Source organism: Aquila chrysaetos, chromosome Z, assembly GCF_900496995.4.
Source record: "Aquila chrysaetos chrysaetos chromosome Z, bAquChr1.4, whole genome shotgun sequence".
Classification (NCBI taxonomy): Eukaryota; Metazoa; Chordata; class Aves; order Accipitriformes; family Accipitridae; genus Aquila; species Aquila chrysaetos.
The window spans coordinates 65,298,483-65,442,661 of NC_044030.1; the positions used below are offsets into that span (position 1 = coordinate 65,298,483).

The 144,179-nt window shown below is 40.6% G+C and overlaps 2 protein-coding genes across 6 annotated transcripts; one reads left to right on the plus strand and one right to left on the minus strand.

The window, feature by feature from the left end:
- Positions 1-351: 351 nt before the first annotated feature.
- Positions 352-8,152, plus strand: DIMT1 (DIMT1 rRNA methyltransferase and ribosome maturation factor). Its single transcript, XM_030003784.2, has 12 exons — positions 352-495; positions 685-758; positions 1,252-1,338; positions 1,721-1,782; positions 1,892-1,985; positions 2,074-2,123; positions 2,951-3,074; positions 3,186-3,278; positions 4,058-4,122; positions 4,432-4,495; positions 5,010-5,116; positions 5,867-8,152. The coding sequence occupies exons 1-12, from the start codon at positions 435-437 to the stop codon at positions 5,907-5,909; spliced, it is 924 nt and encodes a 307-aa protein (XP_029859644.1). The 5' UTR covers positions 352-434; the 3' UTR covers positions 5,910-8,152.
- KIF2A (kinesin family member 2A) lies at positions 8,109-68,535 on the minus strand. 5 transcript variants are annotated; one of them, XM_030003781.2, is made up of 21 exons: positions 68,285-68,535; positions 45,182-45,276; positions 42,272-42,391; positions 41,783-41,837; positions 39,665-39,730; positions 38,933-39,033; positions 36,481-36,576; positions 35,644-35,698; positions 32,176-32,338; positions 28,707-28,797; positions 28,472-28,535; positions 27,960-28,051; positions 27,574-27,716; positions 26,634-26,838; positions 23,128-23,238; positions 19,572-19,639; positions 17,727-17,840; positions 16,427-16,577; positions 14,223-14,324; positions 11,780-11,915; positions 8,109-9,914 (listed from the first exon to the last, which is right to left on the minus strand). In XM_030003781.2, exons 1-21 carry the CDS (start codon positions 68,346-68,348, stop codon positions 9,829-9,831), a joined length of 2,178 nt encoding a protein of 725 aa, XP_029859641.1. In that variant the 5' UTR covers positions 68,349-68,535; the 3' UTR covers positions 8,109-9,828. The 5 variants fall into 5 exon arrangements, with proteins under 5 accessions (XP_029859641.1, XP_029859640.1, XP_029859639.1 ...); XM_030003780.2 differs by having other exon boundaries at positions 17,757-17,840; positions 39,608-39,730; XM_030003779.2 differs by having other exon boundaries at positions 39,608-39,730.
- Between the last annotated feature and the right edge of the window lie 75,644 nt (positions 68,536-144,179).

Sequence of the window (144,179 nt, forward strand, 5' to 3'; positions counted from 1 at the left end):
CCGACTCCCCTCTTGACGAAGGAAGGCGCACCTAGCTAGGGCGGCGCGCCGCCGTGCCGCACGACACCCGGCGCCGCGAACCTTCCCACGCGCCGGGGCTCTGCCCGCCGACCCCCCGCCCCGGAGGAGCCGTTCTCCCTCAGCTGCTCGGAGCAAAAGCAGATCTGGCGCCCCGTGCCCTGCCGCGCCGCCGAGCCCCGCCACGGCCGGGGCTGCCCCCAGCTCGGTTCGCGTGGGAAGCGCCCGCTGCCCTCGGCAAGATGGCGCCCGGCGGCTCACGTCGGCCGCCCGGCCCGCCGGCCCCGCCCCGCCGTGACGCGCCCCGCGCGCCGTGACGTGCGCCACCGGCGCCGGGCCGCCCGGGCCCGCTGGGGAGCGGTAGCGCCGCGCGGCACGTGCGCGGGGAGCGGGGCCGCGGCCGGGCGGTGGCCGCCATGCCCAAGGCGCGGGCGGGGAAGCGGCCGCGGCAGGAGCGCCGGGAGGGCCGCGCTACCGGTGCGTGGGGGCCGGGCGGAGCGGCGGCGCCCCCGGGAGCGGTGGGGCCGGGGGCCGGCCTGCCCTCGTTCGCGGGGAGGAGGGGGGGGGGGAACGCCGCCGTGCTGGGAGCGGGCCCGGGGCGTGGGGAGAGAAGCCCGTTCCGGCGGGGTGCGCTTGCAGCTGGCGTGACGCCGCTCTCTGCCCTAGGCATCCGCTTCAACACCGGGGCCGGCCAGCACATCCTGAAGAACCCCCTCGTCGTCAACAGCATCATCGAGAAGGTGGCCGGGGCGCGGGAGCGGGGAGCGGGGCGGGGGGCGGCTGCCCGGGGGCTGCCCTGCAGCCGTGGGCCGGGGCGGGCCGGCCCAGAGGTCCCTGGGGAAGCGTGTCCTGAGGCACGGCCCTCTGGCCTGACTCCGGCCGTTCTGCGGCTCTGGGGGGACCTTCCTTCTGTAGTGTGTCCTCCTGGCCTTGCTACTGCTTGCCTTTTTTTTTCCCCCTTTTCCTTTTTTTTTTTTTTTTTTTTTAAGGCGGCCGCATGCCTCTTTTTCAGCCCTCGCAACAAAGATCTCTCGTAGACTAGCTTTAAGACATTCTCGTTCTCATGCGTTCTCGAGCGTTTTCCCCTCGTCCCTTTCTAGACGACGTTCGCGCACGTCTCCTCTGCCGGCTGATTTCGGCTCGTTCCTGAGCGGCACGTGCCTTTCGTTTTAAAATCAAATGGCTGCTTGAAATCGGTTGTAGAAGAATAACCGAAGCGCCGTGTGTTCTTAGGCTGCCCTGCGACGCACCGATGTCATTCTGGAAGTAGGCCCGGGAACCGGGAACATGACGGTAAAATTGTTAGAGAAAGTAAAAAAAGTAAGTGTGAATTTCCCACCCCACCCCCCAAGCTGTAACCACATTGCAGCTTAGGCTGTAACAAACAGAAGGATCTTCATCTGTTTGATACAAATAAGCAGAATTACTCTGTGGATATTTTTTCTTAACATTTGCGTAATTCCAGTGAGGTTTTAGCTGCTCACGTAAATCTTGCATGGTTTTATCAAACTGTGTTGCTGTTAGCCATTTACATGGTAAGGCTCGCATGTTTGGAGGAAGGGAGGAAGGTGCGTAGCCTAATAGGAGATTTTTAAGTATTTAAATACCCTGTAGCAATAGATACAGAGGGTTTTAGCAATTGAAATTTTAATCCCAGTTAGGAGGACTTGTATAAAGTTGCAAATACTTACTTTGTTTTCAGGTTATTGCTTGTGAAATTGACCCTAGGCTTGTTGGGGAACTTCAGAAGAGAGTCCAGGGCACGTAAGTATCAACTGTGGAAATAGCGAGCACTTAAAGTAGTGGAGCTGGCTTTGGCAAAAACTTTGGCAACATGCTTCTCTGAGGATAACCACAGTGTATTTTCCCCCAGGTGTCTGGCAAACAAACTTGAAATCAAGGTTGGAGATGTCTTGAAAACAGAGTTACCATTCTTTGATGCATGTGTGGCTAACTTGCCTTATCAGGTATGGGCTAAACAACATGGCAAAACTTTTTCCTCTTTAAATGATAATTGCCCAGAAATTTTACTAACGCTATTGCTCTTTTCCTCAGATTTCTTCACCTTTTGTTTTCAAGCTGTTGCTTCATAGACCTTTTTTCAGGTATGTGGAAGAACAGACCTCTGTATTACCCGATAGAAAAAAAATAATTTAAAAAATATTCCCAAATCAAATTTTTTTAGTTCTTAAAATACTGGTTTGATGGATCAGAGCCGCACCAAGATTTTTGTGTAATATGAAAACTGCCAGTGCCTGGGAATTAGTTTATGTCAATGTATTAAGCGTGAGCAGAAGATTTAGTCTTGATATCAGTGAGTGTCCAGCTGATGAAAACAGCAGTAGCACCTCTTTACACTAGTATTATAACTGTTATTCCAGGGATAAGCAGGGCATGGTAGCATTTCAAATGCCTTCCTACCTGAGAAAGAAAGGGTGGAAAGGGCAGGATTGAAGCCAAGACACTTCCTGTTGTCTGCTCTAAAAATATAACTGTGCAGGTATTTCTGTGTGTTGTTCAACGTGTCGGCAGTTCTTGATTTCTCTCACTGAAGGGCTAGTGTTAGTGACATTACTGGTCAGCTTTTGGAGTTTGGATTTCAAGGACTCATCGTAGAATTAGTCAATATGATTTGTTACAGTCAGGCACAAAACTCTGAGAGTAGCCTCCGTCTTTCTGATCCTGATCCATTTAGCGGTATAAAGAATCAAAACTCTGTTGTAGCTTTAAGGAGATTTAGATCGTTTCACCAAGTTTTGTGTTTTGGTGTTTTTTAACGCACTCTGAACTAATTAAGGCAGAGTTTGTTTATGACAAACCATTGTTGCTTCTAAGCACTGGGGCAAATCCTGTGTTTTCCAAGTGTGTTAGATGGCTTTTGACGTAAAAGTTGATTACTTGGAATTCATTTCCTCATTTCTGTTATTCTCAGGTGTGCGATACTCATGTTTCAAAGGGAATTTGCACTTCGTTTGGTTGCAAAACCAGGAACTAAACTGTACTGCAGACTCTCCATTAATACACAGTTATTAGCTCGAGTGGACCATCTGATGAAGGTACGTCATTCTGCGTTAGCTAACAGAGCTATCAAAGATACAAGAATGTTTCTAGAAATGTGAGGACTTGCTGCTTATTCATACAGCTGCCTGACTTCCCCTGACTAACAGGTTGGAAAGAACAACTTCAGGCCTCCTCCCAAAGTTGAATCCAGTGTTGTCAGAATAGAACCAAAGAACCCACCACCACCTATCAACTTCCAGGTGAGCATTGTGTACTCTAATAACAATATAACATACTAGTGATAGTACTTAATTTCATTTTTGTCTTTACTTATTACTCAGTTCCGTGTGCTGTTTTCACTACTAAGTACCAGCTATTCATTGGCATTTACGTAATTCCAAAGTACTTATTCCTGTATTGATCAGGCTTGCGTTAGGACGTTACCTGAACGTGCCACCATCAATTTTGGTAGTTTTGTTTACAGTGTTTCTGACAAGACTGAGGTACCACCTCCATTATCAGTTGGAGAGTTGCTAGTAATGATGTCCCTTCCCTATCATCGTGGTTTTTATCTCCCAGAGACCCGTCTGGGCTGATGACTTTGTTGCTTATGATTAAAGGAGTAGCTATGAGAAGTCTTTATGTTCAGATGAGTGTGTATTATCTCAGAAGACAAATGTTACAGGGTAGTCTTCTTAAAGTTCATTTCTAAAAGATCTTCAAGACCATTTCAGCCTTGCCCAAGGTTAGCTGGATTTTCTTCAAGTATCAACCTTGTCAGCACATAAGATCTTGGCCAACAGTGCCTAGCCACGAAAAAGGACAATTCAAAGGGTTTTGTGGGTGAAGTATTTTCTCCTCTATTTGTATTGCTTTGTCCAAGACATGACTGGTTTTGTATTGTTGAGAAAGATTATTTTCCTGAAAGATTTCTCTTTGTGTCAATATTATTGTGAAACTGCCAGTAGTGGCTGTTCTTGTTTGTAGTAGCTGTATGTTGTATGTTCCCTTCTGTAAATTCTGCAATTTTTAATTTCAGGAGTGGGATGGTCTGGTAAGGATAGCCTTTGTTAGGAAAAACAAGACACTCTCTGCAGCATTTAAGTAAGTAACTTAACACAATCTTTTCAAAGTTTGAGAGCCCATCCAGTTAACCATTTCTTTTGTGCAAATGCGTAGCAGTGTTATATGCATGCCAGCACACTCGGGGATAAACCGATGATGGAAGATTTATACCGAGGTCACAAGCTTTTTCTTTTAGAAGAAAACTAGGCAGCTGTTAAAAAAGAACAGCTCTGTGTAGTTGTTACAGTTTTTTACAGTAAAGGTTTACAACCAATTAAGTAAAAAAAAAAAACCAAACAAACAACTAGTTAAAGCTCAGTTTTCATTCTAAACTTGTATTTCTTTCAGGTCAAGTGCTGTAGAGCAGTTGCTGGATCATAATTACCGAATTCATTGTTCCTTACATAATACAGTACGTTCTTTTTTAATATATTAAATACTATTTTTGTCTACTGTGACCTACATACTGACTTTTGTAAGAGTGAAAAATTAACATTGAAAAGTTTAACATGTTAAGGGTTTTTCCAAGAGAGTTGGAGGGAGGGAGGAACTTATGTCTTCTCTTAGAGAAATATCTATAAAGGTCACTAAATTACAGTGAAAAAGCTGAAAGCTGAGTATGCTATTAACATATTGGCTGTACATGTCTCAAGGACTTTTACTGATCTAGTAAGAATCTAGTAAGAAAACTCTTTGTGCCTGCTTAGCAATACTGTTGTGATTCATTTATAGCGAATGAGCTGAGGTATAAAAATCCAGATACAAGAACAGAAGAATACAATAATCCATACAAGAAAAAATGCAACTTATTTCTATCACTTGGAACAAGAACTATCCTAAAAGCAGGAAAATAATAGATGATTTCAATGAACGTTTTTCTATGCTATGAATAGAAAATGAATTTGTATCTTATTTTCCATTGACAGGAAATACCTGAAAACTTCAAAATTGCAGAGAAAATACAGACAGTCCTAAAAAATACAGGTTACTCTGAAAAACGAGCCCGTTCAATGGATATAGATGATTTCATTAGGTATTTTTTTTTTCCTCTTTAAGCTTCTTCAAATTCTATCTGCATCTGTACCTGTGTAGCACAGATTAGTATTGGGTTACACAGGAATAGTACTAACTCGCGTTTTCCTCTCAATACCAGACACTCCTTGCTTCCAGTCCTGAACATGAACAAACACTTAACCCCTATATATGTTTTAACTGCTGCTTACAGTATTGAGAAGCAACTAGCTAAAGATCCCTATTTCTGGTATTTGTGTTCTAGACCCTCCTATGTCTCCTCTAAAAATGGCTTTAATAGTGGAATTGGTTATTATAATTTCCCTGGAGACTTACATAGCCCTTCTCTGTCTTGAGGATTAGGACATAGTCTATAGCGTAATTTGCAAATTTGAGTAATTAACTAACTGCTACATTTTGCTCTTACTTCTGGTCAGTTAATTTAAGTGGCAACATGAATCCTCTTGTAATTTAAGATAAAAAGTCCTAGTTGTTTCTCAGTGTGATAGTTAATACAGCTACTGCTCTTTTAAGGAAATGTAATAAACCTGGTAGCATGCAATATAACTAACAGCACTGAAAATATACCTGCATCTCTAAAATGGCAAATTTGCTAATAACTTCTAGTTTAAGATTTGTAACAATTCTTTATGGCAGTTGAACAGTGATGGCAGCTTTCATGCTATTTTCCTATGTCCTTTGCCAGCCAGCAAGTCTTCAAAATACCTTAAGCTGAAGTAGAAATTGTAACATAAATATTTTGCTCTTTCAGACTGCTGCATGGCTTCAATTCAGAAGGCATCCATTTCTCATAGATTCTACTAGAAGAATAAAAGATGTTCTGTATTTTGTCACAGAAGTCTTACCTAAGCCAGAGTGACTGCACCAGGACAAGCTCTTCTCACAAAAGCCATGAACAGAATAGAGTGCACACACTGTGGTTCTTATTAAAGCCTTACGTGCAGTTTTATCACAGGTAGTAGGCAAGAAGCTGCTGCTCTGTATTGTAAAAGCGATAAATTCTTTCATGACTGAAGCGAAGTGGTGGACTCCCATGTGACAGTGTATTTTTAACTACATCAGATAACAAGGATCGATGCTGCCGTAATTGAAATCTGCATTCTCTGATCATGGACTTCATCTCAGTATATTCTTGCACAGTCCTCAACAGTACAACCCGTAAGCCTGGTCTGGGCAACAAAACCAGAGTTGCGGTCATTCCATTTGTTCGGGATTTTTTTGTTTGTTTTAAAGTGTATTTAAACACTTTGTTTTGATTTGGAATGCCTGTCTCTTCCATTCGTTCTCTGGTAGCTACCCACATTCCAGGTCTGTTAGTACTCTTGGAGAAATCCCAGTAACTGTTTCTCAGAAACGAGCATTTATCTTGTGGGCTTGGTATCATTTACAATAATATTATTGAGGTACCTGAAACTACCAGTGTCATCTCCTTTACCCCCTCCTTACTGCCATCAAACTGCTGTAGGAACCAGCAGAAAACTACCAAAGGACCAGTGCTCATATGCACAGACAGAAGGCGGGTTTTGTCAAGTGTAAATTCAAGCAGCTATTTTTATAAGAAAACTTAATTCAGCCTTCAAGGCAAGCAGGAGTTTTAGCATAGATCAAAGCTTTCAGTGAGTCTTCGAGCAATGCATGCCTGTGTCCTGACAGAAAGACTTACTGAAGTGTCTTAATATAGTTTGGATTATATATACTTGTTATTAAGGACAAGGCAAAGTTTTCCCAAGGAGGTCTGCATTAAGTGCATAGCAGCTGTCAAAAGAAAAATCCACTTTGGTCTGCCTTATGATTCAGGAAAACAGTAACTATTAACTCTGTAGCATCATGCAAGGGTGAAGGCGTGACTGTGTATTAACTATCGTACGTCACTTTTTCATGTATAGCGTATAAGACCATAGTAAGTGGAGAAGAGGCAAATTAGCAAAAACTAAGATGTAACTTCATTTTATACACGTGCAATGTCAGTTCTTTAAAAGTCATTGACTTGGAAGCATGTACAGAAATATGCACTTGAATGTGCAGGCATCCTGAGAAGTTGTCTTGGAAAACTGAATTGATCATTTATTTTGTAATTCAATGATTCTAATGCCACTTCACTTCATACAGAACCAATTTATGAGTGAGGTAGGTACCCACAGCAATATGCTCAGAAGGGGCAACTGCTGGAGATTTGTGTCACGCTTCCTAAATGCTTTCGTTTTACAGGACGGGAATTGAGATAAGCTTGTCTGAGTCGTGTTCAAGTAATACCAGTCCATGACAGCAATAGGCTACAGGAATTCAAGTGCTGTAACCAGCCGTATCAGTTTATCTTGATTCTGACTACTTCAGCATCAGTGTATGTCTGACCTTTACAGCAGGCTCTGTTACAAAGACTCTGAACAGTCCCCCCACAGTAGACACAATTTGAGCTTGCATCTGCTACCTGAGAGGACACATGTCACTTACAAGGCTTAGTAAAAAGCTGCTGAAATCGTAACTGCCTCTGCCCTTCTATCTTCTTTGGTACCCACTGTAAACCACAGCCTGCTTGTGGCTCTAGGCTTGCATGGAAGAATAGTAGGAAGGCCACTGTTTTCTCATGTAGGATGTCTCAATCTTCAGAGGCTTTTTAGAAAGCAAGATTTCTCTAGAGCAGCTTCAAAGAAGCCCTCTAGTATGACATGATAACTCGTACTGTCACCTGCTAACAAAAGCTGCTGCCTTCTATTTCATTGGTTTTTGCTTTTAACTGTGATGGATGACGTTCGTAACAAATGCTGAGAAAGATGTGTGATGTTTCTTTTAAGACATGCTGCAAAACTAAAGTCAGGACAGTGCTCTGGGGAACTTCATCATGTGTGACAAATTTGTACAGAAGAGTTAGTTCCAGAGGTAAATACTCATTCTGAAATCAGGCCTTTTCAAAAGTGTAACTCTGAGGTGCTTACAAAGTGAAACCCTGCCCAAAGCACAACATAACTTTCACAGAAGTAAATTCTCATCTGTAATTCATTTAATAGCTTAATTTATTAAACACATTATGCAAAATCTACATTGTTGTTTCAGTTTTCATGTTTACACACAGGAGGTTTTTTTTTTTGTTTTTTTTGTTTGTTTTTTTTAATTATTTTTAACCATGATGCAACAAGAGCTTCCTGTGGCCTACTTTTCTATGAGAGATAGATACAAACATTAAACACTACAAGAATTCCTGGCTCATTTAACTCTCTTTTCATTTCCTTCCCTTTATTCCAGGCCTGGCACAAACAACCAGGCTTGTATCCCCAAAGTAATTTTTAAGCAGCTCCAAGGCAGAGTCTGCTGGAATCAGGGAGAAATCCTAGAGAGGTCTACAATTCTTCATTTGACAAGAAGTTCTTACATGAAAGGTCAATCTTTTTTGGATACTGACTTGCAAAAATAAACTTGAGTGCCACCATCTAAAAAGTGCTGATACACATGGCGCCATTTGTGAGAATTCAGGTACTTGTGGGATTTTTGTTAGCGCTAGGTAGAGGTATTGTGCAAAATCCTCAAATGATGCAGTTTCACCGCACTTTTCAGCTGCTGGCACTGTACAAAGGGAAAAATAGGTATTAGCTACTTTTTTTTAAAGCAACAGAGCTACTCAAACTACCTGCAAACTACGGTTAATGTACATGTAAGTTTGTCATGCATCAAAAGCCAAATTTTAACAGTATGTGAAAGGCCAATATGTATGTATTTAGCTGGATCCCTGAACTTCCACAGTTATCCTATCCATACACAAAGTCAGAATGTACCTTTACTCTGACAGCATTATCACACCATACCACATACTGTGTATCTGCATTAGCCTAAGATACAACTCTCCTCAGTACTTGAACATTACTCTTTATTATACATCAACTAATTTATATTTTTGTGGTTTTTTTTGCTCTGTGTTTTTTTTATTACAGAGAAAAATGCTAGAATTAATATACCCATTCTTTATGGAATTCAGATAAATCTAGATTCCAGATTTTTACACGGAAGATGGAATGTCCAGCTGTTTGTCCACTCTAACAGCTCTTGCAGTTCCTGTTCAAATGATATGGCACATCCTGTGAAATGGAACTAGCCACCAAATAAAAAAAAGTCTCAAAGCACATTAAAAATGTACACACGCTAAAGGTAATTCATACTGACAAATAAGGAATGTTGTTTATTAAGGCTGTGCTTCAGAAAGTATGTTTAGGGTTAAGTAGCCTTCATCAAGGCACAGAATGGGAAGAGGTAAGCACAGCTGTCTGTAGAAGTTACGTACAACCACTAGTGCGGTGTGCATGCACACAAGCACAATTTAAAACTGCACAGCTGGTCTTTGTAACAAAACGGAACATAGTCAAAAGGAAATACTGTGACTTTTTAATGGCCACAGCTTTACTTCATTATGTAAAACATGGCAAATATTTCCAAATGTAAAATTCACCATTTGAATAAATGAAATATTTTAAACAAAGTGCTTCACAGATCTGAACCCTGCATGGTTGTGCTGTCTGGTCTAGAAGCATTTTGTAGACATCATAGGAGCATTTCACACAAAACTGAAAATGTCATTCAGGTGAATAAGAAACAGGACATTTCCACAGACATTTCTAACGTTTTTACACTTTCAAGTAGTTGAGTTCTAACGGCCACTGGGTTTTCTAACAAATGTGTGCTACAGCAGTAGGGGTTCGTGGACTCCTTTAACAGCAAAGGCCCATTTCAAAGGGCACGTGGTCTTTTCGGGTTGATCTGCTTACTGGCTTGTTCTTCCTCTTGTAGAGCTGCCCGGAAAGATTTCACTTTATCTTTAATGAAAAAGAGAGAATGAGTACTGATGTGCCTGTGCTCAACACAGATCTTGAAACTAAGCCCTGATACTCCATATCCTAATGCACAACAAAGAACATTCCTCCACAAAAACAGCTGATGCTACAAGCTACAAGAGGACTGAGATAAGCTTAAATTCAATACTTGCCATACAAACAAGTTGCTTAGCAACTTAGTCCCTTCCTAGATGCTACCCCTGTCTCTACGCAGGATAGGATTGGAAACTGCACAATTGCATTCCCAGTATGTAACCTCTTCACACTTAAATTCTGCTTCTAACTTTCAGAGTATAGGCAGATACACACCACATACATCTTTTTCCCTCCCAGCACCTCCCAAACCATCCTTAGAGGCATACAAAATTGTATTTACCATATAACAAGTCACTTCTGTACATTCTAAAACTCGGCAAGAGTAAATTCTCCTCCCCCCTGTTTATCTATGAATGTGAAAAGCGTTTGTGATTAAATTTTGGAAATTGTTCACAGTAAATAGATAAATGCATCATTCATTTGTTTCATCATAACTGTAACAAGAATGGGAGAAATCTGAGAAAGGAAGTGTAGCATCCTTTCATATTTCTATTCCTGTACCACTCCATTCCCCAGTAATATGCCCGACAATGGGAAGAAGGAAACCAAACCAACAACATAAATATGTCAGTCCCAGAGTGACAGGAATAAAAGCTGAAATAATCAGTAACTGTTATGTGCCATGAGCAGAACACAGAGAGAAAGAATTACTGGGAGAAAGAATTCTTGACTTAATAGTCCTTCCTTCCTGTAAAGCTATACATGTATCATGCTGCCTGTAAAGATGCAAAGATCTCTTAGCTAGCCTTTACCTCTGGTACCTTGTTTCAAAAGCAGTGTCTCAATAAGTTTTCGAAGAACAGGGAGTCACCTAAACTATGTTTTTTCACTGCTGGTGTCTCAAATTGTCTTCTGAAGAGGAAGCCATCACCCATAAGAAGTAAAGCAATGTACCTCCCATTCTTTGCTAAAGTATACTGGTGCCAATGCATGCTTCCAAGGCAAGAAGGCCACATCTGATTTGCTTGATTTGCTTCTAACTTACAGCAGATACTCAGACTGAGTAAAAAGTAAGATTTTTCTAACACAGACAAACCCCCCACCCCTCAGTCCCCAACCTCACCCTTGAATTTTTACCAGTATAGCATCTTTCCTGGAGTCCAAATAGTTACAGAAACTAAAATGAAAAATTCATCTCCGTGAGGTACCAACCTGACAAGCTGATTTTAGGAGACAAGTGGAAGAATCAATTTTGGGCACTAAGAATTATCTGCAGTTTGTTTTTCAACAAAGAGAGGCTGACAAAATTCAGACAGAAAGGCTGCTGAAGAAAAAGTAAGTTAACAACCAAGCTACTTGGAGCTCGACGCCACTCTTAAGCACAGTCTTAAAAACAACAAGCAGGCTCCCTGCTACACTACAGAATGCAACAAAGCAGGAACTGGGAGTTCCTACTACTTTTTCCTCATTGCATTACCTTCGTTTTTTTGTACAGTTTGTTTGGATTTTCTTTTTCCTTCCTTTATTGTTTTGGAACAAAGGAAAAGAAAAGGAAAGTTGCAGGATCGACATTTATCCTTCCTGGAGGTAAAGCAGAGATTTTTCCTTTAAACTAGGACGAACTGAGCACAGATGTGAACTTGTTCTTAGGCAGCAGAATAAATGTTCCTTCCACAGGACCTTGCAGGGCATCATAAAGGACAAAAAGACTAAAACATAACCACACTCTTTTTTTCTCCTCATTATTACTGCAAGCGTCCATGAAAACACACTGCTAATAATGCACACAAAAGTGATTAAAAGCCATCTACCTCGAAGTTCAGTCAGAACATCAATTTTGTGGTCTAGAATTGCTTCAAGTTGGGTAGCGTAAGCATCCACATCATAGTCCACTTCTTCTGTCATATCGAGAAGAGCTTTTTCATCCTCCAGCCATCTAATAGATTCCTAGATGAAAGTTAAATAAACCTAACTAAATACATTACGAAAGTTTCAAGACAGGTTTTCAGACAAAGAGGTGAATTAGACCTTTTCTCAAGATGACTGCACTTTTACTGTCTAGTCACCTCAATATAACAGATTTCAATCCTAAAACAAAACCTTATTCCTAATTCAGCAAAACTGTATGTTTTCTACATTGTTTCTCAATTCCAGTTGTCACACCAGCAACAGGTAAACCCCAGCTACCCCAGTTCTCTTCAAATTCAGAACATTAGGTGGTTGTAAAGCTAAGAAACTCAGAGAACAGAACTTTGTCACAGTTACGTCCCCTTAGGCAGGTATCAAACTTTGAAGTCAGGCTTCAATTTTAAGGATGGGCAGGTTGCCACTCACTATAATCGTAGTGTCATTACTACAGTCAAGGAGCCAAGATAATTCCGTCCATAATCAAAACCAGTTTTGAGAGAAGCTGTATAAAAGAAGAGCTATTTTAAGCTCACTATTGCATGAGTTAACTCCCCAGATAAATAAGAGTACAGTGAAGATTGGTTAGAGCAGTTCTTCAGCATCTTTGCACTCCGAATATTACAAAAACAGAGGGAAAAAAAAAGTCGTTGCAGCAAAGAAGAGTGCATCCAGGAGCTTAAAGCTTACAGAACTATGCAAAGCTGTGATCAGGAGAACTGATCCCATTGGAAATGCTTTGATTAAAAAAAGAAAGCAGCTGACAGTTCTAGGCATGCTGGGCCTGAAATACTAAAATTAAGCCTTACCCTCTGTGCTCAGTAGCCCAAGTAATATTGAAAGCATAGCGCAAACCCCATGTATGTTTTTTGGCTTGCAAGACAGATGGAGCTCACATTGGGACAGGATTCATCTCATAGAAGGTAAACTCATACATCCATGAGAGAAAGGAAGACCAACAGCTCTAGAGCACGATTCATTCCATTGATCTATTTTAGACATTTTTGTAAGGAAAGGATGTTTTGTATCAGTAGCTTCCAGGAGAAAGCTGGCAGAAGACAACTTCTGCCTAGTACAGCTGGTAGATTTTGTATTGCTGCAGCCCACCTCCACCCACGGCATAAACTAACAAGCCGTGCTGCAAACAAAAGGAGATGAGGCTTGGACACATTTCCTTCAAGTGACTGCTGGGAGGAGCAGTAATCTCCAGCAGAAGGCCAGATGGACACACAGAAGCAGAATCTTAAACTAATGGAGCTTGTCTCTCCAGAAGTTGCAAGCATTAGGACACAGCTACGGCATATGGCATATGACTTTCACACTTCTGCATGTTTTCCTTCAGGGCTAATGTTTCATAATAACTAAATCTCTACATCTGTTGTAAAATGTGTTATTTAGCATCCTACTGTATTATGAACACACATCAGTGTTCCACTAAGTTAGATACCTAAATTGAGGAGATGTGTGTATTCCCCACAGGTTTAATGCTCTGCTGTTCTCTTGCAGCAGATGTGTCAAACGGACAGCCTGCCTAAAGACTCTATGCTCATGAACAACAAGCAACTCACATTTCCTTCTGAAAACTAGTAACTCATACTTATTACTACAATTTATTTTCTGAATGCAAAAGGCTCCGTGGCGGTGACCAGCATTACACTGCACGGGCAGTATTCCTTCCAAAGATCCTGACTAAGTGAAAACCTTTATGTATCTGCAAAAAGGAAGCAAACAGGCAGTTAGAAATATACGTGTCTATTCTGGATCTCAGTATCTCAGAGGGAGATGTTACAAAAGGATACTCAGATGAGATACTTGGAGGGAGTATTGCAGTGTCTTACAGGGAAATGACGAAACAGAAATGGTGCTGTTAGAGACATTGCTATTAATTGCCAGCTCTGGCATAGGAATATTGACAGTGAAATTGAAAATTTCAAGGCCAATCTGAATAAACTCCCTGCAAGTAGAAAAAAACCACAGTCACTAGTGCTGGAAAAGGACTACAAGAGAAAATATAGTGAATAGTAAAAATAATAAAAAGAAAACAGCAACTCTTCTTAGGATAAACAGTCTATTTAGGAATGTTTGTTGAGAAGAAAAGGAAAATTTTACTAAATTTATGGGAGGATACAAAAACATGCTTCTCTTTCATCATGGGGACAAAGATTAGTGGTTATAGGATCTGCCCCTATTTGTTTGCTACAATGGGGTCAGCATAATAAAACAATTTAGAAATCTCTGACAGCAGCAGAATGACCAGATGATATCCTACATCTTCAGGAGTATGCACTTTCATTGGGCAAACCTGAATTCCTGGATTAGGATAAAACAAAGCAGAGCTCCATCTTTTACCTGGAAGACAGCCCTGTGGTCTTCTACTACTTGCTCCTCCATTTCTACGATTTGTGACACAGCTTCATGGAAAGTAAACAACTGTGGAGAAACTTCTTCTTCCTAAAAACAATAGTTAAGCTTGTTAATCTGCGAAGAACTGTGGCTACAGGATACCCATCTTACCACAGAACACGAAAAGAAATATGCAGAAAGGCACAACCTGTCTATAGGAAAATAACGGAAGACTGGCGAGGAGGATTGTAAACCCCACCAAGTCACTTGCAGCTGGGCTGTTGAAAAACATATATCATACTAATTGTTGTTTAGTCTTGTCTGCTTGACAGGTAGAACACCTCTGTTTAGATAACATAGGCCTGTGATAGACTTAGAGGCACCCTATCGAATATTCTTGAGACTCCTGCCCTGCTGTGGGAAAGATCAAAGCACAGTGGTCGACTCTGCCTGCACGAACCCTTGAAAAACAGGCAGAAATAGCAGGTTCAGAGATCCCATAGCAAGGACCGAGCTCCACAGTGCCTGCGTGCCCACTTGTGCGCCTCTGCCCGGGTGCTTCTTCAGGGATCCCCTGGCTTGCGAGATAATGAAAATAAATTTACTCTTTGCATTTCTTCTGTGGTTTTGTGGTTGTTCTTGTCTCCTTCGTGTGTTGGCTCCCACACTGTCAAAAATAGAATTTAATACTTCTAACAAGAAAATCTCCAGAAATGAGCGGAGAGGGCAATAAATTCAAAATGTTCACAGAGTTAAATTTAATTCATATTCACTAAGAATTTCCAGCCACTAATTCTAGTGAATACCAGAAAACAGAATACTCCACATTAAAAAAGCAAGTTAAAATAGTGGGAAGAGGAAGTCACAAGGGAAGAATGCTTATTTCTAGTAGGTTTTAATGCCTACAGAAAACTCTGGTTTTCTGTCAGGACTTTTCGTTATGCATATCCCAACAGACAGACAACAATTTTCAAATAAAGAGAACAGCAATTACATTCAAAACATTTCAGGAAATGAAAATTAAATTAATGCTTTGGAAAAAAAGTGTTATAAATGTAAAGTGAGAAATCTAAAATGTACCTAGTGATTAATACATTAGAAGAATGCACAACCTGGATTTACAAACTAGGGCAAATGGGGCTTCTTTAGAAATGAATAGTTAACAATCAAAGGGGAAAGCGCTACTTAGGTTGTAATTAATGCTTTAGCAAGGCAGCATAGTTCCTTATATGATGCCTTGAAATCTTTTTAAAAACATATTGTAAAGCTTAATTTATGATTAAGCATGAACAATGAAAAATTATGATACGAAAGGATACCTGGCTGGAAGGACTGTCTAGTGGGAAGCTCTAGGAATCACTAGCATGTTCTTATAAAATAGAGTCCTGGATGAAGAGCAAGTTACTAAAATGAGAAATACAGCAGACACCACAAAGAGCTGTCTGAGAAGGCAGAGAATCTTGCGAAAAATAAGTTAGGATAGTAAGGATTTCTCTTTTCTTTCATCAGCATTTTCACAAATTGAGTTTTAATCCCTGTTGAACATGTAAGGAACCAGGACTAGAGCTGATAATCAGCAATGAGGTGAAAATGTGCTTTGGAAGATGCCTCTGAGCTCCCCACTCCTGGAGCCCAGGGAGACATGCTGGGGACATGACGTGGCTCTCTCCCAAACAGTGCACTGGGGTTTCACCCCACGAAAATAAGGATGTCGGGAAGAGGAATGATCCATAGCCAGATTTCTAAATTCAGAGAAAGACAAACTCACTTGAAATGGGTATTGCATGCCGGGAAAATAATGCTTAAAACCACAGGAGTGTTAAATAAAACAGATGAATGTCCCAGGATACTTCTAACTGCCTAAAAAAAGATGAAGTTATACTGAAAAAAATGCACACTAAAGAATGCCAGAGCCTAGAGCAGACCCTGCCTGGACACTAAAAGCCCTGATCAGCAAGGAAGATAAAGAAATGTAGAACATTCTCCTCTCACCCTTCAAGAAATGTTTTTGGTTTGGGTTTGGCGTTTTGGTTTTGGTTTTTTTTTGTATGGGAATGAACATAATACCATAAAGTGAAAAGGTCAAAAGGTGAAGAGACATGCTGTGTTTACTTGATCTTGCTAACAGGCTATAATACACATTACTCTGGATTTGTTCTGCCACTGTATTTATCATCATCTCTTTCCGTGTAATGCTGTAAACCACTCACATTTTGCTCACAAAGCAGTTTGAGATCATCCCTCTGAGGAGAGCTCCCCATACCCCACTGTGTGTCCAAATCATCCATCTGATTGGGAGCATGGTGTATAATGGGACGGGTATCTCCTGCGGCATTAGGATCGACTGTCAGCTCCTTCACCCTACGAGCAGAAAATGTTTCATTTGTAAATTAGTAAACTTCCCGTGCAAAAGAGTCACAACCAAAAATAAAGCTCTATGGGTTTATGTGCAATTAATTCATTTAATAAGGTTGATGATGTCAGCTTCACAAATTTAATGTACTTTCAGTGACAAAAAGATGTTAGTCCAACTCGGGGAAAGCATGGACCATTGAATTTCAACTACTTGCAGGTGGATTACAGTCCATCTTCCAGCGAGAGGCATTTTCTGATTGAAATCTTACTACTCATTAACAGTTAAGAGGGCAAAAATCTCCAAACCCTCAATATTAACTCCTTAAACATGAGTAATACTTGAAAGAAAAGTTCATTCAGCACACTAAACCTGACCATCTTTCTTCTTCTGTGCACACAATTGTGCTTTAAAAAAGTTAGTCAATCAGTGCCGCACTAGCTGTTAGAAGCAAATCCACCAAGAATTCTGAAGAAATTAATAATTTGCAACCAAGTATCTCAGAGAATGACTACATCCATTAATTAAAAAAATTTCAAAGGTGAAAATATCTTATTAAAATTTTAGGCTCCTGCAGCATGAAAATAGTTTAAAAGATTGATAATGATTCTGTCAAAAAAAAAAGCCTATTTAAAAGCAAATTTATGAAACAGACACATCAAAGTCTGCAAGTATAACAAGTTTTAGAACATATTCTTCATTTTTTTAAAAGGAAAAACATTTTTTCAAGTAGCACTTATTTACTACAATGCAAACTGTTTTTCATTCCTCTTCAGAATGATGAAAAGTTTTAAAAACATGTATGTATGAAAATTGTTTTATTTTTTGATTGAGATATTCAGATTAGCCTAAGCACAGACTTCTCAGATTTGGTCCACTAAATGTATGAAGGTGACATCACCGTTTTGTTTTAAAATGTATGAAGGAAACTAGCAAGCCTGGATACAGAGTGTGGATGTTTCAGGAGGGTGAACAAAATACTGGGAAGATGATTGCAGATCATGCAGAACCATCACCTGCCAAACAAAATAAAAACAAAATAAAAACAAAATATGTGTGACTCAAGGCAAGGGGACTAATGAAAGGTTGGTCTGTAAAATTACATAGCCAAAAAGAAAACTTAAAAATAAAGATTCCATGTATAGAATGAAGTAGACCTGGTGATTGAAGGAGAAAAGTCGTCATACTCATAGGAAGGAGAGAGATCAGAGCGACTGCCACTACCCTGTGAGAAGGGAATGTCCGAAGGACTAATTCCAAATTCCTTTACTCTGCAGCAGCAAAATACAGCAGCAAATTAAAAGAAAATGTTCTCATAAACACAGTTACAATGACAACTCTTTGTTTAGCATGCTTCTTTAATAGTTTAACGATAAAATTATTTTTGTAGTAAAACGCAAGTGTGCCAACATATTTAAACCTCCTGCAAACAGTTACAGATCACTAACAACACTGAACAAAACCAGTGCTGCTAATTTTCAGGGGGCTATAACAGCAGCGTTTTCTGAAGGGTAATTCCAAATTTCAGTTGGTGCAGTTAATAAAATTTGCTCTACATTCAGTATTCCACTAAATGGCTCCTTTTAAAATATCAAACCATTACAGCTACTAAACTTTAAATTCTATTCTGCCCCATCTTACACTCCGCACACATTGGTGTCCAGCACCTAAAAACTAATTGTTCTGTGAAAAAGCTATATTGCTAGAAAAAACAAAAATACTACACAAAACATATGAAGCAACTTTACAGTGACAGGCATTTACTCCATAACAATGTACAAATTTTAACACCAAGCGGAAGAAACAGTTTCAGCGCAACTATTTAGTATATTAGAAATAGGTGTTTAATTAGTTTTGCAGTGTCTTTTTCTGGAGTCACTTCAGCAACGTGTATTCTATAAGGGGTAAAAGATCCAACAAGCCTCCATGAATGTGTAACTTCATTATGTTACTGTAAGCAGGGGAGTAGATGCCTCCTTCTCAGCAGGAAGGAAATCACACAGACTGGTCCAAGCCAGGCAGATTTGCTACTAGCTCCCTTGATCCAGACGCAGAGACGTTTGGATATCGAGAGGAGTGGGTGGCAAGCCTTCCTAGCAACCCTGTGTGCCTAATGAGTGACTGGCCGGGTGCCCAGCCAAGCAGGAGCAGACAGGGTTCTGCCCTATCCTTCACTGGGGCAAGCAGGCCACTAGGTGGTAGCCTCTTCTAGCAAAAAGAGGGTTTCCGATGGCCCGGAGGCGTGTTTGCCTCCTTCACTTGCAGCAAAGTGTGGCGGGGTCTCTGGGTCGCAGGTCTGACTGCAGGGACACACAGAACCTGATCACCCCATCTCCTCAGACATTAAACGAAGGAGAACTGCAGCAGGGGAAGGCTCCTTTCACACTCACTGAAGAAAGACGAACAGTTTCAGGGAGCAGTACAGGTCTCAGAAGCGCTTCATCAGCCTCTGGAGGTGCTAATTTCTCTACACTGATGACAGAGTCACTGTTGGATTAACTGACTCTTTACTTAGGGGTCTCAGATATTTCCCTGAGGTTGGGAAGTGTAAAATTTCATATGTGTGTATGAAACAGACTGGCAATTCCATGCAATTCTATCCAGGGGATGAAAAAAAACCAAACCACATTGCAAAAAGGTATTTCAGCTAACACACCAGGGAATCACAATGAATACCGACTATCCCTAATGCAAGAAATGGTGCCTCCAGAGCAGGGGCAAGACTAATAGTGGCATCTCCCACATTCCTGGCAATCTACATTATCCATCTCTGGATAATGGCTTAAATGCAGTTCTATTGATTGTATTGTAATGGCTCTAAAAAGTGACAATTTAAATTAAATGTGAGCCTGGATCAGTAATTTGGTTTTAATCTTGTTAAGAAATGCAAGTACGATAAGATTATTCAAGTAGCTAAAATAATTATACATCATGGAACAATGCTATTCCAAATGTCAGTGATCAACAGCCAGTATAGCTATAAGCAATAACATTTTCCATACCTATTTGCATATCTCAGCGTATTTAGAGTGTTTTCACATGATGCCATGCCTGGAGAAATGGTAGCGATCTGGAGAAAACAAGCCACACATTAATAAGTCACTTTGTACAGATGAAAGGGTAGATGAATTCAAATTAACTCTATTTTTTTTTTAATCTCCAGTTTCATTAGAGATCATCTACAAAAACTGTCTACTATTTATAGCTGTCCTTATACAATGACATCTCAAGGAGATAGATGTCAAGTCAAAGCTTCAATTTAATTTTTTTAACCATACCTGGAACGTTAAGAATTCATAGAAATTCAGTGAACTTCCCCCATCTCACTGTCTTGGTAACATAATATGTAAATGCAAAACCCTAACTGAAAAAATAAAGACTCCTCAAAAAGGGAAATACACAACTCGGTAGAAAGTAAGTCTAATATATCCTGCAAACAATTACCAGATTTTTTTATATATATATATCTATCTATCTATATCTGTTTGTAGGCTGTTCTCCATTCAAGCAGACTGTATACTGATTTGAGAGATCTATTTTGGCCACAGTCCGAAACTGTACTTAATAATATTACAGATAAGCATCTGTTTAACTGTTTTCCTAAGTAAAGAATTTTTTTCTTCCCAACTTTAAATGTTTTTTGAAACAATTTAAGGCCAAGAACTTCAGTAAAACTGCAATGACTAACAAAATTCAAAACCTATTTATGCTGACTGTATGTCTCTGGATTTCTTTAGAATGAAACAGAGCCTAGTCATAACTGTCAATGTTATGAAGTTATTTTCAAAATATTTTTCTAAAATTGAAAATAATCAAGTTTCCAAATCATAGTTTAACATTATATACAGAACAGAGTGCTCCACCCCTAAAGATATAACTTTTAAAATTCCAGCAGGAAGTCCATAAACGATAAAAGGAAAAGTCAAATAAAAATGAAGTGTAGAAATTACCAAATAAATTTGACTCCAATATCCCACTTACAGATTAGTATGGCTGAAAGCAAGTGGGAAAGGCCTAGCAGGCATTTTATACCAGCACATTTCAAGAATCTCTTACCAAGTTAAAATCACATCATTTTATATGCATTCCATGTTGAAAAGCACCACATATTTGCAAAATGTCTTACTCTCTAACAGCACATTAGAACACGGGATCAAATCTTTATCTTGTTGAGGAATCCCTTTACAATAAATGTGTCTTCACTGACAAGGAAAACCAGCATCTTAAAAGAGGTCTTACATGTTCAATAAATAATGTTTTCCAATTGAATAATATTTCTATGTTGCAAACTCATTATTTTGACTGCATCATGATTTAACCCCAGCCAGGAACTAACCACCACACAGCTGCTTGCTTACTTCCGCCGCACCCCGCCCCGTGGGATGGAATCCAGGAAAAAAAGTAAGGGTTGAGGCTAAGAACAGTTTAATAGGACAGAAACGAAGAAAATAATAATTATAACAGTACTAAAATGACAATAATTAGAATAAAAGAATTGGAATATCAAAACAAGTGATGCACAATGCAATTGCTCACCACTCACTGACTGATGCACAGTTAGCTCCCAAACAATGACTCGCCCCTCCAGCCAACTCCCCCTGGTTTATATTCTAGGCATGAGGTCACATGGTATGGAATACCCCTTTGGCCAGTTTGGGTCAGGTGCCCTGGCTGTGTCCTGTGCCAACTTCTTGTGCCCCTCCAGCCTTCTTGCTAGCTGGGCATGAGAAGCTGAAAAAGTCTTGACTTTAGACTAAACATTACTTAGCAACAACTGAAAACATCAGTGTGTTATCAACATTCTTCTTACACCAAACTCAAAACCATAGCCTTGTGTTATAGAATCACAGAATCATAGAATCATTTAGGTTGAAAAAGACCTTCAAGATCATTGAGTCCAACCATCAACCATGCCCACTAAACCATGTCCTGAAGTACCCCATCTACTCGCTTTTTGAATACCTCCAGGGATGGTGACTCAACTTCCCTGGGCAGCCTATTCCAATGTCTGACAACCCTATCCGTAAAAAAATTTTTCCTAATATCTAATCTAAATCTCCCTTGCCTCAACTTGAGGCCATTTCCTCTCATCCTATCTCCAGCCACCTGACAGAAGAGACCAGCACCCACCTCACTACAACCCCCCCTCAGGCAGTTGTGGAGAGCAATAAGGTCTCCCCTCAGCCTCCTCTTCTCCAGGCTAAACAACCCCAGCTCCCTCAGCCGCTCCTCATAAGACTTGTGCTCCAGGCCCCTCACCAGCTTTGTTGCCCTTCTCTGGACATGCTCCAGCGTGACCTCAATGTCTTTCCTGTAGTGAAGGGCCCAAAACTGAACACAGTATTTGAGGTGCAGCCTCACCAGTGCTGAACACAGGGTGACGATCACTTCCCTGCTCCTGCTGGCCACACTATTTCTGATACAGGCCAGAATGCCGTTGGCCTTCTTGGCCACCTGGGCACACTGCTGGCTCATATTCAGCTGGCTGTCGACCAGCACCCCCAGGTCTTTCTCTGCTGGGCAACTTTCCAGCCACTCTGCCCCAAGCTGTACCAGCTACTAAGACGACAATTGACTCTATCCCAGCTGAAACCAGGACAGGGTTGGAAGGGACCTTTAAAGGCCACCTAGTCCAACCACCCTGCAATGAGCAGGGTCATCTTCAACTAGATCAGGTATGTCTCAGTGCGAAAGAAAACAAACCTGTCTTGTCATCAGAAAACTGAAGGAGAAAAGAAGATTAATAAAAAAAATGCGATTTTACCACCATTTTCAAATTAGAACCATACCTAACAGCTAAAGGGAAGAACTAGGCTGCCCTAACACCATGGTTTTCATGTTGTGGTCTGCAGACTTCTCTAGCCTCTAGACTAATTAATTCCAAGGAGTCTGTGAAAACTAACCAACACAAAGAAGCCTAGCAATCGGTGTCCACTGCAGAGAGTTTGCATCACCATAAGGAGGTATGTTAAGGATGCACAAATAAAACAACTGGACATCAGTGATTTTATCTGCCCTGTCCACCATCTGACAGAATAAGTCTGTTTTTCAGACTGATGCAAATGCACATGTATACAACACACAACTACTCACCCCATCTATCCCAACTACTTGCCCCTTTAACAGCCTAGAGCGTATTCTGGTGCCTTTGATACCAACTTTAAATTTGTCTTTGTCACTTAAAGATTGTAACTCACCACTGTACTTCCAGTCTACACCACCTTTTCCAAAGTTGTGAGTCAACAAACAATACTCTCATATAATTAAGACATTATTACAAACAAACAAACAAACTTCTCAAGCTAGAAGTGTTTCTAGCTAGGTGCCTAGCTAGAAAACTAGAACAAGCAATAGAAAAGGCCAATAAAAAGTGAGAAGGGAGCAAGTTATCTGAAATGTCTCTGCTGAAAGTCTCACTCCACATATAGTGTCAGTTAGTGGATAAACTTAAGTCCAACACATTGCCACAAGCGACCAATTTTAAACATAAAAGCCTAAATTCCCAGCATCTTTTCTCTTTGTAATTGTTAGAACAAACAGTTAACCAAATCAACTTACCATACAGGTACGGGAGTTTTCTCCTATGAATGAATCTCTTAGCACCTGAGTAAGTTTACTTGCTCTGAAGGGTGTATGAGGTTTATTTCGGCCTAAGGCTCTAATGCACTCCTGAAAGAACAAAGAGGTTTATGCATTTTTCTTTAACATGGGCTGAATAAATATAATACAAATGCAATTCAAAATCAGAAAATGCATGCCTTAGTTATGTTGTTGTCACCTAAAATATCATTAAAATTTACCTTCAAAGCTTGGATTCAAGAAGTGTTAGGCTTTTACCTCTCACTAAGTTCAGCAGAGAGGCAGGAACTTAAAAAGGACTTAGGAGCCTAAAAACTTCCTGAATCTCAGCCAAAATGTTTACATCTATTGTATCCAACAACAATAACAATAACAAAACAAAACAAAACAATCAGTGTTGATGTTAAATGTCCAGACTAGCAATCGTTTCTGGTTATCAGCTCCAAAAGTCTCAATGATCTACAACCTCCGCCAGCAGAAGCAGTGTGGACAGGGGCACATGTTAACTCTATCAATTAAAAGCAGTAGCTTTGATTCTGGCTCTACCACTGACTGTCTTTACAGCTCAGAAGAAAACAAACTTTCTGAAAGCTTCCACAGGTCACAAACGTATTAAGCATAGCTCTCTATTGATGTACTCAATATTTGAATATGCTTGCAAACATAAGTCATCCCGTTTTAAAACATTCTTCATCCTGAAAAAAAAGGGATAAGGTCTCCTCTTTCACTCACAAGGGTATGGGGCTAAACTAATATTTGCAATTGGTTGGAGAGTTCCAGTGAGAAATACTGTACAGATGTAAATAATATTAAATTACTATAGAAGTTACAGCAGCAACAAGGTACAACAGTGCAAACCAAGACTGCACTAATCTAAACATCACTCTGGCCCAATCAGACCTCTAAACATCAGCTAATAAATTACTTCTTACGCAAAGAAAGTTTAAATTTAAATTTCTGTGGTGGTGTTGTCATCATCATATTTTGATCATTAATTCCAGTTTCTGTCTTTGCCCTAATACTTTGTGTACAGGCATCTCTTCAGACGCATGGCTGTCTTGGTACACTTTTAACACATCTACACACAGAACTTCTTCAAACAATCATACTTCAAAAGCTTTTCAGATTACAGCTTTGCTTTTAGCAGCACTAACAGATGGAATGGCTTTTGTGTTACATGAATAGTTCTACAGTAGTTCAGCTAATCCTCTGGCTGCAGCCATATCCTTGTGGCCTTTTGAAATTTCCTAGAAACAGCTTCTTCCAAAAGCCAGGCTAGAAACTGTGAGATGATAATCCAAGATAGCAACTGTGAAAGAGCATAAAACAGAACTAAAAATGGGCTCAGAATAAAACTTCCATGATACAGAACAGAAAAAACACAAGGGCAAGTTGGTTTTAACTAAAGTGATTATTTAAAAAAACTCAACAGCTGAATTTTATAGAATGGACATAGCTCAGATAAACAGAAAAACTGAAGTTTGTTGAATATGAGCTTCACATGCAAATGCTAAAAAGGACTCAATATTTATAGGTGAGCAAGGCAGGCAGTGCATTCCCTGAATTTTTTGAATTTGTACATTAATACTATATACTTACATAAGGAGAAGAGCAGATTAGACAGGAAGAGGGGCAACAGATTTTCAACAAGTGACATTAAAAACAGTAACAGAAGTATATGTGGAATTACTGCTATGGCATCCAGCAAGTTTAATTAAGGTATTTTAATTTACTATAATGATTTTTAGTTTGCTTACTCCTGAAAAATTAGAATTGGATTATCTCCTTATTAGTAAAAGGATTATAGGAGGACCCTGCCAACTTCTAAATTAAAGGAGTTTTTAACTTCTTTTGCTTTTCATCACAGCTCAGAAAACCAGGTAACAAAATGACAACACTACTTCCATGTAGAGACATTACAGAAATAACTTCCTGTACCAAGAACATGAAGAGGTTAAGACAGGACTGATACCCAGATGCAAGTAGCAAATCTTGGATTAGCACCAAAGACCACTCGTCAGAACATATTAGTTTAATTCAAACTTGACAATAACTTCAAGAGTCTTGAATACAAATGGAAAAAGCTGTGTAATGTTTTGGGGGATAGATGAAAAATGGAAAACTAACATAGCATTAAGAAACTTAAATCTTCTTGTACTGCTGTTTAGACCTCTGCAAGACCTCCACTTATTTTTATTGCCCCTTCCCCATATAATTTAGATCACAACCACTAGTACAACAGCAGCAGAACCTTTCACTATAATTAAAAAGACAAGTTGTATGAAAATGAACTAAGTATGTTTTATAGGTACTGCACTGAAGGCATTAGCCAGTACAAAATCAAAAAGTAAACTGAAAAAAAAAACCCAAAACCAAACCAGCTTTATTCAATTACATTTGGAAACAAGTGATAACATCAACACAATGGTGCCTGCATTATTTACTTTGATGCTAAATCAAAACAGGCCAGTTTTGGAACTGCTGCTTCCAATTTTTCAACATGCCATACAATTTTGTAATGACACATTGTATGTTACAGTTTCGTGGTGTTTTGTGAGATCTGCGTAGAGTCAGATACAAGTCTTCTCCCAAGTTTAGACTGGGGATAAAAAAGTAAGCAGAGTGATTTTGGAGTTCAGACTCTTTATATAAAACCACAGTTTTATATAAACTGGTTCTGAGAATAGTAAACCTAAGCAAAATGAACCAATAACAGAGATAAGTTGAAACACTCAAAACTACTGTTTCCCCAGCTGAGACAAAAATTTACTTTCCCTATTTAAACTGAACCTCTTTCAAGCATTATAAAACAAACAAACAAAAGGCATATGAATATTTAAATAATATTTCTTAGCTCTCTTGATGTGTCCTGGATTAATGTATGATAATCTGTAAAGTGACTGTATCAGACAATTTGCTATGAAGAAGACTAGTCATAAATAGATTCCAGCTTTCAAGGGTTATTTTAATCTATTTGTTAGTTCTTTCTGGATATGTTGCTGTTGTGTTGCTTTAGTGAATTAATTAACAGCACTAAATAAATATGTTGTAAAGGTAACTTTGTTTTTGTTTCATAAACAAACAAACAAACAAACAAATAAATAAATTCTGAGATCAGTAATACTATTTCCAGTTAGTATTTCAGACCTTGAGTACCAAAGTCAGTCATCTGTCCTCCCACTTTAGATATATATCAGAAAAGTCTTCAAATTCAACCACTGGGAACTTTTTGTTGAGGGGTTTTTGGTTTTTTTTTTTTAAACTACATGCAAGTTGATAGCACAATGTTTCTGCAATGTTTCTACTTGGTAATTACCAAGTGTTTCTTCAGGCATTTAGAGGACAAATCAATACATTATTTTACCTGTCACATCAGTAGACAATGTAGACAAGCAAAGCCTGAAAAAACACTCGTTTTAATAGTCATTGCTATCATATGTAGAAGGCTTCCACCTACTCAAAGGCAATGGAAACATTTCAGTTACCTTGAGTGCTAAAAGGCTCTTGTTTATTTCCGCACCTTCCAGTCGCGTCTGCCTATCTGCACTGGAAGTATCTGCTCCTCTTTCATTGCCAGCCAGATCAATCAGAGAAAATTTACCATGCAATTTCCCTTTCCTTCTGAGAATAATCTGAAACACTGCATGGCTTCGAGATGAGTGTGCATTTGCAGATGTCTGGCCAGATGTCCTTTAAACAAAAGGAGAGAAGGGAAGGACATATGAACAGGCAAAGGACCATACATGTTAAACACACTAACCTCAAAACGTTAGTTTTTTCAAAGCAGAGTGCTGTATTTTCTTACATGTATTGACAGCATGTCTAACGTTCCTGTGGACACCAGAGATACAACCTTAATAACTGGATGTACACAGTATAATTATACCTCTTTTTCCACCTCTTCAAACAGAAATGGAAGATTAGTAACATTTTACCTCCCTTTTAAAAGCAAGAAAAATCAGATCTTCAGAGATTTCAGATTATCAGAGAGCTTACATGTAAAATGCTGATGGCATTTTTATCTGACCAGGCAGCAGTCTAAGCACAGGGCTAATTTTAAAAACAATGAAGCTGGATTCTTAAAAAAAATAAAAATTTTATGCTTAACCTCTGTCACTATGTATCGAGGCCTTTTAGAGCTGAAGAATCTGGCAGTATTCCAGATTATAAATCATGTGAATTTAAGTCAGTAAACTGGTTACATAATGCATGCAGTTCACATCCTGTAGAAAAATCAGTTATTTCTCTCTAGGAGACAAACTCTCAATAACTTTATTTAAAAGGTAGGCAGACTCCTTACTTGCAGCCAACATTATCAAAAACCCACTGCATATTAAAAAGCTATCACTATGAAGACACCCCCAAAAAATCTTGTTCTGATTCTTTAATGTACAATGAAAAACTGGTGTAAGCTATGGGAGATACCTGCAGCTGTTGCCTATTTCAATAAGCTTAAGAACATCTTCAACACATTTGACTTCCCGTTCCTGTAATCCCACCACCTGGACTTGCTGTTTACCATCTTCTAACACTCTTAATTTTGTCTTCCTGTTCAACAAGTCAAAAACCTTAGGGAGAAGGGAAAAAACAGAACAGTTAAAGAGGAGCTTTAAAAGACACTTTTGTTTCAAATCCTGTATAAAAATATGCAAATCATTCCATGGAAAAACATGATTGGAAGGGAAGTGTAAAGAATTATTTGAAATAAAGCTTTTAGTACAAAGAGGAAAACAATCTTGTATGTGACAAGCTCAAATTCTTGTTTGTGAAAAAGAAATTGCCCCTTCCTCAGAGAAAGATCAGGTACTTACCTTACCACTGTAGATCTCAAAAAATGTTGCATATACTTGAAGTTCTAACTTCTTATAGTTTGGTTTCTTTAGCATTAAAAAGACATCTCGAGCTGTGAATACATTTCCACAATAAAAAGAGATCTTATTATGTATTTTCATTTAGTGAAGACTCACTAATGCATAACAGTCTATTTTACAGCATCTCTCAAATTTTGCAAGTGTAATAGAAAGGGTCAGTCAACCAAGTCTGAATCATTGCAGTTTAAACTGCCACATTACAATGGAAGATGCAGAAGACCCCAAAATTATAAACTTAATTAATCATCCATTATATTTATTACATTTTTTAAGTAATCTATATATACATTTACTTTACTCTGTAAAGACTACACACCTAGGAACTACTTTGATGTTACCAAAGCTCCACTGTAATGCAAAATATGTAGACCACTACATTTGTATGACAGGGAGTAGAAAATTTATTGATCTCAACTAATCTGTAAAAAGCCAAAAGACCAATAAAATCTCACCTGCAAGTGCATATATTCCTTTAGAACAATCTTGGTTCTTTCCTGAAAAGTCACCACCCATAGTCTAAATTTAAATTAAAAAAAAAAAAAAAAAAAAAAAAAAAAAAAAAAGACCAAAAAATACACTATAAAAATCACAGAACTGTTACTTAGGTATTTGTTACTTATTAGGACTTAGGTAAGTATATAATACATAAAAAGAAGTGTATTGCTGACACGTAGAAGAAATACTTACATGAGTTTTTCCACTGCCTGTTTGCCCGTATGCAAAACAAGTGGCCATTCCCCTTTCAAATATGGTCTCCACTAATGGTCGAGCTGTAAACCTTAAATGCAAAAAACAACAGTACTTAAGAAATTGAATTACTTTAAGATGCCATTACCACAAGGATGCTACAAATTTTAAGACCAGAAGTGACAAAACTGGTCCTGTTCTTTGAGAGGCCAAAGGACTTCTTTACATTAATTCCTGAACTAAAGAGACTACCAGCTCTAAAGCATTAAAATATCTCAAACAATCAAATAAAAGCTACAAGGTCTCTCCCACTTATTTTACAACAATATTATCCTCTATTAAACCCTAAGAAAAAAAAAAATTCCTTGTTTCAATGGTGCAACATAGCACAGCTTACTACATGGTGTTTGGAGCTCCCTAAAGAAGACAAAATTAGAAGACATCAAAGTAGGACAGTGGAGCAGATAAATATGTAGGTTTTGCCAATACTAAAATGCTGCTATAGTTTTGGTTTTGGGTTTTTTCTCCCCAGTCAGCTTCCAAGGTTAAATTTAGAAGACAAGTGGCCAAAACAACATTGCCTATCTTAATATTTTGAGAATGTACATACACTGAGAAAAGGCTCAAGAAAATGGATACCCAAGCTCTTCAAATAGAAAAATCTAGTTATCCCTGAAGTATTATTTGATGTGTCAAAAAATATTATCCAATGTATCATTTTTCTGTTGTAGAGAATTAATTTTTACTTCAAAAAACGTAGAGTTATTGTTCCTACTTCAGCTGCTTATTAGCATTATTTCATTAAAAACTCCAAAAGCAAAGGGTAAACTAATGGAGGGTTACCAATGGAGGTAAGAGGCTCTCTGCAAAAGTCTCTCCTTCTAAACTTTTTTCCAAGTGTTAACACATGAAGTACCTTTAGGTGACAGAAACAGAAACAGGAACAATTGTTTACAGAAACACGGAGGTGTTACAACCTTCTTTCATTTCACTTTAGAACAAACACAAGATCACTTACAAAAATAATATGGGCAAGACTGAGCCATTTGGCAACCAAGGGTTCTGCAAAAATCTCAAGTTTAACCGAATAATGAATTTTCATCAAAAATATACCAGATGATTCCTGATCAGCCTCAGTCTTTTTTTGCTTCTTCTGAACATATACCTCCTTTGTCCTCAGGAGGATATTCCCGTATTTTGATGTTTATTCTTTTTATATATAAAACACGAAATTTCACAAAGCCTATCAACCTAAGAAGCACACTCCATTATCTCTCTTTAACTGAGTTTGAAATGATTTTGCTGATTTATAAAAAAGTGACTTAATTATCTATTTTTTAAGTAAGGCAAAATACAAACATATCTAGAGAAGTTTTCATAAAGCATTATACAACTCCAAATGATACCATGCCAAAAAAGTCCAACTTTACTTTTACTAGAACCTTTATTTGCAATCTTGATCTTTCAGAAACGTAAACTCTGGTTCTCCTTTAAACCTCAACAGGTATACCCATTCGAACTAGTGCGGGTTTTTTAATATTAATGAAAACTTGCAACTCAGTGTTGTGGCTCATGGATTCAAAAATACTTAAAATACAGCTTAAGCAAAAGAATAATAATAATAAAAGAGTAGTACTTTTCTCCCTCAAGCTGAAGAATGTTTTTCAGTATAGAAATACAGTGAGTAATTTTAGCGTACTGGAGAAAACTGGAGTAACTTGCCACACTATTTTTTTTCCCCAGTGTGACCCTGAAGTTCTGGTGAGAACAGATGACGATACCTATTTTGCTCTTCTGTTATTACAGGAGGCCTCAAAGCAGATTGCCCTTCAAGTAATAATCATTATTTTGCCACATGAGGGAGAAGGAGAAAGCCTGTATTGCTACGGAGACTAGAGATTTACTGTTGCAGTATGAATACAATCATCTTTCAATAATTTCCCGTATTACCATTAATGTGTTATGTCACTAATAAAAATTGTCTGGAGAAAACTCAATACAAAAATACAACACTGTATGCCACAAACACCCCTCACATTTAAACACTATGCTCACAAAGCTAAATAACAGGAAGGAGGGAGATTAGAAGAACTGCTTGTTAAGCAGGAGGACAACTATTGCAAGAGGCACAGAACACCAGCCAGATTGCGCTCCCGCAGCTCTTCATTATTGACAAAGGAAAGATGCTACCAGTAGACAACCATTAGAGATAGAAATCTCCAAGGGTAGATTTAGTGCTGTTTAGAAGTCTTTTGTTAGTGTAAACTAACAGACTATACAGATTTTCCTTTTACCACCCTTCTCCTTCTAATTATCTCAAGCATAAGACAGAAGTTTTAGTTTTCAAGGCCTTTTAATAATTCTTTTACTATGAATTTTTTGTTATCCACTGACAGGATGTTAGCATCCAACATCAGTCAGGACACAATGCTAAATTTTCCTTTCTCATTGTTGGATTAAAAACAAAAATTAAGATATTTCTCTGTCACTACTCCTCAAGGCTATGGGAAGCACTTTTCAAGCATAAGGAAAATTATCTTAATCAAATTCCTCTCTGGTATCAATATTCCCTGCAAAAAGCTTCACACTATTTAGACTAGGTACCAAGATGTGACCTGTCATGGTGTCTAACTTAGCCTGCTACTGTATCTACTCCATTTAGTGACTTGTACAAGGTAAATAGCTACTTCTAAACATGTTTTTAAAAGTGCTGTGTGCATTATTCTGTGCCAGCTGTGGAAGTGAAACAGAAGGATAAAGGAGAAAATGGAGATCCAAATACCTTGGGGCTGAAAGTGGATGTGTGTCTTTACTGCTGTTGTTTTTTTAAATCAGAAAGATTCAGCATTTTGAGCAAGATAACTTTGCTCCATGCACCTCCGTGTTACATCAGCCAGACTGCTTCCAGCAGCCAAGCTAGCTCAGGTATATCAGCAATACAGCAATATAACCTTTCTCCCTTTCTTTGTACTCTTTCCCCACCCTCTCCTGATTACTTTCCATCTCTTAATTATCTTATATTCAAACTGCAAGCTCCTTGGGGCCGGGGCTGTCCTTTTCTTCCAAGTTTCCTGAAGACCAAAAGCCATGACTCAGCTTCCTCAGGTGCTGCATGCACACTAATTAATAAGACAATAACCCTGAGGCAAATGGAGAGCTCATGAAGTTGTTCAAATATTCAGTAGCTGAGAAGGCAGGCAATACACGCTAGAGCCTGGAAACCAGCAGGGCTTGAAGGAGGACTGAGAGCAGGACTGAGGTCAACGGAAGTGGAGATGACATTGCAGGTGAAGAATTCAGAATAAAGAGTTAAAACAAAAGTAAACAGGCAAAAGAATGCAGGTAGCAATATACGTAATTGGTAACACAGAGAATAGGAGTAAAGTCCATGACCACGGTAAGCCCACAGTTATTGACATGAGAGATACATGAGAAAAAACATTCACAAAAAAAAAGCATATACACATACCTGTAAACCATTTCATTAGGAGCCGTGTCATCAAAGGCATAATCAAAACGAAAAGTTTGGTTTTCTAGGTACCTTGTTAAATCCACCTTTTGTTTTGGTTCATGTACCATCACAACATCTTTACTAGGAATTGTTATTACATCAAGGTCTTTCATTAAAGTTTCTATAAAATAAGTGAAATATATATTTAACTAGCAACACATCATTATTTTTTACATTTTTTCATTGTTTACACTCTTATAACATCTCAGATAACACAGCTCCTCCAAGTAACAACACTGCAATGGATTTGGGCTTCTGATGCCTAGATAGTAATCTGCTAGGTAAGAGATTGCCTTTTGGAAGTCTAGTTGTCCTATCCTACCAATTGCAAGAAATTAAAGAGAGGTTGTACAAAGCTGATTAGAAAAACTAAGATCAGTAATTATAGCACTATCATTGTAGCTTGTTATGTATTCTATAATAACACTTTTCATGGATTTGAGTTCTTTTTCCTCAGGGCTTCTATACTGTTTTACAGATTACTGCCATATCCTTTGAGTTTTTATAACTAAGTTCTCTACTGGAGAAACTGGATGCTGAAAGTCCTATACTGCTTGGACTGTCAAACTTAAAAATACAAAGAAATCAATATCCTTATGATAACTTGCTTTATTTTAAAATTTTATCTTTTCATTTTTCCCCAAATCCTTAATGTTACAGTCATATGTTCACAGCTTTCAAATGGAAAAATTTTGCTTTCATTCTACACAGACATTTTCATTTGTATATTCCTCCTAGAACCTAAAGTACACATAGAATTTCTCTAAAGTATAATCCTTCTTAAAAATTACCTTGAAAGCAGAAAAAAGCTAAAAATTCTAATGATCCTTCCTATCACTGGGAATGAACAAAAACCATCTAGATGCAATTTCAACAGTGAGATCCCAGGTTATAATTACTACACAGCACTACAATTTACTGCTAATTGTTGTATGAGATATGAGTCAGCAAAACAGAGAACCCAGTGATCCATAATATGCACAAAAATAAAGATCCTTTGTGTGTACAGTCAGGATCACTAATCTGTCCTACCTGCATTTCTATGTAAAATTTCTTAAGGCATGCAGCTCAAGAATATGATGTGGCTTTATACAATTAGATAGAAAACTTTTCATCGATTAACATACTGATCAAACAGTAAAATGTTTACCATTGCATGACATTACCAACAGAAATATGCATTCAAGTCACTATATAATCAATTTTTCAACTGCACTGCAATAAAATAAAATGCAATTATTCTGCAGTAATCACAGAGAAGAAATAAGGAACAGTGATGAAAAGAGATGTATCATGGTCAATTCTTTGCAGCAAAAGCCTTTTAGTTTAAGCAGTCAAAAGCTGATTTTCCTTAAACAATTGTTTGGAATAAGACATTTACCTGCTCCCAGCTATTTGTTATGACAACCTGTATTCCTTGCTGATAAAAAAATTGGAATAGTGTCTCTGAAACCCACCATACATTTCTCAATTATAAGTATACATCACTGAAATAAAATCTTAAAATGTCAATCTGAACACCTACTTCCTGCAAAGTCAATCCACAGAACAATTGGTGCTGAGAATACCTAAAGATTTTGGTGATTGTGTTTGTGAGACTGACAAAACAAACTAATTTTATTTTTCCTCTTCAGGGGGTTACACACTAGTATCTTTGATTCTTTTATACTCTTCAATGTTAAAACATGGCATGAGAAATACTGTTCCTTATGAAGTGTGTGTTTTCAGAAGATTGTATTGTGGGTACTAGATTATCTCTATGGTTCATCCCCTGCATTAATTATTTCATTAATACCTTTTAACTATAGTTTATTCTTAAAAATGCAAAATAACTTTAGTGCCAACTTCATTTTTACTTAAGACACTTGTCTTCCTACAAACACCTCTGAATTATTTTTTTTTAATAGCTCCAAACCACTAATACCCCAGATATGCAACTTCCACAAAATCAAATCCTACTTCTGATTCCCAACTCATGTCCCATGACAACTTGCTCTCATTTACTGTAATTTCACTTTGTCCACCTTCAGCACAGGGAGAAGGTGACGTTTCCCCCAAATGTATCAGATTTCTAAGTCATATTTTATTAAAGATAACCTCCAATGCTGAAACAGAAGTTCAACTGCTACCAGACTTCTACGTTGAATGCCCTTATTAAATAGGTTGTGGAAAATAGTTTCAATTAACCAGTTTCTGAGATTATGCACTGCTTTCAGATCAATAAAAGAAAAAAATACAGGAGTAAGAAAACAGTAAAAGTAAAAATGAAGAGAAAAATAAGGTAGGGGAAGCAGCAACGTGGAGGGAAAAAAATAAGACAAAAACTAACTATATACTGGTATCAACATATCATTCCCCTTTCTCATGCAATTCTCCCATTTTCCTATGGATATGCTCCAGATAATCCTCAGCATGTAGTTCTGACAGTACAAAAATAATAAATGCATCCCATGTTGTTTCAGAGTCAGAAAGATGCTCTTTGACTCCTTTAGCTAAACAAAATATAATAGAAAGAGAAAGAAAGAAACATCTTTCAAAACAAAAGGCAGCTTACTTAAGCACTGGATTCAGACAGGCTGCAATCCAGAAGCATTTGTGTTCGTAACTTCCTGCTGAAAGTAAAGAACTTCGTGGGAAGATTGGGATTTAACTGGAGTTGAAAACCTGAAGATTTTTTTTTTTTTTAGTACAGACTGCAGTCTTATAAGCAGGGAGTAAGAAAAAAAGTTGTAATACTAATCACATATAAAAAAAGTCACTAGGGAGTCATTCCAGTACCTAATAGTTTTTTATCAGCATTTCATATGCCCTAGGGTATCCTGCCCAGCCCTGAGCTGCAACTCCAGGGGATACAAGTCTCCAGTTTATCTGTAATCCACTAGCCCCGTGAGGATGTCTTGGACACGTTTGGGCACCTAAAATGTCATAAGACATCAGCATTTAGGCAACTGAATTGCTCCCTTGATGTCTGATTCAAGACCACTCAAAAGTATAAAAATACATGTACAAAGAATGCGTATGAAAGTTTTCACTGGGTAGCTCAGGAGGTAACTTGAAGGATAGTTTAAAAGAATGGTGATCCTAATGCAATGTAAGAATACTGAATTAATAATTAATTAATTAATACAGAATTAATTCCCAGATCAACTAAATACATCCTAGATGACCTTGGAAGAAACCTGCAGTCTCTCTGTGCCTCAGCTTCCAATCCATAAAATGGTGACATTTTTAGTTTAACGCTACTTTTCTCCCCATCTTTATCCAGCTTATGATGAGTCTATGAATTTTCTGGGTCTGTCACACATATAGTCTAGTATAACAGTTCCACCTTTGATCAGTATTTCTAGATGTCTTTAAGACAAATTATATCGCTATCAGAAGCAACTTTTCAGAGAAAAAATTCAGCAAAATCTTCAATGGTCATACCTTTTTTATTGAGTGGTCGTTTTCGTACACAAACACATATCCTGTGCTCATCAATCTGCAAAGGAAACTATCTTTCAGTAAACTATACCCCAATTCCAGTTATATGATATTTTACTTTATTTTACTTCTATTCTTGAATTAATTAACCAATCATTTAAACAAAGAGAAATTTCCAAGACAGCGAGTCATCTGAACATGTAAAAGCCCCTTGCATCTGCACAACAGCCAAGAACCCAAAAGGGGGAACCATAATTAACAAAACTCCCTGCAGACAGTGATCTAATCCTGTAGAGTAGCGGGTACATCTTGGAGTATTGCAAGCAAATCCAGCTCTAACAGGGTAGATACGCTATTGACAGAAATTGTCACAATCTCTGACAGAGATCTAATTATCTTCATCATTTAAGGATTCTGATCCTCTGAGTTATCTGCAAACCAAGGCCCTCATCACCTTCAAAGATCAAATAATAATCTTTATACTTAACAGTGTTCTTCAGAGAACCTTAATGTTTTGTGTGCACATCCCCTAGCATCCCAGGAAAATTGACAATACAGAGACTGAGTGACTACTTAGTACATATTGGTATTATTTTTTAGTAAAAAGGTATTTAAATGACATAACATAATTAACAATAATTTAGTAAGCTAGGGCTTTCAACACCTACTAATTTAAATGTCATCAAATTACTGAAAAAATAAACCCATATTATAATGAATACTAATACATATCAAACTACTTATTTTTCATGTTTACAGACAGCAGTATACATTGAAAAAATTGAAAACACAGGAAAAATACAGAAGGATAAAAAACTTCCATGTTGCTGGAGTACTTACAGGATCTGCAGTTGTCAGTGGTCTGTAATCCAAACTTCCCCTGAAATCTCTTATCATACACATAATTTCATAATTTGGGTTTGTAGCATCAACATCCTAGGGAAGAAAGCAACAGAATTTCTAATATACTTTTCTTCCTGAAATGGACTAACTTCAGCATATTCTGCATTTATTTATAAGAAAAAATACACATTAACTGAAATCTTATTTTTTCTCCAAAACGCCAGAAATGTCTCAAATGCAAGTTTAATGCCTTTTTCCATTCTGATGTAGCTAATTTACTGATCACAAAGCAAAACAATTATATGCTTTCTACTTCATGTTTTTGGTTGGCATGTAATAGAAAATATTTTTCAGTTGAGGACTCATTAACAGTCTACTCAAGAAAGAGAAATTACTCCCGCCTTTGCCAGAATCTTCACACTAAAGAAACACCTCCGAACACCGCACAACACCAGATAGCTTATACAGTCAATGCTTCTTAATCTGAGATAAGGCGGTTCAACGGACGAATGGATACACTCCATTACACAGGTACAACACACACTGCAGAGGATAGTGCAGGCACCCCAGCTGCTCTAAACACAACCCTGCTGGATCCAAGTCTCTTAAAGGAGCTTGATCCTACTCCTGGTCCTGAGTTAACTCCTACAGTTACTTGGATGCATTGGAAACTCTTCTAACACTCCTAGACCCCCCCAAAAAGCAGAAGCAATCCCAAGTGTACACAGTAGGCTACATCCAGGCTCAGAAGACCTCCCATCCCTAAACCTGGAACCATCAGTACCAGAGTGAATGGACATGTAAGAGGCCATGCACGGAGCCCCTTCAAGCCTTGCTAAGCCTGAGCCTACTGTGAGCTAAGCTGGTTCTCTGCAGAACTGATCAAGTGTCCTTCCTGTCACTTCTCCCTGCAACTGTCAGTTTTTACACCATTTCAGGACATGCTGCTGATGCCACACATAGCCAGCTCTGGTGGTCAGACCTTATTAAGTTTTGCATGGACCCCCCCAAATGATACAAAACTCCCTCTGGATCACAGCTGGCTGTGGAAACAGCATAGGCACTCTCAGAAAGCACTGCATTGGGGTTAACAAGCTGAAAGGGAGCCAGCTTATGTCTCTGCACCTGTGACACAGCCGATCCTCACCTCAGATAAAATTGCGTCCTGGTAATCCGAAGTTGACTGTACCTTGCTGTTGTTCACCGTGACTACCGTGAACTAAAAACTGCTGACAATAAGTCCACACAAAATGTATTCCTGCTGAAACCTTTCCTTCTAACACTCAGAAAGCAGTATTGCTTATTATGGAAAAAGTGTTTGCCTGATATTCTTCAAATCTTCTTTAAAGGTCTTGCCCACTAAAGGCAGTGCTTGGCTAATTATTGCTGCATTTCATAACAACAACAACAGAATACACAAAGCAACATGAAGCACAGGTACATACAGGTCAACAAGACAAACAGAGCTTCCTCATACAGAAGTTTTAAGACTCAGATGCAAAGGCAGTTTTCACAGGAGCAATAAAAAGAAAATTTTAGCTGTAGTACCACATCAAAGTATCTTAATATATGAAGCCAAAAAATATTTGTTCCTCACACAAAAAGACATAGTAATGTTTTGCATTTGTGTAAATGGATGGAAATTAGAGAACATGAATTCAACATAGGTGATTTTAGGTCAACTTAGAAACATCATTAAACCATAAAGCAAATTGCCTGAATTATTTACTTGGTGGTTGTACTTCTCATGTCAGTAGCGGATTGGTAGTATCTCTTTAAAGACTAACACGTACGCACAGGGCTGCCAACAAGATTACACTACTAGTTTTGCTAAAGCTTTTACACTACTGTGACAGAAAGTCATTTAATATTAAGAGACTTTTCTCACAGGATTAGCAACTTCATTTCTTTCACACAGGTTTCTAACAATTTGCTCCCAAGCTGCTTGCATGATGCAAAGCTAAATTATAAATGCACAGACTGGTTTAAAGATAAAAACTAAAGTCACTGTTCAAACTTGAGCCTCAAATGAATCTCCTACAAAGCATCAAAGATCATAAAGAACAATTTATCATAATGCTATAATACCTCCTGTAGAATAACAGACCTATCTAAAAGCCAAAGGTTTGATTATTTTCAACAATATACCTTCCCTAAGAAATAGCTGTCATCAGTACCTGATCTTTAAAGAACATACAGCAAGATAAGCAATTGTAAGCAGTTATTTCTGTAGGAAGAAAAAGAGGGGGAAAGCTATCTAAAGTAACAGCTATGAGAGCAATGCTACCAAGCACCAAAATATTTATCAAACTTGTATACAGGATGAAAACATTTAATTTCAAGATTGTTACAGTTCATAAAAATTATTAAAGACTGAAAAAAGCACAACGATTTTACAAACTCCTTCTCTTGCTGACATACATTTTCCATTCAAGCTAAAAATACTAACCTGAGCTCTTTTTTCTCTAAGTTCCTGCTGCTGTAACCGTCTTTTTTCACGTTTCTCTTGCAATTTTTCAACCTCTTTTACACAATTAGATTTTCTACGTGCTTAAAGAAAATGATATAATTTTATATTTTCAGTGTTGCATGAATTTAGTATTTACACTGTAACATTTCAATTATATTAATTTATCAATAATTAGAATGCATTTATATCAACTATCTTTTCAAGCAAATCAGTATTATGATCAGAAACAGAACAATTATGGCAATTTTATTTCTAAAATTCATAAAATGAATGAATTAGAAAAAAATAATGGGAATGGGACAATAATTACACGACCAAAAATATAAGGACAATGACCCTCAAAAAATATTGGGACAGATACATGTGATCTCTTGGTTTGAATTAAAAGAAAGCCCAGGCAAATTAAAAAAAAAAAAAAACAAACAACACTGCCATGGTTAAAAAAAGATAAAGGAAAAACAAATTCCAAATACTAACACGACTCTGACAAAAGTGTACATTTGTTTAGCCACAGCTCTCTGACAAAGCTCCTCAAGGAAGCCCACAGACAACTGTGCATGTGGACCATTTGTCATTTATGGACAACAACATAATCCAAGAGAATGTACATGTAACGCCCAGAATGAATGAATCCTTGATACACGGTTTACATACAAGGGGGTCCAAATTCCTTTTTTGCAGCTTGAACTGGAGATATATCTGAAACACTACCATTCTGTTGAGAGGAGGAAGACTGCTCAGGAAGCTGAGTAGGTCGCGCCCGTGCAGAACCAACCACTGCAAAGGAAAAGCACAAAGCTTATCTGGACACAGAAGAGTAACATTTCTATCTGATTCTGAAATGCTTTGTTACGACAAGATAAAACAAGGCCCATTTCCAGACACAGCAATTGGGAGGTGAGAGGGAGCCATACATGTAGAAAGTCTATTAATAAAGACATTTGGTATGCAGCCTTTTTTATCCTAGTGTTATATACCAACACAACACAATTATTAAGTACCAACGCTGCACGTGCATATTTTTAAATACTCTGCTGCAGAATTAGTACAACTTATTATGTGCATAGAACAAAGTGTAGACTTGGAGATATGCAGTCCTGAAGCTTAAAGTGCTGAAATTTTATTTATATTGTGATTATACCCAAAAACCAAGTAAGAAAAGAAGCCCCGCTGTTTCACATTTTCTAGATGTTATAAAATAGTCACACCCCATTAGGCCTAGGATCTCTGGAGGAGCAAGGGGATACAAATGAAAGGGATACAAATGAAAGACATTAAAGTGCAGCTCAATCTGTGAGTGGAAGAAACAAACCTTTTTGACACTATACTGGAAGTTATATAGATAATATCAATATGTCTAAACTTATGCATTGATTCTATACATGCTAAGGATGCCAATTTCTGAAGATGCAGTGATGTCTGTTCCTAGTGAATGCAGTGGGAGTAATGACCATGCAAGCCTCTTTGGTAGAGCTGAATGCTTTAAACTGTTTTTCAAAGAGTTACTTCAAGCAGCTCTGCTTCAGCTGGCCCATTTCCTGCACACACTCCTAACAGAGTCTGCCAGAAGAGTACGAAAGTGAAGGTATCAGCTTTGATGAGCAGCCAGAGATAACACTCCAAACAAAGGCAAGCTCACTGTGCAACAAGGAGACAACTATGGAAACAGGTATTGAACAGAACAGACAGACAACACGAATACCCACATCATTCCAAGTATGATAGGAGCTCTAGTTTATAGCACAAATTGACTACACAAAATAAGACAGTGTGCTGAGAAAAGCTTAATTACAAGGCCAACAAAGAACAAATACTTAGGCCGACTGTGAATAGTAAGATGCATAAGACCTACTAAAATACAAGTTACGGGGTTATTCCATACCAAACAGACCATTTACTACAAACAACAACATGTATGGATGCGAGGAAAGTCCATCAGTGCTATGTCTCAAATTTAAACCATACTAGTTTGAAAAAACTTATCCCCGCCTTATGAGATTTTCAATTTGTTTAACACCTCCAGTGGCAAAGGGCAGAAGGGTGAAAGCGGTCCCAATCATCCACCAGAAGAGTCTGAACACTTGCAAAGATATGCAAGCCCACTTGTTTTTCAAGTTAAACAGATGGACTGGGACCTAGTCTGAATTAATGACAGTAGATTAATGTTTGGAAGAAGAATCATCACCATCATCTGTACAAGTTAGTGAAGTTTAATGCAGGAGAGAAAATGAAAACAATAAGCAGTAACTATTCTTTCTCATGTTATAAATACATCTATATTCATCCAATACATACTTTTCACCTATCCTCCTGTGGTATTTCAGCATTTTTTGTAGATTTTTCGCTATCATCTGTAGAGTGAGAATTAACCCATAGGGCTTAAGTACTCTTTGAATGAATGTTTACACACAGACTGTTACAAACCTAAGTCAAAAGATTGAAAGCATGAGAATTTTAAGCACACTACTTACTGTATATTGAAACACTGAATTAACCTGAAGCAAATTGAGGATGCTTTAACTTGGAAAAGTCCACACAAGACTTAATGTAGCATATTTAATTAACTTCAAATTTTTGCACCTTCAGTTCATTCAGTTTAACTTTCCTAATGCTGTATTGCTTAAACTTGCATATAAAGACTATTTGTACAGTATGAATTCCTAAATATACACAGGAATAATTCTAGGAATGACATACCATGTCTTTTACATGTCACATGCATACATACCAAATGAGAAATGCAGAATTATTAAGGAATGTTAGATGAGCAGGAGGTTACCATGTTCCCATATTTTTAACTTCCTTGAAATGGAAAGAGATAACATTTACCTCTGTTATCTCTGGCAGGGGTGTCATTCTTAACAGATGCCACAGTTCGTCGACTCTATAAAGAAAGAAATCCTTGTTATTTGATGACCATATTATTGAACAAAAAAACTGCAGCCCCACCTCTGCTTCTTTCCAGTGAATGAAAATAACACGACATCAGCAATACAGAGGTGATTGCTGCCAAATCTCTCCCTGAAGAGCCTAGGGTGAAGACTGCTTGAACTATACATACTCTTTCAAAACAACCTCCAAAACCTCTTCTATATTTCTCCTTGAGATATATTTAGGTACCTTAGTTCCCAACTCCCTCTCTGCCAAACCTGCTCTTAAAAAATGTTTGAAAACCACTATTCACCATAGGAAAAATAAAGGAACACAGTTATCAAATAGCTCCACAGACACAAAAGTTAAAGCTCAGAATTCAAGCATAACAACATGTATAGGAGTATTGTAAGTTTAACATGAACATGTTGCATAGATATTACCAACCTTCACAATTTTGTTTACTTTGGCTGATGGGGTAGGTGGTGGTGGTGTCTCTGGACTAGGTTCAATATCTTCATCAGGTGCAAGATCCGGGTTAAGTGAAAATATGCTCTCCAGGTCAATCTGTGTAAAAAAATATAAAACACATTTATGAGTCTTAAAACAGTATTCACCCTCTCCATTTCTTCTGTTACGTCTGAGAATAAACAGTAAATATATTTAGGGTTTTTACCCTACAATTTGTTAATTCTAAAACTGGAATTGTCTTGTTCTGTGTTCACTAAAAACAGCATAAGCTTTGGTCTTTGTATTAGTTGAAAACACACCCTTCAAAAGGGATGAATTAAAAATGACCAATAGATATTAATAATTTTGTAAAGTGATTAAATTAGAACAGAAGTCGTTAGTATTACTGCAGTAATTTGACAATTACTGCAAAATATGAAAGACATTCTGTAACATAAAAAGGTCTCAATTATTTGAAATTTCCCAAACAGTGCAAAATAAACAGACGAATTATTACAACCACCCAAAAAATAAAAGCACAGCGGAAACCATGTTGAATTTATCATGCTATATTTTTTTCTTTTAAGTGTTCCTCATTCATAATGCTGTAAAATGTAAGGGGGGAGGGGCAGGACCCTAAAAATAGCTGGCCTCAGGTCTATTGTAACTTGGTTTCCTAAAAATCCTAAAAGGCTTTGGTATCTACAGACTGCCATGAGGCAGCTGGCGGAGGAGCTTGCCAAGCCACCCTCCATCATTTATGAGCAATCCTGGTCAATGGGGGAGGTCCCAGACGACTGGAGGCTTGCCAATGTGATGCCCATTTACAAGAAGGGTTGGAGGGAGGATCTGTGGAACTACAGGCCTCTCAGCCTGACCTCGGTACCAGAGAAGATTATGGAACAGTTCGTCTTGAGTGCACTCACATGGCATATGCAGGACAACCAGGGGATCAGGCCCAGCCAGCCTGGGTTCATGAAAGGCAGGTCCTTCTTGACCAACCTGATCTCCTTCTATCACCAGGTGACCTGCCTAGTGGATGAGGGGAAGGCTGTGGATGTTGTCTGCCTGGACTTCAGCAAGGCCTTTGACACTGTCTCTCATGGCATACTCCTTGAGAAGCTGCCATCTCATGGCTTGGACAAGTGTACTCTTCGCTGGGCGAAAAACTGGATGGATGGGCGAGCCCAAAGGGTTGTGGTGAATGGAGTTAAATCCAGTTGGTGGCCAGTCACAAGTGGTGTTCCCAAGGGCTCAGTTTTGGGGCTGGTTCTCTTTAATATCTTTATCAGTGATCTGGACAAGGGGATCGAGTGCACCCTCAGTAAGTTTGCTGACGACACCAAGTTGGGCAGGAGGGTTGTTCTGCTCGAGGGTAGGAAAGCTCTACAGAAGGATCTGGACAGGCTGGATCGATGGGCTGAGGCCAATTGTATGAGGTTCAACAAGGCCGAGTGCTGGGTCCTGCACTTGGGTCACAACAACCCCATGCAGCGCTACAGGCTTGGGGCAGAGTGGCTGGAAAGTTGCCCAGCAGAGAAAGACCTGGGGGTGCTGGTCGACAGCCGGCTGAATATGAGCCAGCAGTGTGCCCAGGTGGCCAAGAAGGCCAACGGCATCCTGGCCTGTATCAGAAATAGTGTGGCCAGCAGGAGCAGGGAAGTGATCGTCACCCTGTACTGGGCACTGGTGATGCCGCACCTCCAGTACTGTGTTCAGTTTTGGGCCCCTCACTACAGGAAAGACATTGAGGTGCTCGAGCATGTCCAGAGAAGGGCAACAAAGCTGGTGAGGGGCCTGGAGCACAAGTCTTATGAGGAGCGGCTGAGGGAGCTGGGGTTGTTTAGCCTGGAGAAGAGGAGGCTGAGGGGAGACCTTATTGCTCTCCACAACTGCCTGAAGGGGGGTTGTAGTGAGGTGGGTGCTGGTCTCTTCTGTCAGGTGGCTGGAGATAGGACTAGAGGAAATGGCCTCAAGTTGTGGCAGGGCAGGTTTAGATTGGGTATTAGGAAAAATTTCTTTACTGAAAGGGTTGTCAGGCATTGGAACAGGCTGCCCAGGGAAGTGGTGGAGTCACCATCCCTGGAGGTGTTCAAAAAGTGCATAGACAAGGCACTTCAGGACATGGTTTAGTGGGCATGGTTGATGGTTGGACTTGATGATCTTAAATTTCTTCTCCAGCCTGAATGATTCTATGATTCTATGATTTCCCCTGGCTGGATCTTTCAAAGACCTCACTACTGTATGGATTCTGTGTGTCCAGAGGGATGAGCTCAGCTGATGAGATCACCAGAACTTTCTCGCAATTTTTTTTTCTTTTTCCTGTGTTTTCACAAAATCGATAAGTGTTATTATTTCTGAGATGCTTCTCCAAATCTCAGCTGCAAATGGCTAACGTGGTCCAAAATTTAAAGAAAGAGAGGATAGCGAAGCATTGCACAAAGACACAATTTCTCAAGCAAAGCAAGGCTGGAAAAATATTGGCAAAAATAAATAAATAAGCAAACAAACTAGCTGTTCAACTCTTCAATAATACAAACACAAAAAGATCTCTAATCTAGTTCTCCCACTAGTTTCCTGTCTGAACTGCAGGTCATTCTCCCTCTCAAAAATTTCATTCTTCTACTTGTAAAAAGAGGATAACAAGGTCAGCCTTTGTAATCTGGTTCAAAATCAATTGATGAAAAGAACTATTTAAAAGTTATAACACAGAGCTCAGGAAGTCAAATATAATACAACAGAAACAAGCATCTGCCCAACAGTTCCCATGCAAAACAGTCTGTAACCAAAAAATCAAGTAAATTAAGATTTATATATTCTTTTTGTTTCCAGTGCAAATTCCAAAGTAATATTCATGCAGATTACAAATTTTTTTAAATAGAAAAGTTCTAAAATTATTAATTTTACCTCTTTGCCTTTAGTATCTCCATTTTCAATCCATTCAACAGTTACACTTTCATTATCTTCATTTAGGGATGTTACCATAGCCTGGTGAATTCGGCCTAGAAGGCAAACACAAATGATCATTTACTAACTGGTGGAAAAATTTTCCAGAAGTTATTTTCATCCCTGCACTGAGACACACAGAGAGAGGCAGGAAGAAGAGGGTTAAAAAAAATGAGGTGATAAATAGAAGATGCCTGGCCACACACTGTGAAGTGGCTCAGACCTGATCTGCCAGCAGAGGCCCTAATGGGACAGCCCGCATACAAGTGAAAAGCTCAATGAACAGAAAACCGAGAGGTAAGTAAACAAAACACCACATGAAAGCCACACCACTTAGACTCTCTTCTCTTGAGAGAAGAAAACCCCAAAACCACAAGTCTCCAATGGGCAGTAAAGTCTCCTGAGATGCGCTCCACAAAGGCTTGACTGCCCCCCTTCTCTAGGCTGATACAACATTACATGTCCCAACACAGGAGTGAAGCCCTCTGAAATTGTATTCTGATATCCATTTCTTATGGGCATCGATTTCTTATGGGCATCCAATCAGTTGGTAATTCAACTAAAATTAAACTGCCTGCTAAAATAACACAAATCATCATTTTAAAAACACCTGCTTACACAGACAGCTGAGCTGGAGTTAAGGTGCCATTGCTTTGACTTCTCCAGTGAAAGACTCAAAGCCAGCAAGCCCCCATAAAGTACCATAAAACCAGTAAACTTTCAGTAGGAATAAGGATTTTTCTTCTTAAATAATAGTTTACCACAATTTTTTTGTGTCTTATTTCCTATGCACAGTAGCAAGGAGCAATTGGAAGAGCAGAGCAGCCGTGCAATGACACAAAAGGACCAAGACCCAGGTGTCACATTGATATCACATTCGTGCTTTGCCGAAAGAGCACCCAGAATTGGGATTTCTAAAGAAGAGTCCAATGCAACTGCTCCTCTAACATCCTCCTTTAACAAGCCATAGCATGAACAAGCAATCCCTCACTCCACACACCCCCCAGCCACCCTCCAGGTGCCCGAGGGCCACGTGCAGCTCCCAAAACATGAGCAGCTGTCCTGGAGCACTCTGTGCATATGCTGCTGCTGCCGGGCGCCTGCTGGGGCGAAACACACTGCGGTCCTTACACATCCCTCTGCTCTGGTCTGGGTCTCCTCCACCTTGCACCTTCTCTTCTCCTTTCCTAAAGCTCCCAGCTCCCCAAATTCACTCCAGTTTTCTCCTCCGCTGATTGTTTCAAACTTCTGTTTTAGCCATTTCGGTCATCATTTGAGTTTTCCAAAGTTAATGTTTTTACACAATCTAAGCCTTCTAGGGCCTACTGAGGGACAGAAAGGAAGAAAAACCTTGACTGGTATTCCAAATAATCTCACCCAATGGCACAAGTAACAAATGTATACTGTTAATATTTGTTTTATTTACACCTAGTTAAAATTAAGCAAGAAGAGAGACTATGGGGAAGCATCATGTACACAGCAAATCTGTGTTCTCTAATATAATGTGCAGAGGAATAGACTAACTGAAATTCAGGCAAAGCGTAGCACTTGGGGGCTCACAGAGCAGCCAGCACCCCTGGGCAGCACTGCTTTCACATCCATGGTGCTCACCTCGCCAGCAACATACATTATGTATGCATTTACAACCTCCACGCTTGTCCTTGCCCAAAGCGTAAAACTCACTCCAACACTAAGGAAGGTTAAGTAGTCTTTTTACTACCAAAAAAAAAAAAAAAAGGAAAAAAAAAAAAAGAAAAAAAGCAGCCTCCCCCTTTTCTTCACTTGTTCCTTCCCTCCAGCATTCGCTAAGTTTTATTTCCCTGGCCCATGTTTTGCCTGAAGAAACCCTTCTATTAGTGCTTCCCGAGCACCAATCTCCCAGGCACTCCAGCTGTGTGCTCTGCAGGGACAGTCCGGCCTGCATTGCCCACCAAGGTGCTGCCAGGAGATGTGCGGGCAGGGACCACCACCATACTCTCCCCTCCATGCATGGGCGCTCCTCCATTTCCCCTTGCCCAAAGGACGTTATGTAGGCACACATCCTGCCCTCAGGACCCTGCCCAAATTCTGCTGGTCGCTGGGCTGAAGCAGACCCACTGAGCACGATGCTCTCGTACCTTATTTCCTTGGATGAGCATTTTTGTGCAAGCTTTCTTTGTGCAAGGTCCTCAATACAACTCTCCATTAATTTTTCTGCATTTAATAACCTCTAGAGACTTAATTTTGTGCAAGAACACTCCATTGTAGAACTGTTTCAGTTAGCTGTCTGGTCCATCAGCAAAGTAGCAACAGATGCCACTGTCTTCCTGTAGCAGTGCCACTCCTGCCACTTCTACAAAGAGCATGCTGGGACCTGTTGTAGGTTAACCCCAGCCAGCAACTAAGCACCACGCAGCCACTCACTCACTCCCCACCCACCCAGTGGGACAGGAGAGAGAGAATTGGGAAAAAAAGTAAAACTCATGGGTTGAGATAAGAGCAGTTTAATAGGACAGAAAGGAAGAAAATAATAATGATAATAAAATGACAATAACTAAAATAAAAGAATTGGAATACACAAAACAAGTGATGCACAACACAATTGCGCACCACTCACTGACCGATGCCCAGTTAGTTCCCAAGCAACAATTTGCACAAACCCCCTCCCCTACCCAGGCCAACTCCCCCCAGTTTATATACTGGGCACGACACCACATGATATGGAATACCCCTTTGGCCCGTTCGGGTCAGCTGTCCTGGCTGCGTCCCCCCTCCCAACTTCTTGTGCCCCTCCAGCCTCCTCACTGGCAGGGCACCATGAGAAGCTGAAAAGCCCTTGACTTAGTGTAGGCACTGCTCAACAGCAACTAAAACATCACTGTGTTATCAACATTATTCTCATACTGAACCCAAAACTTAACACTATACCAGCTACTAGAAAGAAAACTAACTCTATTCCAGACAAAACCCGGACAGGACCACAAGAACACAGAAACTGTGGGAACTGGAAGACTCCTCAAGCTTACATTGGTATAATCTTCTGCTACTATTTTAAGGCTTGGCCCAGCTGTCAATCCAAAATCAAGAGAAAAACAGTACATGAAAAATGTAAGTTTAGTGAAACGTATTCTATACAATATTATGATAATCTTTAGTATGTCACCAAATTCTATATATTTTGAAGAAAAGCACTATTCACAGCTGAAACCTATGGCACTGTATTAGTCACAGAGCCATCATATAAATCCTATTGCCTGCTCCTGTGCTCTATTACTTTTTACAGACAACAAATAATAATTTTAAAAGTTTTAATCTTTGCCATAACAAGTGAAAGGAGATCAAAGCAGGCTGATGAATGAATAGAAAATACTGAACACTCTCACAAACACAGTAAGCCAGTATGCCGTAACAAAAGAATCACAATAAACCTTCCATCTCTGTGCCAGATTTCATCTGTTCCCTGGCCAAGAAAGTCAGGACTGAATAAAAAAGAACACTAACAAAAATAAAAGTTATGTCCATCTTCCAAATATTCTCAGCTTAAATAGAAAATGTATAATATAATGTTTAAACTGGCAATGTACCCATACAATTTGTTCCTAAAAATTCTTTGTGTTACTGAAAGTTTACATGCTATTGAAGTGCCAGAAAGCACATTTACATCTTTACAATTGCCTCTTGCTCTCTGCAAACAGTATTCCATTATATTTTTCTAGTACACAGCTGAATACAGCAGCTGTGAAATTCAGGAATGCCAGCAACCAATTAGGCTGGCATAAACTTCGTCTAGCATATAAAGCAAGACCAAGCTGCAAATGCTAAAGCATAAGAGCCAAATCAATCTGCAGAGAGTGGCTGAAGGCAATGTCCCTGATTTCTGGTGCATTTTCTAGAGCTGGTATCAAAATCTGAAATGCAAACATGTCCATGTAAACACAAAAGTGCATTACAACGAACTGAAAAAGGAACAAGTGATTCAAGAAAGACTATCTTTGCACACATCTCAAAAACAAAAGAAGAAAGTAGAGCCATAGTTCTGATACACCATCTCTTCACTCGGCGTTTCTTTAATTTCTAGTGCCTCTCCTTACATGATTAGAATTCACATCACGGCAAAACTTTTTCTGGGAAGTCATTACATTGCTATATGGCTCAAAACTAATGGAGAAGTTATTTGAAATGGCTATTATTTGTGTAAAGATGTTCTGTCATACAACATGTGGCATCTGGCTTATCTCCTACTGACTAAAGCATGCAGAAAATATTGCTGCAAATACAGGAAAATAACACGAACGTATGTGAAGCCAATACTTTACCGTTACCTTAAATACACATTACAATATTCTCACCCTAATCGATACAAGTGAAGAACATCAACTCTCCAATCCCTCTCTTCCTAGTCACCTGATGAACATTTGACAAACAGAAGAAAGCAAGCCTAAATACCTGCAGAAATAGCAGATAAATCCCCTCTATTCTAAGAGTTCTTAGGGTAGCTGTTGGTGCAGAACAAGGTTCAGGAAGCAGCAGCAAAAGCAAATAACCAGGGCTAAATCAAACATTTTACTAATCCTCAATCTAGGTAGCAGTGCCAACTGATCACAAATACCAAGCTGTACTTAGATCCTTACCTCTAAGCAAACCAAACATTATTTACCTGCAAAACGTCTCCAAACCACCACAACTCTGAAGCAGTGATCAATGACAGTACTAAAACCATGGTTTTTTCATCTTCTTAATATTTTCAGAAATGTAAGTTATCAGTATTAAATATGGGTGGTGTTTTCTAAAATTACAGTCTGGCCTACAGCACTGGCTGACATGTGACTCAAACCCCTTTGCGCTCTCCCAAGTGACTCAAGAAATAAAGCTGGAAAAAGACCACAGTATTCCCCACCCTTCCACATAATTACAAGTGCACCCGCCCCAACAGACACTGTACTCACACATCTCATGCAGAAGTCTTGTGAAGTCTTAGAAATACCTTTGAGCCATAATAAATAAAAATTTACACACAGGCTTTGGATCAGGCTATGGGGAAGAAAGGTTCATAATTTCCACTATGACCCTCTCATTCCTCCCCCCCAAAAACTGTAGCAGGACCCTGCCTGGCAGCATTATGCTACGACCAGCATACAGTTGTTTAAGTCTGGTTTGGGTTTGTGTGGTGGGGTTTTGGTAGTGGGGGAGGGGCTGCAGGGGTGGCCTCTGTGAGAAGCTGCTGGAAGCTTCCCTGGCTCCAAGTCAGACCAAGGCTGAGCCCATCAGTGACAGTGGTAGCACCTCTGGGAGAACAGATTTAAGAAGGGGAACCTGCAGTGGGGGAGGAGAATTGGAATGTGAGAGAAACCCCTCTGCAGACAGCAGGTCAGTGCGGAAGGAGGGGAGGAGGAGCGGGGGAGGAGGGGATGCCCCTGCAGCCCGTGGTGAGATGGCAGGCTGTCCCCCCCAGCCCATGGAGGGGAGCGGGGGAGCAGATGCCCACCTGCAGCCTGGGGAGGACCCCACCCTGGAGCAGGGGGATGTCCCCGAAGATGGCCGTAACTCCATAGGAAAGCCCGCGCTGGAGCAGCCTGGGCCTGAAGGAACACAGCCCACACAAAGGACCCACACTGGAGAAGTTCATGAAGAACTGCAGCCCGTGGGAAGGACCCACATTGGAGAAGTTCATGAAGAACTGTCTCCTGTGGGAGGGACCCCACGCTGGAGCAGGGAGAGAGTGAGGAGTCCTCTCCCTGAGGAGGAAGGAGCAGCAGAGACAAGGTGTGGCAAGCTGACCACAACCCCCATTCCCCGTCCCCCTGTGCTGCTGGGGTGGGAGGAGGTAGAGAAAATTGGGAGTGGAGTTGAGCCTGGGAAGGAGGGCGGGGTGAGGGGAAGGTGTTTTAAGAATTGGTTTTACTTCCCATTATCCTGTTTTGATTTTACTGATAGTAAATGAAATTGATTTTGGTTTTTTCCCCCAAGTTCAGTCTGGTTTTTGCCCGTGACCATAACTGGTGAGTGATCCCTCCCCGTCCTTGTCTCGACCCATGAGCTTTTCTTTATATTTTCTCCTCCTCATCCCACCAAGGCGGGAGGAGTGAGCAAGCAGCTGCCTGGTGTTTAGCTGCTGGCTGGGCTTAAACCACAACAAAGCCTTGCCAGCTCAAACCCAGGCAATTATTTTTAGCAGGTCCAGGCTATAGCAATGTTAACAGACCCAACTTTCAGTAAAGGAAACTCACATCTTATGTTACATCCTCTGAACTCGCCACTTCTTTAGCAGCACAAATGTGTCATATTAGCCCAGGCAGTAGTCCATCAGATGAGCACTTAGCTTTTCTAATTGCATCAACAGTAGATGTCTCATAGATGAATGCAAAAATATACTACAACTTAACATCTGGTACAGAGTCTTGCTGAGGATGACCACTGCAACAGAAGCTACCCATCCCTTAAATGATTACAACAGGCATTTGTGAAATTGTCATGCTTTTTCTGATCATGTTCATGAGGGACTAACATGAATGTTATCTCATCTAGAGACACCTGGACAGGACTGACCGTCACCCTCTGCCACTTGATACTCAAAATTGCGAAAATCTGAACTTTCTTCACTCTCTTTTAAAAGTAATACAAACCCCAAGTTACATATAAAAAAAAAAAAAAAAAAAAAATGTTTAGAAGAAACATGAGGCTGCAAATACAGACACTGCATTTACCAGAATTACCATGGTCCAGAAAATTGTCTCCTGCCTACGGGCTCCAATCCTGGTGACTCTGGTGGAAGGGCTCTCCTGCTCTCACAGAGCTCAGGGAGGCAAAAAATAATCCTCTACTCACTGAACAATGCCCATACCAAACTTCAAGGGAAAAATCCCAAGCAAAAAGAGAATTCCAGGCTCAATGTCTTCAGCAATATCAACTATAGCAACGTCCCTATTCAGGCAACCCGCACTTGTCATGGTCCTCCTTGTGCTACACACAAGTCCTGCTGCTAATCCCCCAAGGAAAAACTGGCAGTTACTAGTGACAGATGTTTCTTTCACCACAACACTAAACATATTTGATTTTATTTTGTTTCAAAGTTTCATTTATCCACAAACAAGGAGCCTTTTATTTTCTTTGTATCTACCACAGTTATGCTTTAGTTTTGTTTTACTTCATCATGTACATTTATTTTACTTTTGCCAGTCTTTCTTATCGTCTCATCTGTTACCTTAGTTAATAGTGTTATCACACTGTCAAATGCCTCACTAAAGATACACAGTACCTGCCATATTTCTAAAGCAAGCTCTTAAATATTAAAAAAAAATATAATTTTAAAGATATATTTTAATATTTTTTGTGAATGATCCCTAGCTACCAACTCATTTTGTTTTATTCTCTAAATTACCACAGCAATACCCAAGTCCTTCAAATGACAAGCATGCTACAACCACATTTTATGATCTCTATGAACCTCTACAATGTTAACAGACAGGGATTTTGCAAACAGAAGCTAGTATTAGCCAAATAAAGTTTCCCATATCTGTCTGTATATTTTAGCTTCAAATTAAAATCCAGCTTAATCTACTCTTGCCCAATCTAGAAAGCTACCAAACTCAGAAAAATCCCCATCTAAGATATGTATCTAATTTCTGTGCAAAAACCAATCAAACGTAGTGCTTTAGAAAAACAAAGTTCACAGATCTTACTGACAGTCCACTAATAAATGAGGAGGGGTGAAAAAAACAACACATAGGCATGCCACTGAACTGTGTATTATACTGAGCTTCAAAATACAAACAGCACATTTAATGTCCCTCACACAGCAAACAGGACACAAATGACTATGGTTGCCCTTGCATTCAACGAAAAGCGCCTCCACTTCAAACCACTACATTATAATTTGCCATGCTTAGTCTAGTTGAACTTGTTAACTGTCCATACTGATGAACCTTCTCTAAAGCAGTTACCTAAAGCTGCATCCCAGCGCTGCTGTCACAGTTTTTGCTTCTCTAATAATTGCCAAATCTCTAATCTTTTCACATTGCGATTCATTGGGTTTTTCTGCTGACCTTTCATTATGCAAGTGAATCTCTAAAATTTCCCTTTACATTCAAAACAAGTTTCCTGTGGTTTCCCCAGTTAGAGGAACACTTTGGTTTCTTACTTCCTTTCAAGGCAGGTCCAGTTTCTTTTGGGGGTGGGGAGCTAATACTCTTTTAAGCACATTTCAAAGGGCATTATTTTACATTAGTGAGCTCCTCCTAAAACACCTTTCCTTTATTTGCTTTCAGAAGCTTCAGTTGCCAGTGAAATCAATGGCAGTCATCCCACTGGCTTCACAAAAGGTTGTCAACAGCATCTCACCACCATAGCATTTGGAAGCTACAGCTACATATTGCATCTGGAGGTGTCAGAGCGAGAGAGGAGACTTGTTTCTAAAGCAGCTCAATTCATGCAGAAGTAGCACATCATGATGGCCAACACATGCACTGATATTTAGATATATTTCAGCGAGTCATCTCAGCTGTACCGTGCTGTACGGTCATCCTACCACTTTTAAGAGTGGATAAGTTCTCCACATATAACTTAGCCACAGAAAGAGGTATTTGGAAGGAAGCACCTGTCCAATCATATCTAATACATAATACTGTTAAGTCCCCTAGAAACCCTTCAACAAACTGAACACATTTTACCTTCATGTTACTAAGTGGTCTGCCTCTGCTATTCACCCCAGAAAGCTGCACTAGCACCTTGCTGTCAACATATACCAACTATTTACAGATTACATGTGTTCACAGTCATTTAGTACTTTGTGCTTTCTTTTATGGCTTGTACAAACACATCTGTACAAGAAGAGTGAGCCTATCTCCTTTTCCAACACTGTGAACCAGGACAAGGTGCAATATCCCACAGAAGCTCCAGACTGCCTTCCACAGGAGCACTCACTGCCAAGTAACAGTAATTCTGAAACTGCACTCATTTTTCCCCGTGTCACTTCACCCCGGTAGTCCACACTTATTTTGTGATTAACTAGAACATCAAGGTTTTTCTCCTGCCATTTACAGTTTATGATCTCCCAATCTATAGCAAAAGCACATTTACTTTGTGCCATGTTTTACTCCAATTGTTTCATTCTGTACTTCCTAGTCCTCCTGCATGATACACATCTGCACAGAGATGATACTCCCACTTTAGAATAGTAATGAAGTTTCCCAAAAACAATGTTACTTTCTGTGTTATGACCAGGAATGAATAACTGTAATGGATGGGAAAAAACAGCCAGCCAGTCCCAAAACTGATTGCAGAACGCACACTATTAGGTAGAAATTACTAGGTACGCTATCATCACCTGTCTTAAATACAATACCATTCTTGTATTAAACTTCATCTGACTCATTTTTCATACTCTACGAAACATTTTACTGAAATTCAGAGAAACTTATGGCTGACCTTCATAAGGGGTCAATACTGGTAATGCTGCACAAAGCCTCTTCCATACTGACGCCCCAGCAGGGCCAAGCTCAGGTCAGGTCAGCCCACACTCAGCTCCAGGATTCAGTGCTGCATTTAGCGGCTCCACCTCTAGGACACTAGTTTGGGACACAGAGACTAGAAGCACTTCAACATCTGTCCTCCACTGTTCGCTAATAATTTTAGTCAAGGCACTTTATATTCCTAGAATGCTTTGATTAGATTTGTAATTTTCCCCCTTGTTTTAGTGCAAAATCTAGCAGGATGAGCTGTAATCACTTCCAAAATGATGTTAACGTGATGGCTAACTGCTCCATGACCTAAAATCCTCTTATTCAGTTATGCTGGTTTTGTGGTTGCGGTATGGCAACAGTCTTTTTTTTCTTGACGGGAAGGGAAGGCAACTATGTGAGACAGATCATAGGATCTATCACTTGCTGTCAAGTTAGATTGTGTCACACTGTTACTGAAACATGGTATAACCCATGACAAACCTTCTGATTCCCAAGCAGCAGGCAGTACAAAGTTGTAATAGAAAAACCTCAAGTCCTGAAGATCACCACCGTGCGTTTTTCCAGACCACACCATGGACAGAAACCCTAAGACAACTGGTACAGGAGGGTTCATGTACACAACAGCCCCGAGACAGCACCTTTCATGGCACATTGCTCACAACTACAGCACTTAGTGCTCAACCCCGGTCCCTCAGCTGTGCCTATGGTAGCAAGTAGCATACTGCATCAGGAGCAGATCTGCAGAGCAAAGCAGGTGGTGCTGGGGATCAGACATTCATACCACATATTTTGGAGGGGACTGGTGGGGGTCAGTGCAACAGACTGAACACCCCTTGTTGGACAGTATCATGTACATACCTGGAGTGTACCCTCCAGCTAACTTTCATCCTAAAGGAATTTAGTGTGCTCTGAGGCCACTTTCAAAGCAAACTAAAGCAAAGCACGAAGACATAAGGGATGAGCAGAAGACACGTCCAAAGTCCATTTTTGATCTGAACTGAAATCCTTCTACAAGTGCACCCCTGTGGTCCCAAGTTGCAAGCCTAGAGCCCTAAGACCTCTTAATTTTTTTTTTTATGGTTATTCACCTTAACCTACACAAAAGTGAGAAAACCACATTGCAGCCTCCCACTATGATGTTTTTAGAGCATGAACTGCATGCCCCGAGACACACACGAGAATATGAAAGTGTGATGCTTACTAAAATGCAGAAGGACTGTCTGAGCAGTGATAGCCAAAATAATGCAGTTCAGGTCTCTCCTCAAGAACCAGTCAAGGAATTTTAGGTTCTCTGTAGGAGGCAGGTCATCTGGTTCACTCCAGATAAAAGCCTGGAAAAGTGAGCTAGCACATGTGCAATGAGAATGCTCATGGTACTGGGACACTAGACTAAAACGAGGTGCAAGATAAATTCACAATCAGAACAGTCCAAACCGTGAAATACTCTAATCCTCTGTACAGGAAGATTACATACAAAGAAGTGCTAATGAAGGAGGGCACTAGGAAAGTGAAGCACTGCTTTCATTTATGATATAGGCCTTTCAAATCATTAGCTAGAAACTTACACATCATCTTCCAGCCTGGTGTTCAGTTACACTCTGAATTACACCGAATCTGGGGCCTGGTCCTTTGGCAAGACAGCTTTTTGGGTAGTCAGATGCCATGACTTCAAAAGGGCCTCTCAAAAATAAGGGAGTACACAAAAAGGTGGCAGATGATCTTAAACTTAGACAAAAGAAAGATAATGCACCCAGAGAAAAATAATCTATATTACGGGTACAGAATGGTGAAACTGGAACTAGAAGTTACAAGTAAGAGATCCTTAAGCTAACACTTACAGTTCCCTAAAAACATCAACTCAACATGCAGCTGCAACAACAGAAAAAGCCAGTAAAACATAAAAGCAAGTGTCATTTTCAAACTATAAATAAAACTTTGGTACACCCACACCTCAAGTACTGTGGCACTAGTCTTCACACCTCAAAAAAGATGTAGCAGAATTAGAGGGGGTAAAGAGAAAGACAACTAAGAAGATAAGGTGGGTAAGACTGCTCACTTTTGAGGAAAATACTGCAGGTGGATTTGGTTGCTCTTTACAACCATAAAAGGACAAAATGAGCAGAAACTGTTATCCACCAAATCCTGCAACACTAAAGCTGGAAGATTAAGGCACATCAGTTTCAGGCAGATAAAACTAGTAATGTACTTTTCTATACAGCAAGCAGGGAACTTCCCAATTTTGCTTCCACAAGAGGTTGTGGAGGCAGACAGTGTAAGTTGGGTCAGAAATGAATTCAATAAATTCACAGACAATAGGTCCATAAATGGATATTTAATAGCACTAGGCAGACTCATACTTTTAATATCCCAGATATAATTCTGGATGCTGGGGGAAGACAGAGACTGCGGACAGTGGCAAGGCTGACCTGCTTTCCCTAAACAACCTCTCCTACCGCTGTTAGGCTAGATGAACCATTGGTCTGATCTACTGGGGTACTTGAATTTCAGTAAAAGTCTTATAAAGAGAGAGGGGAAAAAAGTTTTTGTTTGCTTTTCATAAAGTAATCTTCTTTTTGTCATATATTCACATAGCAATCTCCCTTCCAAAGTGTATAAAAAGCCCAAATCAAAACAACAATAATCTACCCATTTTCAAAATTCCTGCAAGGTTTTCCAACGCTGGTCCTTTTCATGGCCCATATGAACCCCCTCCAGTTCTCAGATTTAAAGAAGATTAAGCCATCAGAGCTGCAAACTTTATTCAAATGAGAACAAGATGTTAATGTATGCCATGATAGTATTTTCTGTCCTCTACCACATTTTTCTTTTACTGCCACTGCATAAGTGAAGGTTTTCATTCAGTTCCTAGTAATGACATTCACATCTTTCCTATGAGTTGACAACTTGTAAACAAGTTGCAGGAATAGTTCAATGTCTTCTTATATATATTTTTTTTTTAGTTTTGTAAAACTGAACAGAATTTGACATCTTTTTGTGTATTTAGTCAGCAGTTCCCTGGAGTCCTTTAGGACAATCTTGCAGGCAGCTTCTTTAAAATCTTTTGAAACTGCTTCTGAAAGTTCCTCTCTACAATACTTTGCTATATACTTTTGCAGATCAAAGTCCTCTGTGTTCAGTATACATTTCAATATAGTTATGGTATGTAGGAGCAAAATTGATACAGTCAAGTATCTCTTTCAAACAGCATTGGGGTTTAGTGGTTGCTTAAATTTTTTTAGCAACAGGATTTAAGATTGTGGTGGATTCAAACAGTGTGGTGAATACCCTCTGCCAAAAGATTGAGATGACTTGGCCAGTCTTCTCTCTCCCTTCCCCTTCTCATTTTGTTTGTTCCTTGAATAAATGTCAGAGACCTCCTTTTCATGATTTCCTCTACTTTCTCTGAAGCTGACAGTAGCTGCCTAGAAACAATAGCTGCCCACATGACAGAAAATTTCTACCAGCACCTTCTGTAGATGTTTTCAAATGGTACCATTTGCCTTTCATGACCTACACTGTCAAATAGTGTTTTGTTGTTTGGGTGGGTTTTTTTCATTTCCCTTACTTTACAATATTACCTTTAGTAAGAATATTTACCATTACTTAATTTATTACAGAGCTGCCAACTGTTGCTCCTTGTTACAAGTCAGAAGCCTTTATTCTCATACAAGTTTAAAGCTTGTATTTTTCCCTTATCTTGGTCAGGTTCTAAAAGCTCAAACCAACAAGAAAAGTTTAAGTAATATTTTTAAGTCTTCTCTGTGTTTGAAGAAAGCTTGCTGTAACTTAAAAATCATCAGGTTGTGATTTATATTCCCCTCATTTATCACCACCTGAATTCCTATCCTATTAAAACGTCAAAATGAACTGGGAACTTCAATTCATAAAAGTATAGAAGAACATGCAAGCATAACCCAAAATTGAATCAGAAACTTGGAGTGTTCCAAAATCTAAGTATGCATGTGCTTTTCAAACTGAATTAATTTCCACTGCCCTCTTTCTAGAGCCAGAGATCCTCATCAACACATCATTATGCATGCCTACTTCTCTAGCAAACACTTTTATAGATCAGTTGGAAATACACTTCAAACTCCATATGTAGTTCAGCCACAAGGGGAAAGTAAGACATTTTAGTGACTGCAAAATGTGCAGCACTGTGCAACAAAAATTCTAGAACCAAACTCAGCAAGGGCACAAGTATACTACGCACCTTGCTTCCAAAAAGAAAGTTTTAAACAAAGCCCATGCTCCACGACCCTTCACTCACACATTCGGTGTGTTCATCCACTGAAGGCAACTCTTTAACATACTATACTGTAAGTAAAAGAAGTGACTGAAAATACTCACACTTCTGATACCTGGGATTACACAGAGCTGCCAGTGCCTGATGGGAGCCATGAGAAACTCAAACTTGCACTTGACAAAGCTTCAATAGGGTCATGGTTTAAGCCGAGCCAGCAACTAAACACCATGAAGCCACTTGCTTACATCTCCCCCCTCAGTGGGATGAGGAGGAGAAAATATAAAGAAAAGCTCATGGGTCGAGACAAGAACGAGGACGGATCACTTACCAGTTATGGTCACAGGCAAAAAACAGACTCAACTTGGGGAAGAAAAAAAGTCAATTTCATTTACTAAAAATCAAATCAAAACAGGATAATGGGAAGTAAAACCAAATCTTAAAACACCTTCCCCTCACCCCGCCCTCCTTCCCAGGCTCAACTCCACTCCCAATTTTCTCTACCTCCTCCCACCCCAGCAGCACAGGGGGACGGGGAATGGGGGTTGTGGTCAGCTTGCCACACCTTGTCTCTGCTGCTCCTTCCTCCTCAGGGAGAGGACTCCTCACTCTCTCCCTGCTCCAGTGTGGGGTCCCTCCCACAGGAGACAGTTCTCCATTAACTTCTCCAGCATGAGTCCTTCCCACAGGCTGCAGTTCTTCATGAACTGCTCCAGTGTGGGTCCTTTGCATGGGCTGCAGTCCTTCAGTCACAGAACATTCCAGCGCGGGCTTTCCCATGGAGTCACGGCCATCTTCGGGGACATCCCCCTGCTCCGGCATGGGGTCCTCCCTGGGCTGCAGGTGGGCATCTGCTCCCCCGCTCCCCTCCATGGGCTGGGGGGGACAGCCTGCCGTCTCACCACGGGCTGCAGGGGCATCCCCTCCTCCCCTGCTCCTCCTCCCCTCCTTCTGCACTGACCTCGCTGTCTGCAGAGGGGTTTCTCTCACATCCCACTCCCCTCTCCACTGCAGGTTCCCCTTCTTAAATCTGTTCTCCCAGAGGTGCTACCACTGTCACTGATGGGCTCAGCCTTGGCCAGAGGCGGGTCCAACTTGGAGCCAGGGAAGCTTCCAGCAGCTTCTCACAGAGGCCACCCCTGCAGCCCCTCCCCCACTACCAAAACCCCACCACACAAACCCAAAACAAATAGCATTACTGGTAACTTGAAAGCAAGTAACATTCCTGTATGTGAAAAGCATGACCACCCACTCACAAAAATGAAACCAAATAAAAGGTTTGCTGTTATCTGCAAGTTATCTGAAGTCACTTTGTTACTGCTTGGGACTGGACAGTTAGTTTTACAGTGTCAGTGTTGCAGAAGTGGCAAGGAATGCAGCAAACCTTTCCCTTTAGAAGTCTGGGAAACTTAATAGCAGCTTATGCCTGATGCAACCAGAACTGCCACTAGGTAAAACCAATAAGCTACACTGCAAGCATATTATTTGAATAAAGCAAAATAAAAAACGCTACTACCACATTTAAGCCTTTAAGCAGCAAAGTCCCTCATTCTTCTTTCTCAAGAGTCAAATATAAGATCAGACTCAGTGTTGCTACACAAGATTACATTAAAAAAGAAAAAAAAAAACAAACAAAAAAACCAAAGAAAGAAAAAAAAGAAATAACTGATCAAGTGGCTTAATTACTAAATCTAACTGATAATGCACATTTTTTTAAATGTCACTTAAAGTTTTGGTTAGACACATAGTTTTACAGTTATCTTCCAGAACCTCTGCCTACTCCTTTTAACTAAGCAATTCTAAAATTAACTTGGGTTCCTAGCAACATGAATCAACTGAATTTAAACTGTAATAGTAGAGTTATCAAAAGTCTTCCAGGCATGTTCTGCTCATGTAAATGATTCAGTGCACTACACACATTAAAAAAAAATAATAAGCATAAGCCTGATAAATTCATTCTCTTTTCCAGGAAAGATAATTCTAATGTAATTCTAATGTAACCATTTCATACAGCTTTATTACCTTTTGTCTAACAGATGTAAAATCTAGTTTTACAGATTTAGCAATGACCAAATTCAAAGACAGCAAAACTAATTTCACAGAACACTTTTTAACAGGGAAATGACAATATACACCAATATATACCAAAATACCTTCTGGGGACATGAACAAAATGCATTTCCAGGGTATCAGACACAGTCAGTACTGTCTCATAGCTAAACAATTACTACAGAATTTAAAGCATCCCTTTACAGAGGACAAAGGTGGAGGAAAATAATGTCTATCACCTGTCTATCTCTATACTGGGAACACTATAGGAAACTAAAGGCTTTTTAATTTTTTGAGTGAAAATTAAAAAATACTACTCAAACAGCAATATAAAACTGTGAACATTTTAAGGAAAGGAACAAGGACAGAAAAAGAAGGAAGAGCACATGTGCCAGTACATACACATTATGAACAGGTTTGAGGATACAGCTAACAGCGGTTTAAGACAATCTACACCTGGATTACCACAGTTTTAGTTCCCTGCCCTCCCTCCCTGACTTCCCTACAACACATCTAACTACAAACTAACACCAATGCAGTGGACAGGCAAAAGCAGCGCAGAATTAAACATCTTAAACAGCTGTGGAATCACACCAATAGTCAAAATTAACTGTAGCTAACTTAATTACGATAAGCATCTTAACAGTCCTACGCAAGTATAAAAATCTCTACCAAAACCCAGGAAAAATTGATCCAAACAATACAGCTAGGAACATTTGTTTTAGTGTCTACGTTCAGTTCAGTATTGAGAACAATTTAAATAAAACCCCAAATACCAAGTCACAATAAAAGCCAGAGGTTTGGAATATACAATTGCAAGCAAATTTTAAAAAATTACATTAGAAGGAACTGTAACTATTCCCTTCAAAAACATAGAAAGACTTCTGAAAATACACAAGTGGTAAAACTGGAAAGCATACCTAAGCTTTCAAGCAAGCAAAAAGAATTGTTCATATACCTGAAAGCTTGTTCGTGTTTTTGAAATAGATGAACAGATAAAACAAAGAACGTATTACAGCTCCATAAAAACCTTCTACCCTGCATCTGGAAATACACACTGAAAGCATCTACGCTTCCAAATAATTTTAACTATGCTACAGAGGCATAATGAGAAACTGACTATTAAAAGCCAATGTCTTCTTCAAAACTCTTCAATTTTAAATTACAAACACCATAATGCTTGACTATGTATTTTGTTTACAACACATTCTCACTACTGGACAAAGTCAAGACTGCTTGGTAGTCCTTACTGTGGACTTCCATATCTTACTTTTTGCACTACATTAGTAATTTAACTTAACTCTGAAAAATTAACATAAACCTTTAATGTATCAAAAGTTATTGAATTGTTTTCCTCTGTGGACTAAACCTACTGTGAACAATTATAGTGAACACCGCATTTTAGTGTTCACCATGGACTGACCACAGCATTCTTTTCCTGATCCTGAGTCTAGTCATGCAGTATGGTAAGGAAGACAACTCAACAAACAATAAGATGGGAAAAAAGTTTTAAAAATAAATAAAATCGCACTTTATGATATAAGCAGTAAACATTTAGAAAGGAAGAACTTAAACAAGAACAAAGCAATGAAGCGACTTTACCCCATTCTGTTACTTATTCCTCAAGCACAAAAAAATTACAGTGGCACATTCCACAGGTCAAGCCAACAAATATGCTACAGATTTTGCGCTCCAGGAAAGGAGCTTACCCGGTAAATACTTCATACTCATTTCTCTATATTGTACTATGGTAAGTGGGTGTATTAAAAGAACTCAAAAGGCTAATTTATCTTCTAGAGCAAACAGAAAGAGACACTTCTGCAATGACGTTACTCTTCAGTCAGGCATGACCTCTTCCCAATGATTTATCATCTCTTCCCACCTCGACAAGGTGGGAAGCTGTGCTTGATGCCACAGCAGCCCGGCGAAGTCTTCAGTTCATAAAGCCATCAGAAGAAAAGACAAGTAAAATTGGGCCAGGCAACAGGCCATCACAGAGTGGGTGGAAAGAGCAGTAACTTTACCTATCAAACAGAAACAAAGGATAGATTCCCCCACAACATGATTAGATGCGAAAAAACATGCAATACAAGCTGTGTAATCCTAGTAGCCACATTTAGCTCTAAAGACATTATTGCCAGCATGTAACGCTGTATTAAACGCACTTAGGGAACAAAGATGAGAAGATTCTCTGAAGATTATTCAAAAGTTATTTATACAAAATACAGAAGGCCTACATAAATATCTGAGAATCTGTGAGTTAGAGTGAAAATCCACTTACAGGGTAACAAAAGCTGAATGCTTAAAAAGTGATTTCAGAAAGGACACAAAATTTAACACATCCTCCTGGTCAACACTTTTGTAGGAACAATGCCCAGAAAACTCTGGATGTAACAATATGAAAATCTACACCGGATAAGTAAGCCTAAATGTTGGACCCATTAGCTCAACCAGCAACAGCAGACTTGAAACCCTACTTGTGATCTGGCCACTTTGGAAGGACAAAGACACATTGTGTCCATATGGCTTACACAAGGATTAGGTAATTGAGTCAAATGATTTAAATGTGGTAACAAAAAAGTCTTAATCACAGGGAACGAATAGATGTATGTCACCAAAGGAAAGGGTAAAAGCACATTACTGTTTAAATCTATCCTTGAGAGCTTGTAAAACAGGGTTACTACCCAAACCTGCACAGAATTTTTATAGCGTCATTATACCTTCTATCCTGCTATAAAATCATTGTTGCTATTGGGAGTTGTACGTAAAGATCAAGATCATCATACAGGATCACCCAGAAGACAGAGGATGCTACAGACCTCTCAACTCTGAAAAACATCAATTGCACAGAAGTTGGGTGTTAAAGAAAAAAATGACAGCCCTGACCGTTACAAAAACTTAGTCTCATTTGTGTTTGAAGGTGAAACAGTTACCATGATGTTTTGGCAAGCCTAAGGAGAGAGGAGCTGCCAGTAGGTTTTTCGACTAGATGGATTATCTTTGACCATGACCAGTTCCAGCTGCTTCAGAGACAAGTGAAGAAAATTCTTAAGTAGGCAATTAAAAATAACACAGCCACAGGCAAGATTTCTTCCTGCCTCCCGTCAGTTAGAGATTATTTAAACTACAGACTCAGGAAGAACAGAAACTACCTTTTAAAGTTGCTGTTGTATTTTTTTAATTTTTAGTGTAAAACTGGATTTTCCTACCATTCTTCTTAAAATTCTGCTATGCTTCTAGCCTCCATCTCCTCTGGTAACAAGCTCCACATGATAACTGTACCTAGTCTACTCTCCTTTATCAGTTTTAAGTTGTGTCTTTCAAACACTGACAGTTCTCCAGTTCTTGTATTAAGAAAAAATGGGCACAAATTCATGATCTTTCTTTTTTACGCCATTTGATAGTTAACCGCTAAAAATTCAGCATTCTTCCTTTCCGGGAAGTTCAGTCAAATCTTCAGTCACTCTTCCAATTACAAGAATGTCCTTTCTCTTCATGCCTGTTACATTATTTCTGACACAGTGAGATCAGAATTGTATTCCCCTCCCCCGCTTCCAAAATGAGCAAATATATAATTAATTTCTCTGTCTTTCTAAGTAGTATTTCAGATCTGCAAAGACAGAGAGAATAGGAACAGCCTGAGGAGGAAATGGGCAGAACACAATTGGACTGAAAAAAGTAAAGGAAAAACACCAATCAGCCTACTAAAGCGCTGCAGGGCATAAGAGATTTATCCTATTTCAGCAAAAGACTGAATTTATGGGGAAAAAAAAGTGAGATGTTCTTTCTCCAAGTAGTTATATAGGTCTTTGTCATCATTAATGGGATAATGCACAAGAAGTGCAGATACGGGTATAAATTCATGTGTAAAGCGGTGGGCTATTATTATTTGAGTAAAGGGAATTTGTCAACAGACAAATGCCCATATTTAGACCTCAACAAGGAGCATCTTCTGGATAGGAGCACTGCAGCAGGTCTTGTGGGTACCTTCTGGCTCCCTCCGCACTTCCCCAAGCTTCTGTGTCATAAGGCACGTTTTTCAAAACTGGAAATGCATTCCATTCTTAGCAATTCGCAACCTAAAATGAAGGAGCTCCTTCCCGTTTCCAAGACAGATTACCAAGGCGTATTTCAAGCAACACACATAAATTATGCTGAAATAAACAGTAAATTTCAGTATCAGAAATTATTATAAAAAGCCAAACAAGCTGACCACTTAGTATGCTCTTACATGAATATAACTAGTTATTCCAATTACAAATGGAAATATTACCCGCAACTGTAGACAACATTTATACCAATGTTCACCCACTGAGAAAAAACAGATACACAGCAAGCAGCTCTGCAGCGCCAGTCCTCGAAAATCTTGGGGTTTATCCAAACACTGGTTTTCATGTGTTTTTGGCCATGATTTCTAACAATGCCTTTCGTTTGTACAACATCTATTTTCCATTCAGTCCTGTAAGAAATCTCTCATGAAACACTTGAAGCCTAAATAGAATTTGTCAAAATAACAGACTATGTAACTTTTCTTTCCAGAATGTTCTGCTCTCATTCTCACATTTATTGTGTTTTGCATGTCTTTGCAATTTTGTTGTAGTGAACTAGTATGATTTGTAACATTGATGTTTAACAAAAAAAATGCTTTTCTGTTAGGTTTTCTTTTTATTTAAAGAAAAACAGAGTTATCTGGAATGAATAAAACTCTGTATTCAGAAAAGCGTTTAACATAAGTGGTGGACAAATGGGAAAAAATGCATACTTTTTCAAATTACCCCATCAACAAAGTAAAACTTTATTCTTCTCCGAATTCAGCAAATATACAGGTAAATAAGGAAATTTTGAAGAACTACTATACATACCTCTCAAAATAGTATTTCATTTTAAAAAAGGACCCCCTACAGACAAGACAACATGCAAAAAAAAAGCCCAGACCAACACCGCTTTCTCCACTTTCTCCAAAAGTTGCTTCAACAGTTTTAATTGTGCTTTCAGTCAAGGGTAGATGGTATGATACACAACCCTGATTCTACCTAGGACACCGTTCTGGGTAGAGCAGATCCAGGTAGCTGCCTGTTACTGAACCAGAAGATCATATGTGAAGACTTCCACTTCACCCTGGCCATGCATTTCCTACACACCAATACTGCTGGGGTCACGGATCCCTCTGTGAGCTATTGGAACTCACAAATCGAGTAGAAAACTAGCATATCCAAAAGTCTCCTACTGTGTTTAATGAATCCAAGCATCCATTAATTTATTAAATCATCAGAAGAAAAAAAATCATTGGCCACAGTGGATGGGAGAGTTTGTAGGAACAACACAGCTGACAGAGGCACACGCAAGCAAGACCCTCCCCTTGTTAGGAGCAGCTAGATCAATTTCGACTGCCAGTGCAACCACAGCTCAGGTTGGAAACCTACCTTCTGAAAGGCAATGCAATCTAGCGCTGGCTGTCCTTCGGTATCTTTCTCAAAATGCTCCCTTCCACATACCTAGGACAGTTTCTCCTACAGCTTAATGGGAAGAGAATGACACAAAGCTGCAACAGCCAGAGCCAGAACGCAGGCACCTCCTCCTCCAGTCCCAAGGACAAACAAGCAAACCTCACAATAACCAGGACCCACTAACTGGTATGACACTGCCGTCTGGTTGCTCACACAGGGACCAAGTTAACACAAACGCTCAAAACCCTATAGTCTGAGCAACTGCTGTGAAGGCATCCCCCTGGTATATTACTGATGTGTCATATATTTAATGTGCTGCATCACATGTGTAAGCAATACAGCAATATATGTGAACCATCAACAGTAATGAAAGTAAGTATTGTTAGGTTCAAGAGTTACTGTCCTCACTTCTGACATTAGAAGTGAGCAGAACCCTGCGGGGGGGAGGGAGGGGAAATCAGCAAAGCATTCTCATGCCTTATTTTCCGAAGGCATACGAACCAAACAATAACATTTATTAGAAGTTCACACAGACCTCAGAAAAATAGTTTTACAAGTTGCTACAGTGAGGCTTTCTGAAACCCGAGACAGAGATCTGCAGGAGTTATGCAAATAACTGCCAGACCTATCAGATTCTTCAAGAGACACACAAGCCATTAAGCACAAATTGAGGGGTTAGGTATAATACAGTGTCCAGCCAACACCGACCATTATTTTATTGCAGGGTTGAACTGCAGTATGGGACACAAGAAAGACAAGCTGCATAAAGCTCATCAGCTGCTTGTTTCCTGCCCCATGACAAAACCAAGCTAACTTCAGTGCTGTGACCTCCAGATCCTTCTTCCCTTAGAAACATCTGCTTATTCTTTAGCAAGCTCCTGAACCCCAGAGAAAAAAAGAAAAAAGAAAAAAAAAAAAAAAAACTTTCCAGAAAATCCCAGCAGAACCCCACCCTGGTTTAGCAGGCTTCACAGACCTCACAGAGGCCAAGAACAGATGACATATTCCCACTCAAATTAAAGAGCTGAAGTCAGGAGTGACCTGCGATTGATTCAGCCAGTGAACTTCCCATTTCAGTTCTTTCCTACCAGACGAATACGAAGAGTGAGCACCCTAAACCTGTCGTCACACACGCCTCCTTTATTCACGCGTATCTCTAGACAGCACCACACATCCTCCAGCCAGGAGATGCTGGGCAGGATGAGACACACCGGATGCGCAACGGAGAAGTAAGAACTCGTGGGCATAAATAGCAAGCGCTCTTCTCACATTTTAATCATAAAGAACGTCCGAAATAGTAACATCAAGCATTTCCGTCAGGCCACACTGTTGTGCCATTTTTTCAGAGCACCGCTGGTACACCAGAGCGAACGAGAAGTTATTTCTTGACGTTAAAGGCCTCTCATCCCCCCGCTCCCCCCCACAGGCCCTCCCGCCCCCCCCGCCCAAACCTCCCCGGGCTCCCCTCCCCAGCCGCGCCCCCTCCCCCCAGCATCCCCCCACGACCCCCATCCACAGCCACCTCTCCCCTTTCCCCCTCCCCTCCCCCACGAGCCCACCCCCACGCCCGCTCCCCGCCGCTCAGCCCCCACCCCGCTGCCGCCGCCGCCGCCGCCGCCCGTCCCTCCCCGCCCTGCCGCAGCCTCCCCGTCCCCAGCGGCCGCCGCCGCCGCCGCTCGCGCCCCGCGCAACCGCCCTGCGCCGCCAAGCGCGAGCGCTCCCCTGACAACCGCAGCGCGCGCCAGGCCCGGCCACTCCCCGGCCCCGCGCACACAATGGGCCCCGCGAGCAGCCCCCTCCCCGCCCCACCCCCTCCCCCGCGCCGCCGCCCGGCCGGGGTCTGCGGCCGCTCCGCCGGGCCGGCCCCTGCCGCCGCCCCTGCCCCACTGACCATCGCTGCGCTTGATCTCCACGTAGATCCCTATCTGGATCTTGCCGAAGTTGGCCGCTGCCATCGCGTCATGGGGCAGCCGCGGAGATCGCTGCCGGCCGGGCGCACAGGCGGCGGAGAGGGGAAGGGAGGGGAGGGGAGGGGAGGGCGCGCACAGCTGCGCTGGCAGCGGCGGCACCGACCGCGGCGGCTCGGGCAGGGAGGGAGGGAGGCAGGGAGGGAGGGACGGACGGGGAGAGGGAGGAGGGGGAAGAGAGAAAAGGCGCCGGCCGGATACAACAGGCGCTGGGCGCTGGCGCGCCTGCGCGGCTTGCCGCGGCGTCACAGTAGGACGCGCTCACGGGGGGGGCGCGGCCGCGGCCTTCGTCGGCCGCCCGCGGTCCTCTCCTCCTCCTCCTCCACCTCCTCCTCCTGCCTCGGTGGAAGGGGGCCCGGGGGGATCCCGCGTCGCGGGGGCGCCCAGTGTTCTTACCCCGCGGCCCTCGGGAGGCCCGCCTCGCCTCGCCCTCGCCCCCCCCCCCCCGTCCCCCGGCGCCGCAGCTGTTCCCTCCCAGCCGCCCTTCGCGGCGCCGCGGCCGGACTGGCACAAGATGGGCGGCCCCGCTGCCCTGGGGCCGGCGGCCCGCGGGAAAGCCCTGCTCCTGGCCGCCCTGCCGCCTCCCCGGGCCGGGAGAGGCTCGTCCCAGCCGCAGGCCGCCTGCGCGAGCCTTTGCCTCGCGGACATCTCCCCGGCTTGGAAACGCACACGCGCGCCTGTTCGGCACCAGATGGTGACTGAGCTGCTCTGAAGTTTTAATGTAATAGCTTTATCTACCTCCTATCTGCTCGTATGGCTCCTCTGTGCCAAGTAGAGCAGCTTAGAAGCAATCTTCACGCTCCCCAACCTGCCCGCAGCTCCTGGGTCCGAGGAGGGCCACGCTGGCAACACACAGCATCCATCCACCTTCCCCTCGTGGCTGCCCCATTCCTTTATACAGTCTAAATAAAAACCAAAACACACTTCGTGCTCCTCATTTCCCTATAATGACTCCTGTACCTCAGGCAAGCGGCTTCATTAAGCATTGTCCCCTGGGTTTCTCCTCCAAGGGCGGTTCCTGACATGATGAAGCCACCACCAGTTTAATATTGTCCTTCCTGCATGGCTTCCTGGTCACTTTGAGCGGCATCACAATAAATACCCTAAACACGCAGCCTTTTCTTGCCCAGCAAAGCCAGTCTATTAAAAATAATCCCCCAATCCATGCTTCAAAGGGTAATACATAATGACAGCTGACACCGTGCCACCCCCCTGAGAGCTGCGCCCTCCCAGCCAGCCTGTCACCCTCCTTGCCTCATGTCCTCTCCCTGCCTCCGCTGTCGGTTTCATACTGAAATCGGTATGATACCAACAATTCAGAGTCAAGAAATTATGGCTCCCAATTCCTCCGGGGGGGGGGGGGGGGGGGGGGGGGCAGGGAGAGAGAAAGATCAGCCCTGCGGAGAAGGACTTGGGGGTGCTGGTGGATGAAAAGCTGGACATGAGCTGGCAACGTGCGCTCCTAGCCCAGAAAGCCAACTGCGTTCTGGGCTGCATCAAAAGAAGCGTGGCCAGCAGGTTGAGGGAGGTGATTCTGCCCCTCTACTCCCCTCTGGTGAGACCCCACCTGCAGTACTGTGTCCAGCTCTGGGGTTCTCAGTAGAGGAAAGACATGGACCTGTTGGAGCGGGTCCAGAGGAGGGCCACAAAAATGATCAGAGGGCTGGAACATCTCTCCTGTGAGGACGGGCTGAGAGAGTTGGGGTTGTTCAGCCTGGAGAAGAGAAGGCTCCAGGGAGACCTTACTGTGGCCTTTCAATACTTAAAGGGGGCTTATGAGAAAGATGGGACAGATTTTTTAGCAGGGCCTGTAGTGATAGGACAAGTGCTAATGGTTTTATACTGGTAGAGGGTAGGTTTACATTAGAAATGAGAAAGAAGGGCAACAAAGCTGGTGAGGGGCCTGGAGCTGGTGAGGACGAGAGGAAAAGGCCTCAAGTTGCAGCAGGGGAGGTTTAGATTGGGTATTAGGAAAAATTTCTTTACTGAAAGGGTTGTCAGGCATTGGAACAGGCTGCCCAGGGAAGTGGTTGAGTCACCATCCCTGGAGGTGTTCAAAAAGCGCGTAGACAAAGCACTTTGAGGCATGGTTTAGTGGGCATGGACGACGGTTGGACTCGATCTTAAAATGATTCTATGATTCTATAATTCTAAGTGTTTTATGATAAGGGTGGTGCGACACTGGAACGGGTTGCCACAACGGATGCCCCATCCCTGGAAGTGTTCAAGGCCAGGTTGGATGGGGCTTTGAGCAACCTGGTCTAGTGGAAGGTGTCCCTGCCCACGGCAGGGGGGTTGGAACTAGATGATCTTTAAGGTCCCTTCCAACCCAAACCATTCTGAGATTCCATATACACACACACAAAAGAGCCAGAAGAGGAACTGACAGAAAGTTAAACAGCAACAACCATCTTGCGCAACTTGGTTGCACTTGTATTGGCTCTAACTGGTATAAATCACCCTTTTGATGAAGTGTTAAGGAAAAATTAATAAAGTGAAAGTTTAACGCTTTCAAAAACTGGGTCTTACTCTCTTATCCTTGCCCACCTTCGTTTTTGACATGAGAAATTTAGCTCTGAATCATGTTATTCATGGAAGGCATTGCTTACTACGGTTGTGGTGGAATTACAATATTACAGGTATCAAGTTATGTCCAGCAAAACTACTTTGGCTTTTTAGTTTAGTCACTAAATTTAATTTAGACTACTGAAAAACACTAGGAAGAAATATCTCTTTGAAAAAGATCTTATGCAAGAAATACCATGAAGAATCCTGTGCTTTTAAGAAGGCCTCTTCTAATTATAACAGAATTAAAGATATGCTCTTTTTAACTTACAGATGTTTTTGAAATAAAACCAAAATGCAACAAATGTTTTAGGCTTTCATAAGTGTTAGGCAGGGACTAGCTTTGAATTTAAAACAAAAGTTTGTTCTACCCACTATAATTCCACGGCATTTCAATGACTCGAACTGAATGTTTTGTAATATTCTTTTTACACAAATTCTTCTGCATAGACATACCTTTTAGAGTTCAGCTTTGTTTTAGAGAAGTACCTGTGATAGACTTGGATAGCCATTGCTTGGTCTGTTTAACTGTTATATTTATGATCAATTTGATTAAATCTTTTCTGATGTTTTTATGTAATGTAAAAATAAAAACAATCAGATTCTAAGATTAGGTGCAGAGTAATTGAAAGGCATCTCATTTGAAACATTTAAATAAGAAACGGTAAATTATTTTTCATACTATTTGCTCTGTATATTCCATAAAGGTTAAACTGAAAAATTTGAGACGTGAATTATATATAATTTTCTGGAAAAATATTTGAGTCCTGTTGTTGCAGGAATAGGTGATTACTTTTACACACAAATCATCCCACTGAGGTAAAGAGGGCATATCTTAGAAACATGTACACAGCTGTAAGTATTTACAAAATCAGGTGCTACTCTAAAATAGGACTTGAATACATATCAATCCGGAGTTAATCCTGAAGTCTTTGAAATACTTAGGCCTTAGTACAGAAAATTGTTTAAGACTATTCTAAACTTTAAATACAAATTTGAAGTTGACTCATGAAAATAAGACCCCAAATTATTATTTTGTTGTACGCTCTGTGACAACAGAGATTTTTGTTACTGTCATAAAGCACACATGGAGGCTTTCATAGAGCAAGTCAGCAAAGGCCAGAAAATCACTTGTGTGTGTCCAGAAAATAAACAGCAGTAGCAGTAAATAAATTCAAATATTTTTAAAATATGGCAAAGCATTATAGGAAGTTTTCTTATGCAAATAAAGATCTCTAATAGTTTTGGGTTTTTTTAAGCAAGTGTTGCTTTTTTTGAAGAAAAAGCACTCAAAACTGTACTCCTGAGTATCAGGTCTTTCTTACCTAATATTCTAAATATATGTCTCTCTTCACAGTTTTGGTTAACAATACATGTTCAATCCAGCATTAAACAGAAGAACAAAGCTTTTAAGTCCAAAATTTTGATATACATTGTTTAACTGAGGTGCTGGAAAATTTTATTATATAGGGTATTCCATTTTATTGGCCCACTAACATAGATTTTCTCTGACCATTTTTTAGAAAGTATATTTGTGCTTTCTAAAATAATGTTTGCAAAATTCCCAGAATGGTATGTGTCTACTTTTATGTATCAGTACATGGTGTTCTTGACAATACAGACAAATAATACAATTACTGAAGCTTTGGCATTCAGTTCAAAACTTTGGCTGCTTTTGAATTAGTAAGATGTCAAAAATAGTGGGAAATGATCATGCACCATTTGTTTTTCAACTGTTAGCAGGAATTCTTCAGTTTTCAACAAACACTAGTATCTGCTTGCATTTCACACAGACACAATCATATTGATTAAAATTCTTAATTCACTGTATTTTGATGTCAAAATCAAGTTGTCAATCACAGCCTACCACCTTGATAACTTAAAATTAATTGATTATTATGTATTTGAATTATTTCACAGCACTAGTGAACAAATGATTAATCATAGTACATGTTTGTAATCATACTGATATGAAATATATTCTTTTTAAAGCTCAACTCAGAAAATACTTTCGGAGTTCCATGAATGCAACTGGTAGTAAATGCGCATGCAGGTCAGTCAACAGTCAGGTTAAAGGAACATGTGGTTACTTGTAAGATTAAAAGAAATAGTCAACGTCTTTATTACATAGAAAAAAATTTTAAAAAGGAGCCACCGTAATACTGTAGCTTCTCACATCATCATGAGTACCTGTTGCAGTATACAAAAACTTGCAAAATTAATAATAGATGATTTCTTTCACTTAAGAATCGGTAAATATGCAAGAAGCACCTGAAGTAGTTTGAGATCCCAGTTGCCCACTTAGACTGATAGACTCTTCTTGTCCAGTTCAGTACATTTGTGAAAACAGCAATGGCTGAGCTGTCTCACAGATCCCTTCCTGCTCTTTTTTCCTTTTACGCATCTTATCTGTATTGTAAGGCTATTACCCCCTGCTGGACACAGCACTTCGTGAGTAGTAGCGCTATACAATAGTATCAGAAAGTGATAAAAAGAGGAGAACTGCCTTACTTATAGACATAAAATATTTTAATGTATTTCCCACTGCTTTATTAGATATAAAAATCTGATTTTTATGTAACTACCTCTGTATAATAAATTATTGTGTTATTCATAACTTTGTGTAGCTGCCTTATCTGAGACTCAAAATGTTTTAAGCCGGGCACTCAAAGCTTCATAACTAATCTTTTGTCTTCCACAAATGCGTTCTAGATTCCATTGCATTAAATGTATACAAATTCTGCTGGTTATCTTCAACAAGTGAACTGATGACTCATTTGAGTGTCAGTACTTTTGGGCTTATAATTATCTTATTATACATTAGAAAAACCATAGATGGTTAGGTTTTCTGATTTAAACACATATTTCTAAGCATAATAGGTTTCTTTGTATTAGAGAATGCAGATGCTGAAACTATTGCTGTAAAACTCAAACATACTTGTCATAACGTCCACCTTAGTAGAGCTGTCAGTGAGCTACTGGTACTCATGCCATCATGATAATTGGAAACATTAAGTTGTTCTTCAGCAGTGTTTTGCTAAAGGGCAAATTTAAGCAAAAGTTTATAATTGCTGTGTTGGTCACCGGTGTCATCCCACGGCACTCTGATAACACCTCACATGGCTTTTCTGGTCACTTGTCTGTATGCTCCCTAAGAAAGTCAGGTTTTCTAAAAGCCTCTCATCTGCATGAACAGGGCTAAAGAGATCTGTTTGTATGTTTTTGCAGTTCTAGCTACTTTTATTACTTTATTTTCATGTGGATTCTCCTGTAAGAATCCTTCTAGCAGCATGCATAGGACTGGCATGAGGGTGCATGATCAGGCCAAATATAGTAAGAAAATGTGAGGCTCACTGAACTCTGCTGTTGTGAAGAACATCACTCCACATAGAGCAGTTTTGGTATAGTTCTACTGGTTTGAATGGCCAGCCAAAAATGTAGAGAAAAGTAATTATTGAGCAAGTTTGGCCCTAAAGCAAATGCAAGTATACAAATAAAATTGTTATTTCACTTATTGCTTTATTATTCCAGAATGACCTGCACTCCTAAAGAACTTTTGCATGCAGAAAAGTGGGACATTGCTAGATATTAGATAAAGAATCAAAAGTGAAGAAGAGTGTGAATGTATTCTGGTCTCTTCAAAGCAGAAGACATGGGAGAAACAAAGTACATTTGGGAAAAGCACTCCTCCCTCTATTACCATGCCCTTCACTCCAGCTCTGCATTTGTCGCCACAGTGACTACAGCTTTTGCTCTTCCCTGTATTCATAGCTGCTTGTGCACATTGGCTGAATTAGTCATAACATGTGGCTAAGGTTAAAATGGCAGTCCAGAAAAACTACACTAGTTCAAAAGTCACAAAATGGTAGAACCACTGAAGAATAACAAAGCTGGATGTGCTTATTGCAGTAGACAGCGGTGTGGTCATTATGGTTTTGGCACATACATTATGTGCTCTCTTACTCATTCCATATGCTGCTGCTGAGTGTCTGGCCCAAGGCAGCTACGTATCTGGGGTCATATTTCATTATGCTTTCCTATTGATTGTATGAAACACAGACAGAACTCCTGCTAGATAGCAAATGGCTTCAGAAAAAACAAGCAAAAGAAGATGAACCTCTCTCCAAACGTCTTGCTGCCTACAGGTAAGCCCAGAACTACTATACTGTGGATATTTATATTTCGTCTTCATCTTCCTCTTCCTTCTTTCTTTTCTCCCTTTTCTCTCCTCGCCATATCTTCAAGGGAAATCTCAGAGGGCTTGTGACAAAACAGCGTTCCAGTCAGGCTATTCAGCTGAGTGACAAATGCACGTTTCCTACATGCTTCTGCTATCCAATGTAACATTTCTATCAGAAGGAAATATCCTGTGTCATATTACCTGTGAAAATAATTTTAGCATGAATGCATCCACCTTGTAGCTAAATCTAATAATCACATCCCATCTTTGCACCACCAGTAAGGCTTTTGTAGCAAGTCATGTAGACGTATTCTGCCTTGTAAAAATTGAATGGTTTCTTTACTTGTTCTGAGAAGTTATTTTGTAGCTGTCTATATATTTCTGCGTCATTAGCACACCGTATTAGCAAAACCAGATATTCATACCTGAGGTATTTTTGTCTTAACACACAGTATTTTAACACGTTTTTATGTGACATTTGAATTCATGTAGATAGTCAACGTGCTTGTTTATGATTTTCCCCCTTTTTAATGCCCTTTCATAAATGTGGTGTAATGTGTGTGTAATTAGCTAGAACTACATTGCATAATACTATTGCAACACCCAAACAGGCACTGTGCTTGGTAATGCACCCAGAGGACATGGAACTCAGTCCTGAATATGTCTGTTCCTCAACACACAACACAGAGGTAAAAAAAAATACAAAAAGAGCTATTTGCAGTTTCTCAGTCATGAGGCAGTCAGGACCTAAATTCAACCTAAAAGGATATTCTAGACAGTTAGTGGATTTTATTCCCTGTACCCTGGAAGATAGAAAGCATTGAAAGAAGCATGATGATACAGCAATCCCAAGCTTCCTTCTAAGCCCCAGCACAGACCTCTGACAGTAGATATCCTTCTGCTAGTACCCTGACTGTGCAACTGGAGCACACTTCTGACTATAATGATGCATACTTTCATGAAGTAAAAATAGTGAGGCAATTTTTTTTTTTAATCAAAGTAATTAAAACTGTGCTTTTCATCCCTATGCTCCTACAAGAGAGAATTTGGTGCAGTCAGGTGCTTTTTTGTTCCCTGTGTTTTTCCATATAACAAACTTGCACTGAATCTTCTAAAACAAAAAGAAATAGTAAAAGTTGCTATATTAAAATAAAAATCACTACTAAATAAAATTATTTTCTTAAAATGCATTTGTTGTCTAGTAATTTGATCAAAATGGATGTTTACTCTTTCTTGACTGATTCCTTGGAAAAATTAAGAAATTTGCTTGCAAATGATTTCATGCATTTTTTAATCTTCATTAATGTCAGAGGAATAAAAAAACCTTCGAAGATTTATCAGCTTTTATACCCTTGCAAATCTCACTGCATTTCCTATCCATTCACCTTGGAAACTAGTCAGAAATTTTATATATGTAGACTGTTCTGATCAGCTGTGCATTTGACAAATTAAGTTGCATAAAGATTTTTAAAGGAATCATAACAAATGCTATTTATGTTTAGGGAGCTCTTATGTGTTATGAGCACGCAAACCTAATGTTTCGCCCTTAAAGTAAAAAAAACCCCAGACATTGTAATTACTTATTGTAATAACCAGAAAAGCTAAAAGTTATTAATGCACTGTCTTCTATTGTAAGCCAGCCATACATACAATAAACAAGGGGGTATAGTCAAACTGTGTTCCTTTTTCCTGTTTTTCAGAAATGGTGAAGCTTATAAATTTGAATAACCCTACTGCCTTCCAGTCCCTAGGCAAATGTCTTACTGCTTCTTACTTTGCCAAAGCAATGAGAAGGAAATATTGTGATTGGTAGAAATTACTGTAGTAACTTCCCTGTCAAAGCAGATGTTAACTTCAGTACAGTTTCAGCTGAACTGCTGCTTTAAGATTATTTGAAATCAAGGGTTCCTTTACATTCGATGAGTAGGAAGGCAACTCACTGAAAGAACCCAGGCTCTTTATGACTGGTGACATGGATAAACACTGAAATCCTACCATTTCTAAGAAATGATGAATTTCTATGGTCAGGGTCAAAATATAAGTGGGCTGAGATTGCACTTCAGTGTGGAAGGGCTGCAGCAGGCATCAGTGCTTGGCCAAGTCCTTTTCTGCTCAGAGGAGGTGTCAGGAATGCTGGGTCTCTCTGAAGGAGGAGGCACAAAAGCTGTCATATTGAGTTTTGGACGGAGGTGCCTTTGAAGAAGATGTGGTGCCTGGCTGAAAGACATGGCATGGCTATGGTCAGAGACAGCTGCTGGTGGCAAAGGAGTTATTTGGAAATACCAGCACACCTTGATACACTGTGAATCTAGTGTAAAGTTCTTTCACTTGAATGTTCATAACTGAATTCAAATGTTTCCAAGCTAGCTAGATCAAGTGCATGAAGGAAGAAATGAGGCTAGAATATTTTGGATCCAACTACTGGAATATATTTAAGTATATTTAAGCTTTTTACACTTGTACTAAGTAGTAGACATGTAGTGAAAGTATATTGGGGAGAAAACTGCTTTTTATGTTTAGCTCTGAAAGTGTGTAGGCAATGTTTTGAGGTTGTTCTTTTCTTTCAGCTTAAAGAAATGTATTCATATTAATTGCTGGTTACTAAACTTCTGGATCTATACTTGTGGAGTGCTGTAGAGTGTCATCTCAGTCCCAGAGCCTTCCCTAAGGAAGGTAATTTCTTCCTTTTCTTATTTCCTCTGGCAAAGGTATAACTATATTTCTCTTTTTTAGTGCATCATTGATGAAAATTCAGGCAAATGGTAGAAAGGCTTGTGAAAGATATGCAAGTTTCATTTTATCCCCTTTGGACTTGCTCATAACAATACTCTGTAGAGTGCCTTGAAGAGCCCATCCACAAGACATATTTTTTTCCAAGTTTCATTTTAAAAGTGCCATGTTTTCTTCTCCTTAACTTGCTGTTAGAAAAGAGGGAGCGGTTCAAAGAGACACACAAGTGTCGATAGTATTGTGATTACCTCAGAAATGTAAACTCAAAGAGCAGCTTTGTCCAAACTTGAGGAACTTTGTCACAAACAACTACTTACAGGAGCTGAAATGAGGGTACTTGGATGGTGTCAGCTGGCCTGGCAGGCAGGCTAGTCTAGCACAAACAGCCTGTTGATATAATGGGCGTGTGGAAGAAAGTTACAATTCCCCCAAATAAATACATCAACAAGATTAAATGTGATAATGACAATGTTATACTTCCAAATGAGAAGTCAGATATTCAAATGTACTACTCTAGGATGTGATAACAGTGCTTTGAAAATTCCCCTGGTTTATACAACAACCATGCTGAATACAAACCAGTGTCACATTCTTGCAGAAGCAGCAGCTGGTGCAGGCTGGATGTGCTCATGAAGAGTATTGTGGGGTACATTATAGGAAAAAACTTTCTGTTTAAGCATAGTTTAAGCATAGTTAAGCCCTGGATCAGATTATACAGGGCGTTTGTCATAATTCACCGGTGAAGGTGATTCAAGAAGAGATTAAGTATGTCTTAGAGATGGTGTATACCCTGTCTCTGAGCAGGAGGGTGGGCTATATGACCTCTTTCAGATCCTCACAACCTTACATTTCTATTGTATTTATGACAAATCCTTTTTCTGCTGCCTAAACCCTCTCCCCCACCTGCATTAACAGATTTCATTTGAACTTCATGGCTGTTCTAATTTTAGCGATGAGTTTAATACTGTGTGTTCAACCACCGCCCATAAGATTTACGTGATAACTTGGGCGTGCCATACTAAGACATCTGAAGAGAGAATCCCTGCCTTTCAATATGTTGGCAGAAGAGGTGGAGGCTTTTTTTTCTGAATAATTATATACAAAACCGCTGAAGTGCCCTTCAGGGGCATTAAAATGAAGTTACTTAGTAATTACTGAGGTTGTTACAGTTACTATCATTTTTCATCTCTAATTCTGAGGTTATAACCTCAACTAAGGAAACAAGAAAAAACAGACAAACCCAGGCAATTCCAGGATAGGCAGTACATGTACACCTATATCAGAAACTTTCCTGACAGGTTGGTTTTTGTTGCTCACAGGACAAAAGCCATCAATACAAAGTGAATAAGAAAACAACAGGACCCTGTTATGACGAGAATAAAACCCTTATCCTGTAACTTTCCTCCCTTCATAACTTATAAATTCTTTATATTAACAACCTTCTAAAAGTGATTTACACAAAGAGATGAAGTTTTCCACAAATTGTTCATCCTCAGAGAAGAATGAATTAGTGAAAAAAACCCAACATGCTGTGAAACAATGAAATGGGGGACATACAGGCTTCCACTCTGCAGGTTACAACCCATGAAGTTGCCACACATTTTAGAGAATGGTGTTTAATTCACAGGTGTTAGTTTGCAGGAACTGTAACTTTTTGTTCTCAGTTGTGACAACTTATTTAAAAAATCCTGCTTTAAGAAAAAAGAAGGAAAAATATCTTTGAAGTATTTAATTCTTATAGATCTAATTAAGGTAACTGTGGGCACTAAACACTCTAAGAATGAGGGCTTATAGTTAGATATTTAATTTTATGTGCCCCAGAGTTAAAAAATTATCTCATAACTTCATTGTGTTAGTATCTTATAGCTTGTCACATCTTTATTAAGACATCTTTCCACAATGTCCCAATGTTCACCAAACAAGAGGCAAACAGAACGACTCTGGATGATGATGGCACTTACCAGACCCACGGTCAACAGTGTACAGCTTTTTTGCATGAAGTTTCAGTGTGTTCACACAAATATAGTTTATTTTTAATAGTCCTTTATAATGACCTGTCACTGCACACAGAAGCATAAAGCACTGGCATCAGAATAATTTGTGGAGAAAACCTGCATTACTGCAAAGTACTTGCCACACTGGAAGACTGTGATAATAACTATGGGAAAAGCTTATTTCAAATAAGCAACAAAATGGCAGCTTGAAGCAAGTTGCAGCAAAGGGATGGCTCAACACCACCAGATCCAGGAAGCTGCCTGGTAGATAAGCCTAGTTAAATATTGTTGATCTGTGGAAAGAAAGTGCTCACTAGGCCTGGATAAAATATGAAATTAAGACATCCTCTACAAGTTGATTGTCACTTAGACTGATGACACTTAGACTAGTGATCCTAACTGGTGTTAGGACATCAGGAAGGTGCAGAGTTATGCCCCCCAACTAGAGCATCCACATTCAGCAGACCTCCATGTTATCTCTGCTGTCCTATTTCCGCTAGAAGAAACTTGCCTTTCTAATGGAAACTGGCATTTGGAAAAATGAAGCTAATTATTAAATTTGTTTCTGTGGTCCAAATTTGTTTCTTGTATGCCGGGAAACCTGAGGCATGAGGAGTCCTCCAATCTAAATACACCAAGTAAGAAGAAAATACAAGTACATGCAGGAGGCCAGCATTTCATATATTCCTTATGCTACATGGGTTTGTCCTGAGGATTGAGCAGCCATAGAATTTCATCTACCAGTTGATATGTCCTTCAGTGTGGAATCGTTGTTACATATGAAGGTGTCTGTGAAAAACAGTGATTGTCCTGGTGATGATATAACCTAGTATTGTGCGGTCAGTAACAGAAACAGTACAGTGCAGCACTGTTTGCTGAGATAAATACTCACACATCATAGGCTTGTGTTTTACTAAGGAATCTCACTAGTCCCAGTTCATAAACACAGAAACTCTATTGATTCAAGGCTGTGATTTATTATCTGAGAGCTTTTTCACATTTTCTATCTCTTCCTTATCAAGAGATGCCATTTTCAAAGCTCACCATTTGGTACTGAGCATTGCCTTATTGTATCATTTAGGTAAGATAGGATCCTTCCTTTTAATTGAAATTCTATCAACATTTCAAAGATTTCTCTGAAGAATTTATTTCTGTCAGACAAATTGCATTTTCTGACATTCCTTCTGAGTCTCTTTGAGAATGTAAACCTTCAGCTTGATCCTCGTCTAAGCTTGTTCTTTGTGGCTTTCATTTCTCTCACTGCTACTAGAGTGTATCACCAGGAATGCATTTCCAAATGATGGCACTTTTCTGTAGAAAATTTCTGTAGAAAATTCTGTAGAATATTTCAACCAGATAGGGAAAAAAAAAGAGTCTTCCCTTGAAAGAAGCTCTCTGGTCTTGCTCTACAAGCCTCTACTTTACCCCATAGCTCAGTTACTAACACAGCAGGAGGCGTGAAGAGGACAGGAATATACCTGCACAGCTGGCTCAGGAACAGATATGTAAAAATCACTGATGTACATAAGACCACTGCAGGGAAGATAACAGAAGGAGCTATTGTCATCTGAACAGTAAAGAATCACAAGCTTGATTTTTGTTCCCAAGGAAAAAGAAGGGACTTATCAGAATGCTATTATCTTTGCCACTACTTCATCTTTATATGTACCTGGTTTACTCCTAAAAGGGACTGTATCCTTTTCTAGGAAATGTTCTAAAACAGTCTTAAAGGAACTCGATATTCCTTCTCACATCTTTCTTTACATTTTCTGCTTAAACCGTCTCAGAAGTAAATTAATAACTTCAGGGCTGCCAACTTTTCAATTTTCTTTTAATTATGTCTGCTATCATATATAGGATTTTCCTTATAAACTCATTTCCTGTATGAATTTCCTGTATGTATTTAAAGGAAAAATAATTTTAAAATAACACATTGCTCCCCTGATTTTATATATTTGTACTAGTACTTAGTATTTTATAGGATCATAAGTATCCAAAGTACAGTACAAACATTTATCAACCCTTACAAAGCCACTGGTATTAGATAGGAGAACAAATGATCTATGGAATACCAGTAATAAAACTGGAAAATATAGAAATTAATGGTACACTCCTAACAGATGAAAGCAAATGATCAGAGATTCAGTACATATGACTTCTCAGCTCTTAGCTCCACTTCTTTCAGCTTACAAGGCCCTCTGCAGCGTTAAGTATGGCAGGCTCACCCTTGTCCTGAAGTGTCCTGAAACATCCTGTCAGGAAGTCACCCCAATCCTTTTCTGTGATGATCACCAGGAGCAATTCTTTGTCTATTCATTTTACCCTCCTTATATCTGTCATTATTTCATGTGCATTTAGAGCGTTTTCCTTCCCTGAAAAAGTGTGACTGAGATCCAGCAACCTGTCCTTTCAATAACATACCATATCACCTTATTATTGTCCTCTCCAGGCAATTTTGCATTAGTTGAGGAAACACAGTGGTTTGCCAAATCCCCAAACATACTTTTTCCAGGAACCCTGCTGGGATGACTAGTGTGCATACTGTGCATACAGGTTGTAGGCCAGCTCACAGGTTTCCACCACAGCAGTTGAGCTCCCCTTTCCAGCATTTACCAGACTGGCGGCTTTGGATCCCTGTTTGCTGGACCTGTGTCGAACAAAGCTTGTTCTGGTGGGACTGTAGCACTGTCTGTTCCGCTGTCTTCGTAGAATCATAGAGTCATAGAATGGTTTGGGTTGGAAGGGACCTTTAAAGGTCATCTAGTCCAATGCCCCTGCAATAAGCAGGGCCATCTTCAACTAGATCAGGTTGCTCAGATCCTCATCCAACATGACCTTGAATGTTTCCAGAGATGGGGCATCTACCACCTCTTTGGGCAACCTGTTTCAGTGTTTAACCACCCTCATCATAAAAAATTTCTTCCTTATATCTAATCTAAACCTACCCTCTATCAGTTTAAAACCATTACCCCTTGTCCTATCACTACAGGCCCTACTAAAAAGTCTGTCCCATCTTTCTCATAAGCCCCCTTTAAGTACTGGAAGGCCACAGTAAGGTCTCCCCAGAGCCTTCTCTTCTTCAGGCTGAACAACCCCAACTCTCTCAGCCCGTCCTCACAGGAGAGGTGTTCCAGCCCTCTGATCATTTTTGTGGCCCTCCTCTGGACCCGTTCCAACAGGTCCATGTCTTTCCTCTACTGAGAACCCCAGAGCTGGACACAGTACTGCAGGTGGGGTCTCACCAGAGGGGAGTAGAGGGGCAGAATCACCTCTCTCGACCTGCTGGCCACGCTTCTTTTGATGCAGCCTGGGACACGGTTGGCTTTCTGGGCTGTGAGCGCACGTTGCTGCTGTCCAGTTTTTCATCCACCAGTGCCCCCAAGTCCTTCTTTGCAGGGCTGGCTCAATCCCTTCTTCATTTGCCCAGCCTGTACTGCTACTGGGGGTTGCCCTGACCCAGGTGCAGGACATTGCATTTGGCCTTGTTGAACCTCATGAAGTTCACATGGGCCCACTTCTTGAGCTTGTCCAGGTCCCTCTGGATGGCATCCCATCCTGTCTTCTGTGGTGCAGTTCCAGCCATTGCCCAGACGAGCCCCTTTGAAGACCCTGGCAATAGTGCTTGTCAAAATCCATTGTAAATGTAATACATACTTTCCTAAAACTACAGTTCTGTGATGTTCTTCAGTATTTTCATTTTTAAAGACTGAAGCAATGATTTCTATTTCCTGTCAGTTGAGAATTTTTCAATCTCAAATCTAGATACTCAAATTGAAAATTGTTTTTATTAGCTTCAGCCAGGCCACCATCAAAGATGCTTTTTTTGGAATGGGAGACTTCCTGGTTAACCTCTAACCAGTTAGTGATACATGGTGATGATAACCACATATCACTATCCTCTGAAACGTAAGTCCTTGAAAGGATCACAAACCACATTCAAAATGGAGTTTACAGTCAGATAGAGATGTCGAGTCCCCAGGATCAATCAGAATTCATAAGCTTTTTAAAGACAGGTTTCCTGTATGATTACGCATTTCTGAAATTCCCTAAATTGGTTCCTAAAAGCTTTATGTGGAGAAACATGTTTCTAGATTTTCTCATGGAATGTCTTGAATTAGACCTGAAAATGCTCATGATATAAGTAATCATGCATTGAAAGTGATGCCAGCTTTGTGGCCATATGTGGAATTTTACTGATAATATTTTTGAAACTGGGTCACTTTTATGAGAAGTGCTAAATATTTAAATTCAAACTTAATCCTTGAAGTGTGCTAATTCTGTCTTTTAAAGAATTTGATAGTACTTGCAAGGCAAAGTCTAAGCACTATTAAAGCAAAAAAAAATCTGAATTAAAAAAAGAAAACTTATCCCTTGATATAAAAATAATAGAAATTTTGGCAAGCTGAATAGCATCTTTTTACTCCAATATAGAGTTAAACCATACGATTAGTTTCATGTTTAAAATCAACAGCAATTTCCATGCATAAGGGGAGATGAAGGATAAATTGGTGCAGTTCTCCACATCCCCAATTTAAAAGAGTAATGCATTCATAATCAGCATTCCTTGAGCATCATTTTTCTACACTGAAAAGAAGTGTTTAGATTTGACTTCTGAATACTATGAAATCTGTAATCGCACTCATTGAGGACAATTTATCTCTGTGTTGCATACCATTTTGGTGTCACTAACAGGCAAGAATCATGAAAGGAACATGGCAGTGGCTGGAAGAGGAAGAAAAATAATTCGTAGAAAGTACAGAATTATGGTCCTTGTTCACACAATCTATGGCAGAGAATTTTGTTTAGTAGAGAGGTGATATAGTGATGGCTTCAATATAAGAGGCATAAGTAAGTGAGGGATGTAGAAGAAGAGTTTATAGAATGTATTTCTAAGTAGTTTAAGGAAATAAGTGAAAATTCAGCATCTTCAAAAATTAGTGGTTTTTAACATTTTAAAAGTTTGAAATGTTTAAATTGCAATATACTGGCTTGACTGAAGGAATAACATTTACTGCTGCTGTGATAAATTTTGATGAAATACCACTACTGAGTGTGGGTGCCAGTTCCTCTTTCATGTGGCAAATATATTTGGAATCAGTGTAGCTTAGGAAGACATGGCATCTCCCAAGAGGTGATTCAGAGAACCTTAAGGCAGTCCACTTACTAGTTAATATTTTAGGGAAGTATTTGAGAGTTTTATTCTTTTTTGAGAGGAAAAAGCTATTGAATTTTAAAGCTGAACAGTATGGTATCATCTTGGATACATGAAAAGAAATCCTCTTTCGCAGATGAAGAAGAAACTGTCATTGCCTCATAGCTTAAACTTATTCTGAATATTCTTGTGCCCTAGATTTTTCCTCAACACTCAGTACATGTTTTGAGATTAAAGTTGTTCTTTTTGATAATCAGAAATAATGAATGTAACTGCAATATCTTCATACAATGTAATTGCACTAGTTTCGGCAGTACTTTTGAGCTCCAAACATCAAAAACTATTAAAAAATACAGGAAAAAGTACCATGAAGGGTACAGAAGAAGATTCCTTTCTTCCCTTTGCATTTTGCCTTATTATTTTGTCTGATAATGGGCTACAGGCTTTGTTTTGTTTACTTCCCTACAAGCATGGTATGCGTATACAGGGCATAATTATTGGTGCCTAGAAATTAGTCGTTGCTGTATCTGTCTTTGAGGGACTTGGCCCAATAGGGACACCTGTGCTAGCCACCCATTTTTTCCTGCCTACTTCAGAAAGTCATCACGAGGTTTCTGGCTCAGGACAGCATCTAAACCCGCCGCTTGCTGAGCAGGGAGCTTCCTGGGCTAAGTTGTTCTGCCGGCGGTGTTTCTGGCAGGCACGCTGGAGAGCACCCCGTTACTCTGGGGTTTAGGAGGGAACCTGGCTCACAGCCATCCTCTCTGAGGCAGAGGGAGTATGTTTAAACTGCTCCCTCACTGCAGTGCAAGACTAGTCTCAATGCAAGATTTTCATGGAGATGCTTACTCACAGAACCCCTCAGAGCATCTACATTTTTGGGTCATGGTGGGTATCTGGATCACGTTATCTAAAATGATCACTGTACCAAAAAGGTGTATTGACTTTTAATCCACCAGCACTGACTAGCCTGTCCACTTTATGTGTGGATTCAGTCTGTTTTAAAGATGTTTATGCTCACTAGTACCTAAAGTCTATGCCATTTATTTATGGATCTTAATTTTTAAATGTTTTATAAGAATACAAATGAACTTGGCAAACTCACTGTGTGTGTAAAACGCACTCGTATTTGTATGTCACTGTCACAACTCACCATATACCAGCCAAGTGCCAGTCACTACTTTTTCAACAAAATTGCACAAAATTCTATAATATATAATATTCCATTTGTTTAACATAGAATGTGATTCTTTAACCCAAGTGACAATTGTATCAAAATAATAAATCGATTGTGCATAAGTGCACATAAAAAAAAAAAAAAAAGGATAATCCCTTCTTAAATTCCTTTTTACTGGCCTTCAACATGTTTGGAGCGGGTCTTTGGAGTACAGATACCATTAATCTTTTTAAAAAGCTTTTGATGTTCTGTGATGCTGACAGCTTTCCTATTACTTTGAGAACAACCTAATGATATTAAGTTATGTATTGTTCTAAAGGTTCTGCACATAGGTAATGGGCCTTGATGTCTTCCTGGTGCCTGCAGAGAGGACAAGTCACATCCTAGACAAGTATTTGCAGATAGACCTTTCAACAGAGATACAATTCTACTGTTGCTAAAGTAGGTTTCTAATTGACTTCTCTGAGGGCTGAATCAAATGTCAACAGTAGGGATTGAGACTATTGCCTAGATCAAGCATAGGAGTAAAATTATTCTTTGCTAAAGAGATGTTCAAGAAAGCTGTTAGGCTTCAAGAAATTCTAAAAATGGTGTTTTGTTGTGGAAAGTATTCCGTTCTCATCAGCGCAAATCTTACTCTGTAATGTTGGTGGATTAACATTGTGAACACTACCAGTGTAACTGAGTACAGAATTTGACACAAAATCCATAGAGCCATTGCACTGCCAGGGTCTGTTGAAGATCTGGTCTACTGTTTGTAAAAACAAAGGTGGACTGGTGCTGACGTGTGTAATATTAAATTTTCAAGTCTGGCACTCAAGCCACTATACAGGTTTTGAGATAAATTTGCCTGTGTAGAAGACTAAAAGGTACAACTTCGGTAAAAGAAACAAGAGGAGCAAAGAAAAGTTCTTGGAACAAGGTAAGCAGAAACTGTAGGAACTATTTGGATCTCTTCTAGCACTCCTGCAGAAAGCATTTCTGCAGTTTGTCGTCCCCAGAAGACGGCAACCAAAAAGAGCCCATGCTGGTGTCTGACGCTTATTTTTATGGTAAGCCACAAAAGGCATCTTTGATGTTTACAGTGGGAAGTAAGATCAGAGTTGATCAGACAGCTGCTGACAAGCTTCCCTGAAAGTACAGCACAATGAGGTTGCTATAGTCAAGAGTCTATTTCTGTTTCTGTTAGAATGAAGCTAATTTGTTTTGTACAATATTAGGAGAAAAATCTTCAAAGTGAAGCCTGGAAGTTCCATTTCCTGCTTTCTGCCCTTGGTTAGCTGTCTCATAATAATAAATAAAACTTGTGGTTAAATAACTAGCTCCCAAATATACCAGGAATTTACATTCCACAAATTATATTTTGTTTAAGTATAATAAAGATTTTTTTTTAAGAAACTTGATTTTATTACTGTCTTTTCTTAGAGTATATAAGGAAAAATGAACCAGGAGCCTATAAAAACAGAGGAAGAAGAACACTTTGAAAGCTTCCCTGTCCCTTCTTTTCTAAAGCCCTGTAGATAACAACTCAGTGGGCACAGCAATTTCATAGCAAGTGAAAAAGATACTCAAACCAAGTATCAGTCTAATAAAAACGTCACTGTGGTTGAGTTGGTTTTCCTATGTTACTACAGGTATGATATTAGTCAAAACCCAATCTTTTTGTAGGATATGAAAAAAATACAAACATTTACCCTTGTCAGAGCTAATTAGGAGTTACACAATGTCAGCCCATAGATTTTGAAACATCCAGGGATGATTTTCTGCAGAAAGATGGATGTGCTGCCATTATTCTGGAGCCTTTTAGGATGAGAGTGTTCTCTTTAGACTATGGCAGGAGTCCATACAGTAAATGGTGGAGGCCACTGAGTTATTCCAATGTGTTTTGATGCAAGTGACAGTTTAGTGAAAGAAATAATTGCAGTGACAGATTAGTGTCAATAATGCAGAACTTTTGATAATTTTTTTTTAAATGCTACTATATCACTTTCAACTTCGGAAATTATATTATATTATTTTAAAATATCAAATCTAAAACCTTCAAACCTTATGCACAAAGGAAGTAGGACCTCCCTGTAGCTGCTGGAATACCGTTGAGACAGGAAGAACTTGGAATTCACTTTCATTGTTCTCAATGCATGTGATTTCTGAATCACCTGGTACACGGCAAGAAAAAGAGTACTGGAAGAAATGACAGATGTTCATTTTCTATATAACGAGAGGGCATTAAATTCTAAGTACAGATTTGCATGCATGTTTTGCTGTTAAGCACCTTCATAAAGCAGTGATTTAACTTCTGGGTGGATGGAGTATAGAATTGGCCCCAGTTGCCCAGATGGATTTTTACAGTGACCTTTTTGTTTCACGTGCATTCAGTTAGAATATTTTAACCTGGCAGATATTCTTTAGGCCAAGAATTACAAAAATATGCCTGTATGCTTGTATCTCAGTGGATCTTTCTTTACCAAGTATCTTTTAATAAAAAGGTCTTTATTTTCTACCATGATTATGATTTTTGTTATGCGTTCCATTTTTTAACTCAGAAGTCTGTAGTATTCTTGACTTTCTATGGGAATGAAGCTTGAGAAAATCTGTTTAAATATAGCCACATGAACATTGAAGTCAGCCTGTTGAAATGACACTATTCATTTCAAATGCTTGATAAAAATGTTGTCACAGAATAGAGCTATAGAAGGTGTTTTGGCAGCTGCAGCAGTAACATTCGAAGCATCTTCATAATTAGTGTTATCTAAAGCTTATTTACTATTCAGATTCACTGAAATTTGCTGCCAAATTAACAGTTTTTGCTCTCTTAGGACTTTTTAAATAACATGGTCCAGCACACAGTTTTATTTCCAGCTTGCCTCAGTTGTCTTTTTTTTTATTTTTTGATGAAGCTGATTATTTGCTTATGTCTTTTATTCTCTTTTGCTGATGTGCTGTCTTTTTTTCTGACAAAGTTCAAAGTGAAACTTGTACAGATTTGGGATTAATATGGAAAAACTCCACAATCATGAATAAGTATAAGAGAATGAAGAAGAAATCTATGATGTTTAATCTATGTGAGTACTACTGTTGCCTCTCCTGGCCTATTACTACCAGCTGTTCCCTGGTAGTTGAGGCAATCTGTTAGAAGGAGACATTAATGATGCAGGAAATCCCGTTTATTACCACAGGCATAGTCAGAGTCTTTTGTTGTAAATGAAGACTTAATTTCTGAAGAGGGGGTAGAAAGTAACGATATCTTTTTGGCAAATGCCAAAAAGACAACAGCCATTTTATCACAAAGGTAAAAGGACTCCAAAACTGTAGCTGACGGACTGGTTTTGTGGTAGAGAGAGGATTAAACTATGAGTTTACCGCTTGACTTTTTAGTCCTATGTGGAAAAAAGATTTAACTCATTCCTCCGTGGTTCACTGCTGTATTCCCTCCGTCGGTAGTAACTGTGTAAGGCTGGTGCGTTCTTCTATACATTGGTTGGGAAAGAACCAGTCATTAAGAAAGTCTGATGTCCAGCTTACTTTCCCCAGACTCAGCCCTAGCCAGAAGAGGTGAAGTCCTAGTGCCTGAGCACATGTGCCTGTGATTCAGCACTCACTGTAGTCAGTAGAAGTCTGTTGGTGGGTCTGGGCAGGAAAGCTCTGCCTGTTGGGTTATGCCTTCTTGCAAGGGTCCAAAACAGCTACATGAAACAGCAGGACAGCAATGCCTATTAGCTCTCCTGTCTACTTCCCAATGAAGAAAGATGCAAGAGCAGGGCTGTACTTGGTCACTACTGGTCACCACTGGAGTTCAACAGCTGTGGGATGGATCACATGCATCTTCCTTGAACTGGCATCAGCAGCTGAGTGAGGGGGACCTGTTCCCCTACGTCACTCCCCAGTGCTGATTCCATGTGAAAAGCCATAGTGAGGTCCTCTGTTGTTTTGCAAGTGGTAGATTGTCATACTGTAAGATGTAAGGCTTGAGGAGCCAGTGACTGGAATCAGTCTCCTTTTACTCCTTTGTACTGATGTCAAACCTTCCTGGTGTGCTGCATAACACTACTACTTCAGAGATTGCCCATTCCTTTGAGAAGGGTCTAGTCCCTTGATAAAAACTTAAACAACAGCCATTCTTCAGAAGCATAAAAACAAAATGTGCACTGCAACTCCAGGTAGGTTGTAAGATTTTTTTAAGCCCCGAAGTGGAATCTTTTTGAAGTTTTCTGAGATTTTCTCATGGAGGTTTATTTCTGTCTGAGTTTTGAGAATATAAGTCTGCGAAATGCTTGCTTTTTCCTTCTTGTTGTGATTTGTCAGTAATGAGAAAGGAATGGTAAATAATTTATTTCCCCGTCTAACAAATCCATATTTTATAGCATTCATAGAAGCTTTGTCAGAGCACTACCACCATTTAAAACAAGGGTGAAAACCTGTGAAGCTAAATTGGACAATATTGTTCAATAGTTCTACATCTGAAAGATGTGCAGGTGTCCTGAATCCTTTGCAGAAGGCTCTGCTTGGGATAAGCGATAATAAAGGACCAAGAGTAATTCTTTTCTGTTCACTTGTCATCCAAGTTATGGAAGGAGAAAGAGAAGAAATGAGTAAGGGGCTTTAATTAACCCATAATTTTCTTAATCCATCTGTAAGTACCACCTGGCACTAGGTAACCCATTGCAGGTCATCAGTCATGGCAGTAGAACACCGACATGGGCTATCTCTGGGTGCTGTGAAATCTCCTTTGAGAAGGAGCTGGACAAGTGCGTGTGAAGGACAGTGTGGCTCCTGCCTGTTGCAGGGCTCGAGCTGAAGGGCTTTCCCCCAATCCTCCGGCTCTGTGACACTTCTCTGTATGGCTCTGCCAATTTGGGAAGGCTGCCCTTAGCCATCCTTCTTTAAGTGTGACACTGGCCTGTGGCTGGGATTCCGCTGTTGTCCTTGGACAGGTAATGAGGTAGCTGTGTGTGGATGGGTTTGGACACCACCGATGGAAGGGCACATGCCACCTCCTGTCTCAGATGGGAGGTGCCTCCAGCCCTTTCCCCTGTGTCCTGAGCAACATTTTCCCCATGCCTGTTTCCTGCTTTGACCTACTGAGGATCTAGTCGTGCTTCAGGAGTGAGCAGCGGTGCTGGGGACATGATGTTTTGTATAGTACATCGTCCATTTTGGAGCAGTGGGTCCTTCTCTCCTTTCAGTGTGCTTTGCTTGGCCTCACTGAATGGCACATGGGCCTCATCATACCTCAGCTGCTAGAAAGTTGGTGTGGAAATGCTGGGCGCAGGTCGATGATGGACAGCTGCTTTTCTGGAGGGTTTTCTTTCTCGTGCCCTGCCCATGGCAGGGCACTGTAGGGGCTGGCATCTCCCTGGGGGGCTGGGACCACAGGGAATTCCTGGGGCAGCAGGGCAGGACCTCACAGCCAGGGCTGTCCCACCTCCCAGCCAAGGAGCTGCGCAGGGTCAGGGGATGGCGAGGCAGCCCCCTCCCCGGGCGCTGGGCATCTCCCTGGGGATGGGCCAATATCTGCTTCGGAATGACGCAGCTTTATATATATGTGAAGCATATACTTGATTTGGAAGTAATAAGACTCAGCTTTAATATGGGCGTATAAAAAATTCATTTAAAAAAGGACCTAAAAATTCTCTTAAGGGCTCTACCTGCCCAATTTTATTGGACAGCATCAGTACTGTCACTGGGAAAAAGGGACCCAGAGGCCCTACAGCAACTCTTTGCAGCTTTACTGAAAATAAATGGTGCTTTTTTAAAAAATAACTTACTCCAGGGACTGTCTGTGACTCCAGGGACTCTGTTAAAGGCCACCAGGCAGTGGACAAAGCACACTGCCTGTTAATACATCAAGTCTTTTCCCATTCCCTCTGACCGTGTTTCCTCTCCCAAGCCCATCAGGTGCTCTGCTGCTGGTGAAAATCCATTCCTGTTCTCTCAAATGCTCTGAAGTCTCAGTGACCAACTTGCAGGTCTCTGAAATAGAGGAATGATGCTTGAGGTGCTAATAACAGTTACAGAAATACAAAGACTGGTACTTCCAGAAAATGACAGCTGACAAACAGCAACTTTTAGAAATCTACTTTTGCCTAGATAGGGAACAAGCATCCAGCAGTGCACAAGCACCTGACCCCTTTGAAAGTGGTAACAAAAGCCCCATTGACTTGTAGGGAGCTGAGATTTCAGCACTCGTATTTAGCAATTCAGCTGCGGAGTTTGTGGGAAAAAGCAAGGTATTTGTATGCAATGCTGACCACCCAAGAGATGGGACAACAGCCCTGGCAGTGAGCACAGAACAAAGGAGTGTTGAGCTGGATCCACTTGCACTGCACAATACATTGGCTGCATTTGTACAATTAGCCCATCATGACGTGATTCACCCATAATAAAGAGCTGTCTGTAATCCCACGCAGCCGCAGCAGCAGCAGCAGGGCATGAGAAACTTTGGCCGTGGCTCTGCAGGCAGGATTCCTTAAAGAAGCTTAATCAGGTCGCTTGACATGTGTTTGGCATCTGTATGGCCAGCCAAACAACTCAGCCAAACACCTGGAAACATCATGGGATTGGTAAAAACAGATGCGTGACTAACAGGAAAATCCTGCTAGCCCAGTTTCCTCCTCATTGCTTTTAAAAGTGCCCATCATTTTCCTTGTGCACTCAGTGGGGCAAATATAGATGCATATCCATTTTTTTGGTAATTAAACTTTTTTCTTTTAAATAAATGAAATGTTCTGCTATTCTTACTGAGATGAGTCCCAGATGTGTGTGCATTAAGTGCAAGAATTTTTTCAGAAAATGTTACCTCAGCTTATCAGGCCTTAAGTGTCAGCTAGCACAAGTTATTCTTCCATACATCTGCGAGAATGCCTTTTTATTGTTTAGCTTCATGCTTTGTTCATTTATGAACCGTTATAGGGACAGATATCATCTTGGCTAGCCTGACAGAAAACCAACAGTTCTCTCCTGTCTGCCACTTTTATAACGGATACCCAGAGCTCAGAGTGGTGGCTATAGGGTGACAGGCAGAAGGCCATAGAAAATGGTCTACAACTGAAGCTCAGTTTTCAAGTTCAACAGACTCCTGTCAATACCTTGAAGCTCCTTGAGAAATGTTGAGTGTTGGCAGGGCTCCGTAGCTTGAGAGAACTTGGAAATCACTGATCTGAAGGGTTTAAAACCAGCAAAATCTAGAACCTAAGACTTTCTGCTCTTCTTGGGTCCAGGTGTAGGTAGCTTGGTTAGTTCAAACTGATAGTCACTTCTGTAAAATTAGCTTGTGAAGAGACCATCACTCCTGCAGCGGTTTCTGTTTTCAGTGATACATTCAGGCTAATGGGTCTTGCACAATCCTACTTCCAAGAAATAACTGACTCTATTACTAGGTTTGCATTCCTTCTCACAAGGAAACATTAATAATTTGACTGAGCTGTTAATACAACCCACCACTGTTGTTGTTCTCTGTTGCTTTTTAAGGTGTTTTCATGGGACCTGCAGTGGTGGTAGATGCTGACTAAAAATCCTGGATTAATTTGTCTTTTGATTTAAACAAAGATTTTAAAATAAAAAAGGAAAGGTCTTTCCAGCAAAAGAACATTGACAAATTATTAATTCAAAAGAGCTGGTGATTACAAAAGAATTATTTGGTTTGAGTGTCACTTAATGTTAGATTTATCACTCTGCACTTGTCAACTGAACTGGTTTAATGGGAAATTGCTTAAATAAAGTACACAGGAGTAGGCTTATTCCTAGGGCACGTTCGTTGCTCAGCAAGAAGAAAATATCTGTACGTCTGAATAGGGCGAGCTAGGATTTTTATTGCTCATATTCATCAGAGAGTGGTTAGAAAGAGATTTTTAAAAAGTTGTGTTTGCGTTTAAGCAGTCAGTATCTAAGCCTCTCAGACTGATGCTGTGTCAGGGACTCTCTACTCCCATCTCATGGTGAGCACAGACCACAGCATCTCTGGGACCAGAAAGCCTGACCCTGGAATGTCTGTATTTTGTGGGAACTGCAGACATTTCCAAAATATATTCGTTCTGTATGGGACAAAAAGTCAAATAAAATCACCTACTAGAATAAGATTTCTCCAAGTCACACACTTTAAAATGTACTGTTCTATTTTGATTTAAACTTCTTAATAACATGTATCACACCATCCAAGTGTATTCCTTTGCTTTGAAGAGAAGACCTAGTGCTTTAAATCCATTCTCTAATGCTGCTAGGAAAAAAGAAAATAATCTGTGAATTATAGTGAATGGTACAATTGCGTGAAAAAGAAGGTAGATCACTGATGGACACATAAAAGCAACTCCACTGCTTATGAATTGCTCCTGCTTGGAGAACCCATCCTTCCCACAGTGACATGTCTCTTCTGAAAATGACTAAGGTGGCCACTCTTTTCTTCTCTTCACACCTACAGTTTAGGAGTAGCATGGTAACACCCTATTTACAGTGGCAAATCTTAAGAAAAATGAAACAAATTGTTTCCTTCTGAACAGGAGAATAAATACTGGATGGTCTTCTATGCCTGACCCAGGGATCCATGGCTGGGCACTCAGAGGCAGTGACAAGACCTGCTTCAATGTTCAACTGTGAAATAGCCCTCCTGGTTCTTCAGAAGTGCTCCTGTTGCTGTGTCTGGCTTGGAAAGCTGCACTTGGAGAAGGTCACAGTTTTAGTCAACATCTTCAATTAACACACCTTTGCTTGCGTCAAACTCCTGCTTTAGTCCATAATCACTGATTGTTTTACAAGTCTGCAGTTTTAGCTGATCCAGTGTGAGGCCTCTGACTACCTCAGTGAGGAAACCTGGTTGTAGCAGGGGGCTGGCTTTCTAGCCTCCTCCCCGCTCTGATATACCGCTATACTAATCACCCTTCAGTGCTCAAAACCTTACTGTTGTGCAGAACACCCTTCTCACAGGAGGGAAATTCTGTTGCCCTGCCTGGTGTATGGAGGAGCTCCTTCAGTTATGGGAGACTGGCATGTTAGTTTGCCTCTTGAGGGTTTTTGTGCAGAAGCACACTTGGGGCTCAACCACTTGATCAGGTGCCATGGTGGAGAAAATTAGGGGTTGTGTCTAGCAGCAGTGGCTGACCAGGGCAAGAAGACACAGAAAAAGCATGAGGATATTCACTTTAAGATGAAGAATTGAATCAGCCTTCCCAGGCCACAGGCCTTTTTCCGATGGGGTGCAGGCATCTCTGGCATCCAGGGCAGAGGGAACTGGCCAACAGCACACCACCAAGGAGGATGAACCTTGCCCAACACCACATCAGCCCACGGAGCCTTGCTCCAGCAAGGACCCTGGAAAAGGGAAGTTTTGTGTCAGCTACGTCTGTTAGAAAAAGTTGGAGGAGAATCCAGGACAACAGACTGCTCTGTTTGATTTCTTTGGACTTGGGCAGGGGTGAGACGTGTCAATGATGTGGGTCCATGGTCCCTGGGTAACTTCTGTTTGTCTCTGATAGGTAACTAAGAGAAGCAGTGCTATTGCCAGGCATCTTACATTGGTATACAGAGCCATGGGAAATTGTAGAGGGATCTGCAAAATCAGAAAGGCTGGAAACCTGTTCTGTTTGATTTCTTTGGATTTAAACAAGGGCTAAGAGCCCACTGTTGGATTTGTTTGGTCTTGTGTAAAGGTGAGGAGCCTCTGTTTGATTTTATCTGACCTATTAAAGGCAAATTAACACTACTCACGTAAGTTCATGTTATTGACTTGTTCTGCTATAGTAGACAATACGCAGCCTCTCCTAGCCTTGAAAACATTTCATTTTACATCGTGGACTCCTCAGGGAAAGGTGGAGGGGTTTATTGACCTAGAAAATATTTGTTTTCTAGATATCTACGGGGATGGCATTGGCCTCTTGTGGCCTTATCTTGCTGCTGTTACTTTGCTGTGATGGCTTGTAATGTGCATATTGCCTTAAAGCTTCTTTATTGCTTGTCTCTTGGTGTAGGCCAAAAATGGCCAGTTTTGTAATGTTCCTGAAGGAATTAATACATTTTTCCTGTCAGAATCATTGGTGACCTCTTGCCCCTCAAGACCTTACTGGGGCCTTAGTGTTACCATTTCCCTCAACATCAGTCTTGCCATCCTACAGAAGGACTGTGGAGGCAAGACGTTCAGTAGGAAGGCATAGTGGTGGCCTGTGGTATGGGAAAGAAGAGAAACTGGCTGTGGATTGTGAGATTGCACAACTTTTGGAAGTAGATTAGGGAAAAGGATGGGCTGTGGGAGAGAGAAGCGCATGGGGGCTTGAGCAGACCCATCCAGAGGAAAGATGCTTGTGCCATGTAGGCTCAGAAATCATGGGCAGTAGAAATACAGTTAGTCCCAAACATGGTCTTCCCTCACAGAAGCCCTGATGCCTGTAGGGATGGTTTCAAGGTGGGTTCATGAGGTTCTGAGTGCTCTGTCCTGATGACAGGATTTGTCACCAGCATCAGAGAAATTATGCAGCATGGGACAGGTTGTGATGAGGCACACAGAGCTAGGGATGCTGGTAGGCAGGCAGTCTCTAGCTCTGGGGGGGGCTGGGGGGTTCCTGGAGGCACGCTCCACAGCCACCCTGCAGGGGCTGGGTGGGTACCAAATGAGGGCTGGCATCAGGCGAGCAGGAGCACATGGCTGGACTGGTACCAGGTCTGCAGTATCACCCACCATGTAGGCTCCTCTGTGGGAGGGAAGAGGGCATTATCTGGCCCAGGCTGAAAATAGCCCCTGTGTCAGTATTCACCTGTATGTCTTGTTTTCAACTCTATTAATAGCATTTTCTTCTGAAAATTATTAGTCTTTATTAGTACAGCCCCTATTTATAGATAAAAAGACAATATACCAAGATAAACCTTTTTGATTTCTATAACACTATGTTACTTTCTGATCCAAACCAATCCTGCAAGTCCAAGCTTGGTAAGTTAAGCAGTTTTTCTCTTGTGTTTCTTTAAATAAATTTTCCAGGAACTAGTTGTATAAGCCCTTTTTGTTCTTTTTTTTCCCTTGTTGATATATTCTAAGCCAATGAGTTATAGGGCCATAGAGAGATTGAATGATACCAATTAAACTCAAGATCTGACAATCTTTTTGTAAGTCAAGCAAAAAATTTGGTTCAAAAAGCACTTCAAGTTGTTTCCTCTCACAGGACGGTACTTGCAATCAAAATAGACTTTATGGGGCTAAGATCTATTTTTGGTTATGCTGGTGCACAGCCACGGCGAACCAGTGAAAACTCCTATGAGTGGAAACGGGTGTGTTTCAGAACTGTTTGAGTTGTTTCATACAGACCCGGTGTCAAAGCATGTGTCAGACCTCTCTCGCTTCAGCTTTATATTTGGAATGAGATGGCTGTTGTTAAGCACTCAAGCAAACATGTGCTTGCTTATGGTATTCTATACTTGGAGCTGAGAAAGGTACTCATTTCAACTTTCAGAAACTCTTCTATATTCCTCTCAGGAAAAGCCATTTTTCACAGCTAAATTCAACATTTGGAAGGCTAGATTTATAGACAGTTGAAAGCATTTCTTTAGCTGTATCTCAAAAAAGCAACACAGTGGGAACTTAAGTGTTTCAGAATCATACAGTTTGTTGAGTTTTAGAAGCCAATTAAGTAATTCAGCTTTCTTTTCTTGATATATGACCTAATCGTACATGTCCTTATTAAACTAATTTTGTTAAAGCCAAATACATTTTTTTATGTGAATACATTCATGCAAAATTAATTTCATTTTCAGAGCTTCATTTCTCAAATTCAGAGTTATATTTCCTAAAATAAATTAAAAAATATTTTTAAATGTCATCAGTCTAAACACTCATGAGCAGTGCTATAATAAACCTGCACTTTTACATGCTGCAGATGTTTACTTTAGTGCAGGAATAGATATAAGCTTTGAGTCTTCAGCAGGTCATGTGTGAAAAATAATGCATCAAATTCAATGCTAATTTGGGGATTTTTTCATGGTGTTCATCCATGCAGCATTTAAGCACTGATTTGTACCATATGGGACTTCACAAGAAAAAATATTCTGGGACAAACCAAAGCCATACCACTAGCCTTAGGCAGAACCTAATACCACGGGAAGACTGCAGGCTTCCCTGGGGAGGGCAAGGCAGTACAGGGAGACTGTCGCATGCACGTAAAGGCAAATGCTGACTTAAACAGAGGCAGGCAAGTAGCCGTGCCTGTGCCAGGTGCAGGAGCCCGGCTGCCTGGCATTGGCTGTGCCCAGGTAAATCTGTGCCTGGCAGTCCAAAGGGCAGCCAGTTCAAATTAAAGGACTTTGAGCAATGATTAAGCACAGGTGAAAGTCTAATGGGTGACTCAGAGCGAGTGAGAGCAGCCGAGGGCAGGGAGGAGAGCATGAGGAGGTCCAGGCAGACAGAGCAACATGTGGGAGCCATGATGGGGAGAAGGATTCAACAAGTCCAAGTTAGTGTCCCCTGGGCAGGGGATACTGAACTCTTCATCCATGCTTAGCTCTAAGCCAAGGGGGATGTTTTGAGAGGAAAGAAACAACATAGAAGACGTTGCTGTGATGTGAAAGGAAACATCTTTTCAAAGCAGTCAGGATAGGAAACAAGGGAAAAAAAATGCCAAAAATGTACAATGTTATTTCAAATTATATGTGTGACCTTTTTGAGGTAAAAGTCTCTGCTTCCCTCTATCCAGTTTAAAAGACCCTAGTTTAACACACACATCCACTGCAGTGAAAAGAGTAATATGATAGTTAAGAAGTATTCAGTATTTCCTTAGATGGGAGCATCTATTGCTGCATTACAGAGGTTTCAAAACTGGGTGAGATATAAATACTCATTCTCCAAACCATATATCAGCTGCTGACTGCCAAAGTGATGAAGAAAGGTCTATAAAAAGTGACTCCCTAACTGGCCAGTACAGATTTTGTGATAATCCAGTTCCCTGGTCTGGCCATGGGTAGGATTATGTCCACTGTGATGTTCCTTTTTCCCAGCTGCAAGAGCACTGCCATCACTCCTACTGCTCCCCAGCATGGTTCATTCCAGCAGGCTGCGCATATTGGCCATTAATTAGCCTCAGGAGATTAAAAACTTAAAAATGAATAATACCAGTAAGAAAAAAAAAAAAAAAGCCAACAACAGAAAAAACAACAGGTGAAAACTAAGTATCATTTTAAACATGAAAAATTAATTTTGCATAGTCCTGAATAGGCACTCACCTGATTCTAGAGGAAATATATTTCAGTGGTACTAATAAAAATATTCATAATTCTTTTTTTCTTTCCCTCAAAATGAAAAGGTCAAGACTAGCTCTTTTTCTGTGTCCTTTCTGAGGAATATTATCATATTATACTTGTTGATTACAACACAAAACCTAAAGATGTATTGGCCACAGCACTCACAGAAATAATTTTTACCTTCAGCATTTTTACATTATAACTCCTTCTATTCCTGTATTATTCCTTATTCTATATTGTAACTTAAGTGATTATAAATATATATTAGCAATAGCTCTAAAAACATCCAAGAGTACTTTATACACTGTCCATTTATGAAATTAATTATGGTTAGTTTATTTTGGTATGTCTTTCCTCTGGCTTGATCTTTTGGTATTAAGTTTTGCAATTTGAGCAAATTTTTTTCACATACTGTAAGCCTGTACATTTGACCTGCTGAGAAGTCTAATAGCTTGTGTACAGTCCTGTAGAAAAATAGGCAGGATCAGCTGTTACAAACTCCACCACAGACCCGAGGTTAAGATTCATTCACATTAATATGGTAGACAGATCTTAAACAAGCAGATTTCTTCTGCTGGAGAAAGCAGTGTAATTATTGCAGGTGATCAGTATTTCCATTCCTACCCACTGCAGATGACTATTTTCCATCACAGTTAAATCATCACATTCAGTGACATCCTTATGAATTTGGAGTGACAGTGACGTTGTTATTTTGGGCTTTTCTAAACTTAAGACTCATTTTGTATTAAAAGGGGACAAAGGATTTCAACCTTCCTCCTAGTGTTCCCAGCAACTATTGCCAAACTGCTGAAAGACAAAGAGAAGAAAACATTCCACTTAGTAACTAGTTCCCTATCCCAGAATTCAGATTCATCATTTCCACATCATATGTTTACAAATGTCCACTATTTGATCATGTTGGCTCTCCACACAAGCTATGTAAGTATGATATACTGTAATCCTCATTCTACAGCTAAAGAAAATGCTATCAAATGATAGCATTAATATCATTCTGGTGAAACTGGGTAGTGAAAGGAATCACTATTAAGAGCCTCTTCTGCGTTTGTCTGTATTTCAGTGGACTGCCCCACTTGGGTTGTTCTCTTGTGATCTGCCCATGGTGGCAGGTTGGCTGGGCTGGTCCCGAAGGACCACGCCAGCCCAGACACCCCCTCCACTCTGGGTGGGAAGAGGTGTGGGACAGTGATGCCCAAGCCAGAGCTGGACCCCTGGGCTGGCTCAGGTGCGGGTGGGCAGGAGCAGTTGAGGGGTTCAGCAGGGTGGTTGCAGGGACTCCCAAACCTGCCCAGGAGCCCTTTAGGAGGGTGCAGGCTGGTCCAGGCCAGAAGCACACTGGGGGGTCTTGTAACAGCTTGTCATTGCAGGTGACCATGTTCCACTTTTGAGGTTGTTTTGTGGTAGATCTGAATTCAGACATAACCATGTAACTCACCCCTCAGAACGGTCCCACCTGTGGGTGTTTGGACACTGTAATGGTTCACAATACGGTGACTGACACCCTTGAGATTATCTAAACAATTAAAAACATAGAAATTTATTTTTTAGCTAGAGAAAGGGTAAAAAAGCCCCAGCAAACTGATCCTTGACAATTCTGGCTTTTCTGGAAGACAGAAAGCTTGTGCGTATTGGTGGCACAGTCTCCCAAAGGCAGCCTTGGGATGACTGGGTGGCTGCATTGCTGTCTGTCTACCTGTGCATATGCAACTGCTGAATGCTGTGGCTTTTAGTCTTAACAGGTAATGGACATATACAAAGTAAGAGCATTTAGGGTTTAAGGAGACTCAGCTTAAAATTTTCTTAACAGATTGAAGACCATGCACACTTGATCTAATGGTCTAATAAATGAAAGAAATAAATTTATTGTGGTTTTCTATTATATACAAAAGCAATAGGTTCCCATTAGTGGATTAGTAAGAGGAACTAACCTTGTATGGCATTGATGTGCTACCTTTGAAATGTTTGTAAATGAGGAAATGGGACTGTTTAAACATCAAGTTTACAAGACTCTAATGAATTTATGTTATGGATTAAGCTGATCAGTGTTGTCAGACATTCATTCCCCCAGTATCTGGTAATCTTAACAGGAGTGTTGCAAGTGAAGTGATAAACAGGAGGATTAGCTGTAGGAAGTGCAGAGTAGCTGTGTCTAATACATGCGTATGTAAATGCCACCACTTAGGATAAAGCCAACATGTTTATGGATTTGGTTGGAGAAATGTTCTCCTCCAAAGATGTATCTGATAGCTCTCATTCATTTCGTTTCTGTTAAACAATGTATAAGCCAGACATTACTTCCACTAGGTTTATGTGAGTCCTTTTATGATGTTAGAAACAGGGTGAGGGTAAAACAACTCCCAGGCATTTGGCCACCTACAATTTGAGGTATCTACTGTGAGCTGAATGTCCAGGCTGTCTCTAGGGTTGGTGGGGACAGATGGGCTTTTCCAGAAGGTGGTTTGCTGCCCTAGGTTTAGGAAATTGCTGGGGGGGGAAGGACCCCAGCAGTGTCTCTCTGCCTCCAGTGATCACAGAGGGATCTTACCTGAGTAGCTTAGACTAGATGCCTACCTCCCAGATGGCCTAAGTAGGATAGAAGAATATTAAGCTTTGATCTTGTTGTGCTTATTGCACAAGCATACGTTGTTTCCTATAATAACTTCAATGACTTATATGTGACAGTTTAGAAGGAGGAAGCTAATTAACAACAGATATTTAACTGTCCTATCTTTATCTCTAGCTAACAGTGTACTGTACTCTACATCCAACTTTAATAAGAAGAGCAATTTTAAATAATAATAAAATGCTGGAGAGAAGCCAGTCCTACATATACAGTGTGTTTTTTAGCTGGAGTTTATTCAGTTTCCTAAACACATATCATAACTTCTAGCTGGGTTTTCATTTAAATTAAGAAAAGCAAATTAAAAAAGTACAAGCGACTTCAAATAGGTTCCGTTAAATCTGGCAGACTGTGCAAAATAATGTGGTTGTGAACTTATGTTGAACCTGGTACTTCCTCATTTCAGGACAGGTTATTACAGTCATGTGGCTCAGAGCTGTGGGCTACAGCAATAGACCACTCCTCACTTTCAGAACATCTCAGTGATGCGAGAGAGGAGAGCAAGCAAATACATTGTCCTGCTATGCACACGAGGCACAGAGTCAGGATTTTTAGGGGTGAATGTAACAAAACATGTGATCAATTTTTTAAATGTATCTTCCTACCCGGGGAGTTTCTCAAACATAATTTGAACTGATTTTCCACCCTTTCAACTGGAGCTTTGCCCAAGACTCAGCTGTATATCTGTGGAGACCCCAGCAACTCTCAGGAACTTGAAATCTGTGAACAATATTGCTGCAGCTCTCCAGGTGGTGGCACCCCAGCCCTGTTTTTCTCTAAAGCAAAAAAAGTGCCCTGAGAAGTCTAAAGGAAGCAAATGTTTTGTTTCATATCGTTTGTTCTATTTGTAAATAAGCATTTAAACTTCATTTTAAGAATCACACTTGAAAGAAATAATTAGCAAAACAAAACAAGGTCTTCTTACTATTGTTACCTATGGTAACTATTTCTTCAAGCTTTTTTAAACACTCTGTCATTCTGTGCATAGAGGCTGTTTATTATTTCATGCACTATTTACTCATGTTAAAAAATGAAGTGACAAAGAATAGAGGCAAAGGTCTCCTGCCTACAAGGAATGGTGGATAAATATATTTGTTTGTACTATGGGATTGCAGTTCCACTAGAAGGAACACTTGACATTTTGATGAGTGTCTCCAGGGAAAAAAGGTACTAACTTCAGAACTTAGTTTTAATTATACTAAGGAGATTACATTATTCAAAAGCATCCCACTGGTAAGGTGCAGCATTTCCTGAAACAGTTTAGTGGAAAATGCCACATTAATCAGTTCAGTATTTCACACAAATGGCTTAATGATGGGAAGAAGTTGAAAGCACTGTAGTGTGATGAAAAAAAGAGACAGAATGTTCATTTAAGGGAGTAGGATCACATTTAAATGACCTCTTTCAAGACTAAGTTTTAGAGAGGGGAATGACAGCGGGGAGGAGGCAATGCTGTTTCATTCTTGTTGGTGTGCTGGTACACACAGTGGCTCTGAGGCTGTGCTCAGTTGGAGGAAGACACGAAGCGTGCCCAAGAAGCCCACAACCCTGCAAGTTGTGCCCATGGACTTTCACTGACTAGCTGCAGCATAATATAATCTGCCATTGACATGTTGGCATTTATGCTGCTGGGATCAGAACTCTGTTTAATGAAGAAGGCAGATGGAGCATCTCCAGACCCACTTTGATTTGTCTGCCGTTAACAGTTAAAACACAAGACCACAAGGGTTCAGATGGAGTTGTTTCTCTTCTCTTCGGTAAGATAAAGGCCAGACATTTGGGGCCAACTCTTTTTGAATAGGCAAAGAAATGAACGTGAAGTACATGAGTGTGAGTTATGGCTGTGTGCAGTCACTGCACTTCTGCATTTCACATACAGGTCTGGCCATTTTTATCTTCTCATGTGCCCTCCATAGGCATTTGAGATATCTCTGTTAATGATGCACAACATTACACACATGTTTTGCTGTCACATTCATGTGCCTAAACATTTTATTACCCTGTCCTTTCTTCTCATGTTCCCTCATTCCCATCTGTATCCCCGGGCCATCAGAAAAGAGTTTGCACAGCTGGGTTCAATCCCAACCTACGTAAAGTGAAATAAAGTTGTCAGTCAAACTATTAACATTGTAAATTATCAGAGTGTGGGCTGCAATTTTTCTGAAGCAGTGGCACACAAAAGTCTCTCTGCACAGAATAGCGGTTCCCTTAGTGGTAAAGGTGCCCTTTGTGCGGGTGAGCACATTCAGCTAAGAGAAATGAGGAGTCACACTACAATTTTTTGGCCACACCACTTTGGTCCTCTTCAAGCAGAGAGGAGGGATGTGGTAAAGGGCCTTTTTGAGTGATGCTATTGATAGCGAAGACAAATGCGGGAAAACAGAATGATGCTGGAAGTCCTCCCTTGACTCACTACCACTGAGATACAGCCAAATTGCACTACCTGCATTTTCCTAAGGTACATGCTCTAGGAAAGTACAGAGAAGTTCACAAAGTGGTAAGTAACTTTGTCAAGAACAGATCATGTCAAACCAGTCTAATTTCCTTCAATGACAGTATAAGTGTCTTTGTGGTAAAGGGAGAAACTGGAGATGTGATATATCTTGACTTTAGTGTGTCTTTTTGCACTCTCTCCCATGACACGCTCTTAGGCATACCAGTGCAATGTTGTCCAGGGGAAACTGTGGAAAGCCAGGACACAGGTCTTGAGAAAACCATCATTAGGGGACAACCATCACCAGTTCACCTTCAGCTTGACCACACTTAACAAGGGGGGTTGTATGGGCATGTCATGGTTTAACCCCAGCCAGCAACCAAGCACCACACAGCCGCTCACTCACTCCCCCCCCACCCAGTGGGATGGGGGAGAAAATCAGGAAAAGAAGTAAAACTCTTGGGTTGAGATAAGAATGGTTTGATAGAACAGAAAAGAAGAAACTAATAATGATAATGATAACACTAATAAAATTACAACAGTAATAATAAAAGGATTGGAATATACAAGTGATGCACAGTGCAATTGCTCACCACCCGCTGATCGACGCCCAGTTAGTCCCAGAGCAGCGATCCCCCCACCTCCACTACCACCAGTTCCTATACTAGATGTGACACCACATGGTATGGAATACCCTGTTGGCCAGTTTGGATCAGCTGCCCTGGCTGTGTCCTGTGCCAACTTCTTGTGCCCCTCCAGCCTTCTTGCTGGCTGGGCATGAGAAGCTGAAAAACCCTTGACTGTAGACTAAACATTACTTAGCAACAACTGAAAACATCAGTGTGTTATCAACATTCTTCTCATACCAAACTCAAAAACATAGCACCATACCAGCTACTAGGAAGATAATTAACTCTATTCCGGCTGAAACCAGGACACGGCATCAGTCTTGTGTTGGCTACTATTGAATAAGGACTTAGTTAATAAACGAGAGAGAATGCCTGCCGTATTTTCATGTAAGTTTAAGCTGGGAAGAATTGCAAATACTTTAGATGGCAGGCCTACAATTCAAAAAGATCTCAATGAATAGAGATAAATGGACTGAAATAAATAGGCTGCCATTCAATGAGGATAAGTGGAAGTCTCCACCCACTGACTGAAGAAATGAACTGCTGTGCTGTGAGGGGGGGGCAATGAGACAGCAGTACCACAGATAAGGATCTGCAGCTTTTAGCAGGTCAGAAACTGAACACAAATTAACAGTGTCATGATGCTGTAAAAAAGCAAATCTCACGGTGGGATATATAAAACCAGGACTATGTCAGGCACGCAAAGCAGTCCTTCCCTTCTGGCAAGGCCTCAGCTGGACTGCAGCCTCTGCTTTTGCATGGCACACATAAAGAAATATATTGAGAGAAATATCTCTCAATCTGCAGAAACCAATGTAAAAACAGAGGCAGTACAGAGATTTTATATTACTAGGACTCCCACAGTCAAAAATGTATTACAGAATATTACTGTATGCTTTCAAATAGTTGAAATCATTAGGGCTAACCTGAGAAGCAAAGAAATGCAGGCAAAGGTGGTGGAGATTTTCAGGCAAGATTAGTAGAGTTAAACACGTATGGTTTGCTTAGGCAATCATTACAAATGAAAACATGTGAAAAGTACAGTCATTGGGAATAGTGAGAATAATTTTGCATGTTACACACATGTAAATAGGGAGTGGTGGTGGCAATCAGAACTAGAAATTGGGCTAATATTGGAAAGACCCCTGCCCTCGTGAACGTGCAGTACTACTAAGTAGTCTCCATCAGGATGTACTGGAAGCCCAATATAAACTAGTCTGTTACCATCACGCTTCAGAGCCTCAGTAAGGAACAATCCTATCTTCACTGTTAGTGAGAAAGATTACTGCACACAGGTGTTATCTTTCTCTAACTTTTAAGATTCTGTGAAAAAAAACCCCAAACCTGTTTGTTTCTTTTGCTGTCATGTTATTTACAAATTCTGTAATTCCCAGCAGGTTTTCCATTCATTAGTCTAAATTAACACATGCATCTTTAAATAGAGGTTGCTTCAAACTGAGATCATCATATCTGATGTTCACCAAGCGCACAAGAAAAAAAAATGCTACAGTTAGAGATTCACAAAGGACTCCTGTTTGCTTTGTCTTACTGCTTGGGCGACTACCTGAATTCCTCCAGTTTGGTCCCTCTTCCTTTCTCAGCATTTCTGGGATTTCTAGTTCACCATTGCTGAATAAAAGTCCAGGGCTCCTTTCTGAAGGGAGGAGAACTGGACCTGACTGTCAGGCCATGCACACAAACATTGGCAGTCAGAAGCTTAGCTGTGTCTATAGGGTGTATAAACTGATGGAACATGTTATTGTTATTGGTATTAGATAATTCCTTTCACACACCAGAGTCAGTGCCATGCTTGCTGAGCTGTCAGTATGTCATCCTGAATATCATATCAGCCATGTCTTTGGAGGTGAAGAGACTATCACCTGTAACAAAACCAGAATAACCTTTTGGTGTCTCTGGACACTATTAAATATTGAGTCAAATAACTGAGATGGGCCAGCAGGGTCTTGCAGTGCGTGCTGAGAGGTACACGGTGGCTGGTGCCTTTCTAGCAGCCTTTCTGTCTGTCTTCCTGATTTTGCTTTGGAATTCTGCAACTGGGAGTGTTGGGAGCCTTTCCTCCCTTTGCCGCTTGTTAATCCCATGTGCACACAGCATGTTTGGTAGTGATTTGCTGGGGCGATTTAGCCATTTTATACCTGTGGGATGTCTGATTTCCTAGGGTTTAACATTTTTGGGATAATACCTAATTTGGTCAACTTTGTGCTCTCTGTACCACTCCAATTACTGTTTGCATTAGTGCTGTAGCCACTTCTCCATTGGCAGAGAAATATAAGAAGGATGCTATGAAAGGACATTCTGGAATGGGAGAAGCCAATGTTTTGCTTTCTGCTTCCTCCCCTCTTTGTTAACACTGCCCATCAAAACCTTTTGCTCACACATACTTCTTGTGGCTAGAAAAGAAAAGAAACCCTCAGTTTTATTCTTAAAAAAATGATAAAAAGAGTAAAAAAATCACTTTCCTGCCATCTGTAAGCTGTTGCAGGTGCCTCCAGCCCAGAGCATTGCATGGTGTGAGCCATGCTTCCCGGCGCTGGGTGTCCCCAGGACGCCTCATCTGTGGGGCCGTGGCTCCAACCCCGAGCAGAGTTGCTACTCCTTAACGCAGTTTTCCAGCGTGGAGACTTAGTGCATCTCAAAGATTGTATATCTTATCCTTCACCTTATTTCCTCGTGCTTTAAAACATAAGCTTTTGTTTCTTTTGTATTTCAGCCACTTCAGATGGACATTGTGGTTATGAAGCCTTTAGGGCATTAAAAATCTATTTCATGGTAACAAGCATACTTTTTTTCTTAGGATTTCCAACTGAAATTCTGTACATCTCTCCCCACTCTTGACGTTTACTGTTCCAGCTTAGTCTAATTATTCCCGTGGGTACAAATAGGCAGGTAGGCAGTTGCCACCAATGGATGCTTGACTGCCACTGCTTTTTCTTGATTATGAAATTTAAAAACTCACATGGGAAAAAGTAGTCATACTTTCTTTACAAAATGTTGACAGTCTGAGGTTTAGCCACTACAGCTACTTTGTAATGACTAGATCTACCTTCTGTCATTTCAAATAATGGTCAAAATTCTGTTGTCAGTTACCTTTGGAAAACTCCCTAGATTTTAGCAGGCTTACAACTCCTTAGGAGAGAACAGGCTTTCCCCCATGTTCTCTTGCACGACTCCCAGCTGGATTAAGATCTATAAGGATACTGAAGACAGAATATCAACAGAACTGATGGGAAATGGAAGCAGTATAAAATCTAACAGAGGATGCTTGACATGGATAAGTCTCTCGCTTTACTAGAATTTTATAACACAACACTGTAAATTCACTGGTGTTGATTGAGCTACTCCAGAGTCATACCATGAAACCTGAGGATTTTGCCTGGCCTCTGCAAGCAGGGGTCACCAGAACAGCAGAGAAATGGGAAGATAGGGTTATTGTGCTAGATCTGAGTTACAGTCACAGCTTCTCTTGATTTGGGTGCCATTAAGGACTGCAGGAAAGACAATAGACAGGGGATAGAAAGAAGGAGAGGAAACCTAATTTAGAACCAAAGGAGATGCAAGAAGATTTGGCTGAGGGTGCCTGGTGCTTTCACTGCAAGGATTTGGAGGGCAGGACCTCCGGGACTGATTACAGGTATATGATTTTACGTGGAAGAGGAGAGCACTTCCTTATCAAATTATGGGAGAAGGAAGACTGCTTAAAGTGAGAAGATTTAATGTCTGGAAGCAATGCAAGCAAGTGGAAAATATAAAGTGAGGAAAATGAGAAATCAGGGAACTATTTAATCTGAAAAGAAATCCCTGGGGTTAGACCAGGAGACAAAAGGTCTGGATATCTGAGGTCCCTCCCAGATTTTCTGAAGCCAGGGAAGCTGTATGTCAGGTCACTTTGGCCATGGGACATCAGGTCTCACAGGTCCCTTTGGCTGGTTCTCCAGTTCTCCAGTGAACTGGGTAAAATACAAACCCCAACAAAATCCCATGAACGAACCAACCCAACAGCCTTCCCTGCCAATAATGTGCCTCTTCTGCAGTGCAGCAGGACAGAATGTACTGTCTTCAGGGCAGAAACTTCCCCATGGTTTGTTCATTGTGCAGTTACTGAGAGCTGGAGGTGATATTGCAAGGTAAGTAATAATAAAAATCTCCCTCATATCAAGGAGAAAACCTTCAAGGGCAAGGGTGTCTGGAAAGAAGTGTCACTGAAGAGAATATCAAGCTTCATAAGCAGCTACTGCAGATGAGATTTAATTAAAAGGAGAATAAAGAGAAACAGCAAAAGAAAGCTAATCAAAGAAGAAAGAAAAAGCAGAGAGGCCTGCTTGATATTTCTTTTGGTTTTGGTTGTTTGTTTTTTTTTTAAATGCTGCTTTTTACTGTTTATGAAGCAAATGCTTAAACAAGCACTACTGGTGTTGTCAGTAATACTGTAACATTTGCCTTCAGCCCCTTTGTTGCTCAGGGAACATGTCATATTTTCAGCACATTTAGCCTTGCCATTTACTTCACAAATCACAGCTGCAGAGTGGTACAACCAAGCCAATTTTACTAGAAATGAAATGCTGAGGAAATGAAATTTCTCCAGTGGTGTTTCCGGGTATTCTGACTTTAGGGTAATCTTTTCATTAATTTGGTTTGGCAAAGAGGTAAGCTGTAAAAACATGGTATTCCTGTAGGATTAAATAATAAAGATCACCGGTGACAGCTAAAGAATACAACATTTGTACCTTTGTGGGTCCTAGTGCAAGTTTGTATTACCAGTTTTTCAGAATATAAGCACCTGATATTAAAAAGGCAGATAACAGGAGATGGATGTAAAAGACAAAAAGCTCTGAAGCCCTCAATGTAAATTCACAAGCTGGTGTTTGAACTAAGATGAAATGCCCTCTTCTAAATGAAATGCCTTTAGTCAAGGTATTTCTTGCTATAAATATTTTACCTTGGTTAGTAACGATAAGCTTTTTTTTAAGGCATTTGCAGTGACCTTCAAGGCAGACAGTGGAAAGAAGCTGGTTGCACTGAATGAAATGTTGTTGCTGAATTCCAGATGTGGGACACAGGCAGCTCATGTAGCTGTCTCTGACTAATCCAGCAGCTAGAAAACAATACTATGTGAATGCACCATTTTTTACCCAATGAGAATTTAATTCCATGTGTTTCTTTTGGACAGGTTAAAGAGCTCAAGGAATAAGAAAATGAGAAAGGAAGCTTATTTTCTTCCTTATGTGTGAGAACTGCAAGTAATTCTAATATACTTTAGCAGGGGTCAAATGCACACTGTCTCACAATGGAGTAACAGCTATGGACAAAAATATTTCTAAACCACAGTGGTACTGTAATAAGATCGAGGCATTCAGAAACAGACACTTGACTTAACTCTTGTCTTACTGAAGCTGAGGTTTCCAAAGTCCGCTTTAGGAATTTCACTGTTGTTTAAAATTTGATTTGGAAGGCACTGGGACACAAAGGTGGTGGCTGACAATGTAAAGCCTCCAGGCAGATAAACACATGCATACCAAGAAGAAGAGTGGAGTGAAAGTCCAGTGCTTTTGCAAATCCACTTGAGTGCTTCCAGTGCCTTCTACAGAATAAGGATATTTCCCTCCCTCACAGTATGACATAATAACTTGGTAGCAAAAAAATCAATGTTTATTTGTGAGCATGGTGTAATTTTGATGTTGCATGAAAGCTTGTACAGTGTTAGGCACTTTCTTTTTTTTAAAATACTTATGTTTTGAAATGAAGTGCAGGTTACTATATAAGAGAATCACGGTAATAACTTGTCATATTCTTCTAGCCTAAAACACAAAGCTTGAACTCAGATAAATATTCACAATGAGAGTTTGGTCAAACATAAATGCAACTAATTAAGCCAATTAAAGATTTTCTCCCTGATCATTATTCTGATAACTGGCATATAGTAATGGTTTTTATGTAATAGAGGAAGTGCTTTTGCAATTTGTTTTGCAGTAAGAAATCTGCCATAAGTCATCTGAATACTAAAGTGTAGGCTCAATCTGTATCTCATATATTCTTTCGCTATTGTGGAACCTGTGTTTCCACAGAAGCATTATAAATATTAAAAAATAAATTTTGGAAATATGTAGCAGTGAATTACTTTATCTCTTCACAGAATATTTATATGATAATATTTCTTATTACAGAGAACAATAATATCTCTTGTCAAAATTCAGATTTCAAAATACTTGGCTTTTCTGACTTTTTTCATCTTTCTCCAATCTTATTCCACCGTGAGGCACATTTGCATTGATACTATCCCATAATTCCTTCTTCAGCTTAATTTTTATCTGAAATACACTATTATTGTTTTGGAATTTATTTTTTGGGAGAACAGAAGGAGAAATTGCAGGAAGGAAGCAATGAAGAGTAAAGCAAACTCTGCTATATCGTATTTTTTCCTGCTAATTACTTTCTAGGTCACCAACTCTTTTCTTTTCTTATAAAGATACACAAGCGCTCCCATCTAAAGAACAGCAAATTAGTGGAAAGCAGTTTCCAAGGTATATGCATTTTCTCCTCTATGCCATTGCTGACGTCAGCAATAAATTTGTTTGGAAATGCAGGTCCTCTTCTCTGTAATTGAAAGGTGTTTTGCTATCGATTTCAGCAAGATCCATAGTTCAGCTCTGCCTTTTCTGTGTCTCGTATTCTGAATTATTGCTCTGAACAGAGGACTACTCAGAAAGCAGAGCCACATGTACATAACTGAGGAATCTTGCGCTTTAATAAAGCATTTTCTGGAGTGTTAAAATTCAAGCCTCCCAGTGTCAGGGGTTGCTGAGCTTTTCAGAAATGTTTCTCAGTCCGAGTTTAGTCTTTGTCCCTTTCACAGCATGGCTGGATCTCTTCAGCACCAGCTTTAGCTGTTCACTCACTGATCTGTAGCCATGGACAAACGTGTCATCTTGCGTGTTAGATGTTCTGCGGTTTGCATCAGTAATCTATTCACAAAGTTGTTCAATTTGGAAGTGACACATCTGATTCGCTTGACATCCCCTTTTGCAGCAGGGCAAAACGGGGGAACGTGAAGCAGAGCACTAGCTGATGACAGAGGCAATAAGGAAAAAAAGGGCACTGTGAGACAACAGAAAGAGTTTAAAAGAAAATTAACAGCTCATGGGAAAACGTGTGGAGCAAAACCTTCCAAACAGACAGTGTGATAACACCTTCATAGATTGAATGTTGTCCTGGTTTCAGCTGGGATAGAGTTAACTGTCTTCCTAGTAGCTGGTATGGTGCTATGTTTTGGGTTCAGTATGAGAAGAATGTTGATAACACACTGATGTTTTCAGTTGTTGCTAAGTAGTGTTTAGTCTAAAGTCAAGGATTTTTCAGCTTCTCATCCCCAGCCAGCGAGAAAGCTGGAGGGGCACAAGAAGTTGGCACAGGACACAGCCAGGGCAGCTGACCCAAACTGGCCAACAGGGTATTCCATACCATGTGGTGTCACGTCTAGTATAGGAACTGGGAAGTGGGGGCGGGGAATCGCCGCTCGGGGACTAGCTGGGTGTCGGTCGGTGGGTGGTGAGCAATTGCACTGCGCATCATTTGTACATTCCAATCCTTTCATTATTGCTGTTGTCATTTTATTAGTGTTACCATTATCATTATTAGTTTCTTCTTTCCTGTTCTATTAAACCGTTCTTATCTCAACCCATGCATTTTACTTCTTTTCCTGATTTTCTCCCCATCCCACTGGGTGGGGGAGAGTGAGTGAGCGGCTGCGTGGTGCTTGGTTGCTGGCTGGGGTTAAACCATGACAAATGTCTTCTGTAGAAACACTCCTTAGTGTATAAATATGGTACCCCAAATTATTTCATACCATTGAAAATATATTACAGAGGTTAAAAGAATGAGGACATTTCCCACGAAACAGTAAATTCAAATAATGTAAGCTACAATATTTCTTATTCAAGTTGTCAAATTGTGTACAGTTAATTAAATGGTCTGACTGAGTGAGCATCCCAGCATGTTTCAAAATAGGATCAAGAAGCCAGCGAAACACAACCTCAGTCTTTGAGTACTTTTAGAGTACATCAGTGGCAAAACATGGTACATGACCATGTTGGGCAATGGAGGACCTGTCAGGCCATGAAGGGTCTGGACCAGGTGGGTCCAGTCCACAGTTCTGCCAGCAGGAATAAGAACATGGAGGGTACAGGTAGCAGATACATCTGGAAATGCACTTATAAAGGCACTTTGAAAGTATGAGCACAGTACATGTGTGCGGTATTTCATGCTTAAAAAAAGAGAAGCCTAAAGCATAGGATGTCAGCAGAAGGCTAGTTCTAGGAACTGCTCGTTCAGTGCTTTGCAATCTCCCGGCCACTGGCTGCTACCTTGCTGAACATGTGCTCCCTGCTTGGGCTTGTGAAGCGTTCTCCTCCAGATGTCCTGGATTCAACTCAGCCCTCATTCTGCCCTTCCTACCCCTGACCAAGGTCTATAAAAACCACCTCACAGAGATAAACACCTTGTCCCCTACCTGTATCTCTGTTCCTTCTGATGGTGCTGCCGAATAAGCTCCACATCTGAAGCTCTTGCTGACCCTCCTTTTTGTGGTGCTGTCTTCTCTTGTGTGTATTACTCCTCCATAGCACCACTTTAAGATTTCTTTCAGGTATCCCCCTTTTTCCCTCTGGGGAACGGCCCTTGGTCCCTGACTACTCTCACTCTATGACATTTCTGTGGATGATATCATCTGCCTAATATGCTTTAACTACTATATTTAACCTTAAACACGCATTTCTTTTAAACTGTTCTGTTACAAAGGAGACCATGACTGGTCTCCTTTGGTCGAATACAGTATTTCTTTCTTCTTTGGATATCTGATCATCAGCTTAAATTTAACTTGGCCAAAACTGAACTCCTTTCAATCCCTTGCCAACTCCCATGCTTTTCTCAATCGCTGATCACATCAGCACTTCATTCTCTGTCACTAGTTCACAGTCTGACTGCAAGTTTTAACAATTCTTTCTCCCTTGCTCTGTATATCTACCTTTTGCCTTTCTTCCCATTACTTTCTAGACTGTAGTCCTTCCTATCTTTTCTTCTTATTTAACAATTCCAGACAGATCATCACCTGCATGCATCTTGGAGACACTACCCACCTCCTGGCCTTTCCCAAAATTATGGCCTCATCCTTCAGCATTCAAAGAACAGATGAACTAATTTTCCTCACCTGCTGTGAATCTTCTCCTTACCCTCCTATTCACCATCACATGAAAGTTTTTGTTTTGTGTCTTCCTTATATTTATTGTGTCAGTGATGATTGCTTTGAAAGTCCAATTTCCGAGTAATTCACAAGCACCTCTAGTTTCTTCCTCCCCTACTGCTTCTTGCACTCAAACTGCTGCCTTAGATTAAAGAGGAAAGCGTAGCAGATGTATGGATCAAGATCTAATTCAGTCACATAAAACAAGAACAAAAACGCCCAAAAAACAACAAAGCCACCTGCAATGGCTGCATGGGAAGCAGTAGGAGTGGGATATAAGGTTTATTTACTTTAGATTTTTCAAATGATTCAGAATGATGAGGTTGCAGCCAGGGTTTTATGACTGTCCTTTTAACAGCTGTGCCTTCTCGCACTGTCTGATGTGCCATGACCTGTTTAACTTCCAAACATTTTGCAACACCCAGCTGTGTGACTGTCTATTGATAAAGTTAACATTCTTGAAAGTGGGTTTTTAAGTTAAAATTAAAACAGGGTGGTACTATTTGTGGCTGACCTTTAAAACTGTGATAATAACCAAGTGGTGGGGGCTGAGGATAAAGTGTTACTGCTTTAGTTAACTTTTATTTTGTATCCCTCCTGTTCATGTACAGTTAAAAGTATGTCAAGGACATTATAGCTCATTGATGAATTTTTTCTGAGTAAACACGTTCAAATAAATAAGCATTCTCATTTGCATTAGTACAGTCTCTTCAAGTTTGTAGTAGACTGAGGCAACATGCAGACATAAAAGGAAAGACAACCCCTTCTCCAAAGGGTTTATAACCTTAGCATAAGGCAAGATGTGGTAGTTGAAACAAACAAAAGGAGGCTCAGGAGGTAACAGGTAGCCAGAGGTCTCCAGTAGTCATACAGCTCATTTTTGGGAAGGCTGGTGATGTACACCAGATAAAGGGCTTTTATGATGTTGTTAGAAAAGACAAAGGAACACGTTAAACATGGGTATTTTGGTTTACCACTGCTCAACTCAGAACAAGCAAGCAATGTTTAAAGGTCATCATGCTATTGTTGTGGATGGAGTGATGCACTTCACTCCTAAGAAAGGAGTAGCAATACGTTCATTGATGTAAAACAGCAATTTAACAAAGTTTGATAGTAAATGCAACAGTGGTTTAACAAGATTCAATGGCAGAGTTCACTTGATATTTACTGCATAGAGGACAGGGTCAGACAAAACTATCAGGGAGACCCTCCTGTTGAGTCTTGAGGTTCAGAAAGGATCCCTTTGCATTCTAAACTCCTTCTCAGAGGGGAGTTCTGGTGCGGCTGGATCCAGACTTAGTCCCAGGTTTGATCAATGGTTTCTGTCTAAAGGTTTATATATGTGCAATCAATCCTTTATATCACTTAGCTAAGATTTAAAACTTTAACATGCTATTAATCACTTACTGAGTATCTGACATGATAAGGAATCTCTCAACCTCAAGGAGTAACCTTGAGAGGCATCCCTATTCAAGGGGAGATCTTGGTGTGCAGCCCGCTGCCGTGCAGGAGAGCTCAGAGCCCTGGGCTGTCCCCTGTTAATGGAGTAAGGTAATTGACTCATAGTCATACTTACATATGGACTACAGGTGTTAGCTTCTTCCAAGTTTGGCTTCAGTCGGACATTGACCAGCATGGTGGTTAGGTGGTCGCTTTGTTCAAATTAGCCCTTGGCTATTGTGTTGTTATCTGTCCTCCCCAAAACCACATTCAGTGATGCAGCCATCACAACCAGATGCATCCATTATGATTGAGGTTATGGCTTGAGCAGGATTACAGGAAATACAGGTCAGGTTGGGTGTGGGGCAGGGAGCACACTGCCACAGCCATAGGGAACAATTTCAAGGAAGAACACCATGGATTTGGGTAAAACAATGCACTTTTTACTGTTATTTCAGTCCCTTTCTCCTCTCTTGCTTTTTATCACACTCACACATTCTTCCTCCTCTGAGATTGCCATATTTAATGGTTCCTCATAAGCAGAGGCTGTATCCATCTTTGTGGCGGCACAGCCCTTAATGCAAGGGAGACCTAAGCAAGGTGCAGCCTGTGGTTACTAGGAAAAATATCATCATGCCTATTCTGCACTACTGTGCCCTTTGCTTTGCTTGTAAAGTTAAATGAGAAATAGGAACAGCAACATTCAGAGCACTAAGATCTTTAAACCCCTGCTTGTATATCCCTCCTGTACACTGAATGGGGCGTAAGCTGACAGAAAGGTTATATCTGGGCATACAATTTAAAGTGGTGATAAAAATGGTCAACAAAGCCTAGGCTCTTAAATCACTTGAATAGGTTTAACACCCATATCTTGATCCTACAGGTCATGCATCAAAATCTTCATATGGCACCATTGTACCTGTATCACATAGCCCCAAGGGTGGGGGACGAAGTCTACTACCGCACACAGCAGGGCAGGAGAGATTTAGAGACAGATGAAGAGTGACCCAGCAGCCCCGTCTGCACCCTGAGACTTCCCTCCACTGCCAGGAACGCACACTGCACACCATGTACCATGCACCTCACACCGCACACTGGGCACTGCACACCAGGCACCATGCACCACACACCAGGCACTGCAACACTGCACGCTGCAACGCTGCACGCTGCTCATGGCACACCGGCACTGCACACACCGCCATCTCTGGAGCCATGTGCTGACCATCTCCCCTCTCCATGCCACCTGTCTCAAAGAATACAACTGCATGACTACCTTAAGTCAGACATTTCACAAAGTTCAACCACTTGACTTCACAAATCTAAATCATATTCGTTTTGTTTGGAATTTCCTTTTTATTTAAGAGGCTGGAAACAAATTCTCTGAAGTACACCAGGACCACTGCCACTTTTCCTCAGTGTGGCCACAGGCTTTCAGCTTTCAGCAAAGAGCTCCTGGCACTCTATAAAAGAGCTTTTTAAAAGCTCTTGAACTCTTCAGAAACAACCAGATTTGCCATTCCTAGCTGATGGCTCTTACCTTAAGGGGGTGGCTGGCTGCTGGGAACATGTGTTTGGACCAAGAGGTGGTCATGGTATCCCAATGTCATTTCTCTTGCTGTTACGCCTTTTTACTGTGTTTCTGCTTCAGTATCATCTCATCAGGCTGTCAAAATTTTCCTGAACCAACTGAGCCAGACAAGGGAAGTGGCGACTTCTGTCAGTGTGTATTTCAGCAAAATCTAAACAGATTTCCTGGGGTGAAGTAGATGGTCTTTGTAAACTGATGCCTTTCTCCCCACTCAACGATGCAATGCCTGCAAGAGTGTTAGTGGCTCAGAAAAGACTGGACTGGAAATTATCTAAATAAATGAATGAATTAATGGAATGTTGTAGGCAGGGACCATGAACACAGGAGTTAATCTAAGGAATCACAATAATATATCAAACAAGTCATAGTTTGGCTAACTAATGTGTTCCCAGTTTAGAATGGAAAAAGTTTCATTCCTCACTCAGTTTCATTGAGAATGAAATCCTGAACAGAGCAGAATCCTTCACTAGCTATTTGCAAACTATTTAAGGGAAAGCAATGGATATATCTTTCCCAATACTTAACATATACTACTTCGCCGAGTCAATATGTTGCAGGGCAATACAGCTACATACCTCAGTGAACAATTCTTTAAGATAGAAAATGTAAAAAGGTTTTAAATATTAAGAAAATAATAATGTGGCTGGACATTACTAGTAAACAACTATTGCATCAGTATGAGAGCATGTTGTTTTCCTCTTACATTAGTAATCTGGAGGATAGAACATGTAGTGTGTAGAGAGAGAGCGGAGAGTCTGTATTTCAGAGGGTAATTGATTCTGAGTGATTTGGAAGGAGTAATCCAAATACAGACCTGCGTTCTGTAAATTAGTGCTGTCATTAAGTAAAGGGGAAAACTTATAGCTAACTATGCTTACAGCAAAAGTATGCAATAAACACTGGGATGTATATAAAACTATAGCACTCACCAGGCAGACTGAGTTGCTAACTGAAAGGGGTCTCTCTCTCTCTTCTTCTTCAACCTCCTGACCGTTTTTGAAATTTCATTTTATTTATTGTGCTGCTTTTGTGCTTATAGAAATGCACTCTTCCTTGTAGCTTGCCCTTATCAAACCAGCTTTTTTATGGAAGTCTGTTTAATGGCAGGCAGATATAATTTCAATCCTTTAAGGTCATGCTGCTCTCTTCAAAGGTTAGGACATATGCTGGAGTTAGGCTGGCTTTTTGATGTAGCTACGTTATGGCTTTTAAAGACAGACATGTAATGGGCAACATGTTCCTATGGAAATGCCATATATTATTTAAAAATGATAGTCCTCAAGGAATTTAATCCCATAGATAATATATGAAGCATAATCTATCCCTATTTACAGATAGTTTAGAAAAAAGTTTTTCTTTCTCACATTTATAACAACTGGCATGTAGTAAACACATTAATACTAACCAGGCAGCATTTAACAGCTTCACAGAATACACCTGGCTTTCCTGAAAGCTGCAAAAACATAAACTGGTGGGTAACCTGAGATTAAAGTTCTCAGTAAGAACAAAAACAAGCCCAGAGATCTCTGAAACAAAAATCTGAGTGACTGGAGAGGGGTGCCCCAGAGTGAGCAGCACTGGCACTTGTCACATCCTTGGGGAAGTGGCTTCCTGAGTCACGGTCTTTGCCAAGAATATGAAGTCTTAACAGCATTTACTGTGGTTTTTTTTTTTAAATTATAACCCCCTCCCATTTTGGCTGATTCCTCTCCATATAAGTCCTCACGCCTGCCCACAGTGCTCAAGCAGGGAATAGAAATTCCAGGTCAAATATTAAGGGATTTAAGTAATTTCTAGTATTTCATAATGACTTATGAAGCCTTTTACATCCCACACTTGAGAAAGACCTAATGCAATCACATCTAGAGTCTCTTATAAGGTATCACAATCTGCTGTGATAGGATGTGGTTAGAAAAGTGATCTTTCAGGATTTCAAATTTTAATTGATCTGGAAGACTTGATGTGATCCCTATTAGCAGTTCCAGTAAATATATAAGCTAAAATGTATTGATGGAGAAGGAAAGATTTATTTGGATTTAAACACTAGGTCAGGCCAAAGGGGATTTCTCTATTTTATCTTAGTTTATATTTCTATGCAATATTCTTCTGAAGCCCAAAGATGAATACATTACATTCATTCAGACTGGAGGTCACAAATTTATGGATCTTTTCCTAAGAACTTTATCAGAAAAAAAATTATTTAAGACCAGCTTTGAAAAACAGCAGTTCTTCTTTTAAGGACATGGCTGTTTCAGAAAGAAGCAGTTCTCTGCAAGTTTCTGGATCTTCGCTTCCTCAAAGTTTCTAGGGTAATTGTGCAGGCATCAGGATTATACCCGATGTATTGAATGTTTTCCTCAGTGAACTGGAGATAAGTGTAGCATTACAATGATCTAAAATTTGTGGAAAGCAAAATAATTAGTGATAAACAAAACTCTGGCCAGGACAGTCACAAAAAGAGGTCTTTTACCCTGAGCTATTCCTTATATGCAAGCATAGGAGTATCAGATAAGAGCAGGAGGATAAACCTAACTTGGAGTGTGGCATTGCTGGGGCTGCGTGGAGTCCAGTTGTATCCGAGAAGAGCACTGGCAAACTGGATACTGCAATAGGTCCAGAAAATGCTTAGAGGAAATGTTGTACAGTGAGAAACTTCAAGAGTTTGAGCTATTTATCTTACCAAACTTAATAGTGAAAAATTACTTGGGTTTAATGTATAAATGCCTACCGGGGAGAAAATATAGAATATTATAGGTCACTTAAGTTTCCCAGAGAAAGACCTGATAAAAAGATACAGTTATGCTGAAACCAACTGAACTCAAATTACTCTCTGATTTTAATACTGAGGATGGCTAACAACAGAGGGGGATGGTTCCAAATTCTTGCTTCTCAATTGTTTACAGGAAGGATTTGACCCAGGGCTGCCCACGTGCCCCTGGAGTTTGGGCAAAGCTGATCCAGAAGTCCCGGGGACAGTGAATGGACCAGGCTTAGGTGCTGAGGAGAGAGCTGTGAATCTGAGCTGACTCCCTCCAGCCCTGAAAAAGGCCCTCACTTACCTATGAATCACAATTTGAGAGCTGCATGAGGGATAAAAATGTTTCTTATTTTAAAAACTCTGTGCAAAATTGTTTCATAATCAGCAAAATAATTAAATATTTCAGGAAGAATTTTCTCAAACTGGGTTCAACTTGCTGCATCATGGCTCACAAATCTTAGTTTCTCCAATCTAAGGTGGTATGTTTTTTGTTCTTAAAGAAAATTGAAACTGAATGCTGTAGACAGCATTATAATCTAGTCTCTTCTTCATCATCATTATTATTGCTGTTGTTATTGTTATTATTATGATATTTGAATGTTTTTATTATCCTTTGTTAAATGCTCACAATCTGCTCGGCATTGTAGAAGATGCAGTAGACAACACCTGCCCCCGAGTGCATGTAATTTCAGCCTCTGATCTGGCAATTTAAAATGCATGGCTGGAATCCACATTAAAGTTAATGATGCTCCTCCACTTGAGCACAGCGGTCTGCCTGAGCATTATAAATTGCAGGATCAGGGCCATAAGTATTTGCATGTGGATATGAGATTCCCCTTCATCTCTTAAAGCCAAAGCTTACGGCTAGAGCTGATAGTGTGATTTCTGTACCTTGGAAGGATACAAGAACTGCTCTGAAACCAGGTGTGCAGCTTTACTGATTTGCAGTTATTTTCCTTACTTTGGGGGGAAACCTTTCTCTGACCCAAATTCCATGTGAACCAGAGGCTCCTTCAGCCCAGCAGCCTGCCGTTGAAATGACCGTCAGCGTTGGCTTCGCCATGGACAGAGGCTCTGGAAATCGCCTGTGGTGCTGAGGCAGAGGCGGGAGGTGCTGCCGAGAGGTACGAGGCACCGCTGGCATCCCTCGCTGGGGACAGATGGGCCAGCAGCACTTGCTGTGGGGCTGGGAGCCTGGCTCCTGGACCAGCCCTGCACCTCACAGGGGCACCTGCACCGCTCCAGGTCTCCTGACAGGAGCTACTAGGAACACCAAATCTGGCTCTGGGGTTGGCCCGAGGGCCAACCCAAGACTTTTTGAAGAAAACTATTTAGGTCAAGTGACCTGGTATTTCTGGAGGAAATTGTGTTCATCAGAAGAAAGTTCTCCTCAGATCTTCAGTCACTTTAATTACTCAAGTCTGTCTGAGTCCTATTTACTCGTGTGCTGTAAATTGAAAAATGCATGAATAAAAAAGAAGAACACAGCCAGTGGAAATTAGTTCCCTGTTGCACTTTTGTTTCACTAATTAAAGAAGAAGAAATTGATGCAGCTGAGGGTGAGGAAGGCTGGTGGAAGTGATTTGCATGCAAGGCATTCCTGTGCAGCACTATGAATCTGAAAAGAGTGCACAGCATCCACCACCAAGCACGTGCTTCTATATTTAGAGGAGCCTAGCAAAACCTACTGAGTATAGGATGTTGAACAGAAACAGTAATTTTCATCAGTGTATTATCTTCCCCCTCTTTACACTGATTCTTCAGGAGAAAACAGCCAGCTAAACTCTAGCTGCTATTAGCAAAAATAGCAGCAACCCAACTGGAAGTAATTTCACTGTTGACTGCATTGCGGTGTATACAACTGATTTCATTCCAGCTTTGGAAGAGAGCAACAGTATCATGGCTGTGTTGTCCTTGACCTCTGCCAGGTACAGCTAGTCTCCTGGCCCAGGCAGTGTGATGCAGGAATAATATTTCTCTCTCTGAAATGGCAAGTGGTTTTTTTTTTTTTTTCCCTTTCTCCTTTCAGGTTACCTATGAATTTTCAAGCCAGCTCCAGAAGCTTAATGGAACTGAGCTGCCTCTTGTTAACTGGGTTATCAATGGCACCATCCCCTCTTACCTCCAATGCAACCTGCCTCCCTCCTCTCTGTTTCAATTTCCAATCTGCTTTTCTTGCGTGCTGCCCTCTTGGACCAGAAAATATCCTCCAAAGTTGTCAGGCCACTTCTGTTAGAATTTAAGATCACAGAACTTACAGTTGGAGAAGAGCATGCTGCCCTCTTAAATGTGAGAAGGTAAGTGTAGCATGGGGTCAGGTGCTGCCCTCAATTATACCAGTACAGATCTGGAGGAATTTTGTTTTCTTCAGTGGCATTAATCCTGTTAACTGAAAGTCAAGAGCGCTGCCTGCGCATTTCCCTTTGTACCCCTTCCCCTTCTCCAGTTTATAAATGATTCCTGTCATAAAGGAGTTGGGGATATTCTGTATAGCAGAAGGTTTATAAATATTAACGGCATCATATCCTGCATGATGTGACACACCAGCCAGGTAGTCTGTTTAGAAAGAGCTCGTTTATCCTCTGTGGGCACCACAAACGTGGACAATCTGAGACAGTTTGAATATATGAGGTGCAGAGATTTCGGGGGAAGGGACCACCAGGTGTTCCCTTCTTCCTGCAAATCTAGAGATGTCCTGATACAACAGTGTTTGATCTCCCAGGTTAAGCTCACACTCTCTTCAAGGAAGTACATTCTCCAGAATTTTTAAAGATGGGGAGATGGAGGAAGACACGCCTTACCTCTTGCTTCTCTTTGCCCCTTCCCTCTTTGGGTCCTTCCTGCTTTTCTGTGTTTTCCCCTTCTGGTCTCTGCCTCTCCTCCCTGTATTGCTCCTCTCCCTGTTCCCCTAATTTATCCAAGAGATTTCTTCACTTCACCCTCTTTCGTTTCTGTGCCCACTGGAGAAGACCCATGTCCTAGACATGTTTTCAGGTTTTGTAGAGGAGAAATTTACCTTAAATTCTTGTGTAATTACTTCACCTTTTTAGGAAGCACAGCTTGGAAAAATTGCTCTAATTTGTGTAGTTTTTCTGGAATCACACTAGCACAAAATGTAAGTAACTGGAAAATGCTTTTAAACTAAAAAGCTACCAAACTGCATTCTTCTTTAAGAGTTTATGTTTGTAGTTGGATAATTACCATTATCTTTACAGTCTTCTCAGTTCTGCCATAGAGTGTTTTTTGAGTAAAATTTCTGTGGAAACTTTATTTGCATGTGAAAGTAACTGAAGGGCTCTGCCTAGATGCTCTATGCCTGCATGGGAACTGCAGTGGGGTTCTCCCAAGCTGAGTTGCTTCCCCATGGGAGCTGCCTCTGGTGCAGTCACGACCTGCAGCAAAAACTCAGCTATGTGTTGGTGCCATAAAGAGCAGCTATAATTAATGCCTGTAGTCTTCAGCAAAGCTGGTCCTGAATGGGTAGAGTGGGAAGTTACCACCTGTCCTGTATAAAACAGCCTCAAACACAAAGACGCTGGAACGCTGTTCCGCAGCTTCAGTGATGATCTGTGGCCCATATGTGCACAACAATAAAGATATTCGTTTCTAAGGCTTGCTTTTTTTTTTTTTTTTTTTTTTTCAAAAGGAAAGCTCTGCCCTTAATCTAGACATAATTTTTTCCATATTTTGCCTTTTCCTGCATTAGTATTACACATAAACAATTTCTGCATGGGTAAATACCAAAACTCTGTGCATTGGAACAGGAGACAAAGCTCACCATTCCTCAGGGGGCTGAGGTCTCCCCCACGCCAGCTTGATACGAGTCACCTCACCGCAGGCACTAAAGCATCCCGATACAGAGCAGGACTTCTCTGTCTCTAGATTTCACACTGGTTCAGCTGTGTTTTCCCTGAAGTTAACACTGACATGCTTTAATACCCCTATTTATCTCCAGTTTTATGCTTCTAAACCAGGGGAACCCTAAGCATTCAGTTTTGTATTAAAACCTCTCTTGCACTCGTCTTAAACCTCCCTTTCACTTCCTGACTTTTTGCTTGGTGATGGTGATGCCAAAGGGAAGTGGGGGTGTCCATGCAGGAGGGTCCCACCTGGAGGAGAACCAGGATGTTACTTGGTTCCTCTGGCCTTTCTGAAACGGATGAAGAAGACCCATGCCTGCATTGCTGGTGGTTTATACGGGACGGACACTTGCTTGCTAGGAGCTTGATGTAGGCCATTTCATTTTACAGCCACCAAATGGCAGTGATTGCTGGAAAGAACTCTGTTGTCTCTTGCAGCAAACAAGCATAGCCATACACAGGTTCACTGCTACATTATTAGAACACCAGAAGCGGCAGCAATCCCAGTATGAAAGCCATAGAATTACGTTCAGGAAAATTACCCTAGAATTTAGGGAGCACTATAGTGTATTTTACTCCAAATAATTAGATTTGTATTCAGGCAAGGGCTTTGCAGAAACAAATACAACTGCCAGTTATGCAGCTTTTTCCTGCTGCATCAGGATTCCAGGCACAGCCGTGAGACTCAGGGGGCTCTTCGCAGTGGCCAGGTGGTAGACACACCAAAAATCTGCGTAACACATCAGGAGAGAAAATAAGTTTGATTTAAAGATCCTGTTGTTTTTAAAAAGCAAAGATATTCTGGAAGTATTTTAAAATTAGCATCTTAAATTTGTCAGAGTTCCCATTAAATTCAGTAAGAAAATTAATGAAAATAATGGGCACTAAATAAATTTGTACAGTATTTCAGTAATTAAAGAAAATATATCTATCCATTTGAAAAGTACTCTAAAGATACTGAGAAATTTAGTACATCAGAACAACAGTTCTCTAATAACTTCCTTCATCTCTCTTGCATAAAATGCAGCTGCTTTGTTGGCTCTGTACATATTTATGTATAACATGTTGCATTTTAAATATAAACTGATGTGATGATAGGGCTTTTTTTTTTTCCTTCTTGTTTGCTTTGAACTAATAGAACATATGCTAGCTTGCTATTAGAAATCAGAAAGTCTTTTAGAGAAAGTTGTTCTGTGAATAAGCAAATGACTTTGAAATAAATGAGGGACAAAGCCATTTGCAGCTCTGGTCTCATTCACACCATGGATTAACCGTTCAATAATTCTGTCATCACTGAATCCATTTGTGTATTGGTTTATTTTTCAGTTTATTTATCTGAAAGATAGGTATAAAAAGAGTTATTTACCAAACAGGTGCTTTTTGCTCCCCCATAAGCTAAAGAATCATTTACAATGTCATCCCTGCCCCCCCCCCCCCAGAAAAGTATATCTTCATGCTCAGGCAGTTACCACAGCTATGCCATGAAACAACTCAGGTAGAATATTTTAGACTTACCAGCCTTGGGAGAAGTGTGAAGATAGCATTTAAGCAATGCCAATTTACTGTAATTCCCAACTGTTTTACATAAAAGAACAGAATGTTTTAAAATAAACATTGCAAAATAGCTCCACTGATCTGCTTCTGCTTAGAAACTAGTCAAAACCCAACCAACCACCAGAAGAAAATTACTGCAATGTGGTGGGGCAGTTTTCTTCTGTATACATCCAGAAAAGGGTGGTCTGGACAACACGAGGTAAAAAGATAAACAAACAAAGTGCATGCCAATTCAATACTCAATAGTCTGGAGATTTACTGGACTGGTTCTGCCTTAATATTTCTCAAAGGCTTTTCAGTCCCTTCTCAAATATTTTTCACTCCCATCATCTGAACTTCTTAATTGTTCCTTTACAAAAGCCATGCGGTATGTGATTGCTGCATCCGAAAGTCCCGTGGAAGTATTTGGGAGTGAGTATGCAGCATTTGGATCTCCAAGATTGAGGTTAAACTCCAGGGTTGCTTGTCAGGTCAAGAATTGTGTCTGAGAAAACTTCAAGGGCTCAGCATCTTTGGAGTGATTGTCCATAGCAGGGCTAAAACCCCAAGGAAGATTTCAGATTTCTGTGGACAGCTGAGACAGGTTAGTCTCTGTAACAGTGATCAAAATTGGCAGGACTCCAATTTAGGGGAGCCAGCAGTGATGTTGTTTTTCATCACCACCAGCAGACATACCACTCTTCATACCCGCTCAGGAGAAAACAGGGTTGCTGGAGGAACTTCTGAGAGAGCAAGCAAATGAGATATAATTTGCTGCAGAAGCTGGGAGGGAAGTGAGACTCTCAGTACCGCTCGCATGGGAAATCTGCAGCAAGAGAAGCTCCTCTTTTCTTCTTGCTTCTTCTGAGGCCTTTAGAGGGTCTTTGTCTTAGCAAAGGGAGTTGCCATGTCCTCACCTCCTGTGGCTGCTGCAAAGCAGGAGGCCAGCAGGACTAATGACGCCATAATGATGCAGTGATGCCAGCGGGAGTATTCAGAGGGGACCCAGCCTGAGAAGCAGGGTCAAGCCCCTCCACAGAGCTCTGTAACGGGCTGTCATGGTGCTAGACTTGTCTTGACTCTGCATCTGCTGCTCAAAACAAAGGCTCTGTACCTATTTCCGTAGTATATAAATATAAAGTAACTCTGTGGGTTTGACTGGATTCATTCCTCACTTACCCTGCTCACCTAGAAAACAGAGTTTGACCCACATAAACTGATGAAAAAGCCACAGGCTCAGTGATGGATTGCAAAATTCCACCATTCCACATGGGATGTGACCTTCTTATTAATTACAAAATGCTCTGGCTGATTAACTCTAATTTGATTCCATACTTTAAATATCTTCTGTAAGAAACAGAATTTGGGTGGGAAAAAATGAGAGTAAAGAAGGAGATTTTGTTCTGTGCAGCAGTCCCATCTGTTCTGGATGTTCTGTGCTTTATTTCTAATTGCATAAGGACAAGCCCACCCAGGAAGTGACATTTGTAGAGTTAGCCCACCCTGGGATGTCAAATTTTTTAAAATGCAGAATAAAAAATATAAAACATTAACAAGGAAGATGTAATGGACCCCAAAGAGATTTTTCTATTTTAATCTATGTGAAATAGTTAATCTTTTCCCTAGACAATGTACATTTTTTACTGTTCTCAGACAAGCAAGGAATCATGTCTGTAGTTTTGCCATCTTATTATCATCAGGCTGAAACATTCTGCACAATCCTCAACAATATGCCAGTAAAAAAAGATATTATTCTTGCATCACACTGGTTTTATGCCAGGTAATTCTGCTGATGTCAAAATTGAGACACGTGGCTGTATGACTGACATAACTCAGACTTTGTATATTTATTACAAAAACAGCTTAATAAGTACCATATGGTCTAGGGTGTGGGAGCACAGTGAACATTTCAAGAGACTATGAAAAAACACATCTGAACACTGCATCCCAGCTAGCAAGTGGGTACTGGGGAAATGCTGAAACAGCCCGACCTGGCGCTGGATCTGAAGGAGCCCATCACTAGCCAGGCCCTTCCTATGCCCCTGAGCCTTGTTTTCCCTTCCCAGGATCTGGTCAGAGTCACCTGAACCCTTCAGGATAAAGGAATGCATCCCACGCTGTTCCAATTATGGAAAACTCCTGCTGAATTTTCTCATGCATCTCCTCGTGCAGCTGCAGGTCCTTTTATCACTATCTACCCTTCCAGGCTATGAATAGGAGGAATTAGAAACAAAACTGAGCCTGCTTGCTTGGGTCACGTTTGCACAGATCCTCACACAAACACCCTTCCATCCCTATGCACATAGGGAGCCTCAATGGCATAAATAGGATGATGCACATAAGGCCTGGGAGGTGTATGTGTGTATAGGACCGCAGGGGGAGAGAGAGAGGAGTTTTTCAGCCAAGAATCTTCCAAAGTTAAAAAAACCAGCCATCAGCTCAATCCATTGGGATCTGTCTGTGCATATATATATTTGCAGACAGCTCACGTAATTACAGTAATTAAGTTACATCCCTAAAAACTTGGTGCTAGCTGTGTTGCTCCATGTCATTAATTGCTAACTTCCTAACAGGCTTCTCCTTTCCATGCAAATTTTTAACTTCATATCTACATTGCCCACTACAGCAAGGTGCATTGGAAAATTAATGAAAAACTTAGAGCTATATTGTTAACTTAGCAGCATTAGCTCTTCTGGATAAAGGTTGGTGAAGCATAACTCTACATATCATCTTAGAAATGCCAGGACAAGCTACAAAGATGTGGACACATATTTAGCTAACGGTCGCAAGAGCATTCCAGACGCCTTTAGAAGGCCTTGAACAGAATAAAAAAGAAGACAAAAAAAAAAAGAAAGATACCAATTAGAAGAACACAGGTGCGCATTCCACGATAAAGTGAACTTGGCACAAAGAACCTCAATTTAGCAGTTTATCTTGACGAATTAGACTGAGACAAGTTTCTCATGTTTTAATTAGTATAACCAATTATGTCTTATGTTTATGCGCGTGTACAGTGTTGATATAACCAATCATTAAGTGTAACTAGGCGCGTGGACAGTGCGTGAATAATGTGTGTAACCAATAGTAAAATAGCTAAACGCATGTACGGATGTAAACAATGTATAAAATGATGTCTGATGCTCTAGTAAAGGGTCTTCAACTATGACCATATTGATCTGTTGCTGAGTCCATGGGATTATGCTCCCGCACAAAGACTGACATTTGATATATAAAATCTTACACTGATGACACACAGAACTTGCAAATACTGGAAATTATTTGGGTCTAACACAGTCATGAGATTGTAACTGTATGTAGTGGCTCTTCCTGGGAGAAGGAGGGAGAAAGTCTCATCTCATTTTAAACTTTAACTTAACCTGAAGATTTCTTAGGGTCTTCCTAGAATCATCAAGGAGAGCGCAGCTCTCTTTTCAGCAAAAAAATTTGCGTTTTTGACATCTGTCATCCTCCGTATAAAAATATACAATATATTAAGGGCCAAGTTCTATTTTCATGCAGCAACATCAATCCAGAATAACCCAGCAGAGTGATGTAATTAAATGGTGAAGGCTGGCCTTACTGGAGTTACTGCAGTTTGATACTGGTAAGAGAGAACAGAGTTTGGCCTGCAAGATATGTGTTATGCATGTGCCTGTGTGTCTGTGTGTCTTGTTCCTAAGAGGAAGAGATGCCTGGTATAACCTAACTAGACTAGAGTTATACCACTGGCTTTCCTGCGGCATGACTGAGCTCTGACTGAGGCCCCATCACACTGGGAGCATTGCTGTTCTGCATCCTTGCCCATTGCTGTAAGTGTCAGGAGACCCTTTTGCTTCAGTAGCTGCAGACTGAGTAGTGAGCGTGAAAAGTGAGGGGCGTGGAAGACACTTCAGACGGATCCCTTTGGACAACAGAACATATTGAGATACATAACTGCTTCTGCAAATATAACCTTAGAAGTATTCTGCAAACAAAGGATGGATTATTTTCAGGAAATTTCTCCTCAGCCTAAGAAATCAAAAAAGAAAAATTGCTGATTTGTCTGCTTAAGGCTCCTTTGGTGGCTAGGAAACAATTGCTGCCTTACCTATATCATGTTATGTTATTCTTAGGAGAGGTTGCTCGCTACTTGATGAATGGTTTAGTAAAAATCTTTAGTCAAATGTGCTTCATCTGCAATCAGAGCAACTGTTTGCATATGGCAATACTGAAGTGGCAAGAAACTCTGTGGGTCAGAGGTGAAAATACTGACCCATCCCAGGGCATGCAAGGTTTGCACTGCTGAATGCAAATGGAGAATGTATATGAACATGATGAGAGAAGCACCAGCCTCCTGCATTTGTATTAAGGGGGTAGTAAGTCTAAGCAACCACTTGCACGCTGGCTTTCCTGTTCTCGGCCCTCCAGGGAAAGCCTCCTTAGGATACAGCCTGGAGAGAAGCACGTCGGCTGCTCAGCTGTGTGACCGTCTGCATGTTAAGGAAGATCCACTTCATAGTTTCCCCCATTTGGTCTCCAGTGTTGTTCTTTGGCCAAGAGCAACCTTCTCAGCCAGGGCATCATTATGGGAGGAGAAGGTTCCCCAAAGACATGTGCTGTGCTCCTTGCTGGGATGTTGCACATCTTGCCCCCATCTGTGGAGATGGCAGCTCTGTGTTAATTAAAGAGCTATGCCAGTTAGCTGCATCTAGGCTGTGAGTCAGAGCAGCAGATTACAGTCTGGTTTGGAGTCTAGATCCCAGTGTTGACCATTTACTGTCAGAAGTGGCTATCTTTTTGGATCCTTCTATTTTGCCTTGACTTGCCTCAGATGCACAAGTCTTTCAGAGGAATGGACAGTGAAGCAGCTCCTTTCACCATTGCTACTAATTTATACCTGGCTGCTTTGAGACACTTGCGCTCCCTCTATCCCTCAGGTAAGCACTGAGCTCCCCAAGGCATACAAATTTGGTGAAGGACAGACTACATTTGTTTATTCCATTCCCACAATGAAGTCAAACAACTTGTTTCTCATTTAAATTGTGCAGGAGTCTGAGCTATAAGCTGCATGAGTGGCAGAAGAACAAGGCCCTTAGCATCTGTAAAAAAGAAATTGGATTAAGTTTGCTTTATCTCTTGCAGGTGTTCAGCAATATTTTTGTCAAGTAGTAGCTAAATTGAACAGAAATATCTTTTGGGGAATGGAAAAATGAAATACTAATGTTGGCTAGTGTCATCTCATCAGGTTAAGTCACTAGATAGATGATACGCTGGGATGAAATGGTGCTAATGATACTGAGACTCCCTGCAATGGTGGATAAAGGGTGTTCAGATCTTGGTCTCTGTGGAGGGAGAGAATGGGCATGGAAAGTAAAAAGGATGTAAATGTGCATACAGATAACATTGTGAACTGATATGTTACCTATATCCAAATGTTTCAAAGACAAACTCTGCTGGTGTGTGATATAAAACTAGTTTAGACAAATCCTTAGGCATTCAGGCTTTTAAAGTCTATATGGAAGTGGTATGAACACTGGGAGTTGCAGGGACTTCATTTCAGTAAGGATGTGTTGGAAGAACATTGGCTTTCCTAGAAAACCTAGCAGAGGTCCTTCTGTTGGAGCCAGTGGGGGAGTCTTGTAATTCAGAGTTCAGAAACATATGTAGAGGTTGCAGCTGATATCTTGGCTGAACACTCTTTATCCACCATTATAAATATAGGCTTCCCTCGCAGAAAACTTGATATCTGCTGGAGTTTATTTTCTGGCTGGGGTTAGACCAAGGAGCTGAGACCACAGATGCCTTTCTCACTCTTCCTGTAACTTCATCCAGCCAGTTTGCTCTGAGCCTGGCTCCCACAAGGGGATTTGTTCCCAGTTGGAGAGGACTGCAGAAGGCTCCTGGCGAGAAAATCCTTTCAGGTAGGGCTGAGACATCGGCAGCTGATGGCCCTGCTGTGGCCTGCAGCGGCTAAACCGGGCAAGGTGACCAGGCACTGGCTTTTCAGCAGCACCCAAGGGTTGTGGGTAGCTGGGTGAGATCCAGCTTAGCATCAACGTTGGGAGGATGCACGTTGGCAGTGTGGCGGTGAGGTTAGAAGGTAAAACTGTTTGGGAAACTCTGTCAGGATCCCAACTTTAACATGAGTGAAAGGCAGCAGATTGCCAACTGTGAGGGACAGTGGTCCTCCTCAGGTTTAACCGTTCTGGAATATATAATTTGCTATAACTGCAGCAAATTCCTTCCTCTGTTACCAGTCAGTGGGGTGAGTAAGGACCTATTATCAAATAAGGACCTATTATCCTCCTCAAGATGGTTGCAATTCACTGCAGGTGGCATTTGTTTTAATCACTGTAGACAAGGGGCAGCAGGTATGGCTCACAGTGGGCTGTATCTGAAGAGGGAGGACATTTCATGGGCTGACAGGCCCTTCAGGATTATTTAAAAAGAGATGAGAATTGTTACTTAGATTTCATTTGCACTGCTAAATCATGCACCCAGTATTTATCTGACAGACTGGCAGTGCATGGACTAAAAGGGAAAATCTCTTTCTAGCCCTGGGATGGCTTCTGCAAGCTACAGGTGAGGCAGTACAGCAAGGTTATTGTGCCTGTAGCTGTCAGTGCTTCTCTCTGGCACAGGAGAGTCCTACCTCCATTGCTGTCAGTCAGGACCCTTTAAATCTACAAAGTCATTTCAGAAAAAAAAAAAAAAAAGAAAATATAATCCCTCCCAAAAGAGATTTCCCTGCTGTGAATTGAATCATTCCTTTTTAATATACTAAGCCATTAAAAAATTAAGCTTCTTTCTTTAACACCGAAGTAAGGGAACTGCACTTTATTTGGAGAATGTGAATGCCTCAAGCTGCAGTTTCTCTTTCACCAGCTCTCAGCAAGTGGCCATTTAGTCTTAATTGCTCCTCACAGTGTAGTCCAATTAAGAATGGCATTAGCAGGGCAAGAACTATTTGTTAATCTGTAAAAGGTATGAGAGACAGTTCTTGTTTTGCCTGAGGTTTCGATTCACAAGTTTGGGTGAAAATCTAACTGGCTGGAATGCTCTCCAAGCAATACAGGAGTATTAGCAAGCTATCAGTTATAAGCAAAATAAATGTACATATGTAAAACTGAGTAGAGCAAAGCTTTATAAAACATTTAATTATATTTGGAAAGACATGTGTTGCTGAACTGACAGAGCCAAATTATGAAGTGACAGTATTGACATTTGACTTGAGAGATGTTTCTGAGCTTGCTTGGACTGGAGGTGACTAGGAGGAAGATGACAGTTTATGGTCCAGCCACCTCAGGGTGCTTGCCTAGACAAAATGGAGAGTCCCTTTCTGCTGGAAGAACATTTTTCCCAAGATAGGAGTATGACGTAAGTTGTGGGGTCCCTGTGATCCTTTCTTGTATTCTTGGAGTGAGAGATTCAGAAGTCACACCTATCAATCTGGCTATTTCCCATTATTACTGACAGTTGCAGTGCAGCTCCACTAAAGTACATTCATGTATTATTTTTTCTAAAAAACCTCCACACTCTGCGTGGCTGTTTTCTGCTCAAAAATTATTGTTTCAAATTAATAAATACGTTGGTTGTCCCCATTTACATAAGTGAGATACTTGGGGTGGGTGTTGTCTAAGAGATATTAAGGTCTGGTATGCCATCTGGTCTAAGGTCACCATATTTTTAATAGCAGAAAAAGGAGACAACAAAGTGGGTAGGTAGAAAAGGGCAGAGAACTGGATGCAGTTTATTTCATGGTGTGGAGGAACATACATGTGCCATGGAAGCCTGCAATGGAATCACTTTGATCGGCTTGAACAAGTGTTAACCATGGCCTTTACCACAGTAAACTCAATCCACTGTCCCTTGGCTGGAAGCAAAAGCTACATGCATCATGGCTGAGCAAGAAGAGGTTCCACCTATAAAGCAGAAATCTTTACATAGTGCCCAAATTTAGGAAAATCCACCTGAACAAAACCAATGCAGAAATGTCTTCCATCATCTGGTTGCAAGCCAGCCTTACCCACTGAATTTTATGAAACTTGTCAGATTTCAGTCATTCTGAGACTCAGACAAGAGCCAAGTTTTCTTGTTACCTGGCTAATGAAGACACACTCTTTATTCCTGCAAGAAAAGTGTTTAATTTTGTCCACTCATTCTTAAGAAATAAGAATGGGATTGGATTTTTTATCAACAGTGTATACTCTCCCAACCGAGAGTTTTACTAATGTTTCTTATGTGTGCCCCTGTTTTTTCACCCTTTCTTTCTGTCTGAGAGCTTCATTTGTAAGAGGGCATGTGGGGATCCACAGGGTAGTCTGCAGCTGCCTGTGGGAAAGCTGATCTGATGGTTGGACTTCTCTCATCCCCTTCACTAGGTAAAGCATTCAGAGGAGCTTATTTTTCAAAGAGCTTTTATTTACCTTCTAACACTTAGGTAGATCTGAAATTCAGTGTCACAGAAGAAAATACACTGTATTCTTGTTCTGCACAGTTTATATGTCACTAATGGGCCTGCTTCTCTTAGGAAGATAATTAAATGACAAATCACTTTCAGACAGGCTCTCAGTAGAGAGCTTCACTCTTGTTAATCTAAGGTGAAACACTGTGGATCTTTCCTACATCTGGAGTTAAATTTCTTACCTTTCTGCTCTCTTCAGTGCAAGGGTTCTTTGCACTGACACTCTGGCACAGGGTGCTACACCATCACCTATAGCTGTCCAAGGGCCTTTCCACCCCCAGAGACAGACTGCCATTATTGCTGATAGCCCTCCCCATGGCAGAGGGCTGTTGCAAAGCTCTCTATTTTCTTTCCTTGTTCTTCTCCCTTTCTTCATTTTCCAGGGTATTTCCAATCTATTGATGTGTAGGTCTGTAAAAAGTGAATAGGTATAGTATTAGCTGACACCTTCACGAGTCACAATTATTAGAAGTTTTCCAAAGCTGAAGTTCATGCAGTATTCACATGATAATCAACAATAGTTTTGAAATGATGAAATAGATATAAAATAATGCCCACACAATGCACACTGCTGTCCCTTCGAGCAACCTCTCTTTGTAATCTGTTTTATGAGATTAATAAACTTATTGATCCAGAACCCTATTCTGGAGTGGCATGAAACACTGGAGGCAGCAGGTGAAATAGTGGCACAAGTGTAGGTAACAGAAGTTTTGGTATTGATTTCACCATGGTCAGGACTTCATGCCTGGTCTTAGGAGGAACTACTTGCTGATTTACCTGAGGTGAGAAACTGGTGCTGAGCAGAGCCGTGGGATCCCCACCACCTGGTCTGCCTGCAGGTTTCCGTATCCTGGCTAGGGACAACTGCTGTGCTTCTGTCCATTTCCAAATGCAAATCAGAGTTTGTTGCTACATCACTTTGTCCAGTTGTGGGCCCTTTGCTGATTAACTGACACTGCTGCAAGTGTACCAAAATGTGGGCATAGGGCTACCTGCTCAGAATAAAGTGACTGACTCGTTGTGACAGTTAAGTGTCATTTTTATGCCTCTTATAATTGAAAAGTTTATTGTACTGCTTATAAAAATTAATATCTAACAATTTTCAATTAAAATGCCTGCAATATGATGGCGTTAGTTTTCCTTTGAGTCATGATCCCACTGTGCCTTTACTTGGCTAAGTAACAACTTGCCATGTCTGGAGGCATTTTCATCCAGAGGCTTTTTCCTTTGTGTACTTTCCACTTGAAAGTCCCTTTGCGTTTTATTGCAAAGGCCCCAAAAGAACATGACTTTCACCCTTCAGTTCAAAGGACACCAGATGGATCAGCCAGAAAACAGGATTTGTCTTATTATAGTTGGCTTCCCTGATCCATCTGAAAACCATAGCTGTGGTTTCTCCCTTATTTTCAGACCATTGTATCTGAGCTGCTGGGCATCCAGAACTATGCCTCTGGTGAATCACAAGTGTGCAGTGGCATTGACCTTGAAACCACTGGGCTTGTTGTACATGCCTCATTGAATTACCTTGTGTGTGTGTGTCCCTCTCTGAATGTGCCACATTTGCTATCTAATTTGCTTCCCCACTGTAAAAGCTTTTCGTCAGCATTGTACCCAGAGTCTCCAGAACCATTAAAATATTTTTGGAAACTTTTCTTAACATGAGTGTGGGTTTTAGGCATGCAGCTTGAAACAGGCTAATGGATTTAAACATGAAGTCCAGGGAAATCCAAAATATTTGGGCACCTGGTTAACAGGATCTTCTTTCCAGAACATACATATTATTTCCATCAAAAATAACACATGGAAATCCCAGCCCTTTGCCACTAGGTGGTACCATATAAAACATTATGTTTCTTTCTTAATTGTATGTGCTCCTGTTTGCAGATAAGGTTTGGTCTGAACACACTCATGGTAGTTTATGTGAATGCTGAAGTCTCCAAGTTTTCCCTGGTAAAGAATATATGCTTTGGATACCTAATTATCAGATAATCACTCCAATGGTTTAACAAACTAGTTTTTCCTTGATTTGGCTGTGCTAGGGTTATATGGTTCCTTCAATCTGGCACATGTCTGTGCTGCTGCCAGAAGAGGTGGTACCACCTACCACCTCTATCTCCACCCCCAGCAGCTTGCATGGTGTGCAGGGAACTGGTCCAAACTGGCAACGATGGACAGGCACACCGCACAGCCAAGTGATTGCAGGGCCCAGCACCAGGGACACGGTGAGGACCAGCTTCTGGGAAAGGGGGAGGTGACTTCTCCTGATGGCTACAAGGACTTCTGCTGAATTCAAGTGCCTGTGCAATGAAGTGTGAGATTTGAAGATGTTCTAAATCTCAGAGGATCACACCTTCATTAACAATGTTCATTAAGGCCTCAATTCATCAAAATACTTAAGAACATAACTAGTTTTAAGTATCTGAACTGTATTATTGACTTCAATCAAGCTGCTATTGTGCTTCAAATGAGGTGAGTACTGAAGCAATTGATGGATGAAACCATATGGCCTATAGCAGCTATCCCAGGAATCAATTGCAAAATGTTCATTGATTTAACTGGGCAGAACGGTGCTGTCAGGCTGCACAGAAACCATGGCATCTTGGAGTGTTTCTCAGGCCATGGCCCCATGGTCATGAGTGCATATTGGGATCGGACTGAGAACACGCGCTTCTCTCCCTCCTCTGCACCCCATCTCAGCTGGGCACCCAGGCAATGATGCTGCCATGGGGTGTCCTGGGGTGCTTCTCCCAGCCACCTTAGGGACACAGGAGCCGAGGTGGAGCACACTAGCCCTGAACTTAGGAGACAGCTTCTGTGTCTGGTCCCAAATCCTTCATACCAGAAAAACTTTCTTTGAATTCCTCATGAATTTTTGGCTTTGAAAATCTTTAGGGTCCAGCTCAGAGTAATGCTAAGGATGTAGAGTTTTTCAATCCCCAGCAGTATTTCTAACAGAGACTATGTAATCTGTTCTCTGAGTGAGCATGAAATCTGATAAGTAACATGTCAGAAATAACTATTAAAAAAAAACAAAACAAATTTGGGTATGTCCCAGCAGAATACATACAGCTATTGAAAAGTGTAATAGCCCTATATTTCTAGCAGGACAGCTGTGTAGTGTGTTGCTTCATTAGAAGGTGTACTGCGAGATTAAATCACCCACCTGCACTCACACTTGGTTCATTTCAGTGTGTGAACTGTCATTGCAAGCACCAGCAGAGACGGTTGCTCCTTGAGTAGGAAGACTTGCTGCAAAATATATTTTATACTATAGTGCTGCAGGATTTAGGTTTTGATGATATCCCTGCCATTGGCTTCAAGTGATTTGATATAGAACAGGACTCAGGTTATGGTTAAGGGATGGTAAAATTTAGGCCAGTATTGAATTTTGCAGATATCATACTCAGGTATCTTTTCAGGGGGCAAAAATATTTGTATCCTGGAGTACAGAAGTTAGCCAGACAGTTCTCCTGCCTGGCCTGCTACCTGGTATGTACAAATCTCCTTTCTCCTTGGGCCTCTGTGTACATGGGAAAGGACCTCAAGGCAGCCAGGGTCTTCTCTCCTTGGGAAAATGATGATTAAAAATGGATGAGGCAGAGATTCAAGGTCATCGATCATATGCTCCAAGTTTGGGTCAATATTTTGTCACCTGATGGCCGAATATAACTGGTACCCTGTATTTTTTGGAAGTCTTTTGTTAATATTCTGCTCCTGCAGAACTTTATTCCCCTTGATTCAACTTTATCCACATTAGGCAATGTGTAAATGTTTGTGTTGTCTGGCAAGGCTATGTACATGGAGCTGGGGAACTGTGCTTACCTTCGAGAGGACACCGTGATTAAAATACTGAGATTCTTAGTTGCAGCAGTCACCTAAGTGGCGAGTGACCTTTATTCAGTTCTTTCCTCTGTGAGCTGGGCTTTCTCTCCTGCTCCTGAAAAAGACATGACCAGCACACTGGGGAGCAGTCTGTAGCAAAGGAAATGTTTTTCCCTTCGCATCTCCTGCTATGGCTGCCACAGTTTGCATATTCTAAGTAAATATTCAATAGGAAAGGGAGAGATGACTTTAAAATGTGGTGTTTAGCCCATGCACCTGTGAGAAGGGTGGGAGAACAAATGTCCCGCTGGGTGGATGTAGAACTTCTGTTCTTTCTCCTGTGGAGCGTCCAGAGAGGAACTGGAAGACAGGGTTCATGCCTCCACTCCCTCTCTTCTGGCTTTCTTATAGATAAAATGATTGTCACTTCCTTGGACTTTAGAAGAAAAAGTTAAGGTACTTAACTCCTAGGGCATGTGTAGGGCTGCAAATCCTGAATGGGAGAATCACTCCATGCAAGGCAGAGAACACAACAGTCCTGGAGAGGGACAGGATTCAACACCCATCTCTATATCCAGCTTTCCTTCTGGCTGCCTACAGCAGGATTTGACCTACAAGAATCTGGTAATTTTATCCTTTTTCTGAAGCAGGAGCCCATGCACCCCACCTGGGTTTTAAGAACACTGTAAAGCAGAAGGGCACCCAAGAGCACAATAGTGGAGTTGCTAGTCCACATGCACCTGGCTGTGAGCTGCCATGCACTGTTCAGGGAAGTCTAGAAAGGAGCAGAGCTTGTGCTTTCAAATTCTTCAGATAATATCTTGACCCCTTCTGTAGCTGTAATGAAAGTGTTGGGAGCAAGACTGCATTCTTACCTCTCAGTCATCCAGATTTGTTACCATTTGTTTTGTGCCAAAGAGAATGAATTAGAGAATGCTGCTATTTATAAATCTTCCATCTTTGTTGATGTAAAATGGGATGCTAATGAAATACAGAAGTGTGTTGTATCTGAGTGTAGTATTAGAGCTGTACATAATACATTTGCAAAATTCATAGGTATTATATAATGCAATGTTCTGTATGAGATCCTCCATTGCTAATAGTTTCTTAAGTATCATAGTTAAAAGTTGTCACATGTGTGCTAAAATATAATTTATATATAGAAATACAATATGATGCTGCTTAATTCAATGTCATTCAATAATATATTTCATACTAAAGCATCACAATCTATTAAGCCAAAGACATTTACTGGGGATTGACTTCAATCCTTAGGAGGTTGAAAGTATCTTCAGTGGGATTAATGGCTTAAAGTTAATTGTTTCTGCTAATGTTTTATTTGAAATGTCCTGCTCAGCAAAGGTAATGTGACATTTTGCTCAGTAGGGATGTCGAGCCAAATTCACTGCTGACATAGGCAGGCGTAACCCCATTGACTTAATTAGAGCTGCACCTACTTACGTCAGCAGTGAATTTGGTATCTTGCCCTTTTGAAGAAAAGGGAAAAATATAAAGGTTGGTGCTTAGAAACCTGGAGGTGGAGCACAGAGGACAAAAGAAAGAGGAAATACCAGTATCTGCAATGAGTTGGCCAGAGTTTTTCTGGAAGACTAGCTCTTAAAGGCAGCCAAAGCTGACTTTACCCTCTCCAGGAAGGGCTGTGTGTTAAATCTTGCTAAATAAATGGTGTGAAAATAATCTGAGGTTTTAATAACTACTTGAAAGAAACAAACATATAATTGTTTCTGGAACAAAGAATAATCATTGCTATTTTGTGAGGAAGAAACTTGCTCTTTAGAAAGAGAATAGAGATAGTGCAGAGATACAGATGACCTGGAGCAGGAGGGAGGCATTCACATTTAGAAGTGCATATTAGTCCTGAAAGACTGGAAGAGATAATGGGGAAGTGGAAGACAAGTAAGGAGGCACCTGGCCATTTGTCTTCTCCAAGACAAAGACGGTGACCCCAGGAGGTGCCAGGTGATCCCTTCCCAGCCACTGGAGTGGGAGTCCCCACTGTCACCTTGTGAAGAACAGAGCTACACACCTGACTGCCTCCAGCAAAAAATTTGCTTGTATGGGGTCTGTGGGAGTGGGATCTTTGCAGATGGACTTGATTTGTATTTTTTTACACTGCATCGTATTTCCTTCAGGGGGTTTTGAGCCCTCTCATTACCACATCATACTGTCATTCAGAACAGAAACTCTGAAGCATGGACCCATTGCCACTCTTGTTCTCTCTGTATGTACAGAGACAGAGAAAGAGAGACAGAATCCTTTGAACAGAAACACATGGATCATTTCAATTACATTTGATGGCGGAGATCACGCCTTCCCAAGGCAAAATCTATAGACCTAATGAAGGCTATAGCCTTGTGTTTCTTAGGCCAGTTGATTTTGGACAGCCAGGAGAGCATCAGCAAGCCCCCTGGGTCTCCAGTGAGAAGATCAGGATAGATGGCAGGGAGTCTCCTGGAAGATCTGAGGATGATGTGCTGTGTACAGTCTGTGGCTATGCAGCTTCTTGCTCCTGACCCTGCTCCTGGCCCAGGGACAGGCTGGCAAAGCTGGTCTTGGAAGTAGTGCCGGTGACAGCAGCAATGTCAACTGGTCTGAAGTTCATGACTTGTCATGGGATGTCTGAAAGGTTTCCTGAACCTGCCTCTTAAGAGCAGGTGAAAAGCTCAGTGTTCATTTAAAAAATCTTAAAGAAAGAAGCACATTTGATACTTAACCTTCAACACTTGGCACAGAGATGTAAGTGACCCTAAAAATGCAGAAACTGAAATGAGCTCCACAGTATTTTTTTTTTCAAGGCTTGTGGATATTTTTGAGGGGTTAGTTGAAGGATTACTACCCCCACCACTGGTCCTTGAAAGGACATTCACAAGGTTGTGAAAATATGTGCGTCCTCATCCTCAGGCCACTGTCTTCGCCCTCCCTGTGATCTCCTCCCTGGCCCTGTGGGAAGAAAAGGAGAAGAAGGAGAGGTACCATGCCACAGACGTGAGGCGCACCCTGCCATGTGCAGAGTGTGCTCATGGATAATGCACTACCCCAAGCTTTTTATTCCATGTTTGACTTCCTGATACATGTGGCACTGCACATAATTCAAGAAGCAGATATTGACTTCAGTTCAGGAATGTTAATGCCAACGCAATTGGCTCTGAATGTAATTTCAAGACTCACTAACTGGCTTTGTTTTCAGTCCACAAGCATTCCTGCTGTTAATTAAGGGGCTGTGCTCAAAAGTTATATATAAAAACATATTTTCTTGAAAAGATTAGGCAATTTGTTAAGAGAAAATCCATGCAAGCAGAGAATCCTCTTCCAGTATTTGATATAGACTGGAGGAAGAGGAGAAGAGGCATATTATACAAAATAATTAGATTTTGAAGCATTTTCTGAGTGGGAAGTAATTTTTTTTATGCAATAAGAAACAACCCTAATGGATTATCTTGCCCTTTAGGTTTTTTTAGGAACTCATTTTATGATTTTAAAGGCAGGCTTAAGTACCTTAGGCATCAAGGAAGTCTCCAAAAAAGGGTTTCAGCATCTCCTATACCACGTCTCACCATTGTGTCTTGGTATGCGCAAGAGGAAAAAGATGAAAAGTGGTGGGTTATTTGTCAGCCCAGACTAGTAATTTATGTAGAAAGTTCTTTCTAGCACTCAAATATCCCCCCATCCTATTCCTTTTTAACTCATTCCAGCTTCTCTGTGGGGTAAGTAGACAGAACTGGATCTTTCACTGTCTGCATAGATTGCCTCTGATATTCCCAACACTGTTTGCAATTGGCCAAGACCCCCAGTGTCCCATCAGGCCAGGTCTGCAGCTTTCCTTCTCCTCGGCCACATGATGCGAGTCAGTCTACCACTCTCCACTGACAGCCATTGACAGGGCTCAGAGCCTGTGGGAGCCTGCCCTCAGTGGCACAGCACTGCAAATGGTACATCATTGTTTGGTCTTTCTGAATATGGCCTAAATTCCTATAAAATCTGTATTTTCTGAGAGGTTCCTTTGGGAGTGCTGACTAAATGGATGCTCACCCATCCATCGTGGTGTAAAAGAGACTGTCACAGTGCTATTTATCTGTTAGCTGTCATTTAAGAAGATAGAAGCACTATCTTGCAAGATGGGATTTGCAGAAGTGCATTCTTTATTAAGTTATTTGTGGTATGTTATGAATTTGGTTCTGTCCTGCTTTGCTCACAATCTTTAATTTAGACTACAGGTCTTGGTTTACTTATTTCACAGCATCAGTAAAGTTCTGAGTTTTTAAATTTGGAAATTAATGTGTTTGTTAGAAATTGTGACCCTTGTGCAGAGCAGAAAGCTGGGATGCACAACCACACTGCACCGGAGCCTGAAACTGGAATGCGCAGCCATACCACCTCCAATCAGAGAGAATAGAAACCTGTAGCATCCCATACAAAATTACAGAGGACAGGACCATGATCAGTTAAGATACTAGATAAGATCCTAGAAGCAGTACAGAGGCATCAATATGCTACTTTACCTATTATGTCTGTCCTGCCGTGGTGATGGTTTTATGTTGCTTCTGGAGGTAGCTCAGACTTTACTGGCTGCCGTGATTTAGGCCCAGCTGGCAACTAAGCAGCATGCAGCTGCTTGCTCACCTTCCCCCACCCAGTGGGATAGGGAGAGAATCAAGAAAAAATTAAAACTCGTAGGTTGAGATAAAGACAGTTTAATAGGACAGAAAAGGAAGGGATGATAATAATAATAATAACAACAATAACAATAATAATAATAGAATATATGTGTAATGCATAATACAATTGCTCACCATCTGCTGACTGGTGCCCAGCCAATCCCCAAGCCATGGTGTCCCCTGACCAACTTTCCCAGTTTATATACTGAGCATGGCGTCTTGTGGTATGGAATACCCCTTTGGCCAGTTTGGGTCAGCTGTCCTGGCTGGGTCCCCTCCCAACTTCTCTTGCACCCCCAGCCTCCTTGCTGGCAGGGCAGCATGAGAAGCTGAAAAGCCCTTGATTTAGTATAAATACTGCTCAGCAACAACTAAAACATCAGCGTGTTATCGACATTATTCTCTTCCTAAATCCAAAATACAGCACTATACCAGCTACTAGGAAGAAAATTATCCCATTCGAAACAAGGACACTGGCTTAAGGCTTTCACCTGTGCTCCCTTGTGCAGGACATGTCCTGTACCCCTTGACAAGGCACAGGATGGCTTGAGGGCCTGGAGTGACTGTGAAAATATGCTTAATACAATAATCAGACTTAACCAAATCACTGTATGTAATATGTGTGTGTGTGTGCATGTGTGCATAACAGAGCAATCATTTCTCTAGGCCTCCAGCACCTTGTTCTTTCAGCCCCAGAGGTATATTTAAAGGAAGTTCATCTTCAAGGCTCTTTAAAAAAAGGTCAACTTTGAAATGTTTTGCTGAGAGCCAGCTGAAGTTCTGCTTCCTGGGATCCAAGAGCTGCCTCTGCAAACAAGAGTTTGCTCTGCAAATCTCTCAGTGCAAAGTTGCTGTGGCTGTTAGTGTAGCTGTTATCCCAACCATGAGCCAACCTGTGAAGTCAAGGTCCACATCCAAATACCCCTTTGGCTGATGCTGTTTAGAGTGGAGGCCATAGCAGGGCAGAGAATAAGGAAGGGTGAAAAATTGAATTGGAATTACCCCAAATGGTTTGTCTCTGGTGTTCCAGATAATTTTAATCATTAGTTTATAGTCAGATCCCTTTGCTGAAGCAACCCCTTTTTTGGAGGTCCCTTGGCACTCCTGTTGTCTTCAAGGTATGGGATTCCAAAAAAAGACAAATGTCTGCTTCAGTCTTATTAACAAGCTACCAGCCATCTGTTGGAGTGATTAATTCCTGTAGCATCATACTTTACATGCATTTTAATTGTTTTTGAGCCTTAGATGTAAATTGTTTCTAGATTTTTTTTCACTATTCCAGCTCCAAGCAGTGGACAACAGTGGTGGTGGGGTTTGGGGAATATCAATCCTGTAAATACTGTTCATCAGTTTGTAAAAGCAATAAAATGCCTAAAACTGCATCTGCAGCAACCCTCAACATTTAAGTGGTAACATTTGTTGTTCTCTGATGGTTAATACCTATTTTTTTCCAAACAATTCATTAGGTTGACTGCCCAGATTATTTAACTTAATATTCATTATAAATTATTTTTTTTCTAGAGCTTTACTGGTATTCCATATGATTAAGTGATTATTTCAGAGCACAATCATCCAAAAAATTAGTAGATGGTTTAAAAAAGAAATCCCAAACCATCAGTTTAATCTCAGTTAGCTGCTGCTATTCATAAAGTTCCTACACTGTTCTTGTGGGCTGTAATAATGTGGAAACTGTTTGCTGGAAATGTATCCTGTGATTCAGCATGGAAAAGCATGTTCTTCT

Excerpts from the sequence above, each read along its gene's own strand:
- DIMT1 (XM_030003784.2), top strand. The coding sequence starts at position 435 with ATGCCCAAGGCGCGGGCGGGGAAGCGGCCGCGGCAGGAGCGCCGGGAG. Across the intron at positions 3,075-3,185 it reads GAGTGGACCATCTGATGAAG|GTTGGAAAGAACAACTTCAG; the intron begins GTACGTCATTCT and ends CCTGACTAACAG. Across the intron at positions 4,123-4,431 it reads ACACTCTCTGCAGCATTTAA|GTCAAGTGCTGTAGAGCAGT; the intron begins GTAAGTAACTTA and ends TATTTCTTTCAG.
- KIF2A (XM_030003779.2), bottom strand. The coding sequence starts at position 68,348 with ATGGCAGCGGCCAACTTCGGCAAGATCCAGATAGGGATCTACGTGGAG. Across the intron at positions 39,731-41,782 it reads CCCTGCCAGAGATAACAGAG|TGGTTGGTTCTGCACGGGCG; the intron begins GTAAATGTTATC and ends TTTCCTTTGCAG. Across the intron at positions 19,640-23,127 it reads AAAACTCCCGTACCTGTATG|ATCGCTACCATTTCTCCAGG; the intron begins GTAAGTTGATTT and ends TGTTTTCTCCAG.